This window comes from Taurulus bubalis (assembly GCF_910589615.1).
Source record: "Taurulus bubalis genome assembly, chromosome: 10".
NCBI classification, from domain to species: Eukaryota; Metazoa; Chordata; class Actinopteri; order Perciformes; family Cottidae; genus Taurulus; species Taurulus bubalis.
The window spans coordinates 5,618,045-5,762,223 of NC_136598.1; the positions used below are offsets into that span (position 1 = coordinate 5,618,045).

The window sequence follows — 144,179 nt, forward strand, 5'->3', positions numbered from 1 at the left end:
TTCGCAACCGAAGCTGAGGCCATTGACGTGATGCGTCGAACACAGCAAATGTTGGCTATGTCAAACATAAGGCTACACAAGATAGCCTCAAATCGAACAGAAGTGATGAATGCCTTTCCGGCAGAGGAAAGAGCAAACAACATCAAAGAGCTCAACCTCTCTGAAGACGACTTACCTGTCCAACGGAGCCTTGGGGTAAGCTGGAATATTATGTCTGACACTTTCACTTTCCATGTTCCTGAAGTTCAAAAACCATTCACACGCCAAGGCATACTGTCAACAGTAAACAGTCTGTTTGATCCACTTGGTTTCTTGGCTCCTGACACTATTGAAGGCAGATTGCTCCTCAGAGAGTTTTCGACCCAAGTTACAGAATGAGACACATGTCTTCCTGAGGCCAAATCTGAAGATTGGAGAAGATGGCATGAATCGCTGTCAGCACTAAAAGAGATACATATCCCACGCACATATGCATCATTCTCTACTTCCAAAGGTCAGAACACAGAACTGTGTGTCTTCTCTGATGCCTCTGTCAAAGCAATATCAGCAGTGGCTTACCTGAAGGTAACAAATGAGCGGGGTCACAGCAGAGGTGTCAAGTAACGAAGTACAAATACTTCGTTACCTTACTTAAGTAGACATTTTGGGTGTCTATACTTTACTGGAGTATTTATTTTTAGACGACTTTTTACTTCTACTCCCTACATTTTAAAAATAGCATCGTTACGATTTTATTTTGGTTTGTTTTCACTCCGGCTTGTCATCGTTCAAAAACACACACACAAAAAACCTCTCCGCCCCGTTGCCCAAAGATACGTGCGCGCGCACACAGGTGAGCACTGAGCACACACACCAGCGGACAGAGAGCGTCGAAAAATATGTCGCGTGAAAAGTAGACCGCTATATCTGCGTTTTAAACGCTCCCAGGGTGAAGATGCAACAGCAGCTCTCCTGTGAGGAGCACCGGAGTTCTCCTCGCACCGGAGCAGCTCTCTGAACACGGAGCAGCTCCCTGGACCCGGAGCAGCTCCCTGGACCCGGAGCAGCTCTCTGAACACGGAGCAGCTCTCTGAACCCGGAGCAGCTCTCCTGCTCCAGGTGAAACGAGCCAAAGTGCTCGTGTCTTCTACCAACAATGAGCTGCTGGCTTCACATATTACAAAAGTACAAAGTACACGGATATAAAACTAAGTCATTAATAAATACATGGACAAATGCCTGTACTTTTGGGTAAATGGTTACGGTACGCCGTTAACAGGTTACGCTTAAGCATGCGCGATTTGACGCGACGCCATGAGCTCCGTGAGCTCGTCTTTTCTTGCTGTTGCGTTTCTCAAAATAAAAAAACAGATCTAAGCTCAATATTGAGAGAGGCCATATGAAATCTACAACCCCGTTTATAACATATGTGTCGAGGAAAGCAGGTCACTGCAGCCACTAATACTGATACAACGTGATGGCTCACATATCTGCATTCATTCTGTTTTGTTTGGCAAAAAAAATTAAAAGCGTATTGTTTTCCACAATGAGCTATTTAGTAGTAACTAAATACGAGTTATTTTTTTGCACAGATAGAACTTACACAAAACATTGTCTGATGGGGCAATCTGATTTACTTGAAAGTGATTGCAATTTTCTTTATTCTGTTACTTATAAAAGCACAGATGAGTCACACAATTATGTTATTTACAGAAAAAGTTTGAGAACCACAGCTTTAAGTGTTTGTGTCGGAGTCGCCGCTGCCGCCTATTTTGCACTATTACAATACTTATAGGCAACTAGTTATCATGTCTTCCGCTCCATGAAACGCATGTTAATGCTCAGTAGTACACATATGGTACTTTAATGTATTTGCATTGTAATAAAATGTGATCTTTTTAAATGGGCATATATGCAGCTGAAACGGGTAGCCTAGTGCATCCCACATTTTTCAACATAACATTTTAAAACATTATAGTCATTATGGCCTTTATAAAATGATTGTTTTAGGGGAGGTGGGGTAGTGCACTATAGGCCCCTGAGAGGCTTAAGAGTTTGTCCTTAATGGAAAAAAAAACATTCCCCTTACACTACTTTTACTTTTATACTTTTAAGTAGTTTTTAAACCAGTACTTTTACACTTTTACTTAAGTAAAAAGCTTGAGTTGATACTTCAACTTTTACAGAAGTATTTTTAAACCCTAGTATCTATACTTCTACTTGAGTAATGAATGTAAATACTTTTGACACCTCTCAAAACACAGCGAACACAGGTCACAGCGAAGTAGGATTTGTCTTCGGTAAATCCAAGCTCGTTCCCCAACCTAAGCTGACGATCCCTAGGTTAGAGTTATGTGCAGCTGTATTGGCTGTTGAAATTGCAGAGCTAGTCATCAAAGAGATTGACCTGAAAGTAATTACAACAAAATTCTACACCGACAGCAGAGTCGTGTTAGGATACATACACAATGAGAGAAGAAGATTTTACGTCTATGTAAGTAACCGTTGTAATGGGAATTTTCTATCCTTAGTTGTATAGGAACCTCTTAAACCTGTTAATGCAAATATCCTTCTGTCTAATGTTAATTGCATGCCACTACCGTAGCTGTTATCAAGTATCACTCACGTCTGCCGAAAGGTCATGAATCAAGTGAAGTAAGAAGACCAGGGAGACGGTCTGGTCCTTTGTTTTAGCCTCAACCTGAAACCCCAGACTTCTTTGTTCTAACCTATCTTTGTTCTCTGTATATAAATGCCCATGTATCATGTTGATCCTCAGTGCATCCTTGAGCAGAGTCCAGAGTGACTCTGTTTAACGCTGCCTCTTCTCTGCGCAGGGAATAATTGATTTCATAGACAAGTTCTGGTTTCTCGATTTTTATGATTTCAGCTTATAAAGACTCAACACCGGGTAGGGTGAAATTTTACCGTTACACCGTGTACAGCGCATTCAACAGTCGACACGACCAGAGCAATGGAGTTATGTTCCCTCTGAGTTAAATCTAGCAGATCATGAATCCCGATCTGTTCCCGCTGCGAAGCTTAAAGGCACCACATGGCTAACAGGACCAGCTTTCTTGACCAAGCTGAAAAGTCCAGTAGTCAACACTGAAGAGGAGATGACATATGTCCTCGTAGATCCAGATGCTAATGATGAGATTCGCAGCAAAGTAACATCCCTCGCCACAAGAGTTACTGAAGACAAGCTGGGTTCAAAGAGGTTTGAGCATTTTTCGAAATGGAGCTCGCTCACCAAAGCTGTGGCCCGCCTCTGTCATATAGCTCAATGCTTCTCTCTCCCATCAAACAAACAAAGCTGTGCTGCCTGGCACATGTGCAAGAAGAAGATGTCAGTTGCTGACATTGTCAAAGCAGAGCACGTCATCATAAAGTGTGTGTAACATGAAAGCTATTCAGAAGAGTTGAAATGCATTCGGTCAAACCGTGACCTCTCTAAAACCAGTCCTCTTCATAAACTTCGGCCAGTCATCGACAGTGAAGGCCTGCTGAGAATAGGTGGATGCATCGATCAAGCACAACTTGAAAGTTGTGAAGCCCATACAATCATTATCCCAGGTCGTAACCACATATCAACTCTGCTTGTCCGCCACCATCATGAATGTGTGAAACATCAGGGCAGACACTTCACTGAAGGTGCAATCCGCGCCAGTGGTCTGTGGATGGTAAGAGGAAAACGTCTCATCAGCAGCTGCATTTATATGTGTGTCACATGCAAAAAGCTGCGAGGAAGAATGGAACAACAACAAATGTCTGATCTACCTGTTGAACGTTTGCAGGTAGACCCTCCATTTTCCTATGTGGGAATTGACGTCTTTGGGCCATGGGAGGTCATCACACGTCACACCAGAGCTGGCCAAGCTAGGGACAAAAGGTGGGCAATCCTGTTTACGTGTATGTCCACACGTGCCATTCATATTGAGGTAATCGAAACAATGACCTCCTCGAGCTTCATAAACGCCCTCAGGAGATTTTTCTCCATCAGAGGCCATGCTAAACAGCTTTGATCAGACTGTGGAACCAATTTTGTTAGAGCATCTAAGGAGCTGAAAATTAATTTACAGTGTAATCCAGATACAAGCATAGAAGACTACCTTCTTCAACAAAAATGCACCTGGGTTTTCAACCCTCCTCACTCCTCTCATATGGGTGGTGCTTCGGAGCGCATGATTGGAGTTTCTAGGCGAATTCTAGATTGCATGCTCCTCCAAGTTGGACCTTTGAAACTCACACATGAAGTGCTAATCACCTTTATGGCAGAGGTCAGCGCTATCGTGAATGCTAGACCGTTAATCCCTGTATCTACCGACCCAGAGGCTCCCTTCATTCTAACCCCTGCTATGTTACTGACGCAGAAAACGAGCGCATCTCCTTGTCCAGCTAGCGAGTTTTCAAAAAGAGATTTGCTCAAGAACCAGTGGAAGAGGGTTCAGGCCTTGGCAGAGACTTTTTGGGCTAGGTGGCAGCAAGAATATTTGAGCACGCTACAACAACGTCAAAAGTGGCAAGCACCAAAACCCAATCTCAAAGAAGGAGACATAGTTCTGATGAAGGACAGCCAGACAAAAAGAAATCAGTGGCCAATGGGAATTATTGTGACTGCTATTCCCAGTAAAGATGGACTGGTAAGGAAGGTGGAAGTAAAAGTGACGAGACATCAGACGGTCAAGATATTCTCCAGACCCATTTCTGAGGTGGTACTGCTGTTCTCCCAGGAAGACAAGGAAACGCCAACAAGTTCTCATTCAACACATCAGTCTCTGCAGCATGGAGGTCAATAACAGAGCAGCGTGGTCAACTCACTGCAAGCCGCATTCAGACATTTGGTACAATAGCAGTTGTTCTCTTGTACAGACTCTGACTAGAAAGGACTGTGGGTTAATATGTACTGAAAAGGAATCCTCCTCGCCAGGATATTCCTCGAGTGTTCAAGAATTGACAGAACAGGTTATATTACAGTTAAGGTTATTTATTTAGCAATTACACACATACATGAAATGCATACCTACAAGGCCTTGGACTCAGCTCCCCTGATGGTCTGTTCCGCATACAGTCTGCACACAGTCAGCACACCCCCAGAATGAGAGTGGGCCTCGTTCTCTAAGAACAATGGATATTTATCCCATTTCTGTGAGACTCCCCCTTATCTGACTTTCATATTTGTCTCAGTCTTTGTAGCGAAAAAGGGAGCTGAGTCCGTCTGTAATTCAGACATCTAGCTGACATCAGCAGCAAAGACAGTCTGTCTGTATCTAATCTGTTTAGCCAAGGTCAAAAGCGACTGAGAACTTGACCAGTTACGATTTCTCAGCTTCGCTCAGCTTCGAGACACATTCTTTAGTATAAGTGGGACATGAAACTTTAGTCAAAGTAAAGTAGTACAACATATAAATCATTAAATTCTCTTCAGACCCTAATAAGAACCCTTTGTATTTCAATAGGGTCCACTCGGGACTGACTACGTCAGTCGCTCGGACTCTAATTAAAGCGATAAATAGACAATAAATCACATACATTATGTTTTCATTATATTCCACGCCTGGTGAGCTATTTTGATTTGAGTTTGTCCTGCCTCCCACATGACTGCCTGTGCCCTGATGGGTGGTGTGAAACGATGACCAAAACCGCCAAAGGGGATGACTCAGACCTGCATATAAAAGTAAATAATTCTTCATGAAGCTCAGAAAGGTAGGGCAGATATGGGGGCATTTCTAGACAGGTTTTTGTTCTTGTATGTCTACGTGATCTTGATTTTGTTCTCTTCCCCCTTTTTGGTATCAGAGTCTTCCTCTCTTTTCTCATCTTGTAAGTTAAGGAGACACTTTTATCTTAATGGGATGCACAAGCCTGGTGATGTGGTTTTGGGTGGGCTGTTTGAGGTCCACTACACCTCTGTCTTCCCTGAGCTGTCGTTCACCTCAGAACCAAATCAGCTCAGCTGCCAAGGGTAAGTTTCTTATTCATGTAGCAGACAACATGTGTACATGATTATAAATAATTAATTGCTTTTTAGTCGTTAACCATTACATTTCATGTTAGCTTTGACACTGCAGGGTTCAGGCATGCCATGACCATGGCCTTTGCTATTGATGAGATCAATAAAAACTCCAATCTTGTACCTAATGTGACTCTGGGATACAGTCTTTACGACAACTGTGCCACACTTGTAATTGGATTCAGTGCTGCATTGTTACTGGCCAGTGGTCAAGAGGAGCAGTTTCTGCTTCAGGAGGAATGTTTGGGGACCCCTCCAATTCTGGGAATTGTCGGTGATTCCTTCACAACATTTACTATCGCCACCTCTGATGTGATAGGTTTATTTAATCTGCCCATTGTAAGTTCACCTCCTTCAGTCTTGCTTATAGCTGAGCTTTTGATGTGCCATATTTGTATGTATTTAGAATTGTACAATGATAGGACAGGAGATATACATTAATTCTCAGCTCCAGCTTCTCCAAAAAGTCTGTATTTGGTAAGAAGGGATATTCTTAATTTAGATTTGAAAAAGAGGATTTTTTTAAGTTTTAAAATTGTTTGCATGTTTCTGTTAATTTGCATGAGAAGTAAAACCTGCATGCGTACTATGTTTCTTCATAGGTGAGTTACTTTGCCACATGCTCCTGCCTGAGTGATAGGCAAAGGTTTCCATCCTTCTTCAGAACGATCCCAAGTGATGCTTTCCAGGTGAAACGCAGGTCTAGAAATAGCAAATGCAAATATATATTTCAGATGAAGTGAAATGAGCTTTAAAACATGTTCTGCCAATCAAAGGGAAATTGTGTCTTGAAAAGTAAAGTGCTGTATGTCTTTGTCCATTGTCGAGGAAGCTATATGGATCTAGGAAAAAGAGTATAATTATATCAACTAACTGTAATTGTATTGTGCGGCATTATTGGGTATGTTTCCTCTTAATGATCATTCAAAACCTTGCACTAATATCCCTGCTCTCTATTCTATAAGGTGCGTGCTATGATTATGATTATTAAACACTTTGGCTGGACTTGGGCTGGTCTGCTGGTCAGTGATGATGACTATGGACTCCATGTTGCCCGAACCTTCCAGTCAGACTTGGCTCAATCCGGTGGAGGTTGTCTAGCCTACTCAGAGATTTTACCCTGGGGTGAAAACCTTGCGGAACTAAAGAGGATTGTGGAAATAATGAAGAAATCCACAGCTCGAGTGGTCATTGTGTTTGCGCATCAGATCCACATGATTCAACTCATGGAAGAGGTATCCTATCTTCTCAATATGGTCTCACTCCCAACTCGTTAAATACTGCCACTTGGTCAGTGCCCCTCGACACATGATACTGACGCATGGAGGGAACCTTTAGCGTATGCAATGAAGCAAGCTTTCAACTAACTTCAATGTAAACCGATCCGCTTCAATATAAGACATTCTAAGCAACTGATGTAGTATAAAGTGAGTGGTCAAACAAATACATAACTTTTACCCAGAAGACCACTGACTGTGTGAAACAAAAATAAAATGTTGATTTATTGTTTCAGGTCAGTCCTGTGACCCATTAGTCACTTGTTTGTCATGTGAGTCACTAGTCAAGTAAGTCATCGGGCACTTGCTAGTCACATGAGTCGTTAATCACTAGGTAGTCACGTGGGTTGTTTGTTAGTCAAGTTAACCTTAACCACAAACTTTTCCTAACCTAACAGAGTAGATTTGTTGCCGAAACTTAAATTCCTATGAAGAGAGAAGTTTGTTTTGAAAAGATACTATGCATGTTACGGGTGAAAACTGACACTTTGTCGCTGACACGTCCAAAACTGACACCACAGGGGTACCGAGAGTGTCATGGTTTGAAGTTCTGGGCCAATGACCAAGTATTTGACGAGGTGAGGGTGAGAACTTGTTGATCTCTTTTCTAATTCAGTCCTACAAAGTAGACTATATTTGTTGTATGAAAATAAATCAATTTGATTCAATGAAATACACAGGTGGTGAGGGAGAATGTGACAGGCCTTCAGTGGATTGCCAGTGAAGCCTGGTCAGCAGCTGCTGTGCTCCAGACCCCCCGCCTTATGCCATACTTGAGTGGCACACTTGGCATTGCCATCCGCCGAGGAGAAATACCAGGGCTCAGGGATTTTCTATTAGGAATACGTCCTGACCTACGTATTAGTAGTAGTACTAATAATTATGGACATAGCATGGTAAGATTGTAACTTTACAATCAGATCTGTAATTACAATAATAATATTGTCATTTCTGTTAAGACTTTGTTATGAATACATTTCAGGTCATGCAGTTTTGGGAATACACATTTGATTGTAGATTTGCACCACCTCCAGCAGGTTGGATGGAGACTGGGGGAGAACTATGCACTGGACAGGAAGATCTAGAGAGTGTGGGGTCTAAGTTGTTGGATGTTTCTGATCTCAGGCCTGAGTACAATATTTACAAGGCTGTGTATGCCCTAGCATATGCTCTTGATGACATGCTGCAGTGCCTGCCAGGAAAAGGGCCTTTCAGAGGACACAGCTGTGCCACTTTGCAAACATTGGAGTCATGGCAGGTGTGATATCCGTTTACACTCAAGCTGTTTAGTTTTTGAAAACTGTCGCTGTATTTTGAGGTGTAACTGAAATATGTTCTATGGAAAGAAGACATTATTAACGATGCCATTAGTAGGCCAGTTTGACCCTCCTGATTGTCTTTGAGAAGAAGAATAAGTTGAAAGACAAGATAAAATGTACTTTATTGATCAAATTTAGAGAGCTTATATTGCACTATATTTGAAAGCTTACAATCTATCACACAGAACATCTGAAATAGTATGCACAATCAACAACAGTATATTTGTATTTGAGTTGAGCCTTTTTTTATTTGAATTACCCCATGTATAGCTGATGCATTACTTGGAAAAGGTCAACTTCACCACATCATTTGGTGATCAAGTTTCCTTTGATGAAAATGGTGATGCCTTACCAATATATGATGTCATGAACTGGCTGTGGCTCCCTGATGGAAGAACTAAAGTTCAGAATGTGGGGCTTGTTAAGAAGTTGGCCTCCAAAGGTGAAGAACTCACACTCGATGATGACAAAATCTTCTGGAACTTTGACTCCAAACAGGTTACACATTTGTATTGTTGATTTTATCGTAGTACTGTATGCCCCAGAATAACTGAATCAAACAGTTTACAATAACTGTGATATAACTCTTACAATCCCTTCAGCCACCCCTGTCAGTGTGCAGTGAAAGCTGTCCTCAAGGTACCCGCATGGCCAGAAAAAAGGGGCAGCCTTTTTGCTGTTTTGACTGTGTACCGTGCTCTGAGGGAAAGTTCAGCAATGACACAGGCTAGTATCATTCTAAAACCATATGTTAAATTATTGAAGATGAATTTGTATCTTGCCCTTATTGGTGCCCAGGTGATGCATATCCATCGTAAGTGTCAGTGTTTACAGATGGGAGAGACAATGTCTTTGATGCTCTGTTCTCGTGTTTTCATATAGACTCCATGGAGTGCACCAGTTGTCCAGAGGACTTCTGGTCCAATGTCCAGCGTGACCAATGTGTTCCTAAAAAAACAGAGTTTCTCTCCTACCATGAGCCTCTGGGTATCTGCCTGACAACAACCTCATTGTTGGGAACATGTATCTGTGCTGTTGTCCTGGGAATCTTCACCTATCATCGCAGTACACCCATGGTACGCGCCAACAATTCAGAACTAAGTTTCTTGCTCTTGGTGTCACTTAAATTGTGTTTCCTGTGTTCACTGCTGTTTATCGGCCGTCCCAGGCTGTGGACATGCCAACTGAGACATGCAGCATTTGGGATCAGCTTTGTGCTTTGTGTCTCATGTATTCTGGTAAAAACCATAGTGGTTCTGGCTGTGTTCAAGGCCTCCAAGCCAGGAGGAGGAGCCAGCCTTAAGTGGTTTGGTGCCGTGCAGCAGAGAGGAACAGTTCTGGTTCTGACTTCTATTCAGGCATCAATCTGCACTGCTTGGATTGTCTCTGCCTCACCAGCTCCCCATAAAAACACTCAATACTACAACGACAAGATAGTTTACGAGTGTGTCGTTGGGTCCACGGTTGGTTTTGCCGTGTTACTAAGCTATATTGGCTTACTGGCTATCCTCAGCTTCGTGTTAGCATTTCTGGCAAGGAATCTTCCAGACAACTTCAATGAGGCTAAGCTCATCACTTTCAGCATGCTGATCTTCTGTGCTGTGTGGGTGGCCTTTGTCCCTGCTTATATCAACTCCCCAGGAAAATATGCAGATGCTGTGGAAGTATTTGCCATCCTGGCCTCCAGTTTTGGTCTCTTGTTGGCACTGTTTGGACCCAAATGTTATATAATCCTGCTGAGACCAGAGAAGAACACAAAGAAAGCAATAATGGGGCGAGGTGAATTTAACAAATAATCCTATCCACGGGGTAGTTTGCATTCAACAAAATCAACTAAAATAAATACATTTAAAAAAATGATCTTTGATTATTATTGTTATTTTTGTATGATCCATTTTTTTAATACAATCCCATGTCTAATTTTATAGCAGTAAATTGACAAAAACTAAAATAACGAAATATACATACCCTCCTCCCGCTCTAATTAGTCAAATCAGATACATTTAACAAATTACTGTTAAAAGTCCAATCAAAAAGGCCATTGGGAAATTGGATGTTTGTGTGTATAGATGCAGCTGTGTCAAATGTATTACTCATAATTAAAAAGGAACATAATCCATAATCCAATTGCAGTACCACCTTCATTTTATATACGCTGTCCTGCCCACTATAGAGAAAACTATAAAAAAGGAAAAAATAGAAAACAGAAACTGGATTTTTGAAGACAAAGCCGCTATCAGTTCTGAAAATAACAACTATGCAATGGCCAAATATGAATCCTCTAATTAAGCCGGAATGGAAAATGAGATCTGATTGAAAGACTCATTTTAAGTACCATATTAATTAAACATGCTAGCTGTATAATTTCCATCAGTAGGCTATCAAAGTTTGCTTATTGTAGGTTTTTCAATATGAATCAAAACATATTTCCTTCTCAGATTGAGTTCAAAAGGGTATAACACTACGAAATCTTCGAGCACGCATCCGCGCTATACGATGCTGACGATTTGAAAATATTCACTCTGTCGCGGTAATTCTGCACAGAAATATGATTCAACGTCTCCAAGATTCAGTCGAACTTCCGCTTCCTCTGCCTTGTGTCCGCGAGATCATGAGATTCACACAGCAAGATATGAGCATTCTACACACCAACGTGTCATATGATGCGTACACAGCTTCACTGTGAGAGAGAGAAAAGAGAGAGCAAGGACGCTGAGCGAAGCTATACTGGAGAGGACGCCGCAGCTTCAACCATAAATAGAGCCTGAAGGAGTCGATCCCTGAGATGAAGAGGACAAAGCCAAGCAAAGGGATCCATTTGAAGATAGGTTAGTATATTTACTGAACTTTGCAATCGCATATTTACGTTAGTAACGGGACCTGTAGCCAGATAGAACTGCTGCTAACACGGAGCTAGTGGTAGCGAGCTAATGCGCGCTGAGGGGGATTTAGATGGCTACAGGGTGGCTATAAGACTGAACGGTGGGTAATCAAATATTGTCACGATCCCCATTAACTTTCTTTCAGTGAACTTAGTACGCCTAGTAGTGTTGGATCTCCGTTATTCGCTACTACAGAGTGTCTACGTTAGCTGCTACTAACACAGAGCTAACAAGAGCTAACGGAGATATCTGACTACAGCGTCTCTATAAGACTCAACGGTAGTCGTTACTTTCTATCAGTGAACTCATTCTAACTAGTAGTAATTTATTTTAGAGAGGATTCACAGCCGCGAGGGTCCAGAGGACAACATAACATCGCTGCAGCAGCCTGCCAGTCTGTCTGCCTGCCAACACATCACCACCGCAGGCCACAAAGCCAGCCACAGCACATAAACCCCACCATATAATAATATAATATATATATATATATATATATATATAATATCATAATTTGGTTTTAGACATTTATTTACATGTGTCTACCATTTTATTAATATATTTCACTGCTTTTGTGAACCTAAGACCTTTGGTAAAACAATGTCTAGCACCAAAACAGTTCTTCCACATGAGTTATGTTTTCACAAGAGATATGAAGAATTGCCAAACTCGAGATTCAAATTTTCAGCTTTAGTAATATTTTCTCTTTACACTTTTGCCATAGGACAATGGTGCCTCATTATATAGAGAGCTGAGATTGTTCTGCAATTTTTTTTATGTAAAACACATGGCTATCTAAAATATGCAAGTGCCTTTAACCCTCTGGAGTCGGGGGTCGATTTTACATAATTTCTTAAATTCACCTTTTTAAAGTCACTTGCATATGATATATACCCATGTGTTTTACATCTAAAATTGCAGAACAATCTCAACAGATCGTAACCACATATCGTAACCACATATCAACTCTGCTTGTCCGCCACCATCATGAATGTGTGAAACATCAGGGCAGACACTTCACTGAAGGTGCAATCCGCGCCAGTGGTCTGTGGATGGTAAGAGGAAAACGTCTCATCAGCAGCTGCATTTATATGTGTGTCACATGCAAAAAGCTGCGAGGAAGAATGGAACAACAACAAATGTCTGATCTACCTGTTGAACGTTTGCAGGTAGACCCTCCATTTTCCTATGTGGGAATTGACATCTTTGGGCCATGGAAGGTCATCACACGTCACACCAGAGCTGGCCAAACTAGGGACAAAAGGTGGGCAATCCTGTTTACGTGTATGTCCACACGTGCCATTCATATTGAGGTAATCGAAACAATGACCTCCTCGAGCTTCATAAACGCCCTCAGGAGATTTTTCTCCATCAGAGGCCATGCTAAACAGCTTCGATCAGACTGTGGAACCAATTTTGTTAGAGCATCTAAGGAGCTGAAAATTAATTTACAGTGTAATCCAGATACAAGCATAGAAGACTACCTTCTTCAACAAAAATGCACCTGGGTTTTCAACCCTCCTCACTCCTCTCATATGGGTGGTGCTTGGGAGCGCATGATTGGAGTTTCTAGGCGAATTCTAGATTGCATGCTCCTCCAAGTTGGACCTTTGAAACTCACACATGAAGTGCTAATCACCTTTATGGCAGAGGTCAGCGCTATCGTGAATGCTAGACCGTTAATCCCTGTATCTACCGACCCAGAGGCTCCCCTCATTCTAACCCCTGCTATGTTACTGACGCAGAAAACGAGCGCATCTCCTTGTCCAGCTAGCGAGTTTTCAAAAAGAGATTTGCTCAAGAACCAGTGGAAGAGGGTTCAGGCCTTGGCAGAGACTTTTTGGGCTAGGTGGCAGCAAGAATATTTGAGCACGCTACAACAACGTCAAAAGTGGCAAGCACCAAAACCCAATCTCAAAGAAGGAGACATAGTTCTGATGAAGGACAGCCAGACAAAAAGAAATCAGTGGCCAATGGGAATTATTGTGACTGCTATTCCCAGTAAAGATGGACTGGTAAGGAAGGTGGAAGTAAAAGTGACGAGACATCAGACGGTCAAGATATTCTCCAGATCCATTTCTGAGGTGGTACTGCTGTTCTCCCAGGAAGACAAGGAAACGCCAACAAGTTCTCATTCAACACATCAGTCTCTGCAGCATGGAGGTCAATAACAGAGCAGCGTGGTCAACTCACTGCAAGCCGCATTCAGACATTTGGTACAATAGCGGTTGTTCTCCTGTACAGACTCTGACTAGAAAGGACTGTGGGTTAATATGTACTTAGTGACATATTTCTTAATATGTCAGGCGGGGAGTGTGTTGGAATGAATGTATTGGGTTCATGCTATATGTTCTATAGCAACACCTAGTGGTGATCGTGTATAGCTGAACTGAAGAGGAAGTGAGCTAATCATAAGTAACAGGAAGTGATGTGCAGGAAGTTCCGTTTGCCCATGAGGTCACAGAGAGGGAATCTCAGTTTGCAATCCTTGGTTTAAAGTCCACAAATTCGGCTTCATCAGTAAGTCATCTATTATTTACAGTTGTATTAACATGTTTAGCTGAATATTTATTTTGTTGAATACAGTATTGTTTGGTGTTTATTTACTGTGAACTACATATGGATGTGCTATTTTGTAGTACTTACAAAGGCATGTGTTTGTGCTCTTTTTCAGATTTATAATAGTATTACTTATTTTCCTACATTAAATTCTGCCAACTACAACAACTTGTCTGTTCCTTGGAGAATACGGTGCTGGAGGATATAAATGTCAAGCTGGCTGGAAAGCTGAAGAATACGTTTCTGACAACAATCTTTAGCGAAGACAGTACAAGTAGCATGAATCATATTGGTGGCAAACGCAACAAAAATAACACAAATCTGAGTTCCTGGTATATATGATGAAAACCACACAACATAACTATGTGCAGGGATCATGTATTACTTGCTTATGATATCAACACAAGAAATAGCCATGAATAACCGCTCGCAGCTTTAATTATTATTCATGATTATTATTTTTCTCATTTGGACTGCTTTTTGGGGGACTTGTCATATTCGAAAACTCACCAAATTTGGAAGACCTGTTAAGCCTGGTGAAAAACGCGATGTATCAAAGCCGGGGAAAAAAGTTCCAAAAAATGACTCTCTAGCGCCCCCTGCAAGTTGGACCGGCGACGCCCCTCGCCCAGAATGTTTTTTTGACTTGAAAAAATTCACACATGTCCGTCTCCACCTGCTCTACAAAAAAGCCTCTCAGACCCATAAAGTCCGCCTAGGAATATTTTCCGCCATCTTGAATTTTGTGAATTTCAATAGGGTCCTCTCGGGACTGACTACGTCAGTCGCTTGGACCCTAATAATAATAATAAGAATCCCAGCAATTTCAATAGGGTCCTCTTGGACTGACTACGTCAGTCGCTCGGACCCTAATAATAATAATAAGAATCCCAGCAATTTCAATAGGGTCCTCTCGGACTGACTACGTCAGTCGCTCTGACCCTAATAATAATAATAATAATAATAATCCCAGTAATTTCAATAGGGTCCTCTCGGACTGACTACGTCAGTCGCTCTGACCCTAATAATAACCCTTTGTATTTCAATAGGGTCCTCTTGGACTGACTACGTCAGTCGCTCGGACCCTAATAATAATAATAAGAATAATCCCAGTAATTTCAATAGGGTCCTCTCGGACTGACTACGTCAGTCGCTCGGACCCTAATAATAACCCTTTGTATTTCAATAGGGTCCTCTCGGGACTGACTACGTCAGTCGCTCGGACCCTAATTAAAGCGATAAACAGACAATAAATCACATACATTATGTTTTCATTATATTCCACGCCTGGTGAGCTATTTTGATTTGAGTTTGTCCTGCCTCCCACATGACTGCCTGTGCCCTGATGGGTGGTGTGAAACGATGACCAAAACCGCCAAAGGGGATGACTCAGACCTGCATATAAAAGTAAATAATTCTTCATGAAGCTCAGAAAGGGAGGGCAGATATGGGGGCATTTCTAGACAGGTTTTTGTTCTTGTATGTCTACCTGATCTTGATTTTGTTCTCTTCCCCCTTTTTGGTATCAGAGTCTTCCTCTCTTTTCTCATCTTGTAAGTTAAGGAGACACTTTTATCTTAATGGGATGCACAAGCCTGGTGATGTGGTTTTGGGTGGGCTGTTTAAGGTCCACTACACCTCTGTCTTCCCTGAGCTGTCGTTCACCTCAGAACCAAATCAGCTCAGCTGCCAAGGGTAAGTTTCTTATTCATGTAGCAGACAACATGTGTACATGATTATAAATAATTAATTGCTTTTTAGTCGTTAACCATTACATTTCATGTTAGCTTTGACACTGCAGGGTTCAGGCATGCCATGACCATGGCCTTTGCTATTGATGAGATCAATAAAAACTCCAATCTTGTACCTAATGTGACTCTGGGATACAGTCTTTACGACAACTGTGCCACACTTGTAATTGGATTCAGTGCTGCATTGTTACTGGCCAGTGGTGAAGAGGAGCAGTTTCTGCTTCATGAGGAATGTTTGGGGACCCCTCCAATTCTGGGAATTGTCGGTGATTCCTTCACAACATTTACTATCGCCACCTCTGATGTGATGGGTTTATTTAATCTGCCCATTGTAAGTTCACCTCCTTCAGTCTTGCTTATAGCTGAGCTTTTGATGTGCCATATTTGTATGTATTTAGAATTGTACAATGATAGGACAGGAGATATACATTAATTCTCAGCTCCAGCTTCTCCAAAAAGTCTGTATTTGGTAAGAAGGGATATTCTTAATTTAGATTTGAAAAAGAGGATTTTTTAAGTAGGTTTAAATTGTTTGCATATTTCTGTTAATTTGCATGAGAAGTAAAACCTGCATGCGTACTATGTTTCTTCATAGGTGAGTTACTTTGCCACATGCTCCTGCCTGAGTGATAGGCAAAGGTTTCCATCCTTCTTCAGAACGATCCCAAGTGATGCTTTCCAGGTGAAACGCAGGTCTAGAAATAGCAAATGCAAAATATATTTCAGATGAAGTGAAATGAGCTTTAAAACATGTTCTGCCAATCAAAGGGAAATTGTGTCTTGAAAAGTAAAGTGCTGTATGTCTTTGTCCATTGTCGAGGAAGCTATATGGATCTAGGAAAAAGAGTATAATTATATCAACTAACTGTAATTGTATTGTGCGGCATTAATGGGTATGTTTCCTCTTAATGATCATTCAAAACCTTGCACTAATACCCCTGCTCTCTATTCTATAAGGTGCGTGCTATGATTATGATTATTAAACACTTTGGCTGGACTTGGGCTGGTCTGCTGGTCAGTGATGATGACTATGGAGTCCATGTTGCCCGAACCTTCCAGTCAGACTTGGCTCAATCCGGTGGAGGTTGTCTAGCCTACTCAGAGATTTTACCCTGGGGTGAAAACCCTGCGGAACTAAAGAGGATTGTGGAAATAATGAAGAAATCCACAGCTCGAGTGGTCATTGTGTTTGCGCATCAGATCCACATGATTCAACTCATGGAAGAGGTATCCTATCTTCTCAATATGGTCTCACTCCCAACTCGTTAAATACTGCCACTTGGTCAGTGCCCCTCGACACATGATACTGATGCATGGAGGGAACCTTTAGCGTATGCAATGAAGCAAGCTTTCAATTAACTTCAATGTAAACCGATCCGCTTCAATATAAGACATTCTAAGCAACTGATGTAGTATAAAGTGAGTGGTCAAACAAATACATAACTTTTACCCAGAAGACCACTGACTGTGTGAAACAAAAATAAAATGTTGACTTATTGTTTCAGGTCAGTCCTGTGACCCATTAGTCACTTGTTTGTCATGTGAGTCACTAGTCAAGTAAGTCATCGGGCACTTGCTAGTCACATGAGTCGTTAATCACTAGATAGTCACGTGGGTTGTTTGTTAGTCAAGTTAACCTTAACCACAAACTTTTCCTAACCTAACAGAGTAGTTTTGTTGCCGAAACTTAAATTCCTATGAAGAGAGAAGTTTGTTTTGAAAAGATACTATGCATGTTACGGGTGAAAACTGACACTTTGTCGCTGACACGTCCAAAACTGACACCACAGGTGTACCGAGAGTGTCATGGTTTGAAGCTCTGGGCCAATGACCAAGTATTTGACGAGGTGAGGGTGAGAACTTGTTGATCTCTTTTCTAATTCAGTCCTACAAAGTAGACTATATTTGTTGTATGAAAATAAATCAATTTGATTCAATGAAATACACAGGTGGTGAGGGAGAATGTGACAGGCCTTCAGTGGATTGCCAGTGAAGCCTGGTCAGCAGCTGCTGTGCTCCAGACCCCCCGCCTTATGCCATACTTGAGTGGCACACTTGGCATTGCCATCCGCCGAGGAGAAATACCAGGGCTCAGGGATTTTCTATTAGGAATACGTCCTGACCTACGTATTAGTAGTAGTACTAATAATTATGGACATAGCATGGTAAGATTGTAACTTTACAATCAGATCTGTAATTACAATAATAATATTGTCATTTCTGTTAAGACTTTGTTATGAATACATTTCAGGTCATGCAGTTTTGGGAATACACATTTGATTGTAGATTTGCACCACCTCCAGCAGGTTGGATGGAGACTGGGGGAGAACTATGCACTGGACAGGAAGATCTAGAGAGTGTGGGGTCTAAGTTGTTGGATGTTTCTGATCTCAGGCCTGAGTACAATATTTACAAGGCTGTGTATGCCCTAGCATATGCTCTTGATGACATGCTGCAGTGCCTGCCAGGAAAAGGGCCTTTCAGAGGACACAGCTGTGCCACTTTGCAAACATTGGAGCCATGGCAGGTGTGATATCCGTTTACACTCAAGCTGTTTAGTTTTTGAAAACTGTCGCTGTATTTTGAGGTGTAACTGAAATATGTTCTATGGAAAGAAGACATTATTAACGATGCCATTAGTAGGCCAGTTTGACCCTCCTGATTGTCTTTGAGGAGAAGAATAAGTTGAAAGACAAGATAAAATGTACTTTATTGATCAAATTTAGAGAGCTTATATTGCACTATATTTGAAAGCTTACAATCTATCACACAGAACATCTGAAATAGTATGCACAATCAACAACAGTATATTTGTATTTGAGTTGAGCCTTTTTTTATTTGAATTACCCCATGTATAGCTGATGCATTACTTGGAAAAGGTCAACTTCACCACATCATTTGGTGATCAAGTTTCCTTTGATGAAAATGGTGATGCCTTACCAATATATGATGTCATGAACTGGCTGTGGCTCCCTGATGGAAGAACTAAAGTTCAGAATGTGGGGCTTGTTAAGAAGTTGGCCTCCAAAGGTGAAGAACTCACACTCGATGATGACAAAATCTTCTGGAACTTTGACTCCAAACAGGTTACACATTTGTATTGTTGATTTTATCGTAGTACTGTATGCCCCAGAATAACTGAATCAAACAGTTTAGAATAACTGTGATATAACTCTTACAATCCCTTCAGCCACCCCTGTCAGTGTGCAGTGAAAGCTGTCCTCAAGGTACTCGCATGGCCAGAAAAAAGGGGCAGCCTTTTTGCTGTTTTGACTGTGTACCGTGCTCTGAGGGAAAGTTCAGCAATGACACAGGCTAGTATCATTCTAAAACCATATGTTAAATTATTGAAGATGAATTTGTATCTTGCCCTTATTGGTGCCCAGGTGATGCATATCCATCGTAAGTGTCAGTGTTTACAGATGGGAGAGACAATGTCCTTGATGCTCTGTTCTTGTGTTTTCATATAGACTCCATGGAGTGCACCAGTTGTCCAGAGGACTTCTGGTCCAATGTCCAGCGTGACCAATGTGTTCCTAAAAAAACAGATTTTCTCTCCTACCATGAGCCTCTGGTTATCTGCCTGACAACAACCTCATTGTTGGGAACATGTATCTGTGCTGTTGTCCTGGGAATCTTCACCTATCATCGCAGTACACCCATGGTACGCGCCAACAATTCAGAACTAAGTTTCTTGCTCTTGGTGTCACTTAAATTGTGTTTCCTGTGTTCACTGCTGTTTATCGGCCGTCCCAGGCTGTGGACATGCCAACTGAGACATGCAGCATTTGGGATCAGCTTTGTGCTTTGTGTCTCATGTATTCTGGTAAAAACCATAGTGGTTCTGGCTGTGTTCAAGGCCTCCAAGCCAGGAGGAGGAGCCAGCCTTAAGTGGTTTGGTGCCGTGCAGCAGAGAGGAACAGTTCTGGTTCTGACTTCTATTCAGGCATCAATCTGCACTGCTTGGATTGTCTCTGCCTCACCAGCTCCCCATAAAAACACTCAATACCACAACGACAAGATAGTTTACGAGTGTGTCGTTGGGTCCACGGTTGGTTTTGCCGTGTTACTAAGCTATATTGGCTTACTGGCTATCCTCAGCTTCGTGTTAGCATTTCTGGCAAGGAATCTTCCAGACAACTTCAATGAGGCTAAGCTCATCACTTTCAGCATGCTGATCTTCTGTGCTGTGTGGGTGGCCTTTATCCCTGCTTATATCAACTCCCCAGGAAAATATGCAGATGCTGTGGAAGTATTTGCCATCCTGGCCTCCAGTTTTGGTCTCTTGTTGGCACTGTTTGGACCCAAATGTTATATAATCCTGCTGAGACCAGAGAAGAACACAAAGAAAGCAATAATGGGGCGAGGTGAATTTAACAAATAATCCTATTCACGGGGTAGTTTGCATTCAACAAAATCAACTAAAAGAAATACATTTAAAAAAATTATCTTTGATTATTATTGTTATTTTTGTATGATCCATTTTTTTAATACAATCCCATGTCTAATTTTATAGCAGTAAATTGACAAAAACTAAAATAACGAAATATACATACCCTCCTCCCGCTCTAATTAGTCAAATCAGATACATTTAACAAATTACTGTTAAAAGTCCAATCAAAAAGGCCATTGGGAAATTGGATGTTTGTGTGTATAGATGCAGCTGTGTCAAATGTATTACTCATAATTAAAAAGGAACATAATCCATAATCCAATTGCAGTACCACCTTCATTTTATATACGCTGTCCTGCCCACTATAGAGAAAACTATAAAAAAGGAAAAAAAATAAAACAGAAACTGGATTTTTGAAGACAAAGCCGCTATCAGTTCTGAAAATAACAACTATGCAATGGCCAAATATGAATCCTCTAATTAAGCCGGAATGGAAAATGAGATCTGATTGAAAGATTAATTTTAAGTACCATATTAATTAAACATGCTAGCTGTATAATTTCCATCAGTAGGCTATCAAAGTTTGCTTATTGTAGGTTTTTCAATATGAATCAAAACATATTTCCTTCTCAGATTGAGTTCAAAAGGGTATAACACTACGAAATCTTCGAGCACGCATCCGCGCTATACGATGCTGACGATTTGAAAATATTCACTCTGTCGCGGTAATTCTGCACAGAAATATGGTTCAACGTGTCCAAGATTCAGTCGAACTTCCGCTTCCTCTGCCTTGTGTCCGCGAGATCATGAGATTCACACAGCAAGATATGAGCATTCTACACACCAACGTGTCATATGATGCGTACACAGCTTCACTGTGAGAGAGAGAAAAGAGAGAGCAAGGACGCTGAGCGAAGCTATACTGGAGAGGACGCCGCAGCTTCAACCATGAATAGAGCCTGAAGGAGTCGATCCCTGAGATGAAGAGGACAAAGCCAAGCAAAGGGATCCATTTGAAGATAGGTTAGTATATTTACTGAACTTTGCAATCGCATATTTACGTTAGTAACGGGACCTGTAGCCAGATAGAACTGCTGCTAACACGAAGCTAGTGGTAGCGAGCTAATGCGCGCTGAGGGGGATATAGATGGCTACAGGGTGGCTATAAGACTGAACGGTGGGTAATCAAATATTGTCACGATCCCCATTAACTTTCTTTCAGTGAACTTAGTACGCCTAGTAGTGTTGGATCTCCGTTATTCGCTACTACAGAGTGTCTACGTTAGCTGCTACTAACACAGAGCTAACAAGAGCTAACGGAGATATCTGACTACAGCGTCTCTATAAGACTCAACGGTAATCGTTACTTTCTATCAGTGAACTCATTCTAACTAGTAGTAATTTATTTTAGAGAGGATTCACAGCCGCGAGGGTCCAGAGGACAACATAACATCGCTGCAGCAGCCTGCCAGTCCGTCTGCCTGCCAACACATCACCACCGCAGGCCACAAAGCCAGCCACAGCACATAACCCCCACCATATAATAATATAATATATATATATATATATATATATATATATATATATATATATATATATATATATATATATAATATCATAATTTGGTTTTAGACATTTATTTACATGTGTCTACCATTTTATTAATATATTTCACTGCTTTTGTGAACCTAAGACCTTTGGTAAAACAATTTCTAGCACCAAAACAGTTCTTCCACATGAGTTATGTTTTCACAAGAGATATGAAGAATTGCCAAACTCGAGATTCAAATTTTCAGCTTTAGTAATATTTTCTCTTTACACTTTTGCCATAGGACAATGGTGCCTCATTATATAGAGAGCTGAGATTGTTCTGCAATTTTTTTTATGTAAAACACATGGCTACCTAAAATATGCAAGTGCCTTTAACCCTCTGGAGTCGGGGGTCGATTTTACATAATTTCTTAAATTCACCTTTTTAAAGTCACTTGCATATGATATATACCCATGTGTTTTACATCTAAAATTGCAGAACAATCTCAACTCTCTATATAATGAGGCACCATTGACATAAGACACAAGTGTAAAGTGATAATATGGCCCTCAAGCTGAAAAAGTGACACTTGATTTTTGAAATTTTTCATATTGATTGTGAAAACATAACTTTACTCATGTGGTCGAACTGTTTTGGTGCTAGAAATTGTTTTACCAAAGGTTTTAGGTTCACAAAAGCAGTGGAATATATAAACAAAATGGAAGATACAGGTAAATAAAGGTCTAAAAACAAATGTATTATAATATGGTGGAGATGTGCTCTGTGGCTGCTGTTGTGGCCGGCCGGTGGTGGAGATCGGTTTGCAGGGAGAGACGGACTGGGAGTCTGCATGTTGTCCACTGGACCCTGGCAGCTATGACTCCTCTCTGTAAAATAAATTCACTACCAGTCAGTATGTAGTGACAATATTTGATTTGCACTGTTCAGTCTTAGATACATAAAAGAACATCCGGCACAAGTTACGAGCTAAAGTTGCTAAGCTAAGCTAACGTCAGTGTGGGGCCCACATTAACATTGCACCTGAAATAAGAACTGGACATGGACCCCCTCATATTCTCATTTGTTTATTATTTTTATTGATTGTTAATTATTTTGTTTGTTCACCTGGCATCTGTTTGTTTATCTGTTTATCGGAGGTTTGAATGATGTGAGGTTAATGTCGGTTACATGGATTTAAGTTCAGGCAAAGACATGGGTCAGCTCAGGGGTCCTTTGGGGAAAAGTGAGGGAAAAAGCTGCGCTCGCGCTATTCAGATTGGTCTAGAATAGCATGAAGTATGTAGTGTGGAGCTGATCAGTGTGTTTCTGTACTTTTCAGTGTGTTTGTGTACTGTTGCTCCTGTTAGTAAAGAAATTCTTAAAAAACCATGCACGCCTGGATCTCCTGTGTCCAAGTGCGCAACATCAACAAACTAAGTTAGTTATAGTCTTACAAAAACGTCACTGAGATCCAACACTACTAGTGGTACTAAGTTCACTGAAAGAAAGTTTACAGTGTTAATGACAATATTTGATTTGCACCGTTCAGTCTTAGGTACGTAAAAGAACATCTGGCACAAGTTACGAGCTAAAGTTGCGAAGCTAACATCAACAAACGTTAGTTACGGTCTTACAAACTCATAATGGAGATCCAACACTACAAGTCGTACTATGTGTACTGAAAGAAAGTTAACGGTGATAGGAACAAAAGTTTATTATGCACCGTTCAGTCTTAGACACGCAAGACAACATCCAACACGCTATCTCATCGTTAGCTACCGTTAGACTCCTCCTGCTAGCTTCCTGTTAGCAGCAGCGCTAGCTGGCTACAGGTCACGTTACTAACATAAATATGCTATTGCAAAGTTCAATAAATACACTTACCCATCCCAAATTAATCCCTTTTATTGCCGTTGTCCTCTTCATCGAATCATTAGGGCGCTGAATCTCCATCCACTTCAAAATAGCTTTGCTCATGGTGAACTCTTAGCTGGGCCTCTTCTCTCCTGACTCAGTGAAGGTCTGGATACGTCATCCGACACGTTTAGATGCTCAGATCTCACTGTAAATCTCGTAGGATCTCGTGGGAAGAAGGCAGCGGAAGCGGAAATTCTCCAGAAACTTTGAGATTTTTTTTTATTATCGCAATGAAATGAATATTTTCAAAACGTCAGTATCGTATAGCGCGGACCCGCGCTGGAAGATCTTTAAGGGTTAAAAGGTGAATTTAAGAAATTATGTAAAATCGAGAAAATGACCCCCGATTCCATTGTCATTTTTTTTTAAAGAGTGAGTGAACATGTTCTTCTTTTGGGTTTTTCAGAAATTACATCTAAATAAGATGCTTTCTAGCTTTTTGGTCAGACAAAGCCAATGTTTTAATGGATGCTATATTCTGCTACAATTTAGGTAACAGGGAATGGAGCTGGGTAAGGTCATCCTGCTTGGAAAAGTAGGCATGCACTCATAAGTAGTCACCCTTCCAGTTGTCCTGCCTTTAATCACAGAAATACAAATTTGACAGACGAATGTGAAAATATGTCTTACCCACATTTTTCTGCAGAACTGATCATATTTAAGACATGCCAAGTTACTATGGGTACCAACCAGACACCATAACCCTTCATCAAACAGAAATACCAAATATCTTGGTATGCTGCTACCATCTAGTGGACACACACGTCCTATACACATCCATGGACATACCCAGGGCTGATTTGAGCATTTGGTGTTTTTAATTTGGTTTGCTTGTCACACACACATTTGGGATCATACTCACTATATACTGTAAAGTAGCTCTTCCAATACTCTAGATGTATTAAACTGCAGAGTGAACCTTGTATTTTACAACAAGGCAAGTAGATGTTTTACTGAAAGGTGAAACAGTCTCTATAATATTTGCAACCCGATATAGCTATCAAAGTTAATTGACATTCAAACAAACTAATAAACACACAATATAATATGGCTGTCGTGCAAATTTCAATAAACATAGTAAACGGCTCATTATAAAATAATTCTCCAATGATATGCAATTTAGGCCCTGCCCTTACTTCTGCGTATGCCTGATGGGTGGCATGTAGGATTAAACAATACTGCAAGTGAATAAAAGGGCTTGCGATGGGTCATTAAAGTGGTAAACAGGAGGAAAGTCATGTGGGCATTTATGGGTATCAACCTGCTCTTGTTCGTGCACTTGCTGTTGTTGTATTCCTACTTTTCTTCCTCTGTGCCCTCTTATCTTTATTCCACCTCCTGCCGGTTACAGGGACAGTTTCATCTAAATGGGATGCACAAGCCTGGAGATGTAGTTCTGGGTGGTCTATTTGAGATCCACTTCTTTTCTGTCTTTCCTGACCTGTCTTTCAGCTCAGAGCCCCAGCAGCCTACCTGCCACAGGTTAGTCTGTCAGGGAAACATTGAAAAGAAAGTGGGGGAGGTCAATCATAATAGTGCATGTATTGCATTTATACAATTTTGGACACATCACTTTTTTGCATAGCCTTTTTTATATTGTAATGAGTGTTGCTATTAAAATGTTTAAATTGTTTTAAAAATATGTAATTGTGCAACATGTCAGCACAATTACTATATTATGTTGTTGTTTTCAACTGTGGTATTTTTGTGTTAGTTTTGATGTTCTAGGATTCAGGCAGGCCCAGACCATGGTCTTTGCTATTGATGAGATCAACAGAAACACCAACCTGCTCCCTAATGTGACTTTGGGATACAGTCTTTATGATAACTGCGTCAAACTAGGAATTGGATTCCGTGCAGCATTGTCATTAGCTAGTGGTCGAGAAGAGCAGTTTATATTAGACGATACCTGTGTAGGAACCCCTCCGGTCATAGGAATTGTGGGTGATTCTTCCTCTACACGTTCTATTGCCATCTCCACCGTCCTTGGTTTGTACAGAGTACCTATGGTAAGGTTTCCGCCGTAACATGTTTGGATAATTTTGATTTAGTTTCAAATTTAATGCCAATCGTACACATGAACTAAACCACCTTAAACGGTGAAAGGTGTTGAATGTTTTTAGGCTGTACAGTCTATGTCTTTCACAGGTGAGTTATTTTGCCACATGTTCATGCCTGAGTGACCGGCAAACGTTTCCATCCTTCTTTAGGACGATCCCAAGTGACGCTTTCCAGGTGAATAAAAAAGCATTAAAAAGAGCATTTGCACTTAAACATTCCTCAGAAAGAACCGCTCTGTACGGCAATGGAAACAAGTATCTCTTTTGTGTCACATTCCTTGATGAAGCGGTTTTGTCTGAGCTAACAATGCTAAAAATGCAAAAATTAAACATGGTCCATTGTGGAACCTGTTTATCAGGTTCCCCACTGAAAGAGTATTCCAGCCTATGCACTAATCCCACCACTCTGCATTTACTTAGGTGCGTGCTATGATTCAGATTCTCAGGCACTTTGGATGGACTTGGACAGGTCTGCTGGTCAGTGATGATGATTATGGACTTCATGCTGCCAGTTCCTTCCAATCTGACTTGGCTCAGTCTGGTGGAGGGTGTCTGGCCTACCTAGAAGTTTTGCCGTGGGGCAATGACCCAGCAGAACTAAGGAGAATTGTGGATGTGATGAGGAAATCTACAGCTCGAGTGGTCATTGTGTTTGGACATGAGAGTCACATGATTAACCTCATGGAAGAGGTTAGGCTTGAAGTAGTTTAATCATAACGTAATATAATTATATTAATGTTTTATTTATCAAACTGAAATATTTTAGTTGCAATAAAACAGATTTAATGGAATTAATCACATGTCTTTACTGTTCAAGGTGTTGTTAGCAGGGTATTTATTTGACTGAAATCACTAGAGACAAATTAATTGACACAGGATTTGACATATGCTTGAATGACTAAGGCAAGACACCAACCGTGCCATGACAGTATGAATTTACACATTTTTATATAATGCATTGCACAGGTAGTGAGGCAAAATGTGACAGGCCTGCAGTGGATGGCCAGCGAAGCCTGGATTGCAGCTACTGTGCTTCAGACCCCCCAACTTATGCCATACATAGGTGGCACTCTGGGCATTGCCATCCGTCGAGGAGAAATACCAGGTTTCAAGGACTTCCTGTTAGAAATACGACCTGACCTACAACACAACAACAGCTATGGAAATAGCATGGTAAATTTAACCTTACAATCTGATCCGGTATTTGTAATACAAATACATAATATTTTCATCATTTATGACACTGTTTTTTTAATACATTTCAGGTAAATCAGTTTTGGGAATACACATTTCAGTGTAGAGTTGCACCACCTCATGCAGGTTGGGTGGAAGCTGGAGGATCACTATGCACTGGACAGGAAGATCTAGAGACTGCGGCAACTGAGTTCTTGGACATTTCAAACCTTAGGCCAGAGTACAACGTGTACAAGGCTGTGTATGCCCTGGCGTACGCTCTTGATGACATGCTGCGCTGTGTGCCAAGGAGAGGGCCTTTCAGTGTGCATAGCTGTGGTACTTTGCAAAGACTGGAGCCATGGCAGGTGGGATATCAATGTACACTCCACCTGTTTAGGTCACTAAATCCTGTGCTTTAGCAGTTCTTGTGGAGTAGCGTTAGGGTATAGAATTAAATACAAAGCTATGTGTTTACTAATCCTAAACAAATAGCTGAAAGGATTTTCCCTACCGGTGGGATAACAATATCAAGTCAGAGGCAACAACCTTTGTCACTGGGCAGGCACGTGCACAGATAGACCCTAGTGGTGCTCAAGCACCTGCCCTTTTGCCCTGGATGAGAAAAGTGCCCCTTCTGCTGGAGCCAAATTGTTTCTTCATTCATCAGTATTTAAGAATAAAAATTACTCTCTCTGTCATCAATCAACCAAATGTGTTTTGATATCTGACGGGGCAGTTATTTGAGTTCTTGTGTGAGAATTTCGCCCCGACATGCTCCGCGGCGCTCACAAGCCCCCGCCGTGCCCCCGCCGCGCCCCTCCCTCCTCCTCCTCCTCCTCCTCCTCCTCCACTTAGTGCTCATGCAGTGCTGAGCGCCAGACGGGTGCAGCTACTTCTTCTCTGACCCGCAGCATCAGACAAACAGGTAAAGACGGTGTTTGGTGATAAATGAACCACAACATTAGGGCCGCTGAAAACATTACGTCGCAACTGGTCCGACGTTTCCTAAAAAAATGAACAAACAAAAAACTCACGAAATCCGTGATTTCAAAGCCTTTTCCAGCTGTTAACTGACGTTTGTCATGTTTAATGAAGAGAGAGAGAGGGAGAGATATACAGGCAGGCATCTTCTTTGTGTTGTTGTATAAATGCCGTTTAGACAATTTCGAAAGTATGTTGAAGTTATGTTTATAAATATCACGAGAATTCACAGCTAGAAAAAAATGTACAAAAATGCGATTAACTTCGCATTCATCCTCTGCATGGAAATCAGCACCCCAGTATTTGAAGTCACTGCTCTTGCATCAAACGCTCTGCAAGAAGAAAGCATCCACAGCCTACAAGCTAATTGATGGTGTAATTAACACAATACAAGCATTGAGGTCTGAGGAGAAGTTTGCCGAGATATTTCAAGGTGCGTCAGAGAAGGCAGAGGCTCTCAACATTCCTTTACCTACTGTTGTGCCTGGTCAGGAGAGAACACGGAAAGTTGCCTGTTATTCATTTATTTATTCAATTTGATAATTTGAGTTAGTTTGTTAACTAAAACAAATATATAAGTTAAAAATATCCTGTGTTTTTTATTTATTTATTTATTTGTTATTATTATTTTAATTTCATAAATAATTTTGGCGATGGGTGCCCTTTTTTTTTGTTTGAGCACCTGCACCCCAAAATGTCTGTGCACGTGCCTGTCACTGGGTATACGATATTATCAGTTATGTGACTTCTCTTTAAAGTAAATGCTTTGTTAGAATTGTTCATTTATTCACTACTAAGCACTGATGTGTTCACCGTGGTTATTTTTTTTATTTTCCTCTATCCCTTATTTTAATATTTATAGCTTGTGTATTATTTGGAAATGGTCAATTTCACCACACCATTTGGTGATCAAGTGTCATTTGATGTGAATGGTGATGCCATACCAATATATGATGTCATGAACTGGGTGTGGCTCCCTGACGGAAGAACAAAGATTCAGAATGTGGGTCAGGTTAGAGAGTCAGCCAAAGGTGAAGAACTCACACTTGATGAAGACAAAATCTTCTGGAACTCTGAATCCAAAGAGGTAATTCCTGATTATTCAGACAACTATTTTGTGTCCGATGGATGACTCATTATAGCATTGAAAAGTAGTGTGGAAAAACAGATATTTATATAGCCACCCAGGTCAGTGTGCAGTGAGAGCTGTCCTCCAGGAACCCGAATGGCCAGAAAGAAAGGGGAATCTGAGTGCTGTTTTGACTGTATCCCTTGTTCTGAAGGAAAGATCAGCAATAAAACAGGTTGGTATTCAGTTTTAAACATTGCAGTTTGGAGATACAATTTAAGCATGTACCTCAACACTTTCCGTGTCTTTTTAGACTCCATGGAGTGCACCAATTGTCCAGAGGATTTCTGGTCCAGCCCCCAGCGTGACCACTGTGTTCCCAAGAAAATAGAGTTCCTCTCTTATCAAGAGCCTCTGGGTCTCTGCTTGACAACCACCTCGTTGCTGGGCACATTCATCTGTACTGTAATCCTGGGGATCTTTATCTATCATCACAGCACCCCTATAGTACGCGCCAACAATTCAGAACTTAGTTTCCAGCTTTTGGTGTCACTTAAATCATGTTTCCTGTGTTCATTGCTGTTTATCGGCCGTCCCAGGCTGTGGACATGCCAACTGAGACATGCAGCATTTGGGATCAGCTTTGTGCTTTGTGTCTCATGTATTCTGGTAAAAACCATAGTGGTTCTGGCTGTGTTCAATGCCTCCAAGCCAGGAGGAGGAGCCAGCCTTAAGTGGTTCGGTGCCGTGCAGCAGAGAGGAACAGTTCTGGTTCTGACTTCTATTCAGGCAGCAATCTGCACTGCTTGGATTGTCTCTGCCTCTCCAGCTCCCCATAAAAACACTCAATACCACAACGACAAGATAGTTTACGAGTGTGTCGTTGGGTCCACGGTTGGTTTTGCCGTGTTACTAAGCTATATTGGCTTACTGGCTATCCTCAGCTTCGTGTTAGCATTTCTGGCAAGGAATCTTCCAGACAACTTCAATGAGGCTAAGCTCATCACTTTCAGCATGCTGATCTTCTGTGCTGTGTGGGTGGCCTTTGTCCCTGCTTATATCAACTCCCCAGGAAAATATGCAGATGCTGTGGAAGTATTTGCCATCCTGGCCTCCAGTTTTGGTCTCTTGTTGGCACTGTTTGGACCCAAATGTTATATAATCCTGCTGAGACCAGAGAAGAACACAAAGAAAGCAATCATGGGGCGGGGCTTCCAGTCATAAAACATGCACTATAGTTTCCCAAGACATAATTGATGTATTTTCTCTAAACAATACAAAAATACTAATAGCAATGTTTAGTTATTGTGAAAGCAATAATAACTATTCTGGTGCACTTTGAAAATAAAGGCCAGATCTAAGAAGAACGTTGTGCTCTTGTAAACAATTGTTCTAGCAGAGGTGGAATGTAACTACATTTGTAAGTACATTTTCTGTAGGCTATACTCTCGTACTGAAGAGTACCACTTTAGGTTACTTTATACTTCTAATTCAATACATCTTACACCTAATTTTGATGCATTAATGAATAGTATATAGCCTAATGATTAAGTATAATAAAGTAGTTGTACACCAATTATTAAAGGCCTACCAATGATAAATGCCTACTGTAAATATATATATATATACCTTGAGTACAGTATATCTTGATGCTAAGTAACATTGCTGCTCAGTAACATTTGGAATGCGGGACCTTTATTCTATAAAAACAGTGTTTTTACACTGCACTCTATTTACTCATTTGATCGTAACATGGTGTAAATATGAATGGTGATGACATAAGTAATGAGACTTATTTATGGTGTAGGAATAAACGGACTTAAGACAACTTTGATTCAGAGACTTCATTCCTTTTTAACAGATATGATACAGGGAAAATCTTCCATTACAATGGGAAAATATGTCACATTCCTAAATCATGGTAAACGAGACAGGGCCCATGTTTCTAAACAGGTCTGGTGGGTTGCTGACATCGCTATATGCTTTGCACTGAAGAAAACGATTGAACACGGTCACAGCATAGCTAACGTAACATCTGCACGTTAAGGGACATCACTGTCACTTGCAGTGGCGGCTGGTGAATTTTCTTTTGGGTAGGGCCAGCCAATCAATTTCAGCAAACATCCCAGTATGATTCAACGCAAAAAAAAGTATCACGCATTACTACTTTGCAGTTAAATATGTAACATTTATTCCAACACTGACATAATAAGAACATCTTATTAATACATTCAGTATATATATTGTGGCATCACAAGGGGACAGGTTGTGGAGGGATGCTACATTCCAACTGAGCAGCGCCCACACCACAAATTGGCCGCCCTGGGCTACACTACATCTCCCAGACTGCTTCAAAGGCATGAAGGTTAGCTTCCACATCATCGGTCATCCCTAGTTTAGGGATGAAATCAGCTGCCCTGGGTCTCGACTTTGGCACCTGCTTGAGCTTCTGCTCCTTCAGTTCATTAGCCCTTATTTGCTGTTGCAACAGGGCACCGCTGATTTCTTGCTGGGCTCTCTGGCTCTGCATCAGTGGCTCCATTTGGGATTGGTGGTCTGGTGTTTAAGTCCTGAAAAAAGTTCTGACAAGTCGTCAATATCTTCTCTCTCAGTCATCCGCACTTCGGCCCCACTGCCTGCATTCTCCACGACCTGTAGGGTCACGGGTTGCCCACATGCAGGCAGTGGGGCAGTACAAAAGAGAGCCGGAAACAGGCAGACAGTATAAATGAAAATAAAGGTTCATTCTTCCATTCCACCGGCAGTTCCTTTTAAATCAAAAATCAAAAACAAAGAGCATGAATAAACAAAGGGTCCCGGTGGAGAAAGTGTTGATCAAACAAAACCAAAACTCAACACTGTAAAGTCCATGGTATGTGGTCGTCCTCTTATGCTGTGTTCACACCAAACGTTTACTGCTTCAGTTTACTCGTGCGAGTGAAATGTATGGAGTTAAATCTAGGTCTATGTTTTGTTCATTTGAAAAAAAGATTTGAACCTGAAAAATCAAGTTTTGTTGTTGAACCTAGAAAAATAATATATTTTTTTATTTTATATTTTCAACTTTCACTCTTTAATTTTACAGTTTTGAATCTCTTTTTATCGGATTCAAACTTTTTTTCAGATTCAGACTTTTGGCCCGGATCTGGCGTGGGGGCGTGGTTTCAACTGCAGGGGCGTGGTCTCATGAGTGACAGCTTAACAATGAAGGCAGCCTCAACCACGTTGCCTTCAGGTGAATAACTTTAAAGTTTATCTCACTCACAGAGCTTAAGGCCACTCAATGGTTAGTTCTACGGCATGTGATTGGCTAAAAGTCCCACAGGGGCGGAGTCTCTCTTTGGCGCAGGTTTTGAAAATGGCTCCATAACATTCATGTTTTCCGGTACCTGAAGTCCTCACTCCGCCCTCCTGTGTTTGCTAACGCAATATTTGACCTAGAAGGAATTGTTATTCAGTTCTATATGTTACAACTTATGAGAATCTTACTTCAGCCTACAGTCATCCTTCCCCAGAAACCTTTCATCTCGGCTGGCTCGAATCCCCCTCCAGTTCCTTACCTCGTGTCATAAACCACAGGACGAACCACAGGTGGTCCATTCTCTTTGTTCCTTAAGACCAAATGCTCCTTTGTAAAACCCTCAAACACTGTCCGTGTGCAAATGACCTCTGAACTCTGCAGTACAGAGTACTGAGTTCATGTGACCTCAGCAAACTACTGACTCTGTGACCTGATAGACAATAATCTATCTTAAGCATTGCAATGTACACATGGACATCATTACACAGTAATAAAAATGACCTTAATATGCATACAATCACAAATCCTTCATAATAATATCCCTTATTAATTATCATATTTCATGCATTGTAATCTACACATAAACAATTCATTTTACATAGATGTGCAGGTCCAAATGTGACAAACTAAACTTAAAAAACACTACAGTAGAAAATAAACTACAACTAAGAATGTAAAATTCCCATTACATTACAATACTATATTTTACCATTACACACTTAACGTCAAGTAAAAGGTGACGGAGAAACAACAAAAAGTAGTGGCGGGCAATGCGTTTTCGACCTAGGCCTTCAATGTCCCGGGAGTTACTGTCACAGACCGACCCACTCAATACACAGCGCGCTGCTCAATACACGCGTTCATACAGTCCACCATGTGGGGATAGCAGACACCCACTGCGCCACTACGAGCATGGAGGGAGGTCACAGGGGGCGTGGGGACCAACCGGCGGAGCCACTCCACCACTTTGAAGAGAAAAAAAAGGAGACACTCCAGTTGAGCAAGGCGCGTTTACGGAGCGCCATTCTGGGCTAGGGGAGAGCTCACACGGGGCGCGTGGACCGACCACTTCAACCACCAGCGCACACCCCCGCCGAGCAACGCGCAATTACGCAGCGCCTCTCAGTCGGACGCACAACCTCGCCTCTGACTGAGCCACCTGACCAGCCCAACCCCGTCAGCCCACCAGGGGGCTGCCGGGGTTCAGCATCAACAAGAACCACATTTAGTTATAACATGACAAAACAATCCATGATAAAAACAGCACCATAGACACATCAACACAACGCCACCGCAGATGCAAAAACACAAAAAGCAGGCAACTCTGCCTCCTTCCGCCTCTCCTTGTTAACAAAAAGTTCAGCAACGCGGTTGTACAGTTTATCAGTGCACTTCAGTTCCAGCAACAGGTGGCCATGGACGACAGCCGAGCATCCTTGCCGCGCCCCCGGAACACGCCTCAAGAGCAGAAAATATCCACTCGACAGCGGCAGTCGACAGCCATTGTCTCTATAAATTGTAATCACCGTAAACATGCGTTGTCACCAAATCCGCCACCAAGTCCGCTTCTCCTCCTTCAGCCACCGAGCGCCAATACAAGCAAAACACTAAACATGTCACAACTTCTCTGGCTTCAGCCCGAACCATTCCAGCTCCCACTGAGCTCCGCCCTGTTGACATGCTGACCAATCACAGCGCATGTTAATGATCACGCTGGGCCACTGCCCAATCACACGTCCACGCCATTTCGCAGGCGCTGCATGTCAAAGAGTAGACCCAGCTTGTCAAACTAAAGATCAGGGGGGTATTCTTCGTACGTGGTTCAACAAAGTCGATCAAATGTCCTATTATCCATCTTAAATTAGCGAGATGATTGACATCAGATTCGATGATCTTCAAATGCAACAATGGCAAATAAACTCTGAGAAAGACCGTCTCTTCTCTCCGTGGAGGAGGCCGGAGAAGAGAAGGCCGGAGACCCCACAGTTTAACCCAGAGGTCAGCAACCTTTCGTATCCAAAGAGCCATTTTTACCTTTTTCCACCCCAAAAAAAATTGTCTGGAGCCGCAAAAAATATTTGATATCACAGCTTCTGAAGTTTTATATATAGTGATATTATATATACAAAAAATTATAGTTTGTTGCATATATGAAATTATAGAACAAGAATAAAGACATTTTTTTACATTCTATTGCTATTTTACCTGTTTATAACTATCAAACAAAAAATAGTCATGTGTCGGTTACATTAAGGGTAATTAAAAACACGACTATACAGACCGGTCTATCTTCAGGTCTATCTATATTTGTGGTTCATGTGGTAGAGTGTTTGCCCTGTAACTGCAAGGTAGCAGGTTCAATACCTGTCCTCTTCAGTGAGTTTTACATTTTAAACGCATATCTTTTGCTACGTTTACACTGAGCGTCCTCCTCACTAGAGCACCGCAAACGTAGGACGGATCTGTTTTTACTAACGGACGCCTCACTGTCTCATGAGCAGCAGCAGTAGTGGAGTTTGGAGACGTGGTCCACTTCCTGAAAGTATATCTACTTTACTCAGTTTGCTGCAGCAGTTGAGGAATCGCTCTTCTGCACTCATCTGCGCGCGAGGGCGGGGCTCTGAATCACGAGTAGCCAGCTGTAGGGGCGGAGACTTGACAGCGACGTGACGCACATTTTAGTGAAAGAAATATTTAAACATTTAAAGCCGCAACAGACGGACTAAAGAGCTGCATGCGGCTCCGGAGCCGCAGGTTGCCGACCCCTGAACTAAGAGAATGGTTAAGGTCAGAGCTGGTGAATAAACACCTCTTCTCTTTTTTCTCCTCCTGCACAGATTGCCAGGCACCCCCCTCCTGATAGTAGAAATTTCTTCCAGACTCTAAAGCTGGGAGCTCTGTCCCAACCCTTACAGATCCATGCAACAATCTGCAAATTCAAAACTCAGTACAACATTTTAAGATTTGAGTCTGCTTTTATTCTGTGGTTGGTCTTTTGCCAGAATTGACAATGACATTTTGTTTTTCCAAGTTATGTCAAAGGCTTAATATCTTCAGTATTTATAGATATGGCATTCAGGCAATGTACAGATATGCTGAACACTAAAGGAACAATAGTTACTATATCATATGATATTTCCTATTTTTGGAAAATCAAAAAGAAAATGTTATAGTTTCATGACACTAAACTTGAGGAATGATAAATGCATAGAAATTTAAAGGAAAGGGAAACGAATAGGACCTGAAGAAGTCGTATTGGATTTATTAAAATGTGTACATTGTTCCCTGTCATCGGGCCATCAGGTGTTTCTTAGTGTTTTTCCCAGGCCTCAAGAGAATGATGAAACATTTGGGGGCAAAAATGCAGAGCAGTAAACCATAGCTAGAGGCCAGGATTGCAAAAATCTCCACAGCAACAGTGTATTTCCCAGGAGAGCTAATGTACGCGGGAACAAAAGCTATCCAAACAGCACAGAATATCAGCATGCTGAAAGTGATCAGTTTGGCCTCGTTGAAGTTGTCAGGGAGTTTCCGAGCAAGAAAGGCCAGGAGGAGGCTGGTGCAGGCCAGCAGACCAATGTAACCCAGAACCAGAGAGAAGCCCACCACAGAGGCCATGGCACACTCCAAGGTGACCTTTGACCCTTGGAAACCCAGATCACGTTGAGGCACAGGGGGGCTGAGGGACAGCCATGTCGCACAGATGATAATCTGTATTAAAATAAAATGGATGTAAAATATTGTATACTAAAGTTTATGCACATATTAATATAAATAAATAAAAAAGATATGCAGTACCTGTACACAAGTAAGAAAACAAACACTTCCTCTCTGTTGGCCTGGACCAAACCACTTAATCAAGGCTCCTGCACCAGGCCGAGCTGAGCGGAAAGCTGCCAGAACCACTATAGTTTTGACTTGGAGGCAGGAAACACAAAGTACAAAGCTGATCCCAAAAGCTGCCTGTTGGAATCGACAAGACCAGACTGACGGACGACCAATGAAGACCAGTGAGCACAGGAAGCACAGCTTCAGGGACAGGAGAAGCAGGAAGCTCAGTTCTGAATTGTTGGCTCGCACCTTCAGGGCAATCAGATTAACAGACAAAGATAAGAAATAAATGTGGAGGAATTTCAAATGCATACTGTGTTATATTACTCAAGGTTCTTACCATAGGTGTTTGACGGTAACAGAGAAACACTACAAACACAGCTGTTGTCACCGCAGCACCAGATACAGCTGCTGTAGTCAGGGTGATGCCCAAGGTTTCATTAAAGGAAAGGAAGTCCAGCTGGCGAGGGATGCAGGCAGTTCGCTCAGCATTGGACCAAAACTCATATGGACAACGTTCACAGTGAAGGGAATCTGAGAGAGAAAGTTAAGGAGTTGAGGAAAGTAAAACACAAAGAGGAAAATGGAGGGTTTCTCATGGAGTAATTTCCTCACCAGTTTGATTGCTAATCTCCCCTTCAGCACATTGGATACAGTCAAAGCAGCAGAGAGGTTCTCCTTTCCTGTTGGCCTTTCGGAGACCTGGGGGACAGCTCTCACTGCACACTGAAGTTGGCACCTAAACAACAAGTAAAACCATATTCTCAAGACATAATGCTTTGTAAATCACATTTTGACACCGGCCTCAATCAATATTGTTCTTTTCTAACCACCTGATTGGATCCTGTACTCCACTGAATGGCTGATTCATTGAGGTGGAGGTCAAACCCGTCCACACGACCGATCAAAACAAGTTTGAGTGACCCCTCAGGGGTGTTTTGCCAGTTGACAAGGTCGTACTTTGCTGGAATGTCACCCCCTTGGAAATAAAACATTTCCCCTTGTGGTGTGGTGAAATTCAATTTGTTAAAGTGCTGCAACAGCTGAAAGTATAAAGATATAATAAATACTCACATTGACAGAGCAAAATAATGTCTCTGACAAACCTATTTGGGGGATTAATATTATCATAATTTGATATGGAATTTTTAAAAGCAAAGTTTAGTTTTCACGCTCAGGGAAATGCTGATTATCATGCTTACCTCTATCGGTTTGATGTCTTTTGGAGAAGAGCAGGTGGAGCTGTTGTTTCCAGGTGAGCCTTCTCTATCAGGGCAGGACAAGAGGCTGTGAAGGGCATGGGCTGCAGCATAAACAGCAAGGTAGACGTTATATGTCACCCTAAGCTTGGAGGTATCAGTGAAGTGATTCTGCACTCCCTCCAGGGACTCTGTCCCACTGCAGAGTGGCAGAGAAGCTTTCTGAGGAAATCCATTGGCAGGATATGATGTAGAAATATTGAATGGGGTTCGAGATTTGAAAGATGAGTAGGAATGTGAAAAAAGAGGTGAGGCCACAGAACTGCACCCAAATTCTGCCTCCCAGAATTCTCTTAAGAACTCATCATCAGGACGATGAATTGGGTGCAGCCTTCTGATATAATTTTCCAATCCAGGTATAGCTGAACTTCTAATGGCAACACCAAACACCCCTTTTGCTACTTTAGTTGAGACAACATTTTGGAGAAGATCACCACTGGTGCTCCAAGCCTCACTGGCCAGATATTGTCTGTCAGTCACCTAAAGATAGCGAGAAGACAAGATTATGATCAAATTCAGAATGATTTTTTTAAACTATATCTTTATCATATAAAATGACTCATTTTTCAATTGGATTTTCCTTTTTTCAAAACATACTTGTATTTAAATTGCTCACATTTATCTTGGCTAGTTGCAGGAACAGTTCTCTCACATCTGTGTACCAGGTAAAGATCAGAATCACATTTGCAGTCGAGGCCTGAATTGTGAGGGCTGCTCGTCTGGCATCACTCACAATGTTTTCCCTTTGGAGAGTCTCTACAAATGCCAGACACACCCCGGCACCCTGAGTCTCCTCCTGAAAAACCTGACACATACAGTTGAAATGAGGAAAACTATTAGATTCAAAGAAAGTATTGAAGTGTTGTGTAAGGCAAGGCATGTTTATTTGTATAGCACATTTCAACAACAAGGCGATTCAAAGTGCTTCACATGAAACCATTGAAAGCTTCAAAACATAATGCAGAAGGAAACAAGATTTACAAACAATTAAGAACATTCATTAAAACTTAAAAAAGTCAAAAAGCAAAAAATAGAATAAAAGTTGCAGTGCAATTTAAGAAATGAAAAAAAATCCTTGAAACTGGTTCAATTAAAGGCAACAGCAAACAGAAAATTCTTCAATCTGGATTTAAAGGAGCTGTGTAGATGTCTTGCATAAATGCCTTCTACAACAAATGGGAACACCTTTATTGCCACATGGCCATAATCGTTGTTTGCTACAACTGCTCCGATCCAGGTCCAATTGAAGCGAATGGAAAGCTGGGCAAAAGCCCGGGCTTGGTAAATATCACTGGGCATGGTCCTGAAGAAGTTCGGAAATCGACGCCTGTTACTTAGACATGGACAGCTCGACAGGTAGCTGATCTGAAATATCAGGAAAAAAAAGTTACATAAAAAAGAAGCATTTGTGTTTGAACTGATTTCCAGCCAGACTTACTGTCTTCATTCCCAAACGTTTTTGTTTTCCTACCCCAGAAGAAAACTCCTCTCCCAGAAAAAAAGAAAAGAGTGCCAAGGATAATATATAGTGAAGGCACCAGGTCCTTGAAATGAGGAAAAACAAGTTACAGTACAGTGTTTATTCTATATTCAAAATAAAACTCACTAAAGGTACAGAGAGTGGCCCCAAGGTTCTGGAGAGTATCTGCCCTGTTACGGATGAAGCACCACCAATGATCACGGGAGCATTATGAGCACCTAAAGACACCAACAAAAAATCAAATTAAGAGTTTGCTCCATGAAAAAGAATGTTTACATAATTAAAATGCATAATTTAAATGATATGGACAGAATATAGATACATAATGAGCTACCTTTCCTTTCTATGATTCCTTCTCCATCCGAATCTGGAGAGTCTGTTGAATTACAGCTGGCATTGTCTCCTCCAACCAGTGACAGTGCTGTCTGGAGAGCCCATGGTGGTCGGCCACAGCTATCTAAGATATGGTACCCCAGCTTCACACCTGGTAGCAGCGTTGGACTGTGATTGATTTCCTCCACCGCAAACACCATAGCATATATGTACTGTAATGGAACATCTTCTAAACTGAGACCACAGAAGAGAAGAAATTACAGAAATGTCAACCAAAATGTTGAAGCCGCCAGTACTGATCTGGATTTTGAAGTTTTTGTCGTATAAAAAAGGACCCAAGATGCAAAGATGCTAATTATAGTTATGCCATCATTGTCAAATAAATAGTGCAGAGCAGAGTTTTACCCGGTGCAAGGTTTGTAGTGCGGCAGCTGAGTGAAGTCGTTGTCTATAGCTGGAGGTTGGTAGTGAAGATTAAAGAGCCCACCAATCACTACATCTCCATCCTGGAGCAGACCTTGGTTGTCAGGCGTTGCCCACCGAGAACAAGACACTGTCGCAACACACTGCAGTCCCACCCTGAGCCCCAGCTGCCTGCCCACAAGCCAGACAAAGAGCAGGGATGGAGCTGAGGAGGACCACAGAGTGAAGAGGCAGGAGAAACAACACATGGATGCAGCTGTTCTGGACACTCAGAATAATATAATACAATACAATATATTCAGTTAGGTTTCTCAGAGGCAGTACATTCAACATCTATAAACAGTTGTGCAATGAAAAAGTTAAATCTCTCGCCATGCAGTAGGAAAAATAAATATTTTCTAGACTTCCACCTAGAGCAAAACAACCCTTTGAAGTTCAGTTGCACTGCCAAATGACACAGTGCCCAAACTGTGACATACCCCCTCGCAGCCTGAACAGTTGAACCAAGTAAGTACTTATAGATGGAAAGCCTTTTGCAACCAAGTAAACAGGATGGCACACAATCCTAAATTACTCCTCTCAAGAGTGACAGTCAGACAACAACAGCATGATTGCAAATTATTAGTGTGTGCGTAGGCGGTGGAAGTGTGTATGTGTGTATATGTAAGCCAATGTATTTGTCTTTCCTTTATTCAATTGAGTTATTCAATACTTTATATGAAGGATCAAACCTATGTTTTCTTGATATTTAGTTCAATGGGCCGGTCTAGATTACAACAGTTCCTGCTGACCTTAGCTTTATTTGGGAGACAGGCATGATGAGACAAACATGGAGCACAAACGCACATTTCAAGCAACAGCTGATAAGGTCATACAGATATACCTTTTTTGAAGGGGCATCTGTAAGGCTGGCATAACTGTCACTACAGATGAATGAATAATGAATGAATATATACTTTATTAATCCCCAAGGGAAAATTTTGTGTCGAGTAGCAGCCATTTACACAGAAAATAAGATAAGATACAAAAACAACAGGGATGAAAGTTATATAAGATATATACAATACTAATACAAATAAAGATAAAAATAACAATAAAATAAAATAGCTGGGAGTGCAAGAGTGCAAGTATGTATGTGCATATTAAGTGTGTGAGGTGTAAATAAAAATAACAGCAACAACAAACAATAGGAGAGTGCAAAAATACAAATAATGTATGTAATATAATATGTTAAGTGTGAAGTGTAGATAACCATAACCATGTACAGTGGTTAATCCACAGAGGATCTGGCAAGCGGTGAGTTGTTGTAAAGTCGTATTGCCGTCAGCAGGAATGTTCTCCTGTAGCGGTCCTTGTTGCAACGGAGCGTGATGAATCTCTTGGAGAAACCGCTCCGCTGACCCTGCAGCAGGTGGTAGAGAGGGTGGTCCAGGTTGTCCAATATGGACAAAAGTTTCTTCAGCATCCTCCTCTCCACCACCTGCTCCAGAAACTCCTGCTTGCAGCCAATGATGGAGCCGGCCTTCTTAACTAGCTTGTTTAGTCTGTTGGTGTCACCGGCTCCAATGCTGCTCCCCAAGCAGACAATGACGAAGTACAGGGTGCTGGCCACAACCGACTGGTAGAACATCTCCAGCATCTTGCTGCACACATTTAAGGATCGAAGCTTCCTCAGGAAAAAGAGTCGACTCATCCCCTTCTTGTAGACAGCGTTGATGTTGGCCTTCCAGTTCAGTCGGCTGTCGATGGAAACACCCAGGTACTTGTACTCCTCCACTGTGTCCACGTCCTCTCCCAGAACACTCAGAGGACTAGGAGCTGTTGTCTTCCTCCTGAAGTCAACCACCATCTCTCTGGTCTTAGCCACGTTCAGAAGCAGGTGATTCTCACCGGCCCACATCACAAAGTCACTCACCACTGCCCTGTACTCCTCCTCCCGTCCATCCCTAATACAGCCGACCACTGCAGAGTCATCAGAGAACTTCTGCAGATGGCATGACTCTGTGTTGTACTGGAAGTCAGTGGTGTACAGGGCGAACAGGAAGGGAGACAGAACAGTTCTCTGTGGGGCTCCAACATCACTGATCACCGTCCCACACAGCACACGGCCCATTCTGACAAACTGTGGTCTGCCTGTGAGATACTCAGCGATCCAGGAGATGGTGGACGAGTCTACCCCACCACCTGCAGCTTCTTACTCAGTAGCAGATATCAGGATCTGGCTTGAAAGTGGAACCAAAATGCAGACAACTGTAAAAGTACATTTATTGCTTAAAAAAACAGGCCAGGCTTTCAACAGGCCCAGGAAAGAATCAAAAACAGGCAAAGGAACGAACAGAAAACAAACAGGCATCAAAACAGGGTATAAACAGGACACTTACAGGACATCTAACAGGGGAAACACACAGTCTTCACACAGTACAATCCGACAAGGGCACAGGAGACAAACAGGGTTTAAATACAAGGGGAAGGTTATTAGACACAACAGAAAACAATCAGGGACCAGGGCAGACAATTAACAGACAATCACAGGCGCAGGAAGTGCAGAGAGCACAGAGGACACACAAGACAAGGACTTCAAAATAAAACAGGAAACAAAACAAACTCACATCATGACAATATAAACTGACCTCATACATGTAAATAACTGTTGTCATTAATGACATTCGGTAAAGAAAATACTCTGTCAGTGCAAAGTTGCAACTACTTTTAAGATCTATGTCATGACATTAGCTGATGGTAAAATTACTTATCAACAAATTATCAATTTCAGACCATATCCTGTCAGGACACGCCAAGTCTCATCACTGAATTACATATATGGGCTTTTTGTGTGTTTGAGATAGCTCTCAAAAACAGCTTTTGCAATTCTCTCAGACCAGATTGCATTCAGTTTTGTTTGTATTTAATGTCTTGCATGGGTTATTGGACTTGCGGCATGGCAAGAACAGACAACAGACATTACAGGTTATACCTATTTAGGGATAAAAGATGAGGTCAGTAATTTTGAATTCTGTTTTTCCTCAACCGTTGTGAGGGTTTCGGGACAGAGGATGTCGTATGTGTACTACTGATTGTAAAGCCCCTGAAGCAGATTTGTGATTTTGGGCTATACAGATCTGGATCATAGAGGTATAAAGCCAAAAATCCAGATTTGTTTACCATAACAACCGAAATATCCCCTATAGTTTACCGCTTTAAAATGTTTGATTTATGATAGTGTGCATGCATTTCAAACAAGACCATTGGAAATATGGATCGATGTTTTGATTTCAATCCCCTGCTGACTGACTGAAGAGGTTATGGTTTAACCACTAAATATTGAAGTCCTCATAACCATCTTTCGCTTCAGGTATTTTCTCAAATTTCATGCGAACTCCAAAATGACAGGATGAAATGATAAAGTTGGAATCTGTCTTGGTGTGACCACCATTATATTACTCTCCCGACAATATTCACATGGACTCACTCGTGATTCACATCTGGGCCCTATTTCTCATACGTGGTTCAACAAAGTCGATCAAATGTTCTATTATCCAGCTGAAAATAGCGAGATGATTGACATCAAGCTAACTCAGTTTCTCAAGGGCAGATCCGTGCTGAAACGGTCTCGTTAACTCTAACCAGACATCGGTTTTTAGTGTGAACGCAGCTTAACACCGTCCCCGCTGCGAGACATAAGTGTCGCAAATATATCAGACAAGTTAAATGCGTCAGTGTTGGGAAAATGTGTCGGCTAATTTTAAGTGCTTCATCACCCAAATCAATCAGATAATATTTATTTTAATGTGCCTGCTGGCAGTAGTATACGAATTAATATATACTTATGAGGATATATGTACTGTATGCGTAATACATGTACAATATATGTACAATATATGTTGTAATGTCATGGGTTGTCCCTAAGGCAGGCTAGGGTGGGGCAGTGCGAGAGAGCCGGAAACAGGCACCCTCAGACAGTATAAATGAAAATAAAGGTTTATTCTTCCATTCCACCGACAATATATAATGTGTATATTCATGTAGGTGTAGATGACCATATAACTAGGAGTTTGAATATGTGTATGGGCGGATCAGTATGTATGTATAATTCCTAATCAGAAATTCAAACAATTGAAGCAGTGAAAAGAAATTGTGTGTGATTCTCTGTATTCTTCTTATCATGAGTCCACCTTAATCATTTTCTACAATAATAATATGTATGGTATACTAATAACACTGTCATATAATTATGAGTGCTTTCAACATATCCATAAGTTTCTCAAGCGCTAAATAAACGTTACGAACAGCACGGCATGCAACGGCTGATAGTCTGTGAGACGGGCAATGGGCGTGTGTGGTCATCAATGTCCGCGGCTCGAGAAGCTCTCGTAAATAAGTGATTCCTTGTCGGCAGAATCGATGGCGCTCGTACAAGCAGTCATCATGCTGTGAGAACGGATCTTGGCGATCTTGAAGAACTCTCTCCCTATAAAACTAATGTAGCTAATATCGCTCCTTCATCAATGAGGAAGGGAGCTGCCTTTTTTGTCCGGTGGGAGTGGCCAGCTTATTCAGTGAATTTCAGAAAACCTGCGCTGGAGCAGGTTCAAATTGTTGGATGTGTTGCTATGGTGAATTTTTAAAACTTGCTTCATGGAACCGAAAAGCCTGATCTGCGTCAACTTATCCGGAAAATGATCCGGCTAACTCAGTATGCCAAGTACGAGAAATAGGGCCCAGATTTACTCATAAATGGCAATTCTGTCAATCATTATGAAGTCTAATCTGATACAACTCCTTCTCACTTTGATTCTCTGCTCAAAGTACATGTGGATGGCACAACCTGTGATGCAAATAGTTGCATTACTACACACACAAAAACGAAACACAATCTTGAAATGTTTTTATTTATGTTTATTAATGTTGCTGTTTTTCTCAAGCAGTACAAGGTTTATTTCATTATTAATAGTTGTTAATATTGAAGTAATAAAATAGGCATATGTTTTCATTCTTGATTACATAAACAAAAAATAATTGTTTGTTTTTTATTAAAACACAAACTATTTAATTGTCTGTGTGAATACACCTGACAGTATTGGTCAATAATGAATAGTAGCCAGTAAAAAGGGGAAAAACTGAATCATTTCGTATCATTTTTGTAAAATCTGAAAAAAAACACCTATATATACATAAAATAAATGCAGGGATGTTGTTAATTTCTCTGCTACCTGGTCATCAGATGTTTCCGAGTATTTTTCTCAGGCCTCAAAAGAATAATGAAACACTTTGGAGCGAAGATACAGAAAAGTAAACCATAGCTAGAGGCGAGAATTGCAAAAATCTCCACAGCAACAGCATATTTTCCAGGAGAGCTAACATAAGCAGGAATAAAAACTATCCAGACAGCACAGAATATCAGCATGCTGAAAGTGATCAGTTTGGCCTCGTTGAAGTTGTCAGGGAGTTTCCGAGCAAGAAAAGCCAGGAGGAGACTGGTGCAGGCCAGCAGACCAATGTAACCCAGAACCAGAGAGAAGCCCACCGCAGAGGCCATGGCACACTCCAAGGACACCTTTAACCCCGGGATATCCAAGTCAACTTGAGGCACAGGGGGGCTGAACAGTAGCCAAATAATACAGATGAAAACCTTGATGAAAAAAACCATTGTACAATATCATGTTAATGGAGCAAAATATGTTAACATTTTATAATAACTACACACTATTTAGCATTAGTAAAGCATCAGTAAAAACTTAATTCATAATGTATAAGGCATTGTTCCAACATGAACACTCATTAGTAACTCATTAGTATGCAATTCATAAACACAGTTATAAATGTTTTATTCTTGATTAATAAGCTTGACTATTATGCGTTTCATGATTGGGTTTTCATACTTTAGAACAAATGTATTCCCCATTTGTAAATTAAGTAATATATATATTGAAAACCAATTATTAAGGACTTATAGATCAGTGGTTCTCAACCTTTTTTCAGTGATGTACCCCCTGTGAAATACTTTTTTCAGCGTGACCAGTGCAAAGCATTTTGGGTTGAAAAAAAAAAGTAATATACAGTGCTGTGTCTGATTTAAAATAAAATATATACAATTCAGTTCATGAAGTTACACTTGTATTTTATTCAAAATATTTCTTTTAATGGATGCTCATTTTAAATAGATTTAAAAGAAAATCTCATGTACCCCCTGGAGTGTCTTCACGTACTCTCAGGGGTACACATACCCCCATTTGAGAACCACTGTTATAGATAATGCACTAATGGTTAACATGTGCTTTATAAATGTGTTTTAATACTGCAATTCATGATTAATTCAGGTAGTTACTAGTCGTAAGTTATGTATTTCGTGTGACCCCATCTAAAGTGACTATTATCTATGCTTACTATTATCTAAAGCATTTATAAATGATATTGAAAGGCCAGTAGTGCCTCAACGCTAACACAAGTGTCAGTTATCTTCTCTACAGAATAGGGAAATAGACACAACATAAAGTGATAAAGAACATTAATAAGAGGGTGATGGGGACCCATGCCCGCCACGAGAGGTAAGTATGGTCATCACCATGGGACACACGTTTAGGCTCTAGGACCCGTTGTGTCCCACTGTGATGACGTGTCACCACCGTGGCCAGGGCCAGAAAGAACGGCGGCCAGGTGATGTGAGGCAATGCCTGTCAGTGGCACGAGTGTTGAGTATGTTATATAGTTTGCTGGCACATACATATTATTGATGAGAAGTATCTAGCTATCACCTGGATTGATCTACTTACAACTGAGCCTGTCTCAGGACCTCTAGATAGTGACTTGTTTGCTCGCTGGCTAGCGAGCAAACAAGTCACACCTAGCTACCTGTGACTAGATACTCATAATCAATAATATGTATGCGCCAGCAAACTATAAAACATACTTACCACTCGTGCCACTGATGGGCCCCCCCAATACACCATCATATGAATGTTATTTATCACTTTGTGTTGTGTCTATTTCCCTTCTCTGTTGAGAAGATAACTGAGGCTTTTGTTAGCTGTGAGGCACTGCTGGGCTTGCAATGTCATTTATTAATGCTTTGTAAAGCAGAGGTAGTCCTCACTTTAGATGGGGTCACACAAAATATTTAACTTAACTAACGACTAGTAAATACCTGAATAAATCATGAATTGCAGTATTAAAGCACGTTTATGAAGCACATGTTAACCATTAGGAGATTTTTAATCTCAATGAGGCTTTTCCTGGTTAAATAAATTAAAAATGAACAGTGCATAATTAATAAAAAAATAGTGCATCATCTATAAGTCCTTAATAATTGGTTTGCAATATGTATTACTTAATTTACAAATGGGGAATACATCATTTATAAAATTTGAAATGCATAATAGTCAAGCTTATTAATCAAGAATAAAACTGTGTTTATGAATTGCATACTAATGAGTTACCAATGAGATGTTGGAACAGTGGTTTATAAATGATGAATTAAGTGTTTATTAATGCTATGCTAATGCTAAATAGTGTGCAGTTGTTATAAAGTGTTACCAAATATTGTAATAAGTATTAATTTTGTTGTTAAAAAGCTTTTCCGCATCTCTGACCTGTATAAAGGAAAAGAGGCAGACACTTCCTCTCTGTTGGCCTGGACCAAACCACTTCATCAAGGCTCCTGCACCAGGCCGAGCTGAGCGGAAAGCTGCCAGAACCACTATAGTTTTGACTTGGAGGCAGGAAACACAAAGTACAAAGCTGATCCCAAAAGCTGCCTGTTGGATTCGACAAGACCAGACTGACGGACGACCAATGAAGACCAGTGAGCACAGGAAGCACAGCTTCAGGGACAGGAGAAGCAGGAAGCTCAGTTCTGAATTGTTGGCTCGCACCTTCAGGGCAATCAGATTAACAGACAAAGATAAGAAATAAATGTGGAGGAATTTCAAATGCATACTGTGCTATATTACTCAAGGTTCTTACCATAGGTGTTCGACGGTAACAGAGAAACACTATAAACACAGCTGTTGTCACCGCAGCACCAGATACAGCTGCTGTAGTCAGGGTGATGCCCAAGGTTTCATTAAAGGAAAGGAAGTCCAGCTGGCGAGGGATGCAGGCAGTTCGCTCAGCATTGGACCAAAACTCATATGGACAACGTTCACAGTGAAGGGAATCTGAGAGAGAAAGTTAAGGAGTTGAGGAAAGTAAAACACAAAGAGGAAAATGGAGGGTTTCTCATGGAGTAATTTCCTCACCCGTTTGATTGCTAATCTCCCCTTCAGCACATTGGATACAGTCAAAGCAGCAGAGAGGTTCTCCTTTCCTGTTGGCCTTTCGGAGACCTGGGGGACAGCTCTCACTGCACACTGAAGTTGGCACCTAAACAACAAGTAAAACCATATTCTCAAGACATAATGCTTTGTAAATCACATTTTGACACCTTCCTCAATCAATATTGTTCTTTTCTAACCACCTGATTGGATCCTGTACTCCACTGAATGGCTGATTCATTGAGGTGGAGGTCAAACCCGTCCACACGACCGACCAAAACAAGTTTGAGTGACCCCTCAGGGGTGTTTTGCCAGTTGACAAGGTCGTACTTTGCTGGAATGTCACTCCCTCGGAAGTAAAACATTTCACCCTGAGGTGTGGTGAAATTCACATTGTTCAAGTGCTGCAACAGCTGAAAGTAACAAAGTCGTAATAAATATGTTTTTAATCAAAAAGAAGATTACGCAGCTGCATTGGTCACATACAAAATTCCGTGGTACTGTTAATGTTGATGTCCATGTTGAAGTAGACATAATTGCTTACCTCTATGGGTTTGATGTATTTTGGAGTGAAACAGCTGAAGCTATTGTTTCCGGGTGAGCTTTCTCTATCAGGGCAGGACAAGAGGCTGTGAAGGGCATGGGCTGCAGCATAAACAGCAAGGTAGACGTTATATGTCACCCTAAGCTGGGAGATATCAGTGAAGTGATTCTGCACTCCATCCAGGGACTCTGTCCCACTGCAGAGTGGCAGAGACTCCTTTTGAAGCAACATGTCTTCTTGAGGTGGCCGTGAAGATGTATTGTTAGAGAGTGGTGTGGCACTAGGACTACAGCCAAACATCTTTTGCCAGAATTCTCTTAAGAATTCATCATCAGGACGACCAGATGGGTTCAAACTTCTGAGATAATTTTCAAATCCAGGTAAAGCTGAACTTCTAATGGCCACACCCAGAACACCATTTGCCACTTTAGAAGTGACAGGATCTTGCAGTAGATCACCACTGGTGCTCCAAGCCTCACTGGCAAGAAACTGTCTGTCAGTCACCTAAAGATAGCGACAATCAAAGATCATTATATAAAGCTATTGTGTTTTCTCAGATAACATCAACCATCAGGTAACATCAATTCAGGTGTATTTCAATTGCTTACATTTATCTTGGCTAGTTGCAGGAACAGTTCTCTCACATCTGTGTACCAGGTAAAGATCAGAATCACTTTTGCAGTCGAGGCCTGAATTGTGAGGGCTGCTCGTCTCGCATCACTCACAATGTTTTCCCTTTGGAGAGTCTCTACAAATGCCAGACACACCCCGGCGCCCTGAGTCTCCTCCTGAAAAACCTGACACATACAGTTGAAAAAAGGAAAAAGGTTAGATTAATAGAAAGTATTGAACTGTTGTGTAGATGTCTTGCATAAATGCCCTCTACAACAAATGGAAACACCTTTATTGCCACATGGCCATAATCGTTGTTTGCTACAACTGCTCCGATCCAGGTCCAATTGAAGCGAATGGAAAGCTGGGCAATAGCCCGGGCTTGGTAAATATCACTGGCCATTGTCCTGAAGAAGTTCGGAAATTGAAGTCTGTCACTCAGACAGGGGCAGCTAGCTGTGTAGCTCATCTAAAGTAAATCACAAAAACAAATACATACATAGATATTCTCATTTTCACCAGGGGTTTTCTTTTTCTTAACTTTTCTTTCTTAATGAAAATGCTTTTACTGCAGTTCACAATAAATAGGTTCCTTTTTGCTGTGAAGATAGCAAAATTAAAGTGAGCAAAACATGTTATGCATCAAAGTTAATATAATAAATAAAATCAATAGAAATAAACAACCCAAAACGTTGTGTTCAATTAAACATTTTGAGATTTACACGTAACTCACTAAAGGTACAGCGAGTGGCCCCAGGATTCTGGAGAGTATCTGAGCTGTTTTAGATGAGGAGCCACCGATAATTAAAGAAACACTCTGCTCACCTAAAGAAATGAAAAGATATAATGAATTAAAGTCATTTGTTATGCTTTGGTATCGTTTCAGGTACAACATTGTGGTATTTATGTTTTCATCATTTTATTCGCTTGTTGTTAATATAGAAGGATCTACATCAGTTCCACGGGAACCGTAATGAAGTACCTCTCCTTTCTCTGATTCTTTCTCCAGCAGAATAGTCTGGCAGGGCTGTTGAATTACAACTGGCACTGTCTCCTCCAACCAGTGACAGAGCTGCCTGCATAGCCCAAGGGGGTAGGCCACAGCTATCACGTATATGGTAGCCAAGCTTCACACCTGGCAGCAAAGTTGCACTATGATTGATTTCTTCCACCGCAAACACCATAGCATATATGTATTGTAAGGGAAGATTTTCCAAACTAAGACCAGAGAACAGAAGAAATGAGAGATATATCAATTAGAATACAGAAGTGACTGAAAATCTGTAATGTGTAAATATGACATGTAATCACTTTGTACCACTTGTTGTATAAACTAGTATAACCACTTGCTTTAACAAGAAAATGAACATGTGAATCTGAAGAAACAACCAGTAGCTAACTGCCAACGGAATAGAAAAGATACAGCCAATAATGCTTCTTGTGTTTGTCAAACAAACGCATCTACAGTTGTCACAGTAAATAGTAGAGTTTTACCCTGTGCAGGGTTTGTAGGAGGGCAGCTGAGTGAAGTCGTTGTCTACAGCTGGAGGCTTTAAATGAAGACTAAAGAGCCCACCAATCACTACATCTCCCTCCTGGAACAGACCCTCATCGCTCGGTATACCCCACCGGAAACACGTTGCTGTCTGAACCACCTGCAATCCCACCCTAAGCCCCAGCTGTCTGCCCACCAGGCCCACAAGGAGCAGGGATGAGCACAGCCTAAGAGTGAAGAACCAAGATAACAAAGACATGGATGAAGATGTTCTGGGCACTGTAAATATGTGCAGTATAGTCAGTTAGATACTGTAGCTTGTCATTGGCGAAACAGATAAATAAGAGGTAAAATAAATAAACTGTCAACAGTTCCTGAAATTAATAGCATCCATAAGACATCCACCTGAACATCTAAATACAATTAAATGACACAATGTATACTTCAGATACGACTTGCACTGACAACTGACAAGTTATATGACACACACACACACACACACACACACACACGCACACACACCCTCCTACTCTGCACAACATAGATGTTGTTCGGTTTATTTATACTGGAACAAGAGTACGTACCTGCGGGGCAGTGGCAAAAGATATCCCAACAGAGTTGCATTTTCATCTTTAACATTTAGTTGACACATTAATCCACATTGACTGAAATACACAGCCACACCTCTCACACCATGGCCCTGCTGAACCACGTTGTTTTTTTTTTCAGTAAAGTTTCATTATGAAGACCTCTTGAGAAAGTGTTTTTTAAAAGAATGGTTTATGCATATTGTGAAGGAAAGTCAATATGTGGTGGCTGCAAATATTAGTTGTACTTATACCTCTTGTGGTATCTAGGAATTTTCATAATAGTCATAACTTATTTTTCGAGGTTTGAAGATATTAACTCAACAGCAACATCTCTTTGCAGATAGTCTCTGATTCATTCTTACTCAATTCGTCAATCTTCACATCTTCATCCTCCTAAATTACTGACTAGCAGAGGTCAATTTTCTATTAGATTTAGGGAAACAAAATTATGGAATTACTTTTCCAAAAATTGCCTAAAAGAAAGTATAATTGTGGTTTTGTAAGAGATTTTTATATATTAGTGTTCCTGTTTTTCTTGTTTGAGCTGTTATATCTACATTTATAGTTGTTTCACTCATGGGAATTTGTAGTATTACTATTGCAGGGGTATAATCCAACATCCCTAAACAAACTCAAGCCATGCTTACTTTCACATGCACACACACTCAACATAATTACATAATTTGTTTTCTTTTTTCTTTCTTTCTTCTTCTTTTGTTGTCTGTCTTATGCATATTTCATTCTATGTTTGTAATTTTGTAAAATTATAATATTGTATAGGTGGTGCCTTCAAGCCCAGTTGGCTTTTTGACTCTTCATGCACTGTGATATTCATTTATCTCTGTTATGTTGGTTTATTTATTAATTTTATTTCATTCTTTGACTTAAAAATAAATACATATTATAATTAATTAATTTATAAATAAATAAATTATTATACTCAGATCATGCAAACAATGGTTTGCATGATCTGAGTTTACAAAAAAAAAGAGAAGCAAGGCTGACTTTGCTCAGACTCATCACTAGGACATCCCTCAGCAAAAAGTAATCTCGCCTCAGAGGACTGAGTTGCATCACAATTAATTCTAGAGAGTTAAGTGAGGATGAGACGCAGGTGTGCAATCGCTCACATTCATAATTCATCAACAATTACATCCTATTACACACAGAGAGGAGGCCCAGAGGGGGCTGTGTGCATGTTTGTTGTTTTTCTATGGTATTGTAGATCATAGCTAACACACTGCCATCATTTTTTGAAATGCTGCAATAGATAAGTTATTATACTATTCCATGGAATTCAAACTTTGGAACAGATTTAAAAACTGAGGGGACTGAGCGATTGTTATATAAAACTGTTAATCATAGCTTGCTTTATGAAAAAAGCCCCAAACTGCTGTATTTGGATGTATTGAACACCATAAGTAATATACAAGTGAAATATATGGTTTGGCACGTGAACAAATTCAAATGTCACACATGTGCGCAAATGTGCCAAAATGCAAATTTTGGAGACCTCGCCTGAATTGTCTTTGTACTAAACCCTCTCTAACTTTGTTCTGCTTCACTTTATCAAAGTCAACCTTTGCATATATAATGTTCACATATTGTGGTATGATTTGGGTTAGAGTTAGACCTTACAGCTGCATTATTTCAAAGAAAGGATCATCCAAAAAGTGCTTTTTCTTTCTAGGCGGACCCGGAACCTTACATTTTTCCTGTGTGTCATCTTCATTTATTCTTAACCAGTAAAATATAGACAGATATTTACACATCTGAACAAAATCTCACATGTGTACCTTTTATTATAACACCCAAATTATTCAAATAGCTCTAGTGGTTGCAGAGATACACCCTTTTTAGTTGGGTATGCAATTTTCGAGGAAAGGGCCTAAAAATAGGTGGGTTTTTAAAAGGTTTACAAGATTGCTCAAACCAAAGGCTGTGGCATTCATAGTTGGTAAATTCTGTGACTGGTCCAGTATAATGGAAATCAAAACATAAAAAAAGGTTAAAAGAAGAGGAAGGAAGGTGGCATCATCGAACGTAATGCAGTGTCTGGGGAAATTGGATTTGATATGGGCTTTGAGGAAAATGATAACTTAACATACTACTTGTACCTAACCTCCAATGTGCTGTGTAGTAATGACCTACTTTGCTAAAATAGTACTGTAAATTACCATCCAGAATTCTAGACATAAGTTATTCAACATGGAAGTGGATTCTTCTTCTTTGTGGTCAATAGATTTGACTACTATATGCAGAAATGATGGCTTTATAGAATGCATGACTATTTCATGGCATAATTAAAGTAAAAATGACACGTAGGTTTCATCTCCAAAACTGACACATGAACAAGCCGGTTCATGAGACAGAAGGTAGCCCTTTTCAGGCTCCCTCTGCACTGGCAATGGTAAAGGCCACACTCAACTCTCCCTGATCGGCATTACACACAAATGAATAGAGGCAAACAACTCTCTCACAAACCCATCTGGCTCCCTGATAGGAATAGGTGTGGAATGGGTGTTTGGCATCTGAATAGTGGATGCATTGTACCCACACTAGTCCCATTACACATGCATTAGTGGGAGCTGCACCTCTAACTTAAAAACAATTGGAAAAAATATATAAAACATTCAGCTTTGAGGGAAATTCCTCATGTGTATACTAAAAACTAGAGGTATTTTGGTTTGGGCTTGGGAACAATCAATATTTAGACTGTCGCTAGGGACACTGCATAAGTGGAATTGTAGGATCAAATGTTTTTGGAGTCTGTCAGGATTCAAATTCGTAATATCTGCAGTGCAAATTTTGACATGAATTATACTTTACATAGAAAAGTGGCATTAGATTACAAGAATACACAAGTGACTTGCTGTTTAAGTGCCAAATGCCTGAGCAATAGTGGCACATCAAGACAAATATAGGGCAGGCTACTGAAACAGCAGTAGGACACTGTCTGAGTCCAAGCGACTCCGGTGACTGATATATTAACAAAGAAGATGAAACATGTACAATGTATGTTGTCAGCGGTGGATTTGATGGGAAAAATGACAAGACCACTCAAGGAAACAGTCTGTAGGATTTAGTGGCTATCGATGAGATTCCAAGTAACCGACGAACGTTAATCCCTAGTTATATATTTATGAGCAGAACTTTTACTCATTTTATACACTTTTTCCAAATGTATTTGTTCAATATATTTGTTGCTTACTTAAACATAAAATCAAATTATGTTTTAGGGTAATGTTGCAATTCTCCTGTCCCTCAAAGTACGACCGAATCACTTTTTTTTTTTGTGACTATTTGGTGGGCAATTAATGTATGTAATAAAAAAGTGTTTAATCTTAACAAACATGCTCACTTTGCCTCATTCTAAAAAGGTTTAACAAGAATGTTGTTTATCAAGAACTGTATTTCAACTATAGGACAGTTACTGTATAGAGAGCAAATACTTCAATTAGCAGTAGAGAAAGAGAATGATGTTGCACAGCGAAGGAAAAGGCCTTGTTGAGTGATGGGGAAAGAAGCAGTAGAGCAAAATCGAATGGTATAATACTTCCATCTAGTGGTAGGGATTTAGTACATGCAGCAAAAAAGAAAATGCCAACAATATAATCCCCATATTGATCCTTCTTTAAAGTGATTAAGCTATTAACTGCAGTTGGTATGATTGGTAGCAGATTTAAACAAATTCACACACTAACATAAGTTTTAGTTTAGTTTATGTATTTCTTCTGCTCAATACACAATTTGGCCATATAACAAGTGGTTAGTACAAAATTATCAGATATATAAAATAGAATTAAATAGAATCAAATGTTATATTCTGACAAAAAAAGGTGTATAGGCGGAAGCCTTAGCTTATTGTACCTAACCTCAATTCATAAAACAAACTACCCTTACTTTACCCAAAATAGCAGTGAAACAAAACAGACAAAAATATAATAAAGTAATAATTACCTAAAATATTATAATTAAAATAAATAACAAATAAAACAAAGAATAGTCAGTCCTTTTCCCAAAAATAAAGTATAATAAAGAAACACAAATATAATCAAGAAACTGCATTATAATTTTTTGTCATGTCAGTCATTCCTCAGTTTTGGTCACAACTTTTTACCTTTTAGTAAAAGTTTTAACTTACTGCGAGGGAGGACTGGGTATTTTTCCGAATTCTATACTTGATTGTCAAACTTTTTTACTTCATGGGCTTGTAATGTGAAGATGTCTTGTGCATGTTGTTTGTCGCCCTGTTTTTCAAAAGCCAACAATTTACTGAACCATCTGACCGACTTCCCACTTTGTTTTCTGACTCGTGAAGGTTAGTGGCGGTTGCTTTTTTTTCTCTTGTTAGTACCGCCTATGAGCAATTTAAGAAACAAATGAATGCCCTACATTTACAGAGATTAACCTGAAAGGTACTTATTTTTCATGTATCTTTACACAATATGTCTGTTTTCCCAAGGTTTAAAGAACATTTATTAACAATAACAAAACACTAGTTTTATAGTGTAGTATGTAATAAACTGTAATTTGACAGTATCTGTCTGGAACATGTGCTGCCTCATAGTGACAGTCCACCAACCACTTAAATTAATGAAATCAAAAGTAAACAGAAGAGTACTTGGACACACTCTCCCCATTTACGATTAGGTGTAAGACTTTCTTCTTTGATTAGGCTTTACATGAGTTAAGCTAAGGCTTGCCTTTACTAGCACGTTGTTATGCTGCTATAAGCCTAGAATGCTGGGGAAATTCCTCTGATACACTGAGCTATTCTCTCTTCCTTCATACCTGTGTGTGTTCATGTCCCAATAATGCATGTTGCTCACGTAGCTTCTTCCGCAGAGTCTTCTCTACTATTCTTCTACTATTATTATTATTATTATTATTATTATCATTAGTCATGATTCTATTGTTATTGCTGCTATTTTTGCTGCTATTACCATTATATCCACTGCTGCTGTTATTTTAGGTAGTAATACTTTTCTTGTACTTCTTCTATTACTGCCATTACTGATATTCAGTGGTGTAGTAACAAAATAGAAATACTTCCATACTGTACTTAACCTTCCTCTTGTGTTAGGGTCGGCACCGACCCGTTTTAGGTTTTAAATGCATAAAAGAACAACATAAAAATGTTTTTATTGCATCAAGGCTTTTTGACTTTGTCAGGAACCTCTATTTCAACAAAATAAACATGTTTCACTAAATTATAAAATGCTCTTTGTGTTGTGAGGGTCGGTTTCGACCCAGTTATAATAAGATTTGCATAATTGGTTGTTGTTTTTTTGACCTTGCAAATCTATATTTTGTGTTATGACTGGTTCTGCTTTTCACTTTGTGTTTGTATTAAAGTTATATTGCTGGAAAAAATACTTTTTAACCTTTTCCTTGAAGTAAATATACATGGGTCGAAATTGACCCGTAACACCAAAGATGTTACTATAGTTAATAATATTAAAATTAAAAAATAAATAAAACAAATTTATTTAAGATATGTGTTCTAATACCGCTCAGTAATAGTCATGTAACACAACAACCTTTTATTTATTTATATGATTCTCTTGAGGTTCATTTGACTTTTTTTTTAATTGAAATCGAGGGGTATGCTGACAAAGGCCCAGAGGCCTACACCAAAAATATTAAAACATACAAGAATATTTTCATGGATAAGGAAGCTTAACAAAGTAACCTAAGAGATGAGAAACAAATTGGATGATAGATAATTGTTTTTAGTGTATTTTACAGCTGAATTAAGACATGGTCAGCACCGACCCGTTAACACAAGAGATGGTACTAGAAAGCTAACACAAGAGGAAGGTTAAGTTGTTTTTTTTGTATATCTGTACTTTACTTTACTATTTATATTTATGTTGACTTTTACTTTTACTTCACTACAAGAAAACTGATACTTTAACTCTGATACATTTCCCCTGAATCCTTCCTTACTCGCTACAAAATCAAATCTATCTTTAGAAAAAAGTGAATCATGAGACCAACATCGGGGACTGGTGGAACACAAACACAGAGTTCCCAGTGATGCCCAGGATGGTAGCTAGCGAGCGACTCCATGACTCTACGATGACTGGTTTCCTGATGGAAGCAGAAATGGAAGCACCTGCTACTCCCGCAACAACGACGGTGGTGACGAAGACAACACCCGTGGCCATATTAGTGAGAAATGTTTTCTTATGTTGTAGTGAAAAATTCTTCGTACCGGATGAAGTGCCTCTTATGCTTACCCAAAGCTACTGAAATATTGGCATTCAAAAACTCCCCATCCAACCTCAGGAAACACATTGAGGTCAATTAAGATTAATCCCAAACGCTAATGTTTAGTTATCATAATCATCATAAACCTGTTAAGATATCTAGCAGTGTTTCCCACAGGATTGGAGTATATATTTGGCAGGGGGGGAGACAGGTGTCTGATCTTCTAATTTAGCTAAGCACGGTGTATGTTAAGCTAATGTTCGCGAGCTATTGTAAATCAAATGAGGCAATTAGTGTAGTAGACAGATTGCTAGCGAGTTAGTGAGCTAAGGAAGTGTTGACAGTTGTGACATTTTGTTGATTTGAGTCATCTTAGCTATTGCAGCACTAGTTGGCTAACGTTAGTTAGCTAGCCACCACACCATAGGATTGACAGGAGCGGAGATGCATGCAAGTGTGTGTAGCAAGTGGGGCTCGCTAAAGTTGTTATGCTTACAAAATGTATTTCTCTCACTGTTTCAGAGAAAGCTCCTGGATGATCACAGCCAACCCAACTCCTCGTCCTTGGTCATGGAGCCACAGCACTTAAAATAATAAACTTCATAATTCTCAAAGTTCTGACTCTTTGCTTTTTTATTAACAGCATTTACTTGTACTTTTACTTTCAATACTTAAGTACATTTAATATGAGAAAATTACTTTTGATACTTAAGTACAGTAAATATCAGATACTTTAGGACTTTTACTCAAGTATTCTAATAGGTGACTTTCACTTTCACTAACTTTCACTAATTTTCCAGAAAGGTATCTTACTCAATTCAAGTATGGCTTTTGGGTACTTTATACACCACTGCTGATATTATTGGTGTCACTACATGTATCATTTCACTTCTGTCCATCCTTGGAGAGAGAGATCCCAGAACCCCCTTACATTTCCCCCCAGAGTATTTTGTTTGCTTATCTAATGAAAAGGTCCAGATTGCACAGATTGGAAAGCCCCCTTAGGCATAGTTGTGATTTTTTTAAATATTGGGCTATATACATTTAATTTAACCCTCTTTTATAAAACATAGAATTTCCCCTAATTGGATAATTGCTCTCCCTCATTGAGTTTTAAAGTCTACTAGATTCATACATGTCAAAAGCTACATCAACTATTGTAATGAGAGCTGCAATTATTACAGTTTTACTTATTTTAACTGCATGCCAGAACGTACAACATCGGCCTGTTGTGAAAGTAAATTTTTTTTATATTTATATTATTAACTTTGAATTAATGCATGTATAAGGTATTGAAAATAGTGCAGCATGGTGCAAAGGCTGCATAATCGTTCTTGAATAGATATGAATCTTGTGTAAAAACTGGTGGAGAGTTTAATTAAGTTCAATTTATTCAAAACACAGAAAAAGAGAACAACCAACCGCATTAATGCAAAATAAATCAATAACATTTAGTGAGTAGAATTGAATTTAAAGATGTTTTTCTTTAATAGTTGATGATGGATGTTTAAATTTAATTCTGTCTATGAACAGTGTGAACAATATTTAGTTACCAATGAAAGCCATAATTAAGAGGTTTGCTATTTTCAAATAAACATTAAGAAGCATTAATTAGATGAAAGGAATTGACATAATGCATACACAATGTCATTATACCGGCGCTACTGTATCCACCAAACAAAGAGTTATTTACAGTATGCTCATGTTCAAGACAGAAAAACTACCTTGCCATCAAGTGTTTCTTAGTGTTTTTCTCAGGCCTAAAGAGAATGATGAAACATTTGGGGACAAACATGCAGAGCAGTAAACCATAGCTAGAGGCCAGGATTGCAAAAATCTCCACAGCAACAACATACTTCCCAGGAGAGCTAATGTATGCGGGAACAAAAGCTATCCAAACAGCACAGAATATCAGCATGCTGAAAGTGATCAGTTTGGCCTCGTTGAAGTTGTCAGGGAGTTTTCGAGCAAGAAAGGCCAGGAGGAGGCTGGTGCAGGCCAGCAGACCAATGTAACCCAGAACCAGAGAGAAGCCCACCGCAGAGGCCATGGCACACTCCAAGGTGACCTTTGACCCTTGGAAACCCAGATCACGTTGAGGCACAGGGGGGCTGAGGGATAGCCATGTTGCACAGATGATAATCTGGATGAAAAGTAAAGTGTTATCATTTTTTATATCAAGTGAAGAAATGTTATCACTAAATCAATGAAACAATATTCACACCTGTATAGATGTAAAGAGGCAGACACTTCCTCTCTGTTGACCTGGACCAAACCACTTCATCAAGGCTCCTGCACCAGGCCGAGCTGAGCGGAAAATAGCAAGAACCACTACGGTTTTGACCAGCAGACAGGAAACACAAAGTACAAAGCTGATCCCAAAAGCTGCCTGTTGGAATCGACAAGACCAGACTGACGGACGACCAATGAAGACCAGTGAGCACAGGAAGCACAGCTTCAGGGACAGGAGAAGCAGGAAGCTCAGTTCTGAATTGTTGGCTCGCACCTTGAGGGCAATCAGATTAACAGACAAAGATAAGAAATAAATGTGGAGGAATTTCAAATGCATACAACACATATTACTTATATTACTCAAGGTTCTTACCATAGGTGTTTGACGGTAACAGAGAAACACTATAAACACAGCTGTTGTCACCGCAGCACCAGATACAGCTGCTGTAGTCAGGGTGATGCCCAAGGTTTCATTAAAGGAAAGGAAGTCCAGCTGGCGAGGGATACAGGCAGTTCGCTCAGCATTGGACCAAAACTCATATGGACAACGTTCACAGTGAAGGGAATCTGAGAGAGAAAGTTAAGGAGTTGAGGAAAGTAAAACACAAAGAGGAAAATGGAGGGTATCTCATGGAGTAATTTCCTCACCCGTTTGATTGCTAATCTCCCCTTCAGCACATTGGATACAGTCAAAGCAGCAGAGAGGTTCTCCTTTCCTGTTGGCCTTTCGGAGACCTGGGGGACAGCTCTCACTGCACACTGAAGTTGGCACCTAAACAACAAGTAAAACCATATTCTCAAGACATAATGCTTTGTAAATCACATTTTGGTACCGGCCTCAATCAATATTGTTCTTTTCTAACCACCTGATTGGATCCTGTACTCCACTGAATGGCTGATTCATTGAGGTGGAGGTCAAACCCGTCCACACGACCGACCAAAACAAGTTTGAGTGACCCCTCAGGGGTGTTTTGCCAGTTGACAAGGTCGTACTTTGCTGGAATGTCACCCCCTTGGAAATAAAACATTTCCCCTTGTGGTGTGGTGAAATTCAATTTGTTCATGTGCTGCAACAGCTGAAAGTTACAAATGTGAAAGAAACTGTTCGCATTTAACATGATGTAGTCTGTTTACAAAAGATGCATTGATGATATAAATTACCCTTCTGGATCAGATGACTCAGAGACAATAGTCTTTACCTCTATGCGTTTGATGTGTTTTGGAGAAGAGCAGGTGGAGCTGTGGTTTCCAGTTGAGCCTTCTCTATCATGGCAAGATAGAAGGCTGTGAAGGGCATGGGCTGCAGCATAAACAGCAAGGTAGACGTTATATGCCACCCTAAGCTGGGAGATATCAGTGAAGTGATTCTGCACTCCCTCCAGGGACTCTGTCCCACTGCAGAGTGGCTCAGAACCGTTCTGAGAGGTACGCTTTGCAGGAAAGAGGGATGCTGCATGTGATTGTTTAGCTCCAAGACTGCATCCAAACTCCTTTTCCCAGAATTCTCTTAAGAATTCATCATCAGGACGACGCATTGGGTGAAAACTTCTGAGATAATTTTCAAATCTAGGTATTGTTGAACTTCGAATGGCCACACCCAGAACACCACTTGCCACTTTGGAGATGTCGAGATCTTGAAGAAGATTATCACTGGTGCTCCAAGCCTCACTGGCCAGAAACTGTCTCTCAGTCACCTACAGTAAGAAGATACTGAAATAAACTTCGACAAGAAAAATAAATGACATTTTGTTTTTACAAACTACATGTCTTTGTTTAGTGATGAATCCCTTTCTCTATACACATTTCCACGGCAGTTGCTTACATTTATCTTGGCCAGTTCCAGAAACACTTTCTTAATCTCTGTATACCAGCAAAAGACCAGAATCACCCTGGCAGTCGAAGCTTGAATTGTGAGGGCTACACGTCTGGCATCACTCACAATAGTTTCTTTAAGGAGAGTCTCTATAAATTCCAAACACACCCCTTTCCCCTGGGTCTCTTCCTGAAATGCCTGGAGACCAAAACAACAAACCTGTTCATAAATATATTGTTATTTACTGTTTAAGGAAATCCATGAGATACTTTTTGAAGGTGATTTACTGTAAAATAACAAAGACATACACCTGTATTGCCAGACGACCATAATCCTTGTTCACAATCACAGCTCCCATCCATGTCCAGCGGAAGCGAATAGCCAAGTGTGCCATGGCCCGGGCTTGGTAAATATCACTGGGGATTGTTCTGAAGACATTAGGAAAGTTACGCCTGTCACTCAGACAAGGGCAGCTTGCCATGTGGCTGATCTGAAGGAAAGACGCAGAAATATTATTTTGATGCTGCGTTTACAGCAATGACACAATTGTATCTTTACTTCAAATGTTTCTAAATGGCATCAGCATGTAAACAAATAAAGGATTTTTTCCCTAGGTATTGAAACTCACAATTGGCACAGAGAGAGGCCCCAGGACCCTGGACAGAACTATGGTTGTTGTTGACGAGACGGTACCAATGAGCAAAGGAACAGGCTGACCCACTGCGTATAGCATTAAACATATAATCACATGACGTTAACCTTTTTTTACTATAATGATACAAGTTGTTGTTACCATGGATTTGGTAAATGTTCACTGCATATTCAATTATATCAAATCCTACTTGCTGTCTCTCCAGGTTGTCCATAAACTGCAGAATGAGGCATAGAGGGTGTTAAATTGCAGCTGTGTGTGTCTCCTCCGACCAGTGACAGTGCAACTTGCTGAGTCCAGTAGGAACTGCCGCAGTTATCAAGTATACGGTAGCCCAGCTTCACTCCTGGTAGCAGGGTGCGGTTTCGATTGATTTCCTCCACCGCAAACATCATAGTATAAGCATTTTTTAATGACTCTAGATCTAAACTGAGACCACAGGAGATTAAATTAATGCAATACACTACAATATCAGTGCAAGATATATTCACCATGGATATACAAATATGTAATTATATAAAAATGTCCTTTAGACCAAAATAAACATATTGCAAGTGTTGCAAGTGTTGAAAATAGTATACTATAGTTCTAAATTAAACAAAAATGTGCTTATCTCAGATATATGCAACTTTAACATTGTTGTTATTAATGAACCAATTCTAAAACACAATGCATATTATAAATATTGTATAACATTATAGCTCAACATTTTGTAGAATATCTTCATCTGCAACAGAAACATACGAGCACCATAATAACATATAACATATTACCCTGTGCAAGGTTCATAGTGAGGCAGCTTGGTGAATTCCTGCTCGACAGCTGAACTTGTGAAATAAAGATTAAAAAGTCCACCGATAATCACATCTCCATCCTGCGAGAGGCTCTTGTTTATCTGCACTCCCCACCGGGAGCACACTATCGCCTGAACCACCTCCAGCCCTGTCTGTCTGTCCATTACACTGAGAAGCAGCAGAGCTGAGGGGGACCACGGTATGAAGAGCCAGGGGAACCAAGACATGGATGCAGCTGTTCGGAACATTTAGCACATATAGGTTATCTGAATCTGTCAGAATATGCATTAATACGTTCAGTCTGTGTAAAACACCAGTCACATCCAACCTAAGTCATCAAACCTGACAACAGAATGAATTTAATTCAGAAAAAGCGGTACCTCATAGACAACATTCAACAGCTCATGTTACCAAAGACAAATCCCATAAAATGTCACATCTGAATCTAACATCATAGCCGCATGTCAAAAAGAGAACAAAATAAACAGAAACATGTCTCACTTGGTTAAGCTCCTATCACGAGGTCAATAGATAACTCTGAATATGACCTGAACATAACCACCCCTACTCTGCTCAAGTTAAGTGTTGATGTGAATATATATAATATGTGTAAAGCCTTTTGCAAGGAAGTAAAACTGATGACACATAAGCCAAAATGACTCCTCTCTAGAGTGATGGTGGAAAAACAATTGAATGCTCGCAAGTGATTAGCTCTGTGTGTGTGTGTGTGCTCTATAGTATGGTTCCTACAGATAAACTATTGTATGAATTCATTCAAAAGACTCCAGGTAATGAGACTGAGCCTCAGGATAAACAAGTATGTGTTTGAAGGATGCTTTTATCTAAATGAGCTGAAAAGTGGAGATAAAACATGAAAGAAAACATCCAATTTAATGGGTAAATTTCTCTTAGATTTCCAAGGAATATTGTACTGTGATTCATCTCTACAACTTAACAAAGTGCGGCAGTCTGGTATGGGGAATTGTATGCCCAGAGCAACAGGTGTGCGGGTAGTCAGCTCTATTATACAGTAATTTCATGAGCAATTACATCCCAGTATGGTTAAGGTGGCATATGGGGAAAGATGAGGCTGTTTGTGACCGACAATGACTTGATTTTGAGCTTGAGCTTCATTATTGATAAATTATCTGTTGAATGTTCTGTGAAGCATTTTGAGCGAAACAGAAAATAAACATAGAATTTGTTGAAATCAAATATTTCAATATTTTATTGCATTGGTAGGAAAATGCTCAGAGTTCGCCGATGAGCAACAATACAAAGAAAATAGGATGGCGTAACACTGTAACAATAAAAAACAAACTGCTGCTTTGCCCCCCCCCCCCCCCCCCTTAGCCTGGCTCTGTGTAGTTGTCACTCTGTTTTTTTTTCATTCCATGAAGTTATACAAAATAAAACAACCATAACCAACAAGAGATTATTTTTATAGTCTGTATCAAAGCAATTATAAAAATAAGACCTTTAAACTCCAAATCTTTCAAATTTTCAATCATATTTTTAAATTCTACAAATCATAGAGAGCAACAAGTCCAAGCAAGGAAGTTATTGTACTGTATTGCACCTAATACAAACAAGCCTTCGTCCTGTTGTATCCAATGCAGCTATTTGTTCTGTGCAAATGTTGTTAGGCGATGCAACATCTATTGTATGAGTTGGTGCATAGTCATGCTTGACATGTTCACAGGTAACATGCACAAACGAAAATGTTCAGTTAGAATTGTTCTCAACTAAAACCCATCTCAGATTTAAAACAATGACAGAAATATTACACACATCACACATGAAGAAATACCACTGAAAAGAGAAGGAACACTTACATTTCATCCTTGAACCCCATCTATTAAAAGAGCTGTTTGATTATACTACACATTCAAATGATACAAAGAAAGACAATACCTCTCTGCTTAAAACCCAATTCTTTTTTTTTGCTTCATCGTCAAAGTTCGCAGTTTGGATAGTACATCACAGGGACAAAGATAACAAGTATCTGTACAATCAGTCTAGGAAGCCATTTGGAGGGAATCAAAGTTCCCAAGTACATTTACACATGAAGCAGAATACAGACAATACACTGCCAGACTAAAAAGACCGTTCACTTGAATAGAGGACATTTCATACAAGAATTGCATGCTGTCAGATCCAGCTATGGATTACATGTGATGTTTCACATACATTGTACAAACTATCTTTCTCTAGAAATAGCCCAGAATAAGATTAATTTCACTGTCATGATGGAAACCTTCTGGTCTTTGAACATAGGAAAAAACAATGGCTAGTATATATATTTCCTTGATCTTCTGGCTTTTTGTGTAATTGAACATCATCAAGAATCACAGCTTGATCATTAATCTCATTTTAGGTTATGGTCAGAGTTACAGTCTGAGCAGAAAGTAGACCTCAGGCTCTGACACATAGTGGTTGGAGTCAGCAGGTGGAAGAGAGTCATCTGTGTAGAAGTGATCTCCAAAATGATCCCCATTTCCATAACGCAATGATGTACAAGCCCCTTCAGGAAGTCCCCTGTCTTCCAGCTGACCAAGGTAGCCTGCTATGTAAGAACCAGTTGAGTGTCTGTTTGCTGGTGGATTTTGTGAGGCTGGTTTATTCCTCAATACAACCCCACCAATGCCATCACCTGCCCGAGGCTTTAGAGCCTCTTGTAGTTTTTCACGAGCGCGGCTGTTAATGTGACGCACTCGGCTTTGGCTCCGAGAAGATAGGCGACGGGTAAGGAGTTGAGGGGAATCATCCACATCCCTGGGATCAACAGAAGCTACACTTGTTAACTGTGGCTCTGGCAGTGGGGGTTTTGCTTCCTGACACAACTGAGGAGGCTGGGGTCTGTCACTGTCGTCCCCCTCTAGACTGACTAGCTTACGTAGCTGTGCTGTAAGTGGATCACAAGACTGTGATTGGAAAGTTACTTCCCCCATGGTGCCCATACTTTTTTGCTTCCTCATATGGGGAGTGATGAAACTGCGACTTATAATGTGGTATTTGCTCTGGAAGTTGCATGAAATATCTTCCGAGGTCAGGTCTCCCAGGGACTTGGATTTACATGGACTGGGGGCTGTGGGGTCAATGGTACCAAACTGGGGTCGTGTTGATATAGGGCCTATGTTTGAGTGGAGAGGATCTCTGGATTCAGGGTGTGTCTGGTGTCTTGTGGTGGTGAGGGAAACGTTTTGGTTCCAGGAATGAGTCGGGGTGTATGATTGTGTTTGACTTTGACTGTGTGGCTGGGTGTTTCGAGGAGCTGAAGACTCTGATGAAGGCGTAATGCAGTCATAGTCCAGCTGGCTGTATACTGCATCACAGTCTGAAGAAGGGGAATATAGGCCTCTCTCTCTCCCAATGTTTGCAGACACAGCAGATTGGCCAAGGTTTTTTTTTTCAGAAGAGGAGATACAATTATAGAAGGACCTTACTTGCTCCATCTCCATCTGTTTATACCCTAGCCTATCTTGATCGGACCTGTTTATGGTCTGGCTGCCACTATAGCTCCTTTGTTGTGCATAGGAATTCCTGAAGTCGTTGCTTTTATTCAAGGCTTTAGAATTGCCCTGCTGAACAGAGTAGCTGTTCAGACGCAGTGGACTAGGATTAGAAGATCGAGAGTTGAGGGGTCTGTGAAAGGAAGAAGTCTGGGAGTTGTTCTGGTGTTCCAGCTGATAGGAAGGTTGATTCATTGGAGTGGGATGCTGTGAAAATACATGTGACGGGTACTGCTGTTGAGGATCACGGTATGACAAAGGCTGTTTTTGTTGGGAGTGGTTGGGAGTGGACTCGTGATTTTGGTAAATAGCATGCCGCTTGGTTGGACTTATGGGTCCCTCCCATTGGTTGCCATGTTTCGGCAGGGTCATCATCTCCAATGGATCCTCATCGACATTTATCTCCACTTCTGTAAAAGCATTTCCAGCTGAGTCATGGAGAAACTGGAAACAAGCATTGTTCACAGAGGAGCCTGCGTACCTTTTAGAAGTACTTTGCTCGATTCCTGGAACTGATGCTAGTGTTGGTGGATCATACACTTCCTCGTACACACTCTCTTCTGCCTCCTCACTTTCTTCAGTCCCGCCCCTCTTTTTGTTCACATCATCCCAGCCCAGATTGTGCCCTTTCCCTAAACCCTGGACCACCTTGGCTGGAGAGGACCACAAGCTATTTAAAGGTGTGCTCTCCCTAGTGTCTGTCTGAACATGGACCGTCTGCTTTCTCAGGTTGTACACTGATACAGGCGACAGTACCTCCTCATCAAGAATGGTGTAGACCTCCTCAAGCTCAGTGGTTTCTGGGCTGGAGAGAAGAGCTGGAGCAGGTGTTCCTGCCTGGGAAATCTTGCATGGTGATTGGATTTCAAGGTTTGATTTTTCAGCTACTTTTTGGGGACTTAAGTGGTTCTTTTTAGTCGATGCTGTGATGGTATTCAGAGGTGACCTTAAATCGTGCAGTGTGATAGGGGTGGTAGGCAGGTAGCTTGAATGATGGAAAGGGGTGTGAAGATGAGATAATGTGTGTGATTTGCTTTGGTCAACAGAGCTTTCAAACTGACCAATCAGAGCAGAAATAGAGCCACAAGTGTCTTGCTCATTGCCTAAAGACACAGCATCAATGAGTCTGGAGATAGCGCTGTCATGCAAAGAGCTTGGACTCTTCAGATCACAGTCTCGATTGATAGGGGAAAGAGGGGGCAAAGATGAGAGGGCAGAGGATGAGGATGAGGAGATTGATGTTTCTGGTTTATCTGATCTCATCTGGCTGTTCCTTGAAGGCGAAACAAAACACCTTTTCTCTGCTCCTGTGGTGATGATCTTTGATTTGACTCTGTTGTCTTCTGACTGGTAATTGGCATACTCCTCTTCCTTTCTTACTTTGCCTCCACCAATAACCAGATAAGAAGCCTCCTCTGATCGGCCAAAGTCTTCATTTCTATTCATGTATGTCTTAGAAGGTGAAGGGATGTTTGGTTCAATAGAAATTGAGGATTTGATGAAAGGGTCCAAAGAAGAAGACCTGGGTCTGTTGAATGGGCAAGCTCCTGTGGACACAAATAATTGAACAAATAGATTAATACAGATAGGCTTATATATATACCATTTGATGTAGAACACTAAGCCAACCAACAATTAAATGACAACAATTAACAGTCCAGCCAATACAACGCAATAGCAATACACAGACAAATGGATCACCAAGTACAACTGTGAAGGGGAAGCTGGGAAATGAGGCTGAGGAGGTAAAAAAGAAAGGAAACGAATCCATGTTTGAGGACATCAGATTAGGAAAGAGATGGTCAAATGGGATCAAATGACACAGCAATATATTTCTCAGACCACTTTCGGGAAAAAATACACTGGGTGGACGCAATACTGGTATGTTTTTGGACGATGCAACCTTCAGACAATACATATTTTAGATTACCTGCTGGAATATCCTAGTCAGTTCTCTACTATAAAAAAGCACAACAAATGAAGATAGGACAGAAAAGGCATGTTAAGATATCATGGAGAGAAAGCTGTAGTATGTCAGTTCACATGGATATTGTACATGAATTTTAGATAGTTGTAGCAGAATAAGTAAAGCAAAGGAGTGAAATTTGAAAAAAATAACACTTTTCAATGTGCAAAACCAGTCAATGCAAAAATGCTGCTTTAAGACACTCCAAGCATTTTATCACAAAGAAAGTAGCACTTAAAGAAATTACTTGAGTAAAACAGCACAACTGATTTCATAGCCAATAGTGACTGTTATTTATCAGATCATTAATCATCAGATTGATGTGGCTTGGTTAGTGTTAGTATCATGAATTGTACAAATCCCTTATGCTTATTAAATAGAGGTAATTTGAGTGTATTTGCATAATTCCAAAAGTACTTAATTCTTTCACTGTGATGATGAAAAATACCCACCGATGACCGTGTCTGAGCCCGTATCATTTCGTTCCTTGTCTGGGGAGCAGAGGGATAGCTGCCCTTGCAGAAGCCTGTCTAAGGGCATGGAGATAGGTCTGTGGATGAGGGGGCCTCGTGGCTCGTAACTTTTCTCCACACATACTTCCTTCCCTGACATGCCCTCTCCTCTTGCTCTTGCTCTTGCACCTGTGCCGTTCTTTTGGTCTGATATCGAAGCCACTGACTCTGACGGCGCCATCTTGGTCTTCTTCCGACCCTTTGCTGGGGCGCTGGCTGTGCGCCGCAGGAGGTGATCACTGATTGAGCGTTTCCGGGGGCCACCGGAGTTCGTATCCACAGAGGATTTGGAAGAGCGGTTAAACAAACCCCGGATACCTCGCAGCTGATGACCCTGAGGGCAGTAGGAACAGAACAGGAAAGAAATAAGAAGTGGAAAATAAAGATAGCAAGAAAGAAGCGAGACGTGCCACTCAGAAACACATTATCAACCAAGGTGCACTTCAGACAAAGAAACTTTTTCACACATTACAGTTTGAAATTAAAGTGTCAACTTCCATGAAAACAATACAAATACATACCAAGTACTGAACTTAACTCACAGCTAATAACAATTGCATGCTATTAAATGCATTGCCTATAGATGGCACACTTACTCCTTAAGTCGCCACAACGAACACTATGCAAGAACCCATTGAGGATTATGAATGCAGGCTTCCATTGCAAATTATTCCGTCTTTGTTGAAAATGAGACAACCTCAGTTGATTTTTGTTGTTGTTCGTATTTTCATAATGATGAGTTTATTAGCAAACTTTATTCCTCAGTGGTTCAATATAACACACAAACAAGTCATTAGAAAAACTGAGACACACAAGCTGCACTTTTGCATCATGCATTGCTGTTTCATGCAGCACCACACAGAGCCTTAGGGCATCAGGATACCTTGTTAGATCCTAGAAAGTGCATTATGGTAAAGCTGGGGTTCAGGACTAGAGGACTCCACTAGAAAGATAAAGGATGGGGCTTAAGTGGATTCATGTGTTGAGGGAAACACATTTCTTTCTGTTTGACAAAAGTGGGTCACAGGGGCAATGCTACAATAAAGACCAGGATCCAGCACTACCTTTCCATAGACATCGTGCACTGACACATGCACAAAGATGGACGCCTCAGTCAGCCCCTCCAAGTAAACATGTCGGTAACCTGTTGTTTGAGATGAAAAGAGAAAGCATGTGAGTGAGATAGAGTGAGCAATAGAGTGAGTCAAAGAAAGATGTGGGTTGTCATCAGACTGGTGATTGCGTGGTAGTTGCCTGCGGAGAGGGCATTGAGAGTTCAGGGACTACTCTGATGGATGTAAACAACACAAATAACCTACCAAGCCGAAGGTCTTTTACTATACAAATCATGGCTCACTAGATAACTTGTCCCACAACCATAGCACTTTCAAAACCTTAAAGGGAAATCATGTGTTTAATTGTGAGTCTGTCGGTCTGTTTGTGTTAATTAAATAGCAAGACTATAATGATTGTTACTTGCAGTGACAAATTGTACTCCCTCTTAAGTTCATATCATTCACACACAAAAAGTTAATTTTTTCTCAAGTAAAGCTGAAAACACTGAGGAATGCCTCACATACCAGGCATCAGGCTGCTGAAGGCAACAGTCCGTTGACCAATAAAGTCCCTTCCAATTGGGTCATGGTCCCAGACAAGAAAACGGACCAAAACCACCTCAGCCATGTGAAGTGTAAAGGACAGAGTCTCCTCCCATACTGGATTAAAACCTGAGAAAAACACACATGTAGCTTTGTTTCATTATAATTACGATGTATTTCATCAGTTCTCATAGAGTATACGAGACAAAAACAACTAAAAAAGATGGAGATCGTGCTAGTGATTTGTAAAATGATGTATTTCATGGATCAATGTCCTGCACACTAATCGTATAATATTGTTGTGGCTTCACCTCTGCCCTGCCGGGTTCCTTCATCTGTGGGGACATGTGACATGTTAAGGGTGAGAACAGCAGACCACTTCATTCTGCTTCCTATATGCCTTTAATTAAATAATCAGATTTTTGACCCCACCATTGCACTGCAGCAATTCAAATGCAGGATTTATAGCTATGACATCGCATCATCTCTGCTTGTTTTCTTAGGAGTGATGGCATTCATTTTTAGAAGTTTGCAGAGACCATATTTAGAATAGGCTATGTTCTATAGTGTGTAAAGTGTAGTTTACTGTTAAAATATTATATGTCAGTTTTCACAGTTAAAAAGTGTGGCTGACCCGATTATCCAATACTTAGAGAGGTCATTGGTAAATGAACGGGGTCATTTTCATCTAGATTGTAAACTGTCAACAGGACTTTAGGTTATGATCTAAGCTTTATAGGTAAAAGGTCTGCAATATAGTTTGTTGCCATTCCTTAAACGTGATCAATAAAATGTTTTATCACAGGCCCTCTTCACAGGAGACATTTTGACTTGTCAATAGTAGCAAAAGCTCAAGTGTCACTAATGGCATTAACAGTGGCTCAGCTTTCTTCAGAGGCAGCAAATTGAAATTCTGTTGGTTCATCACCACAAGCAACCCCTTTCACATTGTAACACTGTTTCCACATTGCTATTTGATACATTGTTATTATAATATAGATGATAGCTGATTTAAGACCATTTCAAGATGAAATGGTGAAATATTCTTCAGTGGTTCAATGCCAGGTGTTGTGATGTTGTTCAAGTCTGTGTGTGTCTAACCGTTGTCATCAACAACTCGTGTCTGTTCCTTGCAGCAATCAACTGGCAGGCCGATGATCTCTACTTCGACGAATGGATCAATAATCTGATGAGGATAAAAGAGGTTAAAAAGCATGAATTATATATTATATACCTGTATATATACATATATATATATATATATATATATATATATATATATATATATTTGCAGCTGAAAGCAAGTTGTACATCTCTGAGTAGTCGTTTACTGATTGCAAGCATATGTGTGTGTGTGTGTGTGTGTGTGTGTGTGTGTGTGTGTGTGTGTGTGTGTGAAATACTGATGGCGAATGTGTGTTTTGGTATACTTATACCTCTCCACGGTCCCCCAGCATGGAGTCTGGTGGTTTGGGTAACTGCTGTCCACTAATGATCTTGAGGATGAGTTGTTTCTTGGGATAAGCTGGAAGCGGGTCATCACTGAATGGGTTGAAGGAGCCTTGAAGGAATAAAAGACACCAGAGGAATAACTTTGATTCATGTCATCACTCCTAAAGTCCAATCTTCTCACATTGTTCCTGTTATATACAATATTAATTGACAAAAAAGGTGAAAATATCATATATATATATATATATATATATATATATATATATATATATATATATATATATATATATATATATATATATATACACACACACAATGATTACGATGAATAAACAATGATTTGCATGCATGTAGGGGTGCTCGTTTGTGTGCATGTGGCCTGTAGGTTGCCTTACCTTTACACATGGGAGGGGCCTTGAGGACGTAACCAATACCTCCGTTCACCATGAACTTGGCTCTGTTGAGCTGCATCATCCTGCCCTCTGTCTGGTAGTTCAGAGCAACTGAAAGAGAAACACTTATTTAGATACAAAATGTCTACTATCTTCAATTGTTATCCAGATATTGTTGCAGTATACATAAACTGTGAAAATCAGAGAGGATGTTTAAAAGTCTGGAACAAAAATTATATGAGGACACTGATTTGTCTTTAATTTATTCATTAAGACTGTGTGTGAATACAACCTTGAAATCCTAATTAGAAAACACAGATGAGGAAGGAAACCAGCAAAAGTTGCTCAGTTGCTTCAATGATAATATTCTGTGTTTGATTTTCATTTATCAGTTTGACTTCCTTTCTCCTTTGTAACGGTTTCTATTTTTGTACACCGGAAATTTCATAGAAATTAAGAGACTCTGAATTTAATAGATTTTTTGTTTTTAATTGGCAGGGACAGGCAGGGATTCATTGGATCTTGGATTTCCTGACGCTGCTCATTTCAGCAAAGATTAAAAATAATAATCAGTTCAGATTTTTTTCATTATCTTTTTATTTATTTATGTATTTCTCCCAAATCCTCAACAGTTCCTTTTCCAACTATAGCTCTAGAAATATACTTGCACATACTGAATTATACACAACATGCAAATACATACAGCACACACACATATTTTGCACAAGAGTTAGTGTTCACATGCATACCAATTATCCTCTGCACGTATTACCACTGGCAAACTACACATGTGGTATGTGTAAATAAATTATGTGGTGTGCAGGCTACCGATGGAATGTGTGTGTGTGTGTGTTGTGTGTGTGTGTGTTATGCAGTGTTAGTCAGTGTGTCATGACAGGTATGTGGCTGAAGGGAAGAAATCCGGCGTTGTCATTAACAGTGAACCTTCATACAGGTCAGAAGCTTAGAGCAACAGACAGCTGACTTACCCAACTGACAACCCACGTTCCAGTAGAACTGGGGGTTGAAATTGGACGAGTCGATACGATAGGCTGAGGGATAAATCCGTGACAGCTGCCTCTGGTTAAAAGCCAGGAATTGTTCGGCTCTGTGATTGACCAAAGACTGGGCTCTGGTCTCGCTGAATGAAAGAACGTCACCTGGAGTACCTGAAGAGAAACATGGGTTAGACATGCGAAAATGTCTTTGAGGTAAAGACTGCAATGTGACTACTTGTTTGTGTGCGTATGAAGGTGCCAGAGCTGTGTTTGGTGTTTCACCTTCATTCAGGCACTCCTGGGAGGCAACAGAGTTGGTGAACACCACCAGATTTGACAGATCTCTACTCAGTTTCATCGTCTTCCTCTTCCTTCCACACCTAAAATGATTGCCAGACGACAGAAGAGGACAAAGGAGCATACGTGAGAAAAAGGGAAAACAAGAAGACGTGCACAGCGTCATATCTGCTTAAAGATGTTACAGTTGCAAAGCAAGCAAGAGGATTCTACATTATTGAAGGAAAGAGCTTCAAAAGCAAAAAGCTTCACGTGCACGACGTGCAGCAGGAATCCACACATATGCAACGACACACACACACACACACACACACACACATGCTTGCAATCAGTAAATCAGTCACATAGACACATAATCTGCACTGTGACATGCATGTATTAATATGCAACCATAACAAAGATTGATTTGGGTCTCTTCCATGTGTGAATATCCAATTTGTGGAAGTATGAGCAGGAAGTTGTGATTAAACAGCAAGGCTTGCAGAGCATTTGCCTAGCATTCCTGCTAAATATATCAAATATGATACATAAAAGGAGGAGGAACCAACCAGTCTCCCCTTTCTTTGCTGTCTGTTGTAGCACTTGACTTGAAATCCATCATTCCCTCAAACATAAATGAATGTTAAAGTAGCTTTAGCGGTTTGCATGGCACTACTGATGCCCTGGACTGTTCAATGCTCCCAGCAGTCAGCAACTATCAAACCTCCCAGTTGTCAGAGATTGTCATTGTTGTGGTGAAGCCGGTCAAAGGTTACCTGTTGAACTGTCCTCCGGCCTCCCTCCCAGACCTCTCCTGAATGTCCTCCTCTTTGTCCACGCTTTGGCATGACAGCCTGGATTTGGAGTGCCTCTGGACAATGGACACACACACACACACACACACACACACACACACACACGGTTGATAATGTGTCTTTGGCAAATTGTATGTGTTTCTGTGTGATTAGAGAGTGTTTTTTATTGTAGTTTGAATGTGTGCTTGTGAATGTTGGTGGTTGTTTTAGATCAAACGTATGTAATTATATTTGTGTGTATTTGTTAAAGTGTGCATTTTGAATATTTCTATTAGGGCTAAAGTGAAGTTGAGGAGCGGATGAGGGTCACTGTAATTACAGGTTTTAGGCCGGTTGCCAACAGATTACATGCACCCATGTAGCACGCATATATACACACACACGTGGGAGGATGCATAATATGCAAAGAGGGAGGCTTAAAAGAATGAAGAGGAGATGTGAGTGGGTAAACTGCACAGGGAGTAGAGGAAGGTGAAATGTAGCAAATGAATGAAGAAAAAAAGAACGAGTGGGAAATAATCAGGCTGAGAAATGAGGGAATGTAAAGGAAACGTCTTTAACAAAAACACCCAGCTATATCCAAACCTAAATCATACTGTAAAATGAATAATGAAAGGGCTCGATGCAAAATGCATCTCAAGAAAAACCCTGAAGGAACAGAAAACATCTTGATCAATTTTACTATGAGAGAAGAACACATACCTTAGCGAGGAACTAAATCATATAGGCTACATGCTTTAGATCTATTTATTTATATACACGTCTAACGCACACCCTCAATGCAGTGATCTGCAGTGTGGAATTGTAAAATACGAAGCAATCTTAACTTTGATCTAAGGTCATGCTTATCATGTATGACTTTACGGAAGATTACAGGAGAACAATTAAGCTAATTTTCTGCTTCTCTTAAGTGAAGATCAGTTAAAGATGCTTATTACACTGTTTGAACGATACACTCAGTGGACAGTTTAATGGGAACGCATAGCAAAAAAACTAGAATAACCACCTTGTGGTTGTATGCCTCCGACAACCAGTCAAGTTGCAGTTCACATCTATCTCTGTCTAAAATATCAGAAGCAGTGAAGTGTGAAGTATTTTATTACCAACTAACCCGAATTTGCCATTTGTAACCTCACAAAAAGCTCAAGAATCAAGCACAAAAAGAGAAACCTCTCTTTCTCCTCACCTTCTGTTTTAGCGTCGTGATGAAGGATCTGCTTTGGGATTTCTTCAGAACCCCTTTGGAGCTCTAGAGACAAGAAAACACATTATTTGATGTGTGTTTGTTTGTGTGCAAGTTTACATCCATCTGTGTGGATCATTTGATGTGAATCTAATCCCACCCACAGATTACAAAAATAATGCTTCGTAACTGGTTCTTTAAAAGACTATGTGGTTCCACAAATAACCATTTTATCAATTGGATAGTTCAACATGCTTGTCATATGGTTCTTTGGGATATTAAAGGATTCATAGTTCATGTTTGAGTTATTATTGGTGGTGGGATGGTATACATTTGCTTTCTTTAAAAAGTGCCTCAAATAACCATTTTTGTATTGTTCTTTGAAGCACCTTTTTTGGTTCTTTGCAATTATCTTTGAAGTTCCTGAATTATATTTTTAAAGAATCGTTTAAGGAAATGGTTAATTACAGAACATTGGTCCTAGAGGTTCGTTGTGGAACCAGAAATGGTACTTCAATGGCATCACTCTAAAGATCCTTTTTGGTTCCAGATGGCACCTTTATCTTTCTCGGTGCACATTAGCACCCAGCAAGACACATAAACCCTGAAGCTCAATAGCTAGAGGGGCTGCATCAGACATCAGCTAAAAAAGCACCGCACAGCTGAAGAAGAGAGTGGGTGAGAAATAAGAAAGAGAGAGAAACTGAAAAAAGGAAAATTACAGTCAGGGAGACCGGGAGAAAAAGGCGTCAGAGACAGAATGAGGGGAATGGGGATCACCAACAAAGAAGGAAAGAACGAAGAGAATAGGAAACCCTGATGCACACCCACTACATTAAAATGGCTGTCAAGAAACTGAAGCTTCTAAAAATAGCATGGGAGGCAAGCCGGGAAATTAAATATTAAGTAACACATGCAGACATTTAGTTTCTCATCACTTTTGGTCTGTTTTGACATGCTTTGGATTAAAAACTGCGAAGGTGGGAACGCAGGAGTCCCTTCAGACTGGCCTGAGGAGGTGCTGCTTAACTGTCCATTTACATTGTTTAGTGAGTGTGTTTGACCTGTGAGTGGTGCAGTAACTAGCCCACTCTTTTATCTCTCCATTTTCCTCTGTGACTAATAACATGGCCTAGTTTTACCACCCAACCCTCCCTTTGCTTTCTTGGTTACTCTACTCCACATGCAGCTCTACACAAAGCCTTGGGGTGGTACCTGCCGCAGGTTCTTCTGAAGACCCTGGTGAGTAGCCCTGAGCAGAGCTCGGATGCTGAAACTGTCTGTATCTTCCTTGTCCCCTATCCGAGACTCCTTCAGTAGAGAGTCCAGTTTTTTTCTGATGTGAGATTCCACCTGGTGATGACCATTGTCCTGCATGAAAGAAGAAGAGTCATAAAGAAAGGGAAGGAGAAAGGGAGTTGGGTAAGTAAGTGAGACACATGAAGGAGGTCATTTCAATACAGATGCGAGGACACATGTATTGCAAAAAGATGATGGAGTTTAGTAGCATCTTGGTACAACAGCACACATTCATGAGTTTAGAGTTGCAGATAGCTGTATAGAAAAAAAAAGCTGGTGCAATTTTGACTCCTGCTCCACCTGCAGGCAATAACTGCTACCACTGAACTGTTACTTGCCATGTATCATAGCTGCGAGAGAGGACATGTTTAATATTTTAAATCTATATTTTAAATCGGCAAAAGTTAACCAGATGATATTTTCTGTTTAATATTGTGAATAGAACAATGCTTAGACTACTCTGAGTTACTGTGTGTGCTGAAAAAGCTTAATGTGGTCTCTCTTTCATTTTAAGTTTAGAAAAAAAAACATATAATAATAATAAACTCTTTACAAATATCTGGTTGGTGTTTTACTGCCACAAGCTGCATTGTACTTCAATGGTACGAGTCTAAATTGACAAACATTACAACTATACAGACACATAAGCTGTTTTCAAAATCACTCACTTGTCTTCCTATATAACAGACACCAAGTAGTGTCATCTGTTATGAGCTGTACATTTTGATTTTAGACAGAGAAGTGGCATAAGTGAGAGAATACAACATTATACAAGTCACTCTTTTTCCGCAGCCAGTTTATTATTCGACAAAAGCTATAGCACACTATTAATGCAATGTTAGTTGTGACTGCTGTGAAAGTATTCTGGTTTAACGAGCTCAATACAAAACCTCTCATCAGTGAAAACCTGCCACCACCCTTTTAAAATGGCAATGATCATAAGTGGCATCTGCAGCCTCATGCCTCCAGCTAAATGTGGAAGAATGATGCCATATTCTGTTACACAACTGAACCATCTGGAAAATAACTGAGTGTTTTCCTTCTTTAAATGTGGTGAGGACTACCCTGGCAATATAAAGGAATAAATAAACAGGATAAAGAATGATTATAAACGTGGCACAAAGCAAGTTTAGGAGTGATTTGCATACAGCAAGCAGCGATGAGATCCTCTGGCATGTTTTACATGTTTCTGAGCTGCTTGTCTATAAAGAAAACGCAAATTCAGATGCTTGTATTTATGTCCGCACCATTAAGCATTGATTATTCACAAACTTTACTGCAATGATGATCAATAAAACCTTACAAGTACCAACATTACTACCCCAATTACAGAGGTCATTACTTCGTGCACAACAAAGGTCATTAAGATCCGATTATCTAACTTCTGCATGTTACTTTTATGTCTTTGTTTTTTAAAAAGGTATTCTGTTGTAAAGGTACAGAATAAAAATACTAATAAAAATTCAAAAAGCAGAGTTGTGTTTCATTCATAATATATATCTATCAAAATATTGCTCTAATTTCTTAGAGATTACATTTTTATTAAAATAAATTCAGTGCTGTTCTGGTTTCAAAAGCCAGCAAAGAAACACTTCAACCACTTTGGTCACTTTAATCACCTCAACTGTGCAATATAAATATATTTATTCTGTCTATATAATATTGTTATTGTGCATTATTTACTGTTTTTATTACTGTTTTACTGTTTATTTATATAATACTACTTTTTTTATTTGTTTTATTTTATGATGTCTCTTGTGTGCACTTTTACCCGTTTGCTGCTGTAATCCTGCAAATTTCCCCACTGCGGGACTAATAAAGAAATATCTAATCTAATCTAATTTAATGTAGACAAACAGGTAAATGAAAGTCAAAGTGCAGCTGTTTTAAAATTAACATTACATTGCATTATTACATTAAAAGGGAACCGGCCTTCCTGAGCAACTGGTTACCCTGCCATTACACATAATTGTCTGACTGATGATAATAGTGAATAAATGAATGCCAAAAATAAAGACAGAAACTTAATTCCTGCAATGGACAACTGGCCTGAGAATGACTTGAGTAATGTGAGGTGTCGTGTCTGTTTGGGCGTGGTAACTTGGTTGTTCATGCATTATTGTGTGCATATCATGTTTACAACTACAATCCTCGATCTTACATTACTGCTCTTAAGCTTGAAGTCATCTTCAATTTCATCAGCGCTGTCATCATCAGACACTTCGCCTTCCTCGGCGTCCGCAGACAGATAGGCAGGCAGACTCTTCCCCTGGATAGAGAGAGGATAGACAAAGAGCTGAGTGGAGAGCTGACAAACATGCATTTAACCTTCTGCGCTCCCAAGCGCCTCATTTTCGGACAAAAGAAAAAAGAAGCTTTTAAAAATGGCACCTTAATTATCTCCGCAACCACATGGTTGTTTAACTTCATTTCAATTGCTACAATACCGCAACCCTTGTGAGAAGAGACGTATGGTTAAAAAAAGCATTAAGTTTAATTAATTATGTAAACGCCTTAACTTGCCGCGCCGATCGTACCGCTTCACTAAATCCTTAATAAGTATCCCTTACAAAGTCGGATTTCACTAACAGACACATCCCCGTAACCGTACGGGCTTGTGGGAGTCTAACAAAGCAATACCAATCATTCATAACCCCCTATTAGTACCTGTAAAGTCACAAAACGGCCGGAGCTTCTTCGTTTCTAAGTCCTGAAGCCTTCCTGGTTGGCCCAGATTTCTAAAAATCTTCCAAATCGGCCAATGTTTTGCCATAAAATAAATATTTTTTCCATTTTTGAACCAAACAATAGAAGAAATTCTGAAAAAAAGTATATCAAATAACACAAGTAACTCATTCATACGACTACTTGAACACGGGAAACAAGAGGTACAGAAGGCTGTTAGCCCCCATGTTGGGGGGCTCAGGGGCTCAGAAGGACCTTGCACATGTCTTGAAATCCTTGCGTGTCTCTATTATATACTAGAAAGCCCATGCAGGTTGCGCCTCTAAGATAGTCTGAGCCTAACACAGAAGAATGCAGCATGTTTTACTTATGTATTTAACTGCACACATACACACACAAATGCACCTTGAAGTAATCTCTGTTATGTGGCACCTTTCTCAGTATTTTTAGGCAGAGTGAAAGCCAACAAAACACACACTTGTGCACACACAAGCACGCGCCAAGATTATACAATCTGCTGCAGATTCTCCTCAAAGCTCCCCGAGCAGCTCTTCCAGCGGAGTGGAAGCCCATTAGTGAGCCATTCTGATGGTGTGAGTGGGAGTCGAAATTTTCTAAGGTTCTTCCAAAATCAATGGCAGACTCCGAGTACATTGAGTGTCTCACAGGCTGACATCACCACCCTTGTTTCAACCACTACCACCAGCTGTCTATCCCCTCTTCCTTATATCTGTGACTGTCAAAAACGTTAGGCCATTTTCCTTTATTATCTTGTGACTCTGCTATCTTTTGCTCCACTGGGGGATGGAGAGAGGTTAAAGGCTCTCAAACGAGGGCATAAGGGGAGAAGAGAGATGGAGGAAGAGTGGTAGAGGAGTAAAAGGCTTTATAGAAAGTCAATAATCTCTTTCACTTTCCAGACATCTGGCTGGAGAGGGACAAAGCCTTAGCTCCCTTTTTCCTGGGGAAAATGTTGGCTTTTTTTTACCTTACAGATAAAGTCAATTTGATCTTGTTCTTATAAAAATAAAACTAAAAAAAAAAATCCATAAATGCTGAAAGCTTTTGCTCAACAAGATGCTCTCTGTTTCTTTGTGTGAACAACTCTTCTTCAAGGATATTCTGGCTCTGAGGCTGTCAAAGTGAAAGCTTGTAAACAAAACACGTGTTGTGTTTTCATTCCTTTTGAGGATGAAGGTGCAACACGACCGATCCACACACACCTTTCTCACCAGTCACCGAAGCCTGGCATGTCCAACAAATAGAACCGTCTAAACGGACAAGTCAACCACGTCGCTGCCGTAAATATGTCCTCAGCACTTTCCCCGCCGAGCGAAGCCGCAGACACTGCTACTCTGTGTGCAAAGTGTGCTCGGCCCACAGTGGGAGGGTCTCTTCCCACCTACCTATAGGCCTGAGAGATGCAGTCACAAAGCCATCCCGCAGAGTGCTTTTTGGATAGGGCTTTACCGACCACACCATCCCCGAAGCACACAAACTTCTCAGTGTCTTTGATGAGGGCCATGTATTCAAAATATAATGCCTTTGCATCAGTTGGGCAAAGCATTATGTAACTTTGCCTCCCTGCCCCCAGCATGGGGTGGGATTTGGTCTGAGTGTAGGGGGGTATTTCACACACTCTCTGAGCTGAGGTTGGTGGAAGCAGCGAAGTTGTCTTGAACAACAACGTCTTAAGAGAGGAGCACTGTAGAGGCTTAAAGGGACACGTCACTGCATAGCATAATGCATTTCAGCATAATACGGCAACCTGGAATGACTCAAAGCTGCTCTTGCCTCACTCTCTGAGGGGAGGAATGAGGAGGAGCAGCGTAAAAGCGGAAAGCAGCTTTCTTAGCCATGACACGTGTGCAAATATGTCCACCCCCAGGATTGCCATGCTGGGACGGGCAGTGGGTGATGCGGCGGTTGGTGGGCAAATCTAAAAGAAGCTGACCTAAAAGCTAAACTTTAAACTCTGCTGGGTAACAGTATGTTTCGTGGAATGCAATCTCTTTAAATATGTATCTATTCATCACAATTAATTGCAGAATTTCTGCGACTAGTAGCAATTAATAGTTTGACAGCCCCAACTGACTCTTTTTTTTGTGTTTGTACTGTATGTGTTTTCCTGTTTGTGCATGGATGTGTTAGAAAAATAAAAAACAGCAATCTGTTTTTTAATTATCCTATGCCAGCATCTCGTCCTTATCTCCATTCCCCGCTATGGTTAATACAATGTCCTAGTTTTGTCCTCCCTTTTTCCTCTTCCTTCTCTTCATCTGTTTATGGACAATTATTAGCTGCCTTGCAGTGCCTCTCCCATTCCACATCGTCAGTACAGTAACATAACAGTAAAATATGGTTCTTGGCTTTCTTCACTGAAATAAGAGGAAGGAAATGGAGAAGTGCAATGTAGATGGTTTGATTTGCATGCAAATTATCAATTATTTGTCAGTCCACCCTCCATCAGCAGTATCCACAGATTTGTTCTTACTTTGATGAGTATCTTGCCCTGCAGGCTTTGAGGACTGGGGAGTGTTTTTGCATCTCTGCTCAGTGCATCTCTCACATCCAGTTTGTCTCCAAAGATTTCTCGCAGGTACTGAGCAATTTTCTTCTGCTGCTGGATGCTACAGTGGTTCTCTATGGACAGAATCACTGGGTACCTGGAAGAAAGAAGAAGAAAAAAAATCAGTATACATATTCAGATTTCTATGAATTACATTGCAATCTGGTAACACGGAAACCTTGTCTTAAATGCAGCCATTGGACTGAAGTGCAACTGATCTAATATGAGTATGAGCCATCTATAACTGTACTTCCATTTCTCAGCTCCAACCAATAGAACAGTGAGGAGGTCAAACGTTTTTTTTTTTTAATACAGCTGCATAAACACCTCTTTACTTCTGTGGAATGGTGTGTGTGTCAAAGTGGTGTGTGTTTGTGCCTGTGTTTTCATTCGAAAAAGGTGAAATGATTGGTGGCCACACGGTAGCCCAGCTCAAATGTCAGGTTTGTCAGACTGACAGCTCTCCCTCAGGGGATGCAGGCCTGCTCTCAACTCCACCTCTGATCCACAAAACACACACACACACACACACACACACACACACTCACACACACACATACACACACATACACACACAAGTCTACTGCCAAAGACAAAAAAAGATAATAGAGAAAATAATATCCAGTCATTTCTCTTCGATGCAGAGGGAGAGGGAGATGGAGAGGGTGGGAGATGGAGAGGGAGGGAGGGAGAGAGAGAGAGAGAGAGAGAGAGAGAGAGTCGCTCCCTTTCAATACAGCCGAGGGGCCATTAATCATATTAACAGGTGGCACTGATGATAAAATATCAGCTAAATGTAAAAGGTGAGAACAGCAAAGAGGAGGACAAGAGATGAAGCAGGGGATGTTCAATTTATTCATCTGTTATTGCTGTAGGAATTAAAGATTACTAAATAATAAGGTGTTAGTTTTTGAGTACAGACATTTTCCTAAGAAAAGTGGTGCAACTTTGTCAAAAATGTTTAAAGGAATAGACATGCCTATACCATAGGTAGATTATATTATTTTATTCCTATATTATTTTAATTTGAGATAAATCAGACAATTTATTTCTCAATTAACTGAATAATCATTTGGCCTATTGAATAATCAATTTATGAACTAATCGTATCAGCAGAGTCAAGAGACATGGCAGGGTTTTAGTGAGATTTTCTGTCCATGTTTTGAAATTAGGCAAGTTAAGTAGGTTGTGTGCCTGTGTCTTTATTTTTCTTCCCTGTTCAGTTGAATGTTACCCTTTATTGATCTGTGATTGATTTCTGATGTAATTCAATTAATAATTCAACATTTTGGGAAATACCCTTATCTGTTTTCCTGTCAAGAATTTGCTGAGAAAATCAATACTGTCATTTGTCAGTTAAATATGAAGCTAAAGCTAGCATATTAGCATAGCTTAGCATAGATAACAGAAAGAGGAAGCCTGGCTCTGTCCACAGGTTGCAAAATCCAACTAAGCTCACTTAACACATTTGTGTCACCTGCTCAAAAACCAAAGAGTAAAAAGTGACAATGATTTTATGGAGTTTATGCTAAGCTAAGCAGCTGCTAGATTTAGCTCCTGAGAGTTGTATCAATCGTACCATCTAACTCTTGGTAAGAAAGCCACTCAGCAAATTTCTCAAAAAGCAGAATCATAAACCGTACCATAAATTACCTGCGATATTTAAATAATGAATGTCTAGAAGTTGATAACTAGAAAATAAGATTAAAAAAAACAGATGCACAGCCTTATTCATTTTAGTGAAATTCCCAAGAAGCTATTACCAAATGTACATAACTTTCTAGTTCAATTACATGAATGTTTTCTGCTCCAATAATGGATGTACCTTTGTATTAAATAAATGGTTTTATAACACAAGCACTGTACTCATAAGTAGCTGCAATAGACGTCAAAGCGAGCCAATGTAACAGCAGGAAGCTGCATCATTTATCACTTTGTTTGGGTATTGTTGGACCCAGCAGAGACTAACAGTGGCTCCTCAGGGAGCCAGAGGAAATGCTGCTGAGCAGATGGTTCAGTAATAGGTGCTAATTACTGCCAGGAATCACAGTGTTCTCTAAAAACACCAACCTGGCTGTCTAAATGTTGCAACTTTCTTGTTAAACATTGTCTTACATCTTAAATCTTACATTAAATTCAGAGATATTTCCTTAAAGCTGTGTGAGAAAGGCTAGTTTAAAGAAAATTACAGTCGGTCTAACGCTTTTTTTTATGAGTGAGCTGATGCAATTATATCTCATCCCAAAGAGGGCCATAAAGCAACACAATTGAACAGAAGAGGATAACATACAATCAATTATAGAACAAACTATAGAACTGTGTGTGTGTGTGTGTATGTGTGTGTGTGTGTGTGTGTGTGTGTGTGTGTGTGTGTGTGTGTGTGTGTGTGTGTGTGTGTGTGTGTGTGGATGCTTCTGCCGTTTGTCCTGCCGCAAAGGACATTATTTGCTCTATACTGTATGTCAACCAGAAATTATGTTTCAGCCACGATTCACATGATTGAGTAAACTGAAGGAGAAATCAGTAAACTGGCATTTCTATTTGGCATTCTGGGCCATTTTCTCACAGTACAACACACACACACACACACACACATACACACACACACACACACACACACGCACACACACACACACACACACACACAGAGCAATAGGGTTGTTGACTCACTGGTTATTTATGAAGGCATATTTATTGATGGTCCCTATGACAGACTTAAACGGTATCTTGGAGGTCAGAGTGTAGCCGTGTTGGACCATCGGCTCTCCATCAGGGCCATCCCAACAGTCCACTGCAGGGAATAACAGAAGAAATCATGCATGAATAACACTGCATCATGTTATTATTGTCAGTTTCCTTTCTCTTCTTACTGTTCATCTTTGAATATTAATAACATTGGACAGTCTATTTCAATTGAATTTTACATCTCAGCTATGTCTTATTCTGGCGTAAAATCATTCTCTGACACAAAAACATCTTCCATAAACAACCCCAGCAGTCTTTGTTTTATTCCACTTTTATACCATTTGAGGGTGATAAGCCAGTTTGTTGTAATTATAAATCATCTTGTCCAATTCAAATTGACTTTTTCCCAGCAGCCCTTTTGAATCCCAGTCAGTAATGACAGTGTGACGGTAATGCATGATATCATGAAACCAGCAACTGAAATGGCTAAATAGAATACAGCCAAGCTTCATTTTATTATTTTCTACTGTGACATTTCCAAATGTCTGAGGAAAAAGGCTAAATGTGGGGCGACTGTGGCTCAGTGGTGAGCAGGGTCGTCCTTCAATCAGAGGATCGGCGGTTCGATCCCAGGCTCCGCTAGCCCGTGTCGATGTGTCCTTGAGCAAGACACTTAACCCTAAATGTCTCCCGTAGCTGCGCCTACGGTATATGAATGGTTGATATTCCTGATGTGGCACCTTGCACGGTAGCTCCAGTGGGTGAATGATGTCATGTACTGTTAAAGCGCTTCGAGTGGTCGGAAGACTAGAAAAGCGCTATACAAGTACGGGTCCATTTACCATAATGTATGCACAGTCAGATTAGACTTGGATCCATATGCATACCTTCTACACAGCGGCAGCCCGACTGCAGCACCCAGGCATACATGTCGGTCTTAGAATGGGAGAGGAGCTGGTCTCCAGTCAGGTATGTGTTGTGAGAGGAGGCGATGAAGTAGTTACACAGCGGCTGCTCCATGTCTTGATTCACCTCGTGGTGCAAAGGGTTGAAAATATCACACGTTGGACTGCGCATGAAACTTGTAAAACCTGAAGGAAAATTCAAAATTATTGAAAATAAATAACATGGTACTAAAACAGGCATTGATAAAGAATATTGCTTTGTTTTAATGATGTTGTATTGCTTTGAATATTTAATCAAAAATAACAGACATTTGTTTTCAGTCGGATGGCAATGCTGTTACTGTCGGTGCATCACTTTTGTCCAGACTAAAGTATTGGATGGATTGTCATGAAATGTACATTCACTCTTGCATAAGATCTACATTTAGATTTAACATCCTGAAATAAAAGTGAACAACGCAACAAAAACATTTCATTTTTAAACTACCAGCTTCAAGGTCATATGATGCACCTTCTAACAGCTTTCAACAGTGACATCTAATGTCTCTCTTCTGTCTCCAGAGATGACAGACAAGCACATTCAAATCAGAGCGCTGTGGTCAGGGGTTTGAAACCATGCCATAGTGGATTTAAATCACACAACCAACTTGTTTAGGTGGTAAAATGAGGAGCAGTGAGAGGGAAGAAAGCAGCTTTCATCCGAAGAGGAGGGATACAACATGAGACAAGAATACCAAGAGCATGGAAAAAGGAAAATAAGCCAGAGAGCAAAGCAGACGAGGGAAAACTAACAGTTAACGTGGAAAAGGAGACTGGAGGAGAACCTAAAAATGTGAACATGTGTGAAGATTTTTCATATAGGAAGTCAGTGAAACAGGATCTCTTCATGGTGCCATCGTGGCTAAATCCAATACACAGTATATGACATAAAATACTGTAGTTAACAACTTGTCACACTGTAAAAAGGATGTTAATGTGGATTTGTTTGTACATTGCTGTCACATCTGTGAACAGTGCATGTTGAAATTATTTCTGGCCTGCAGGCACGCTGGTCTGATCAGTCAGACACACACAGTTTTAGCCTTCATGCCCCCAACAACAAGATTAGTCTCACCCTTTCTCCTACCCCTCTCATCTCCTCTCCCCATACTCCCTCCTCTCCTTTCTGTCACACTCTCATTTTCTCTCTTCCACCGCCCTCATTCTGACTTCCCAATTTTCTCACTCCAGCCAACCTCCTCAATTCTCACTCACTCCTTTTCTTCTCCCTAAAGCTCACCCTTCAGTTGTATGCGGCATTACTTTAAATTGTCAGAGGAACACTTGCCAATGACAAAGTCCCAAACCATTCATGGCCATTCTTCAAGTCAGTATTTGAAACACCGTATTTAAGTTATTTATTTTATTATTATTTTTAAATGGTGATGAAATGACACGTGATGTGTGTATTATCTTGCCAAAATGTAGTCCTGGACACACCTACTGTAGCAGGAACTACCACAGAGAGCTATTTATATCTCCGTCGACAGACTTTGTCACCGCGATAACATGGTGTGTAGTTGAGATCAAAATGAAGGAGTTCAAAGTCAGAGCAAGGGTGCAACTTTACACCCCTGGACCAAGTTGGCAACACAACACCTTACAGGTGTGTGGTTGAGATCACAATGAATGGTCCCATTGCAAGTTGGTCTAAACCAAAATTAAGGAAATATATGCATATCAAGCAAAAAAAAATTTCTGAATTATGTGTTACATTTTACTATAAGCCAAACATTTTTGAGGAAAGACTGAGCCCAGGTTGAAAAAAAGAAGAGAATTGGGGGAGCGAAAATAAAGAGATAAAATAACAGTGAAATTTACCATCAATCCCCAAGACGGTACTTTGTTTATTCTCATCAGACATCTCAAACTTTTCAATGATTTCTGCAACATACTCTGGAGTCACATTGGCCATCTAGAGAGAAAAAAGATGAAGAAAATAGTTTAGACTCTTTGAGATGTAGTAAATAACAACGATAAACCCCTTTGTAAATGCTAAATGGAGTTAGATAGATTTCCCGTCTCCATAACATATTTGTGTTGCTATAAATTAATTACCAGCCATGTCAAGCAAGCGGCTCAGTCTGAGAACAGTAATAATGCTGAGCATCAAAGGCAGGAGGCGGTAAATACAGCATGATGAAAACTGACACCATTGCAGTGTAAGAAAGAAAGGAATTGTCAGATACACAAAGAAAAACACTCAATGAGAAAACGTGTGAAGAACAAGAAAAGGGCTCCCGGGAGACACAATTTTAGGCGTGATAGATTGGCTTAGTGGAGCAGATTCTTCTGGGTCGGCAGCTGAGACAGAGGGAGTTAACTTACATGTTAGACTGAGGGAGGGAGAAAAGGAACCTGATCATTCTCTTTTGAGTGGCTGGATCTCAAATTGAAACGACTTATTGGGGAGAAAGTAGTTTGGACACGCCATTAAAAAAATGTGTTGGGTTTAACTTCACTGTCTGAGTCTTTTATTGCCTCTAACATGAGACAAGCGTGACCGCTCACCTTCTGCTCGAGGCGCAGGAAGTTGGCCAGCTCCTCCACCGTCAGGTGATCCTTCCTGTCGCTGTATGCCATCATCAGCAGGAACAGGTCCCGTCTCAGAGACATCATCTTGTAGAAGACGGAGAACTCCTCGTATGTCAGCGTGCCCTGCTGATCGTCTGTGTCTGCTTCCTGTGAGGGTGAGGAAGTGATATGTCATGTTCTATGCTGATGGTAAGTGAAACTAATGCATGCATTAAACAATATATAAGTAAATGAAATGTCTACAACACATAATAATAATAAATATGTATTTATTCATTTTGACCAAGACAATTCTAATTTTCCTAATAAATCTGAGAAAGGATGAAAAAGAAAAAGAATATTTCGTGATTGTAGTAACAATCAAATTGTTGTAAATTACAACCACACAAACAAATACAGAACAAATACAGTCCTGCTCCTTAATTAATTAATTTAGCATATTTAACAACCGATCAGAGCTTTGTAGGCAAGAACAAGAATGAGGATGTCGTATATATTCATTTCATACACAATAGCAGCAGATAGATGGCAACAAGTCTGTAATAATTTGACATACCTAAAGAAGACTTATAGAAACACACATTCTTAAATACAAAAATGGTAAATGTGAAAAACCTTTAGACACACTATCGCGAAAAAATCAGCTACCATGAACACAATGTCAGGCTGAATAGATGTGAAATGAAATGGCAATTCAGTCTCCTTATTGGACTATGATATATGCCCAGAAAAACAATAATTACTGAAAGTGATAAGCCAATATCAGCCCAGTCTAATATCGGTCAATGCACAGTCTAAGATTCGTATAGACCTGTCAGCGATGCACGGGCAACAGCTGAGCATATGTGCAGCTGCAAACTATCTCATTTTTTGTTTCTATCTTTCACACTGGCAAACATGTTCAATGCATCTGTCTTTATGAGACAAACACATTACTTCTTCAACCAGTTTTTTCTTTGCTAACCTCATATCTCACGACATATTGCCCGAAGACACCCACAGCCAAGCTCGATGCTCATTCTCTCGTGCCTGCTCGCTGGCCAGCATCTCATTTTACCTGGATCTTACACGGGGGCCCATCGACTCTCCACCAAATCTAATAATACCAGCTAATGCATCCATCACACTCCCATAATGAGCTTGCTGTGTGCATTGGGGATTCAATCACAGAAATAATCTACACACAACCAGCAGGATAAATCACTGTGATGGACTTCATTAGAAATGCATGGACAGAAAACAAAGAGATCCAGGGTATATTACACCACTGCACAAAGCTGTTCCAGTTTGCTACATTGTTATCTGCCAATGCTTAAATACGAAAGAGATAAATTAATGAAATTTCCCATCTAATCTCAACCCAGAGAGTGATTTCTTTATAGAGCAAAATCATAGTTTAGTCCATTATGAAGAGATACAAAACACTTTGAAATCCACTGTATCAAGTGGGTGGAGAAGTCTTTAAAATACCGACGGCAAGGCAGTTTCAGGTTTAGGATCCTCTGAGCTGAATTACAGATATTTAGTGATCAGTTTTCTTTCTATGTCATTATAGGCCTAAATAAATTAACAGCACATGGAGCAAAAAAAAAGCAAAAAAATCATGAGGCACTATATATATATATCAGGTAAAAATATTAATGTCTTAAACACAGGGTCATTCTTAAAATGACCACATGCGTGAACCTGAGGTTTGAGAGGGCATTGGAGTCTCCGGGGCCCCATGGCAGTTGGCTAATTGGCTCATGGTAAATCAGCTTTCCTTGTCATGGTTTCATCTGATTAATCAACATCTGACTTGAATTGCTCTGGTCACTCTCGTACAGGACTAACTGCCCATCTGAATGTAGGCCTGCTACCAGTCACCGCTCTGATTCCCATTAGTCTTCAGAGCCAGCATACTTTCCTGCTCGAATTTACCCTTTGTCAACCCTTGCTGGCTAATCTTTGCAGTCTGGTTTTTGCTTACTTGTCGTGCATTGCTTGGTCCCTTGAGTAATGGGTGGTGACTTCCTTGCATGTATTGACCCTATTTCTGATCTGATTAACCTCTAAACCTCTGCCTTGTGAGTCTGCGCTTCAGTCATCACTCCTGTGCCACTTTCTTGAACCCTCAAACACCTGCTTCTGAGGGTGGTCCGTTGAGACGGCCAAAAAACAAAAGTGTGCCTGTCAAAATTGGTCAATTCACCCGGGTCCAAATTAAAAGATCAAAAGAAATACTCTCATCTCGTGATTAACTATCAAATTAAGATTGCTGTTCAAAGTCAACCATGCCTGCTAGAGCAAAGCCAGATATGTGTTTGTGGTCAATAGATAAAAGAAGAAATTGGAAAAAGTTTTTCTGCAAACTATAAACCCCAGGAAAGCTGGTAGACACTGTATTTGGATTTCTGACATTACTCAATGTGACATCAGTTTTAAAAATTAAATCAGCCCTCCCCACACACTTCTTCATCTATTTCCTCTTAAGTGTCTCTCTCGCACATGAACATATTAAATATTTCTCGCACATGTATTTGAATTTCACAAATGTGCATGAAAGTAAAAAATGCAACAGTAATGTGACGTCAGTGATCTTAAATATTCAATTAAAAGCAAACCTAATTTTTATTTTACAACATGTATGTACATGTTTTGATATATATTTTCTATTCACTATATAGTGATATTAATGTGAGAACCATGTATTGGAATTGAAATGTAAAATAGTGAAATTATTAATCCAATAGCTTCATATTCTGACCTGAAACATTTGTTTGACCTTCCTTCGTGGCAGATTGACATTCAGCTTGTGGAGAAGTTGGTAGATCTCTTCGATGTTCAGGAGACCGTCTCCGTTCTTATCAGCCTCCTCAAATGTCTGCTTCAGCCACGTCACACACACACACATTAAAGAAAATGAGGTGTGTGTATACGGTGAAGGCCGATGTACATCAAATCTGTGTGCATGCATACTTTCAAATTCGTCAACTCTAAATGATAACATTTTAGGGATGGTGCTCGCCTTAGAGCCGCTGAGTTTGCACAAACACCACAGACTCTGAACCACTGAAAACTCAAACAGAGAACACTGGGCTAAAGGATATTGGTCGTGTGTACGCTGTCGCTTCGCCAGCGAGTCCTCATCACTGATGCCGGCCATCAGGTAGCGGAGGCCCGTTATCCAGGTTCTGGCCTCTTCTGCGTTTGACGTCACCAGATCGAGGGACTCCATGTGGTTTCCATGGTACACTGTGAAACAGCAGGCCGGGTCAAAGCTGCCGTCTGCATGCCGATGGAAGATGTCTGATTGACTACCCTCTGTCACTTTGTAGAGTGAATCAATGGTGACTGAGGAAGAGGGGAGAAATAGAAAAGAGCAGGTTGATTATTGGGAAAAAGACTCTAGTGATTTCTGTGTTGTGTTAACTTGAATTGCAACTTGAATGATAAGGCTGGTGTCATCCTATGTTTCTATGGACGAGATGTATTCACACACCTCCATTGGTGTCCAAAGATTATTAAAAACATGTTCATTAGCCACACTGTTCTACTGGATGACACGTAGTAGTCTATTTTAATGGAAGCACACAATGTGTATTAGTGCAGTATACTGCTGTTTGCATATGTTTTACTAAAAACTACAAGGTACAGGTGATATAGGAACAAGTTGGGTCTTTTAAAAAGGTTTATAAAAACCTGTTTTTAAGATTTACTGTTCAGGAGGGACGAATGAGGCTTGGGGCTACAGACCAGGGAGGGAGGTGAGAAAGTATTGAGAGGACTAAACATTGTTGGTTTTCCTCCAATTTGCTGACAAAAAACAACACCAGTCTTATCCCTTAATACTGTGACCAAGTTCTTGACAATTCCCAGTACAGTATATTGACAGAATAATTGTGCAGAAAGAATAATGATTCCATTTTAAATGGAAGAGCAACAAAAACAGCATACCCTTTTGAAAAATAGCAATGACCAAAATTAAGTGAGTTCCTCTCTTTACCTGATTTTCTCAGTCATGTGTTACAAAAATGGAATATGCAGTTTCGGTAGGCTTCAGAGTGTACAACACACTAATGAAATCGGAGGATAAACTTACAGTAACTATTTTTGATTCTGTGTTTTTGTTAGAAGTAAACTATGTCCTGTTCTGCACATCAGCCTCTTCAACTAGCTTGCTCTCTCAGATGTGTCTCATTCAATTAAATAGATTCATTAATGTCCCTCATCAATGCACTAATGTGTTTTCCTCAGAATAATGGATCTTCATGATTTTGGAAACATAAATACGTTTGAATAATTGATTAAAGAATGAATGATATGATGAGTCAATTCAATGAATTGCCTTCTTAGCCACAACACTACTTATGTCAAAATCCATTCCAAAATGATCCCTGTCCATTTCCCCATTACACTCTCATCCCGTTACATAATCTCATCCCTGAAATTCTGATATGACAGAAAGTAACAACATGGCAGCCTTTTTTTGATCCTGATCAGATAGAAAGCACACACACACAAACACACACACACGAGGATACACTCAAAGATATATATCTGAGGCTTATATAATGCTGACAGCCTATACACACACACACAAACGCACACACACAAACACACACACACACACACACACACACACACACACACACGCACGCACACTTTGATATTTGAACACATGTAAGGACAGGTCTATAGACAGATGTATGTTGAAACATAAAATCTGTGATGCTTTGAGGAGAGTGAGGGTGGAATGCTTACAATAGACAATTTGGGAAGTCATTTTATCATTACACTTCTATCCCAAACAACCTGCAACCTGCAACCTGGAGTTTTGAGGCTGACTGCTCAATTTTTCTTGCTCCTTTAGACTTTTTAGCAAAGTAGATACTCCAGTGATTTTGAATTGCACTTCCATAACGTTGAGGGACAAATGTAGAACACAATAGTAAAAATTAAATAACTACTATTTTGCAAAGTCTGGAGAGACGCAGAGCCTCGCGTTGTGTACGCACCGCCATGGCAACAGAATGCTCATAGCATAGCATGCTCATAGCATATGAAGCAGCCAATGCTGATATATGCTGTTCTGCAAAAATGCAGGAACCTACAGTTCCCATGACTCAACTCCATAATGTATTTCATTGCATCTTTCAAACTCCACATCGTGCATCAATGTGTGTTCATGCATACTCACTCTTGGCCTTCTCACTCTTACGTGAGGGCTTCCAGCGAATGCAGGAGCGATGATCATCCAGGTAGAAAAGTCTCACCAGCCCTTTAGATCCTGCCTTCAGCTTCACCATCTGTGTCCCGGACTGCATCACACCCATGCATCGTTCCACTGCGGAAGAAAACGCACAAAACACAAACACTGGGGTCAGTGGAGCGCTATATTAGGACACAAATGGAACAGGTGTCTGTCCTAATTTGTCCTTTCTCAGGAGGAAGTAAGGCCAAGTGTCGGATAATTAGCAAAGCAGCCAGCAGCCGATGTGTATCAGAGTCCAAACTGCAATAGAGATGCTACTGTGTGGACACACAGGGCTGCCTTTCTGTTTCCCACTGACCTGCTACTGAAAGCAACCGAGAGAAGAAAGAACGAGAGAGAGAGAGAGAGAGAGAGAGAGAGAGAGAGAGAGAGAGAGAGAGAGCTGATGTGTGTCTCTCTGTTCTGAGTTTCACAGTAAGCCTGTAGGCCGTTCAAGAAGAAATCTATACATCATGCTGAGGCAGGTGGGAGCTTCGGCTGCATAAAAGATTGTAAAATAGTTTTAGTCTCGCTACGACGGTTTCAAGATATCGGTTTACCCAGACAAAAACCTCAGCAGATCATTTTGGTTTACCCAGACAAAAATAAAAAACACATCATACTTTGCGACATTTTGGTTTTAAGTGATTGGGTTTTCAGCCTCTTTGCCAGTACAACAGAGGTGATTGTGATGTAGTTTGCATCAAAAAATAATAAAATAATTCAAAGGATACGCTGGGTTATCCACACACCTCAGTTTGCATTGGAACTATGTCTTTGGTAGAAACTAACCCCAATTAAATATGTCCAATGGAGGTTTGTGGGTCATCCAGAGTGAGGGGGACACTGTCATTCAAAACTCTCCGCGTGACTAGATATAAATAGGGTAGGGGTACTTCTTCTGTTCTTTTGTAATTTGAGTAAATTCACCTTTTATGCAGCTTGAATTAAATGTTGGGAAGCAAGTTGCATCATGGCTGTTTTAAATACTGTGGTCTCTTCTCCATCATCTGGTCAACATTTTCACATTGAGTGCAAGCTGATGACAGCTCACTTCCTGTTACTGTAACAGTATACATATAATATACTCTGAAAAGTAAACTTCATTTCTAGCAGTCTACAGGCTATGGTTCAATTAAAGACACTTGAATTTAAAATAAGATGGAAAATAATGGTGGAGTGTTCTGAAGAGGAGACTGAAATGATGGTGAGAAGCGACTTTCTGTTTGTTTGCTTGACTGCCTGGCACTGTCCAGTATGAGGGAAGGATAAAAGACAAAACTTCACACTTTGTACTTTCTGTGACAGCTTGTGGCTGGGATACAGACAGGGATGACAACAGAGAGATGGGGGGATTTCCATCCTCATTAGTAGAGTATGTGCATGCAAGCCTGTGTGTGTGTGTGTGTGTGTGTGTGTGTGTGTGTGTGTGTGTGTGTGTGTGTGTGTGTGTGTGTGTGTGTGTGTGTGTGTGCACGTACTGTAGCACGTGTTTGAGTGCATACATGCAATATGTCTTCATGTCTACAATATGTTTACATACATCAGTAAACTGCATCAGCCCATAATTTGTCTTTATAGCAAATAAGGAGCTTAAAGAATATAATTTGTACCATGATGTGAGTACATTTTCATATTTAATCAATGTTTACTCTATACAACCTTGGCTGTTAAGTATTTGGTGGACGGCGCGTCATTATAGTGCGTAAAAAGTGAGAAGCAAATGATGAAGAGTAGGGATGAGATCACGTTGCAGCTTGCAACGTGGCCACAGACGCAGAGCTTTTCTTTCACAAGACTTTAGTTAGATTTTATCTCCTGACTGCAGTGAAAAAACACACATACATATAGTTGAGAAGAAAACTGCCTGAAACCATTGTACAAAATATTAGCTACACTATTCACATCATTCATTTCATCATGTGCAATATATAAATATGATATCGACATTTTAATATATGTCTCATTTTCCATACAGTCAAAAGGTGCCTCAAAAGAGCTGTCGGCTTTACACCCTTTGGAGATGCTGAGAGTTCAAGGACTTTCTTCAGCACACTTCCGTTGGTCAAATGCTTGTCAAGGACAGACTCTCCTTGTACAACACAATAAGTAAGAGTGCACACGCACTTAAATTCCTTGCTGGCGCTGAATAATAATAATTGGTACTGAGAGATAAAGAAATGCCTACACACTGCTTGTTTGTTCCCAATCCCTCTTTTTATCCTGCGTAGAAAGGATAACGGTTCAGACACAGGTGGTCTTCCTGCGGTAAATACATTCAAACAATAATTGCAAACACAAATATTAACCAGTTAGATAGATTTCAGATGCTGTACTGATCTTTTACATAATAACAGGTCCCACCACTGCATGCAACGAATAAGGATTAAGATAGTTGTCCTCTGCCATCAGTGTATGGATGTATGAATGGGTGTGAATGGAATGACATGTAGTGCGTGTTAAAGCGCTTTGAGTGGTCAGAAGACTAGAAAAGCACGATACAAGTACAAGTCCATTTAACATAACATGACATAACTGCCAAAACGGAATATGAGAATACAAGGTATTAATTTATCCACTTCTTCGAACTTCAATCCCTAAATTTGATGGGAAACTCCGACAAAGAAATTGCAAACACAGACATACACCTGTCAACTATGCACCTTCAACTAACATTAACTGGTACCAATATGTATACCATAACTCCAATCTGAATCCTAAACCCAATATTGTAAAGCATATAGCTCTGCTCAGATTTCTCGTAGCACATTTCCAATGCTTTGGATCAATTAAGATAATGAACTCTGCAGCAAACACTTATAGTAGTTTTGCTTCATAAATCAAGACACTTTAAAAAAAAAATCGTATTGGAACCACAAATCAAGGATATAAAAAAAATGTAATTACAATTTCCTGTTTTTCAAACATTCCTGGTTAAGATATTAGCTATCATACGACTAAATGTTAAAATGCCTATAATCACAGGTATTTTTTTCTGCATAAAATCAAAACCATGTATGCAAACAGGCATGGAAAATCTAACAATGGAGCCCAACGACTCTTCAGGGTTTAAAACAACAAACGATATAAGAGTGTTAGCCCCTTGGAAATATGTAAAATGATAAGCTCACAGAAACACACACAATTAGACAAAAATATTAAAATCCATTTTCTTAGATGAAATGGCAGATTATCTTCAACGACAAGTAAAGTCAAACCTCTCAAGATCCATAAACACATATTTAAGAATACTTAACAGAACACATGCCGAGTCAAGTATCATTTAACATACTTTCTGTCCTGAGGATAGGCTTAGCAATGACACAAATTGTATTCTTGATATTAGATGACTTCTTTGCGTCTCCAGGGACAGTTTAAACACACACAAGCATAAGCACATGGCCCTGAGCCCTGTGCGTCATCTCACTAGGTGCATGGCGAATGCATCATAATGGTCACGCAACTTGCCATGTTGATAACACAAAGGGGTATGTGGGAAGAGAAACAACCAGCCCTGTAAACAAGAGATTAGGTTTTAGCCACGTTTGATAAAGAAATAACACCACTATGGGCAAATAAAACAGAGCTACTCCAATGAACTCAATATTTTTTTTTCTAAACCACACTTGAGCAAATGCATTTCTTTGTATAATGGTTTGAAGCCACATTCATTATTATTTTTTTAACATCAAGCAGACATAGAGCAAAATTGGCATTCAATACGTCTAATATTCCCTCTTGTTTTAGCTCCATTTGTGATCTCTATACCAACTCTTCAGGGAAATATGGCTCAATAGCTGCTAAATGCTGCATTATGTTCTCTAGCTTGTCGCTAACTGTCTCTGCTGAGTTGGGGGATATTTCTCCGTGTGCTGATCACTACGAGCGACCCCGTTCACATTATACGTTGTCATTTGATACATTTTTTTTAAAGGAAAATATTGATTGGTGCAGCTTTAAAACTCATTAGCAGCACCCAAAGTTCACAATTTAAAACTGCTGTCTGTTGCACTTCATCCGTCACATTAATAATAAAGAATTAGGTTTTGTCTGGTCTTTGCCGATGACAGTGGATGACAGAAATTGTAATATTATTATTGCTTTATATTTTCTGTATATTATGAACAAAAAAAGGACTTAATTCCTTATGTGCCACTATGATTTCCTTCGAGTATAATTTACACCATAGAACAGAAGAGGATCTTAAGCTTACTGGGGAAGAGTAAAAGTTAATATTCTTCATATATTACAGTAGATACTTTGCTCTTAAGTCTTTATCATATAATTGATTTGATCATTTATCACATTGTAGGAACCGATACGAACTTCTATCTGCTCATGATGTATGGGCACGTATCGTATAGCATTGTGACAACTCTTCAGAGCTGCAGAAAATAATGGGACACTGAAGATTCAGGGAAAGAGAATTAATCAGAAACAAGAAAATAGGTCGTTTTAAATTATTTATCTCACATAGTCACTTCTGAAATTCACAGCTTCATTAACGATGGAATTCAATGGTGGTCACTGTCAAATATAGGTTTACTGCGGTATTGATCACGTGCAGTCTCCGCTCCAGTGAACAGGCATGTGCTTCTGGGATCTTTGATCTCACACTGTTTCAAATGAAAATAAATCATTGACTCAGGCCAGACAAGCCTTTTTCAGTGCTTACATATGTGCTTACATGTAACAACATACGTCAGGCTCAAAGTTCGCCATCACTAGAGAGTACATGCACATTCTCCCACAATTCACAAGGAGTATAAATATGTAAGAGTGTTTTTTCCAAGAGGCAGTCGGAGATATTTCACAAGAAAAAGCTAAAAGGGAATAGAGAAGCTTTATTATCTGCTTTATTTTCTTTCAGCTCAACAGCCAACATGAACAGCTCTCCAGAAATAGAGGACTGACATGTACAGGTATCAAGGCATCGTCTGTTTGTCTGTTTCTTTATATTGAAGCACAACTTAAAAGAAGGATACTCCTTATTGTTGGATCTCCCTTTTTTCTTTCTCCAGTCGTATATCTGTCTTTGGTACTCCTTGACATTTTGACAGGCACTCTCCAGTCACTTTACTCTTCATCGCCTATGTTAACAACCACAAAGAGTGAAACCTCAAAACCTATTGAGGCTGACGATGGCGAATCAAGAGACCAAAGAGAAGTGATAGCAGGATTAATAGCTGCCCAGGAGAGGGCACCTGCCTCGTAATCAAAGATGAGAACCGATGTAAGTGGCTCTGGAAAGAGCAGCGATGGCTGAATCAAAGATCAGTGAGTGCCCTTCACATATTCACTCCCATCTCTTGTCCCGCTTTCCCTCAAGCATTAACAGCAAAACTATCTGAGCGTGAGGATTTAAATGTACAGTTTAGTTTAAACTTGCAATTCTGGTATTTCTTCGGACATCTGAAGAAAAAGAAAGAATTGAGTGTTTTCTCAACATCTATCTGACATTTATATGTAGGCTATCACTCTTTGTGCTTTGCTATCGGTGGCTACAGTATCTCTGCTTCCATTTCTCTCCTTGCAATCTCACAGAAAAGACAAACTCAACCAAAGTATGAAAAGAATGGGACTTTCAGCTCGGTAAGAGAATAAAAATATATGTAATACATCTTTTTTCTTTGTCCAATCTCTACCTTTTGGTTCCCATTTTCTTTGAGCGACACAGAGTCTGTGCGTGTGCATTCACTGTGTGTTTGTCTTGTGCCTAAACTCATCATCTCTGTCGGTACAGAGCAGAGAGAGCACATCAAAGCTTTGTCTTGCCACAGAGGCCCAGGCAATTCAAACATATTGTAATGGGGTAGGTCATAGAGACGACTCTGTGGTAACCTGGTTAACAAAGCCGTCGTCGCTGAGATCCATACAAGAACGGTGAGGCTGGGAGGGTAAACAACAGCATCCACAGCAGTTTCCATTCCTCATTTTCAATCTACTCTGTCATTTTTTTATCTCAACATGATGAGATGATGATGAGAGATTCCTCTCAGCAATCTCTGTAGCCTTCATACTATGAGTTTATTATCTGTCCAGCGTAATATTTCAATTCTTAAACAGCTCTGCATGAGATCTCTGTTAAGATTTGGTCAGAGGGCGATGACTTGAATGGACCACCAAAGATTGATCATAAATTATTTATAACTACATAAATTCATATTCAGCAGCATCTGCCTGATCCTTCATGCACTATTCATGTGACATAAGGCACCACCACCTGAACTATCCAAGCCAGTCTGACTGTTGTTGAAACACAAACACGGCAATCAAACCAGAATATAACTGTCTGGATGGAGGCATGGCATCCCTCACTGCTCTGTTAGCGCTCATGACCTGAAGGTTTATTTTGAGTTTAATCAAGCTGTGATTCAGTTTTGGTTGACTAACTGTCCACAGGACAAACATTCCTGACATTTACACATAATTATTGCTCTGACGAAACGCACAGAAATCAACACACAAGACAAATCTTCTCCTGCACGAGCAACATCTCATTAAGACAAGCTTCACAGGTTCAACGTTATGCGAGTGAGCAGGTTGATCGTCTTGGGGATATTCTGATACATAAACATGAGCTCTTTTCCTGTGCTATAAATAGCAAGCAATATGCAGTACGTTTGTCCAGACACATTCATTTAGTCTATAAAAGACAACCCTCACAATAAGAAAAACATAAGGACAGAATGATTGCACACAAGATTTTCCTTCTGTAAGGCACATTGAGTTATACTGTTTAGACTCTCTCACACACAGAGACACACACACGCGCGCACACGCACACACACACACACGCACACGCACACACACAGACTTACCAATTTGTGTTAGCCTGCATTTCTGTGGCACAGCCACGGTGCCACCAATGTGGAAGACGTTACGCGCCAGGAGAGTCGCGACTGTTAAGACTGCTGATTTTTCAGCAGCACCATGAATAAAAGTGGATCGAACTTTATTTGCAGGTAATGCATTGGGACCAAAAGAAATTTCCTCCATTTTCTCTGCAGAAAATTCGGAGCCAGTAGGAGTCCTCCTTTGCTCAGTCCCAGTGTGCAATACACTCCACCTGTAGCTTAAAACTCTTTAAAAAAAAAAAGGCTTTTGGTTCCCCTCACATTGGACTTGACAGACACTCCAGACTGACTTCTGGCAGAAAGCCTCCACGCTGCAGACAACAAGCAATCACACCCAACCTCCTGCTGTTCGTCCTCCTCAGTACTGTCCTGTGATCTGTGGCGGCACCTTCAACTGACTGTCTTCTCTGTGCAAACACACACACACGTTTCCACCTTTCTCCTGGTCATCTGTTCTCCACTCCCCCTTGCTGCTCTTCCCATCTACCTCTCTGATATTTGCAGTCTTTGAGAATACATGCTGCTGTATCAGTGTGCTGCCAACCTGCTACCCTAATGCACAGACTTAAATTCAGCATTTAACAGCTCCAGCATTGTTGTGTAGTTTATGGCGCGATTATGAAGAGTGGAGTGCAGCAGATGTGTGTCTCTGCATATCAGCTGGTTTAATTTAGGTCATACAGTGGGATATGGGGATAAGGACGATGACATAACATGCATGATAATGCATTACTAAAAGTAAGATTTAATGGGTTGACCTGTGGGATGTGTGTGTGTGTGTGTGTGTGTGTGTGTGTGTGTGTGTGTGTGTGTCCATCTGTTCCTCGTGCACTAAATGCGCTTCTATTTCACACGGGCATTGCCCTCCTAAAGGGGAAGTCCTCTTTACACACTTTCCACTATGTGTAGCTTGCTTATATTTCCAGGTACTGGATTACCAACCCAGGGAGAGCCCTTTCTTTGAGAACAACAACATACTATTAAAGAGACTATCATTTGACTTTGACGGAAAACTCATGGAACTTTTTTTTCTGTAAAAAGGGCTAAATGGCAAGCTATTATCCAGACGCAAATACAAATGGGCATGATTAACAAAATAAGCAATTTTGGCAACCAGGCACAGCTGGACGCATGATAGAAAAAGTGAATATATTACCAGGGGGAAAGTTATATGGGGCTATATTATTATATAGTTTAGCAGGCAGCTTAATTTTCAATATCACGGCAGTAGTCTAAATCAAAGACGGTAAACCCAAAATGACACCAAAGCAATATCATGCAACATGCCTCCCATCACGCCCTACTCGTCAAATACAGCTGCTTGGTCGATGTCCCTGCGTTTCAAACTATGACGCTCTAGCTTCAGTTTTGGATGTCATTTTCCGGTTGTCTCATCCCATCTTCTTCTTTAATATAGTTCTGAATTTGGGGTTACGTCATCAGGTCTCGGCCCCGTTTCCCTGATCCTCTCGGGACATTCAACAGCTTGTGAAATTAAATTAGTCAGGCGCACAGCTTCAGCTTGATGACTTTGGGATAAATGTGCGGGGGAAATCAGGCTGCACAATGGATGGACAAAAGCCGGGAGCACATTTGTGACACTACTGAGCTCGAGTCTTGGCAAAACCAAAACTCCATCACCTGCTCTACCAGTGTGATGGCCAGAAAAGTGACTACTGGGTGGTCATATTTCTGTTTGTATCTGTTCAGGGTCGTGGAGGTATGGAGCCTTTGACAGCATGCAATATAGGTGCAGGGCCAACCTGAATCAGTCGTCAGTCAGGTCTAACACAGATAGACAGACACTCATATGTCTGGGACAGCTGCAGTCTGATGTGTGTCATTGGAAGGAAACACAGAGGAAACCTGCATGGAGGCAGAGATAACATGCAGACTGCATACAGAAGGGAGTGGAGCTCAACACTGAGCCACAATGTTATTCATTGGCACATTTTGTTAGTCATTGGGAAAAAAACAGGCGTGGAGTGCACGTCCAAAAAATGTAAACACAGGTAAACAATCCAACCACAAACAAGATTCAAGATTCAAGATGTTTTACTGTCATATGCACATATAACAGAGTTATTCTATACAATGAAATGCTTATTTTGCTTCCATTTGAGCATTTGCTCATGTGGCCCGTCTATCAGCAGTCAGTGCCTTCCAAACCACGATAAATAATTCATACAGCACCTGTCTTTGTGTTTGGTTAGGCGTAGGCAACGATACTTTGTTGAGGCTAGGGGGAAATTGCGGTCGTGGTTATAATAAACTAACTTTGACACTTCATGGAATACGACGTCTGTCAATCAAAACCACCCAAAGTCCCCCGTAAGAGGCTTTGGAGTACTTAAATGGCATCACGTCACTCTTTCCTTTTCAGTCGTCAGTCATCATTCACACAACCACAAGAGGTCACTTGTAAGGTAAAATGTAAGCAGGGAGACACCTGTGGTTCAGAGGTTAAGATGCCGACCATGAACCACAGCATCTCTGGTTGAATCCGGCGTGGGACTTTTGTGACATCTCTCTAAAGTCTTCCGACTTTGGTGATCCTCTGACCTCTCTCTCTATCTCGATAAATATTGGATGGATTGCTACAGCTTCAAGTTTTCTACAGACTAATGTCGAATTGTATTAACTTTGATCGCCTGGCTTTTCATCTAGCTCGATCACATGACGCAGCTGGAAGGATCATCGGTGCCTCACTCCCCCCCCCTCCCCTCCCTGCAGGACATATACAACACCCGCCTCACCCGCAAGGTGACCTTGATTGTGAGCGACCCCTGCCACCCCTCACATGGTCTCTTCAGCCTCCTGCCCTCTGGTAGGAGATACCGGAGCCTGCGAGCTCGCACCACCAGGCTGTTCAACAGCTTCATCCACCAGGCTGTCAGGAAGCTGAACTCTCTCCCCACCGTCCCACTCCGTCCTCTTCTCTAGACTCACATGTCTGGATGCTGCTAAGAACTACAGTCATTTATTTATAGTTTGGTCCTTCATCGTCTTGATAGTTCCTAATTTATGTTGTCTATATGTTATATGTTTTTTTTTATTTTTTACTTTTAAACAGTTTTTTGCACTTTATTATTATTATTATTACTATTACTATTGCACAATTCACTATATGTTGGACAGAATAGAAACATACTTTCGATCTTCTGCATGTTTGCACATTGCACAAAATTGATAATAAAACTGACTTTGACTTTGATTAAAATAAAATGTTCTAAATGTAATTATTTGCTTTTCAACTAAAGAATAACACCAGCCTCAGCTGTACGTTCTGTTTCGTGCTAATTAAACGTTTGCATGGTAACATGTTAAACATTGTGAACATGGTTAACAGTGTGCTTGCTAAACAGCAACATGGTCGTACATTATCATTGCTGATGTGAGCGCAATTTGTTTTTCAGGGTTTTTTGGGGGTGGTTTTAACATATTTTCGTGTAATTTCTGACTACCTACTAATACACTGCATGAATAACATGAAGTTCTTAGTGACTCTGATAAACAGCTGCTCTATGACTAGGAGTAGTAACAGTTAATCCATGATGATGGATGAAAATGGCAGTTTATCATTGTAATCTATGTTGCAATGTCTCTTCACTACTTCAACGCTTCATATTCTACAGCAGCATGATCGTAGGGAGTCTTAAATATTCATACCCATAGGAGGACAAATTCAAATATAAATACCTTTTTAAGCCAACTAATTACACTATACTTGTATGGAAGTAGTCAACAATATGTTGGTGTGCCCTCTTTTTTAGCAACATAAAAGGTTAGGATACACAGAGAAATGATAAACGAAAAGCGGGAAAACACACACTCTTATCTCACAGTCGCTCACTTCATCTAATTAAGAGCACCCAAGGCAGCTCTCAAACCAGCCACAGCTACAAATGGGTCCCTAGGTCCCCCCAGGGTGCAGAGGATTGTGCGACACCGGAATGAAAATAAACACATGACAACTGCAGCATGATAATGCATTCACCAAAGATGCTCCCAGAGTGGCAGAGTTCAGAACTGACATCAAAGGAGGGAACTGAAGCCTGAGTGAGGGGAGGGGTAAGGATTGATGTTCATGCAATGTTCAAGCTTCTTCTTTCTGCCTAAACCAGCCTGGATGACTGTGACTAGATTGAGATACACTTGGAGATACACTATATTTGGCAGCAGAGCTAGACTGCCATGCAAACTGCCACAAATGTTGGGGTGAAGCTGTGCTCTAGCTGCCTTCCTGCGTGGTGCTTTATATTTCGGGACCCTGAAAATTGACCAAGTTTCTGGGTATCTTATTAACTGCTGAGAGAATGGAGGTAGATGAAATAAAAGCCAGTGGTTATGGATCGTTTGCTTTTTATTTCTCGCCTACATACAGGTATGGGCGGCTGTAGCTCTTGGGGAGAGAGGTCGTCCTGAAACCACAAGGCTTCCGTAGCCGGTTTGATCCCTGGTCTCCCCATGTTCTCATGTCTATGTGTCCTTGAGCAAGACACTGAACCCCCAGTTGCTCCCCAGGCGCTTCACACAGCACACTGCTCCTTAATTACTAAGGGTAAAATGCAGAGAATAATTTCCCCACTGTGGGATTATTAAAAGGATATACAAAATTAAAATTAAAAAAACGATAGCCTCCCAGTATGGTTTTAGAAGTTGATGTTTCACATACACAACCATTCTTGATGCAAAATGCAAAAAAAAGAAGAAGTGAGGTGACAGTGGCTGAGATGCAGGTAGACACAGTAACTCGTTGTCAGTCAAATTAAATGCAAATATAGTGCTTCAGAATCAAGTGTAAAGCCCAAAGATGTGTGTCACTAGGCTGCCTGGATATCAGAGATGTGAAGCTATTTCGGTGAACAATTCAAATGTGACAAATATTTTTGCCAAATTGGATACAACTGTCGAAAAGGAGGAAGCGGGGTAGAGGTAGGCTGAGTATTTTTTGAAAAGATTCGATACCACCTGAGTTTCAGCACTAGTTTAATTTTGAAACCTACCTTTGAGCAATTTGCTAAAGTAAAATGTCTACAATTGGCGAGAATGTGTATCTAATTGTAACTACCAGATTGAATATATCAACACCAGCTTTTGGCACTTAACAGTTTTCATTACTCTGTGCTACAGACACATTTTAGTCGCTAAAGGTTGAGGTTTGATATCTTTCCTAAAGGAAAGGAGAGGAGTAATATTCATTGAATTGTTTTAGTCCTACCTCTTTCCGACTTACTTTGAGAAATGCCTAATTTTGACAGTAAATCAAATCATAAATCAGGAGCTTGACATTCAGTGCCTGCCTTTTGGTACATTACAGCTTTCAGTACTCATACTCAACACATTTCCGTCAGTACCAATAAAGTATTTAGGAGAGGAAAGGAAATGAGATTGAAAATAACAAAAAAAAAGAGCTGAAATGATGAGAGTGTGTTCCTCCCCTGGTGTCTCTTAGCTGTTTCTCTGCCCTGGAGCGACAGAAAGGAAGAGGCAGAGACAAAAGGGGGCGCATGCTGAGATTCATCATCATCATCAGTACAGGAGAGACACATGAGGAAAAACCCATTTTACATGGAACAGCCATTTCCTCCATGTGGAGGAGATTAGCAGCCATGCATGTGGCTCCAAACATTCCTCCCGCCATCATTTTCTCTCCTCTTCTCTCTCAGCAAGGGCTCGTGGTGTCATGCAACTCTTCTAAGCACAAGTGTTGCCAAAATGAATTAAGAGGCAGCCCTCTTGGCCGTTGATGAAAGCAGGAACCTCCCGCTCACACCCCAACGCTCACATAGATAAAGAAAAGCAGGCGCTGTAGGGGTGAAGACTGACAATTTGACACAGCCAGCTTTAAGTGCCAGGGATGTGCCATATTTTTTGACAGCGTACAGGGGAGAGCAAAGGGGGTCACTCTAATAGCCAGGGGACAATTTGGACTTAAATGTTGTCATCAAAGCTCGTGTCATCATCACAGTGTGTGGTTCTCAACATACCCTGCCTGGATTCCTATTTCTGCTGATGCCAATGACAAAAACAATCCACCCTGTGAGTTTTGGCATGTGTTAATGCGATGTGTCTGTCAGTCTCTTTAGGCAACTTCTCTCCCAGGTGCTGCAGGGACAGAATCCATAAACATCTCAGTTCTTTATGTGACCAGTGCAGAGGATGCAGGATAGTAAAGAACAGGCACATCCACACCTATGTGGCGCTGAGGGCAGAGCTTGAAGTCTTGTCAATCCAACAAATTAAGAGGCTTTCCTGCCCCCTAGTGACAAGAACAAAGGAGCATGTTGAGGGACAGATTCCTGCTACTCCAATGATGCTCTTCATCAAGAGCTGTCATATAAACTGACAAACACAGTTTATAAATGTAATTCACATTTAAAAAAAAACATAATTCGGACGTTATGTACCCCACATGTCGATCATGAATTATTACATAATAAAGACGTCATGTTAATTGACAATCCTCAATTAAGATTCATTTCGCAGCTGTTTCTTGCAACACGGGTGACGAAAATTCTCCACAAAAACAAGAGCAATGGAGAAATTACGCATGGGCTTCCGATTGCTTGCAATGTAGGATACTGGGCATCCAAAGGAATGCGTGCACCACATAGTATTACTCTCCATGTGACTGAAAGATGAAATAACCAAACGGGAAAAAGGCTTGAAAATTATAACTTACCCTTCTCCAAACTGAGATTTCTGCACACTTCAAGTTCTGCCATTTAGGACTCGAGTTGTTGGTCTCACTATGTCCCTCCATGCGTCTTGGACATCATTTTTATCTCCTAATTGCAGCAGCTCGAAAAAACATCAAACCATGCCTGACTAATCCATTTCTCCATGATGATTAGACGTTCACATGAAATGCGCCATGATGATGAAGTGTCACTTTTTTGTGCTAAAAACGAACCCAAGAAACAAACTGCTCCTCAGGCATCTGCCTCCCCTGTGCGATCTGTGGAGTGGCTTCCCAAACCATCAAACCTCTGACATCCACAGCCGCTGCGCGCACATCCTCTCCTGTCACCAGCCGCAGCACACAGGCAAAACGATAAGCCGATTTCTCACGCGCTCGTTGGACCGACGGAGAGTGGTTGTTAATAAGCAAGAGATTAGCCAATGCATGGTTTGAGCGAGAGTGAACGATAGCGCACAGAGCAGTGGTTTACCCGCCAGAGTTGGGCATTTTTATCAGCTTTGCCCGGCAGTCTGGTTCAGCTGTGTGGCGACAGTTTGAATTCCCACCAAACTGAACTCGTGCCACTACCGTGTGTTTGTTTGTTTAGGTCAGCCATTGCTCCGTATACATCCTAAACAGTCACCATTGCGCATGGATGCCAGCGCTATGACCTACTTTACACTCTCGTTTTGTGCTTCCTCAAAGACGCAGCAGGGGAAATGTAATATGAGGGTACGTTGCTCTGCAGTGCGCGCGCTGGGCCCCTCGTGCGTCCCACGAGAGGGAGAGAGAGACTGAGAGCACGCAAGTTCTGTGTGAACATGTATTAATAGTTCAGCTTTTAAAACGTGTGTGTGCGTGTGCCTGCGTGCGTGCGTGCGTGTGTGTCCAGCCTCAAATGTATCCTAGTTGAGTCAGTTAGTTTTGGTCAATCTAGAGCTCCAGCTTAGTCTTGCTCATTGGACCACGGTAAAGCCATTTCACTTAGGATTGCAGGAGACAATTATGGAGTGACCAAGCTCACTCAGCAACACACACTTGCACGCACACACAGTTGTGTTCAAACAGAAGGCGCAGAGGTTACCAAAAAGTGCTGTCTGGAGGGACAAAAAGACAGTTCATGTGTGTGTGTGTGTGTGTTTTCTGTGTGCACGCAATGTATATTTGGCTACATGAGGCTTTCCAGTGATTGTTCACTTTGATTTAAGTTGTAAACCTCTTTTCATCCCCACCTGCCTGATCACAGACAGCCCCCTCCCCTCACACCTCCATTTGGTTTATGTACCGTGTCCAAACAAAAACCATCAACCAATCTGTCATTCACAAAAGCGTGGAAACAACTGGAGGAAGTGAAAGAGGCAGAGTGAAGCTATTTCATGTGGAAAATTGGCAGGAAGAGAGGCCAGAGGCAGATGTTTTCAAAACGGTTCTGTGTGACAATAAAGGACAAACTGTCAGGGAAAGAGATCCGGATCTTAAGTTTGGTGAAGATACTACAAACAATTTATTCCGTCTATGTTTTGTTTTCCTAAATATAATGAATAGTGATAGATTAGCATCAGAATATGTTTTCTTGTTAAAAAAAATGGATTGGAGGGGGTTATGGGTGGTGCAGCTCACTTTTGTGGGACTTTATAAAAAACATATTCACATTTCATGCTCTGTATTCTTTAACAACATAAATTAATTACAGATTCTCATCTACTTTGATTTGGAGAAAGATATTTGCAAAGGTACAAATTCCCATCAATGCGATAATAACCTTTTTTCTAAGCATGAACAAAAGGGAAGCAGTGACTCTTTGCATCAATCAGGTCAATCCATCATCCACGGCAGAGTGAGGCAGGCCTGATTTGTGTGTGGTTCCCTGACACACTAAAAGTACACACTTGTACACAGTCCGATGTGGACACTAGCTATAGTAAGTCAAGGTGAGGCTTTAAGTGGTCTGTCTGCTGAGGGTGTGACAGCCACAAAGGCAGACGGAGATCAGAGATTTATTCTGGATTTGTCTGGTGGATCTGTCAGCGTCTGCGGCCTGACTGCCTCGAAACTCATAAATCATGATCAAATTGACGTCTGGATTAATGTCAGCTTTAAGGATAACGACAAATGCACTATTTGCTGTGGTTCATTGAATCATATAACATACTGGTATAAACAGCTATGCATACATGTGTCAGGGTACTTAAGCCGATGCATGCAAATATTTAGAAGAAGAGCAGTGTGCAAATCCTCTTGTATATATTATTCTTCTTCTTCAACTTTCCACGAATGAGTACTAATATGTAGGAATCACACAGGAAGAGAAACATAGCAATACAATGCAGGCATTGCAGCCCGCTGGTGCACATGTTTTGTATTGGCAAAACCACATCATGTCATGATTTTCATTCATGTCACAGTGATTGGGGTTGAAGTTTTTTGTACACGGTTTTACTGATGTCACAAGACTGAATCTTGGCTGTAGTCCGCAATATAAAAGTGTTCGAGGCACAATAATGGAGACGAGTCTCCCTCTACTGTTCATTCCCATGACGTACAGTTATCAGAGAACATATACAGTCCATCCCAAGAGGTGAAGAGACTGAGAAAGCCCCTGATTATGTTGTGTGTTTGTGTCTGTTGTGTGTGTTTTACATTGTGTTTACCATGGAAGGTGCTGTTGTCTGTCAGGAAGTGCCGGCGGTACTGTGGCGCTCCTTTCCTGTTCACAACCCAGGCGCTCATGGTGGGAGGAGGAGGACGAACAATTGGATGACCTGAAGAGGAGAAGAGAGTTGTACTGTGAGTGTACAAACATGTTTGAGGAATTGAATGAATTTAAAAGAAAAACATGTGGTGTCTTGTGCTATGAGTCAACTCACAACTCTCAAGACAAACAGCCCACGATGCAAATAAAAGAACAAAACTAGTTTAGAGGAGGAATAACACGATATGTTAAAGGAGGAGGAAACAATTGCTTCCTTTCTGGACAAGGAGACTTTGAGTGGGGGGATACGAAACAATTTCTAATTACGTTTTAATAAATTGGGGATTCTCTAGAGAGTTAGAAGAGAGTTTAATATTTCAGGACTGAGTAACCATTACAATTATAGAAAACTGTATGTTGTGTGCAAAGAAGACAATGTATGCAACTTGAAAGAGATTCAAAAGCAAAAGTATATAATGGGAAGTTCATTATAATTATTATTTATTATAGTATTATTATTTCTAATTATAATATGTTTGTCCAGTTTTACTTAGTTTGGCTTTAATTTTTAAATGAATTCTTCTTTTGTTAGTGGCAGCATCGCCACCTCTTGTGTTTTTTGAAGAGACCAAACGTGTTTTGAGTCTCTTCAAAGATATTTTTCTGATTGTGATTATAATCAGCATGTAACTGAATGAATATAATTACAGTGACAGATTATAGCTATTAACCTCCCAATGTGCCAGGCTCTTTGCTGTCTTTCCAGCTCTACCATGAACACATGATCTAATCCTCTTCTTTACCAAACTGTGCTACAATTTCTCGACCCTCTATCTAGTTTATCTGTTCCACCTTCTTTTACCCTTTGAAGTTATACATCTTTCTCAATGTGTTCTTTTTCATCCTACCTTTGTTTCTTTTGGAACATTATTCCCGGATTCCTAATTTTCCACTATTTCCTTCTGATCACTTTTCATTCCTCCCTCGTCTCGTTTGACCGCTTAGTGTTTCCCCACCTGTTGCTCATCTGTCTTTCTCTGATTTACTGCATCCCACTACAAACACACACTCTCTCTCTCAAACACACACACACACACACACACACACACGCACACACACAGGAGTTGTATAGATCCGGAAAGGCTTGGAGCCTCTGAGACAGTTATTGGCGTCTGGTGCCGGCTGACCCGAGTAGAGGTGACTGTCTGGTGGAACATGTAGAGCTCACGGGTCAAGTGTCTTTGAGGTGAAAGTACTTCCTTGTGACCCTGCCACCACCTCACTTTAGAACACAGAAGCCTGTGATGTCTGTGATGTTTATGAGGGGACATATGAACAAAGACCAACTCATTCTGTTAATATGACACCCGATGTCATGACAAATTAGTGTGTGCATACAGTGCAGAACTCTGCCAAAACATGGACAACTGTAAAGCATAAAGGTATAATGCAATGAATCTCCGCTCTCTTACTATAGTTGTAGATTAGATAAGCAATGTTTAATGTCTGTTCCTTTAAATAATGTTAGAATAGCCATTTTTATCATCAGGAATATGTTATTATTAGTTATTAAATGTTAAGTTGTACTCGGGTGATTCAAAGTTGGTGCTTGTGTAGGAAGTTGAGTTGGAAGCCAAAAGATTCATTTCTACAACAAAACATGGAGAAAAACACAAAGGTGAATGTGAGAAAAAAAGGAAAAATGAAAAGTAGAAAAGACCTCTAGGATAGTTTCCCAGAGCAAATTTGTCTGATCATCCGATAAGCAGTGCTTTCTGGTTGTGCTTTGGAAGAGAACCAAATAGAGCGTTGACATAATAGCATAATATCGGCTTCACTATACATCTTTGCAGTGTGTAAAGTTTGACTGTTTGGTGTTACGGTCATGTTAAAAGCATAAATCAGAGACTTTCCTCCTAGTCATTAAACTCTGCTTCACCTTACGCCTGCAACGTCTCTCTGTTGCTGTGAACTCGCTGGAGAGCACAGCCCCTTGTGGCCTACTGCTTGGTTACAGAATAATGTTTCAAAATTACTGTTTGTTTTAATAACAGAGCCCATATTAGAGATAGGAGTCGAGGTAGATGAGAGACACTAAGCAGCTTTAATAGCATATTAGGTTCTGATACAGCTAGATTATATGAAGCCACCATAAACATTGAAGCTTCACAAATACTGCAAGTTACACAGCAAATATCACCACACTTTATCACCATAAAGTGTCTATAATAGTGGCGCAACTAACATCTCATGTAATGTCTATTACTATACTATATTACTATACTGTCGTAAACATAGTCTACTCCCTGATTTTAATCAAATGTATCACCTGTGATTAACATACTTTTGGATCTTTATGTGTGAGACAGTTGAATAGAAATAATAAAAGAACTGCAGCATCTGCAACGTTGCTACCGTTAAGCATAACTTTGAACATAAGACTCAAGTTTAAACCATAATTCCTTTTTAAGGGGCTGTTGAATATTGATGACACATGTGCCATGGAACAAATTACCCCTCATATAAACATGTGTGTTAGTAACAATGGACCTCTCACGGCACACAGACACAAAGACAGCCGCATCTGTCAACCCATATTGACATATGCCAAAGAGCACTCTGTTAAGGCGTGACTAATGAGATATACAATGGTTATTATTTTGCAAGTGGCCAGATGCCATAAATGCTGAGTGATTAGTAACCAGTATTCAATAAAATAATACGAATAATTTATTTTTTAATCTGCAACTATCTCAGTGGTAATGTGCTTTTTGTAAAGCACAAGCACAGGCTTATATCCAACACGTTATATTGCTTCCTATACATCTGCCTTATACATCCTGATGGATGGGGATCCTAGTGGCTTTCAGCCAGTGAACCGCTGTGCTGTCAATGAGTAGCTTGTAATTGCTTGTTAAGCAGTTATCCAAAGAGAGAGCAAACAGTCTTGGTATGTTGATGGCTGGACAGGTTTCCAAAACCACCTTACTCACTCACTGATATATAAAAGTAAAGGCTGTATAGGGGACTAGAGGTAAAAGGTATTTTAGGTCATGGGAATATATTGTCATTGCTGAATATTGTTACAAACTTGGAAATGCTTTTCTATTCAATAAAGTATCTGTTTCATAGGTTTGGGGTGGTCAGAAGTTGCCTTTTTTATTGACTCTTGTAAAATATCTGTGTCTGCATTAGTCCAGTTTGTATTTCTGCTAACAATTAATACAACTTTATTATCTGCGTATATACAGTCAGTTTTCTAGACTGTAGAATATTATATTTCTTATACTTTAAAACTGACATTTTCTACCTCAGGTTCAAGAAAATCTGCATGGAATATCATCCTGTTCAAATCTCTGGAGATGCAACGGAACCATTAAACAGGATATTTTCATTATTGATTCATTTTCATAATATTTTCTTAATCAATCGATTTATTGTTTGGTCAATGAAATATTTGAAAATAGGGAAAAGTCCCCAGTAACATCTTCAAATAGGTTGTTTTGGCTGACAGAGCAATCAAACCCCAAATTGATTCAATTCATATTTATACATGACCAAAGAAAGCTGAAAATCCTCACAATTGAGAAGCTGGAACAAGATATTAACTGTCAATTTTGTTTGAAAAAGTTAAAACAATTAAGCAATGAAAAATCAAAATTGTTGCAGATACATTCATTTATAATTTGAGCTCTACAAAACTGCTCTAATGTGTTTTTACCTGGGACAGGAAGTTTAACATGTACATTGTCCAGCCAGTTCATAGAGCCTTTGACCTGATAAGGAACCAGAGCGAGGTTACTGAGGGGTCAGAGTTGTTACTTGGGAGCGCTGAGGCTATCTGAGGCTGTCAACAGACGCTGTAACATCATGGAGTCGTAACAGTGGTGCAAACTAAGACATCTCCTCTGAAAAAGAGCTGTGTGACCAAACCGTACTATAAAATTTAGTGTGTCTACATGTAAAGCTGAAATATAATATATCTATGGAATAGAAGAGCTTTATTTCAGTATTTGTAAATGGATATGAGTACGTTTGTGATTGGCCTCTGACATACAGTAGCACAAAGTGACAGCTTTATCATTGCTTGCTTTTATATTTGTGTCTTTCACGCATACATTTGCACACACACACCAACAATACATATACACATATCTCACAAACTATTTGGTTCATTCAAACCCAAAGTGTTCACCCTAAGTCCTTCCCCCTTCCTTTCCACCAAAAAACTTCAATTATTCATGAGGGATCACAGCACCCACAACGAATCATGTTCCCACTCCTACAACCCTACACCAGCAAGCCGATACACTGTTCACAATACTTCTAGTCACATAATAACAAGGGAGTCACTTTACGACCGATGCATTCTTGCACACTCACCCACACACGCACACGCACACACACACACACACACACACACACACACACACACACACACACACATCCTCTACAGTGCATGTGGCTGTGTGATGGAGAAGCTACTCAGTGTTATAGTTGTTTAACAGTAAGTGTTTTGGCAGCAGGTGAAATCAAATATCGGCCCGCTCATGAGAAAGTTCAATCAACAACTGCAAACTGCATATACAAAAAGTGAGTGAGTTTGGACCTGAGGCCTTTATGCCGCTATCAATTTGCAAATATGCTTCACCATCTTTGCCTGACAAAGACCCTCCTTGTATGAGAGGTTGACAACACTCAGGTTTATCAGGCAGGAGCAAAGACCTTTGTGGTTTTTTGAGGGTGCATTTCATTCAGTGTCACACCAGCTCTCTGTCTCTTTAAATCTCTTTGTCTTTCTCACCCAGGCGGCTACACACAACCACTCAAATCAAATAAAAAAATCCCCAAGGACCCTGCTCTCGGACGGGGGGTATTGCCCCATCTCTTTCTCTCTTCGATGGCTGCTCACTGAGTTTAATAAAGGCCTTTGTTATGCTGCCCTGCTGCAAATCTCTGTTGTTAAAGCACAATAGGGAAGGAGCACCAAAATGTGAAACGCATGCAGCAGAAAATGCTTTATCAATGATAGAGAATAACTATTGATTCTAGTAGAATACAACCAATGCACATGACAAATATATACCTGATCACATCAGCTCAGGCAGTTTGTGGTTGTCAAAATAATCCAAGATTTAAAAAATGTTTTGAGCCTGATTGGCTGTGGCTTACTTACCTAGAGAGGTACAATAAAGAATAGGACTCACATGTCTCGAGTTTCTATATTACAGACCTGTGTCCAGGCACACAGGTTTAACAGGTGCACATTTGCTTGGATACCTTATACAGTAACCTACCAACAGTACATTTAAAGTGACAGTTAACTGCATGCAGATTGCCACAGTCAGAAAAGTGCACAGTTATGGGTCAAGAAAGTCTTTTTAAGTTAGAAAATACACCTTGTGAGATATCATGTGAAAGAAATGTCTTTATGAATCACAACAAGCATCACAGGTTTACTTACTTCTGTCAATTCAATTTCAGATTTTGAAACCACGTTGTCAGCTTCCTCACAAAATGTTGCCACTTTCACCAGAGCAGTAGTCCTTCAGCCACTGGATGTCCATGGCACCGGGCACAGATGTAGAGTAAGTCCTTGATAGTCCCGGCGGTGCGGTTTCAAGGAGAGAGAATGTCCCAACTTCACTGTTGTGGGCCAGTACGACATCAAGCCCAGTGCCTTTTCAAATGACTACTACTGGTGTGGGACGAGTGGAATCAGGAAAGACCTGGAATGGATTTCGGAGTGGACACCTTTCCCACGAGACACCAGAATCATTTCATGCAATACTAGGAACAGAAATAAATAGAAGAAAGACTGATTTAATTCAATTTAATTATTGTATATACAAATGTAAGCACACTGACTTTTTTTTTTTTACCAGTATGGGACAATACTTAATGTTCTTTCTGTTCATATATTTAAATCTTAGTGGAACTATATTTGGCATCGACATTTAGTTTTAATTTGAACATTATTTTATCCAGTAGTATTTCAAATATGATGAAGAAATAAGTGGCCCTAAATCATACCTTGACGTTTCAACATTTTTGATTTTTTTTTAAAGGTCCTTTGAATCTTCTTCAAGCATCAGTTTAGATAAACGGTGAGTAATGTACAATACAGTATGCAGGCAACCATGCAGCACATTCATGACCAAATTTCTACCTGCACACATATTAAATAATAATCTGCATTAAGAGAAAACATGCAGACACATACATCTTTACAATGACAACTTTAAAACCTCCTCATTGAACAGCATTGACTCTGTGATCCTCAGCTTCAGAAGGGTTTTGCCCTTCCTTCCCCCTCCTAGCTGTCCCGTGGTTTCCTTCCCACTCCTCCCTCTGTGCCAGTTCAAAGTCTGGCAGCAACAGCCATCAGCCTGAAATGCACCTTACAATTTAAACCAGCCCACCAATCACAAGCCTCTCTGACCAGTAACAGTCGCTAGTAACATTTGCACAACAAAAGAGAGCTGATTCATCAACCCCCCTTTCGCCTCTCCTTCCCTTCACTCCCTTTCCCTTCAACTGTGACTCCTCCTCTCTTGTCTTTGTGCTCGGACCCAAAAACCTCCTTCTACCCCTGCAACCCTCCTCCCCTTCACACTAATCTCCTTTAGCCCATTGGATTGACTGGTCGGTGCTCAGTGCATCGAGACCCCCTCACCCTGCACCCCACAGGACACACATTACAGTCTGGCTTCATTTGCAGGCCCTCCTCCTCTTCCTCCTCTGTCGTGCTTGGTTGAAGCAGGGATAGCAACCACAGCACATGGAAGCACAAGGTGCAATTTTTGGCAGTGGACTTGTATTGCAAACAATAATGACAAGCACATGAGTGTAATCCTAGAAATACAGGAAATTTGCTATGGGGCTTATTCTTCAAGAGGGGTTGAGTGTGTGTTCTTCATTCATTGATATAATGACACCACGTGAAATCAAGGCAGCTTACAGGCTTGGTCTTGTTTCCGTTCTATTTCAGGAGTCAAATGTCTTGATCATGTTACGGCTAAAAGGGCCCTCTTTGTTGGTCCCCCACACATACACACAACATGCTAGGCTCCCGTAGGGTTTCAGGGCAGCCATATAGAGTTTAGCCTTTGCTTGGCTTTGTTTTTCACATTTGGTGTTTCTATAGTAACAGTGAGAGGGACCCCCCCCCCTCTCCATTTTGAACACACCATTAACGTACCCCGCCTTCGTTTTGTGATTAGTGGGGTGTCCCACACACACAAACACTGCCACAGAGGAGGCTGTGCTAAGCTGTGGTCTAATGGGGTAAGTGAAAGCCAAAGGATAAGTACCGGGGTTTGAAATATGTTTTTAATCATTTCAAACTTCTGTAAAACATAGCAGAACCAAAACACAAACTATTGCAACAGGTGTAATGAGAAATGAAAAAAATAGTTAAATCAGGGGAATCTAGTTTTTATAGCATTAATAAGCATATCTATCATATTAGTGATGGATGGCCCTTTTTATAACCCGAGGTGAGATTGTTAAACTTCTTTTGTGTCAATATATCAGTCGGCAACAACCGGTATCCAGAATAAATGAGACAGATTGTGTGCTGTCACATTTTAATTAAACAACTCTGTCTTGGAACTCTGTCTCAGGTCTTCTTCAAGATCCTCTTCATCAGTCTGAATAAAGCGCTGTCCCTGACCACCTTGGAGGCTCTCTCCCACAGGCTGTCCTGCTTCCACAGGCCCCGCCCCTTCCTCTCAGCTTTGACCTCTGCCCTGTGAAGCCTTTTGAGAAGACGCCAGTAGAGGCGAGAGTCAGGCAGGACCCCGACCACGGGCGCAGTACGAGCCAGACCGAGCCTGAGGACCTCTTCGTTCATACAGTAGCTCCACATCGACCCCTGCTGGAGAGACAGAGAAATGACCTGATGGAATATAATCAGTCTGACATCAGGTATACATTTACTATACATGTATACAAGTACACTTTCAGCCACTGGCTGAGAGACTGACTCCACTCCCTTTGTTGTACTTACTCACCCTGGTTGGATACACCAAACAGTGAAGCATGTCGTCTTCTCGGCTGATAAGTTTGAGCCAGACGGTTTGGGCAGGAGCCAAGTTCTGCTGCAGCCATACCCTGCCCTCTGGAGTCAAGTCCACTCCTGCAAGATGCACCAGCATCGGGGACGTGCACCCACCTAAAGAGGACATAAAAGAGCCATTTACCATGCGTGTTACAGTAAAGCATAGGTGAAGTGTAGTTATGCACAATGTAATACTGATTATCCCTTTGATGAGTTTTCTTTTATGAGTTTTGTATAGACCCGAGTTTTGGTACCAAAACAAAAATTATACCTTTGTTATTTTTACCTTATTTGGAGAAATATAAATGGGTTTTTCTGATAAAACATTTGGTGGATTTCACAAAAGAAAATGAACTTCTCAAATGTAAAATGTGGTCAAAACAAAGCAGCTATATAATAACTTTGCCTGTATATAATAGTCTAATATTGGAAAAAGATTAAGCTTCATATCAGTAACTATCTAACGAAACAAGGCTACAAATTTGACCAGACATGTGATGCCTGCTTCCATGACAAACCAATTTTCAATACTTGTTAGTACTGACAATTTTTGGTTTTGTGGTTTGTTTTTTGAGATTAAACTTTTAGCCCCAACTGTGATTGGCCGAGGCCTAATGTGAAAAATAGCACATGCAGACCAACCGCATCTATGAAAGAACCACAAGTAAATCATCTTTGTGTATAGCCACAGTCCCAGGCGATGGGTCTTACCAGCTATACAACGTTGGAGGTCAAGTGGGACAAAGGTACTATTTGAAATAACTTGATAAAAGCCAATCTGTTTATGTGAGTCCTTCACACTGAAGATGCTGATGGGGCACTCTATATAAAGTATAAGCTGCTTAAAGTTATTGGTCAATGAATACCATAATTTGATAACACAGATAACAAACTTACCTGTCACTCTCACTCATGAAAAGATGATGAAATGCAACAGTCTGAGATTTACAAAGTAAAGATATCACAATGACATTTTTGAGTATGAAAAAAAGTGCACGCTGTTGAACTAATGAGGCAGGCGGCAGTGTGCTGATTGGACCATTTTAATTGTTCACACTCTTGATAGGTTATTCTTGTGTACAGCGGGATACAAGCTGTACTATTTGTATATGTTTGTGTTTGTGTGTGTGTGTGTGTGTGTGTGTGTGTGTGTGTGTGTGTGTGCCTTCATGTGTTCAGTCAAAGGATACTCTTACCTTTGTGTTTTGAAAGAAACGGAGAGACGATTGGCAGATAAATTGGGACATGTTCCACTTCAAGTCCTCTCTTTGTGATTGAATGAACTTTCCCACGAAGGCTGATGTTCCTCTCAATAAAACGAGCAGGGATCTCAGACGCAGCTTGAAATTTGGTGAGCTAAAGAGATGGAATGAGACAGCTGAGTGGCCACGTTAAATGATTCATTTGTCTGAAAATGTAATTTCATTAACATACTACAAGTCTAATAGACACAATGAGATTCGGAAATTAAGTGAGTAAATAGAAGCTGCCGGACTGCAATAATATATACTCTATAGTTCCCACTTTACTGAAGAGCATTAGGATAGGATATATACTTTATTCATCCCCAAGGGGAAATTTGGTTGTGGCAGCAGCAAGCAGAGTTACATATAAAGACATTCAAGAAAATTAAATAATAAAAGGTGCAAAAATTTGTGTCAAATTTTAACAAATGCTCATTTAATCCAAAACACAACCGTTAGCCACGTCTGTAATTTGGGGGTCTCTTTGTCCCAGTGTGTGCCTTTATTCTCTTACCAGTTTGATACTCCTTGCAATTACAATGACACCAGCAACTGCCAGTCCTGTGCTTATGTTCTGCGTGAGAGACACAAGAGCAATGCAGGGTTTAGAGTTGACAGACAGGATAACAGTGATACCATCAATACAATTAAACATGTCCAGGGTAAAGACAATGAAAAAATACGTTGAGAGAGTCATTAGTGACACACAGGGACTTAATAATAATACAAAACCACTGGTGAAGTCTGACAGGATCTGGTCAGTGTGGTGACACCATTTCGTACATAACAGTTTGGGAGGAATTTGGAAGGTTCTGAATGTTCTTTTTTTTTATATTTATATATACAGTCCAATTTTTGGGGTTTTGTTTTGTTTCATCTCACCACCCACTGACAGATTAAACGTAGATGCACGTGGCTCACGTGCACTGTGGCAATGAAGTGACTATATTGCATGCTTAACGTACAGCCAAATGCAGGTCACACAAAAGAGACTCCTACCCGCACAAGTGTTAAATGATCATCTGCAAACTGAGATATTAAAGACGTGATGTTATGAAACGACGGATTTCCTTGATCTCTTTGTTGTCTGTCCGTCAGTCTCTCGTCAGTTTCTGTTTCTCCGGAAGACTCCGGCATGTTGTTGACATTTGCTATGCATGCGACGCTCCGCCTGTGTGGGAGGGACGTGCAAGGGGATCGCTCGCGTGCAGTCTCCGCCCTGTGGTCTGGTTTGGATATGACAGGATGCAGTTGACGTGCGCCTGAATGCATAATGTGATAAAAAAAAAAAAAAAAAAAAAACGAAATTGCAATCATTTTCACTTGGCACTGTAAATGTCAAAGTTATTCTGGCAAAAGCAAATTTGGGCTAAATTATATAGCGGAGGGCAAAAATAGTTCATGAGATGATCGACCTATTAGCCCAAAGCCTACCGGTGGGATCAGGTCCCCATCTTTGTCTGCACAACTTGACCTAGATAACTTCATACCTGCCGCAGCCTATTTCAATGCACAAAGGAAAAGGCTCCGACAGAAAATGCAATGTACTTCTTATTGATATGCATATTTATAACGATTTGTATTTAGTTGCAAACCCGCACACGTGTCCTGATCAATGAAAACAAATGCAGTTCTTTACAGCAGTCCCATGCGGCAGATGTTGGTTGCACAATGATTATGTTTAGTAACAGACATCGTTGAGGAGTGACCACTGACTGTATGACAGATGCACCGGAGCTCTCATCTTGTAAACTGTGAAGTCATGGAGCTACTTGAAGACGGATGACGCCCCCATTACCACAAATTGGCCAATAGGAGTTGAGAGGCAGAGTTGTCCTCCTGGCCGCCATTAAAGAATTCAATCCATGAACTGAAATAATGGAAATCTGCAGGACCCATGGATCAGGCAGAGAAAAGTAGCCGATGAGTAGTCTCGCTAATTGGGCATTTCGTCTGTTTTAATGGCAGTTTTACTATGACGGAACACTGTGGTTGTTTTAGCGAAAAGGAGGGCGGTGTATCTAATTGTTTTATTTAGCTAGCAAGCTAGCGCTGGAGCTCTGGTATGTTAGCTTTTGTGCTAGCAGGCTAGGAGAGATCAGGGGGAGGGGAGAGTTCCTCTGCTTTGAAATTGTTTCAGATCAGCTAGCTGGCATTAGCATTAGCACACCGGGAACTAAAGCTTTCGGGGTGAAGTTTTTTTTAAAGTTTTCCAGCTCTTGTTTTTATCGCGCATCTAACTTTTCTGGTGTTTGATCCGACGTTAGTCCTCTCGGGCTGATGTTCACGTTGACTATTTGGTTGTTGAGGTAATGTAGCTTGCAAGCTTGCAGCTAACCAGATCAGACAATACGTCTCAAATAGGGATTGATGAATCGAATAGCTAAACGCTCACAGTTGACGCTGTCTGGCTGTCTCTCGTTAGCTTAGCACGAGTGGCGGCTAGCGCCGGGTAGAAGTTGTCCGGCTGACTAGCGATAGCTCGCTGGAGCTAGCAAGTTGGTCAGCGCTTTAACGGGGTAATTACGACAGAGCAGCGCTCCGCCGGAGACGTAACTACACCAGCTATTGCCCCCGACGGTGATTGAGACAATGGACTTTAACGTGACGACCACGCAGTGAAAAGGATGAGTTCGTGCTCTGTACCAAACGGGGCCAGTTTGGAGGACTGCCACTCCAATCTCTTCTGCCTGGTAAGACACACACTGCTCCCTGCGCGAGCTAGCGTTAGCTGTGATACCGAGAGGCCAGAAAGCCATTTTGGCTAATCAGGCAACAAGCTTTGTAACGTCAGTTGCAGACTGGCGTGAAGGCATCGGGCCTGCAACTTGCAGATCGTGATCTAACTAACTTTCGTGATACAGAAAGCACACACTGCTAATCAACTATATTAATTTAAAGAATTGGCCGTGAAAATGGCATGGTGGTGTGTTTACACTGCGTTGGTTAGAGAAGTACTCGACAAGCATTAATGGTAGTAACGTGATGGTAACAGGTCAAGCCAACAGGCGTATCATTGAAAACCTGTCAAAAACGTCACATTTTTCTGTAATTGAAGTGACACTGCAATATTAAATGATACACATTATGAAAGCTAAGTCAAATAGTTGGTGTTTTTAAATGAGAAAAACAAACCTCATTTCAGACAGTGGTGTGTGTTACTAATAGTAATTAATAACTGCTGCATGACAGTTATGTTTGAGGCATGATTGTGGTGTCACGTGTACAAAGTATTGCAAAACTCTCCAAGATACTTGCAAGTTTTTTTTCATTCAAAGTGATTTTCTGTATGACAGCAGTCTTGAGCTTCTCACTGTAGTGTGTTTGTGCAGGAGAGGGCACACACACACACACACACACACACACACACACACACACACACACACACACTGAGTTATGCAGTCAACAACAGAGGATTGGCTTAATGCTGTGCAGCTATGCTGTGTTCATTCTCACATTGTTTTTCTCTTTAGGCCGATTTGACTGGAATAAAATGGCGGCGTTTTGTGTGGCAAGGACCCACCTCTTCGCCAATCCTTTTCCCTGTGACCGAGGAGGACCCTATCTTGTGTAGCTTCAGCCGATGCCTGGCAGCAGATGTGCTGAGTGTGTGGAGAAGACACCACACCCCTGGTCGCAGAGAGCTCTGGCTTTTCTGGTGGGGGGATGACCCCAGTTTTGCAGAGCTAATCCATAATGAGCTCTCTAGTAAGTGCATGCAACATCTCCATGTTCATCAGAATTGGTTACACTAAAAATAGATTTCAGTCCCCGATGTAAATGGCAACAATATTTGTACATCTACATTAAATTATCTGCATACGCACATGCAATCTAAGTTATTCCAGTGCTTTGGAATTGGTGCCTCAATGTTAAACACAAAAATTCAAGTGTGTCGTAGTTGATGTTATTAACAGCTGCGGGCAAAATTGGTCCATTTGTGGAAATGCTGTTCCTGTTTAAACATGTTTAGTTTTTTAAGACTATGCCAACCATTCTATCCGGCATCAAATCATTTGAATGCAGTTTTATTGAAACATAGTCTGATGATGATACGATGTGATAGCCTAACTGATTTGTTTATATCAGGTCTTATGAAGTTTAAAGCCTTGTGAAATTCATTGGCTGTCCGCCACGGAGGTTCAAGTTTGTGTGGTAGCATAATCGCAAGGTGATGTGCACCCAGTCCTGATTTTGGACTAAGGTTTAGTTCCAGCTTTGTTGGTCTTCATATTTTTGAAGGAATTCCCCTGAGGGGCTGCCACACTGACAGATATTCTTTCTCCTGTCTTAAGGAGCTTCAAGTGTAACTTGAAGACAGCACAGATTGGTCAGAGAGCAACTACACATATTATCTCTTAATGAAACATTGTTGAGCAGATCAGCATTAAAAAAAATCCATGGGTAGGCTTCATCCGCGGAACACATTTAAATCTTTTCACAATAACATAAACAAAATAGTTTAAAAAAATGGTATCATACGCCATTCACGTTAACATGTTTTTGTATAACCAATAAGATGAATGTTGAAATGAAATGTTTATCAAATGTTTAAATGGTTCACTTTGGTTATTACTGTGGTCAGTTGTTTACAAATCAAACTATGTCCTCTTATAAAGGTCAGAACCATTTAGCACGCCACTGTTTACAATTGACACGAGACAGTTCTTCAGGAAAGAGAGAGGTCTGTTTGATAGTATCTGTTTTAATGTATGTGCCTTGTTTCAGGTGAGGAGGATGGGGAGTGGGAGAGCGGCCTGTCCTACGAGTGTCGAACGCTCCTCTTCAAAGCCATCCACAACTTGTTGGAGCGGTGTCTCATGAACCGCGGCTTTGTTCGCATCGGCAAGTGGTTCGTTAAGCCATACCAGAAGGAGGAGAAGACCATTAATAAAAGGTATGCTCCGCTTCCTAATAGCCAACAACAAAGTTATATGACGGACCATAAATTGCTAAATTTCAGCCAAGACTCAACTAATTGTCAAGACAAGTCATTGCTTCTTTTTGAATCCGTGGGAATTACCTGTATGTCTACCTGTTGTATTGGTATTCAAAATGGTCATGCCTTACTCCGCTGTCTGTTGCTGTGTTTTTTCTCTATTTAACAGAAGTACTGTTCTCACTCACTGACGGACTTTAATCCTAACACATTTTTCTCTTGGCATTGTTATACTGCTTTTAAAGAGTCAATTTCCTGCAGATGTTTCACAACAAAATCCTTCCAGTAAAAAAACTGGAGATTATGCTGCATCAATAGCCTGATAGGCTGTGCAATAAACATGCTGCTGCTGATATTATTTTAAGGTGTCAAAAAAGTTAGAAAACCTACTCGGAAGTCAGAAAATAAGTCAGCTGAACTAGTGGCAACAACCTTGTTGTCATTAACGCAGCTTTCCACCGACATCATACCAGTCAAGCTTACATGTACCTCAAGGTAGTTTGTTTATCACACAAAAGAAGCAGCACAGTTACTGGAGACTGATGTGGCAGAAGAGCAGGGTGTCTACTTAAATTCACGGAAGGGCTGAACATTAGTCAGTACTTGGTCTGGGTGGGAATAATGGTAAAAAAGCTTTGCAGCATTACAGCCGTCTTTCTAAAGATGGGGATTTACTATCAAGCGTGACATATTTGTTGGGAAAAGTGTTTGAAGCATGCATGCAGCATTTTACGCTTGTTTAAGACCGATGACAGAGTGTTTAAAGCAGTGCGTGAAGCCTCACTAGGCAGATGTCTTCATTGTTCTGAAAGTTGTGCTTTAAAGTTAATAACAATTCCTGACCTCTGGCGGCCTTTAACTGTTAAAATTCCCATTTTGGATTCAACTGGAGAGATGGTGCTTGCAACTGTTTCGTTTCAACTGTGTTGTTATAAGCTGATGGCTGTTTTAAGAATCAGAGATCATCTTCTTACAAAAAAATGCTTGAACAAATACACAAAAGGCTTTCCTTCAGCAGTGTAACCATGACACTAGACTGTTGACTGCATATCTGCTGCTCTTATAATCTATGGTCAGTGGGAACTCATGTTTATTAAGCATTTACAACCAGATTCATGTTGCTTGAAATCACCAGAATCCTGCAATTTTCTCAGAAAATGTTTATTCCCAGAGTTAAATCTAATGTTATGGAGTAGGAGGGTTTATTACAATGCTATAATTACATCATCAACGTGACACATTTTCCACATAGTTTCAAATCAAGCAGAAGTCATCCAGCATGTTGCATTTTAGACTTCCAGAATGATGTTTAATGTACACACCTTCACCTTTACAAACTGCAAGGCAGAACTGGGCTGTGTTGTAGAAATACATGCTTGAAGCGAACCAATGGCAGCCCATAAATTACTAGTGGGGTTCTGCACAGCTGTATTTCCTTACCTCTTGTCCACCAGGGTGGTGACATAGTTTTAGTGTTCCCTTGCTCTTCAATGAGGGGCTTGGTGTATCCTGGAGTTCCCTGACAAGCTAATTTGAGTCAGTACTTTTGGCTCTTTGATCCAAGCGGACTTGTGTTTGATGTACAGTTCCCTTTGGCTCGGTTCCCTCTGGCAACTTTGTCAATGAGACTTTTAGCGGCTATATAAAAGAGTTGTTGGTATAGGTGATTTCTTGCTTGCTTGGTGTTTAGCTTCTTTTTCTACATAAAGATGTTTTCAAGTGTGTGTTGAAGCAGCAGCGCAGAACAGCTAACATAAAAGTCTTGCTGTCGCCTGCTCTCTCTGGCTGGTGAACGGGGCAGTCTTTGGAAAATGCTGAGTGTGCACTGTGGTTTTACAGCAACCATGTCAACAAGTACTATTTTAGTGCATTTAGCTGCCTGGCCCTCCAGAAGTAGTTAGAAAATAAGTATGAATATTATTATAACATTTCAGGACAAAAGAAATGTTAGCCTATGAGTTGCAAGAAGGTTTGACATAGGGTCAAACTGTGTTGTGTGCAACATCTGATTGGAGGTACAAGTAGGCCCTCAAGTTCTCACCTGAAAGTATGATATGTGCCAAAACCAAATATGCAAGGAGTTGTACTTTTTGCATCATCTCAACTCTTTTCAGTCCCTTCTTCCCCTCCTTGTGTCATTCCTTCACAATAAGTGATTGAGACAGAAGTCCCGGTTCTGTTCATGCCCAAAGATAGGAGTCACGGTTCAGTGCGAGTTTGGTTGCAGTAATATGTTATGTATGATGTAAGGATATGTTTCTTTTCGCTTATTTGGAACAGAAAGTAGTGCACGTGTCAAAGACTGACAAACTCCTCTTGCTCGAGACTGAGATCATATTTTACCCACTGTCAACTTTAGTAAACTAATGTTGTTTTTATTTTTTTTTAAATAAACATTTCAAACGCTACTGCATCACTCTGAACAAAGCCTTTCCCAAAAAGGCAACAGGTGGCGGTAGGCTATAAACTGAAACGCATCATGCTATTGAATTGAAAATAGCAAAATAAGACTTAGATTTGGATAGAGTTTTTTAAGTAGTTACACCAAGGCAATATTTAAAAACCTTCAACGTACCCAAACACGTCTCACCCCAGTGATTGCCGCTTCTGGGTGACGCTGTCTAATGTGAGTTTGCAAGTTGGATGCGTTTACATTCACATACCCTAAAACGGTGGAGCAACACACACACATCGTCCTCGTCTAATACACAACTCTAGTTCCGTTGCTGCTTTAGCTGACCGGGCACCTGTAGGTGGGTCGTCCAGCACCACAGTTTCATTTACGCTGAACATAGTTGGACTGACTCGCACGCCAACCTGCTTCTTGGGCTAACATCAGCATAAGTTGCCAACGGCATGTGGCTAAAAGTTTACGGGCAGAACTCGCGCTTCGGAACTTTGGTTCAACATGACTTTGGTGCATCAATCTATGCACCACGTAATGTGTGCGGCTGCATGCACCAGGCCGTGACGTCCGGCTCATGACAGCATAATGTGAATACTCAAACCGTTGCAGCCGTAGAGACCACTGATAACCTCAACAGCCTGCAATGATTTACATGCGCTATTTGGTGCTGACTGCAAAGTAAAGTGTTTTTATTCTCTTTTTTTTGATAAATTATGTGGTTATGCTTTGGGACAAATCTCTTTAAACATGACAATGTCTCTTTTTATCTTCGACGCTCCCTGCAGCGAGCACCTGTCTTGTGCATTCACCTTCTTCGTACACGGTGACAGCAACGTGTGCACGAGTGTGGAGATCGCTCAACATCAGCCTCTTCAGCGACTGAACGAGGAACATATCAGCCTCGCCCAGCAAAACTCCAGCCCCTTGCAAGGTAGGAACACACCAGCTGTGCACAATGTTTTTATGTCTTTTAAAAAAAAATACATTTTCCATTGGGCTTATTAGTTACCCTGCGTAAGTATTGTGATTCCTCTCTGCCCTCTAGTCATCCTCAGTCCGTACGACCTGAATGGGACCCTCACCGGTCAGGCTTTTAAGATGTCAGACCACCCTACGCAGAAGCTCATAGAGGAGTGGAGGCAGTTCTATCCCATCAGCCCCAATCCCAAACGGGTCCAGGAAGACAAAATGGAGGATACGGACTGGGAGGACGACTCCATGGCAGCTGTGGAGGTCCTTGTCGGTAAGACATCATAGTGCTTTATGTTGACGCTATATTTTTCCTGGGTCTGACTGGTAAAGGTAGGAGAAACTGACTTTATTTTTATAATTTCATGGGAATTATTGCCAAATAATTTAGTAAATAAGTATTACATTCACCTTTTTAAAAAAAGAAAGAGATAATAAATAGTAAATTCATATATATGAACCTTGATTGAGTTGAAATGCCAATCAAACTATCAAATTAATTGGCTTCAGAAATGGTTGGCTACATTACAAAAAAAATTAAACAAATCATTTCTGAAATCTATAATTGTGTTTGTTTGGTTGCAGCGGGCGTAAGGATGGTTTACCCTTCCTGTCTGGTACTTCTCCCCCTGTCGGACCTCCCAGCTGTGGTCACTCAGGGCTCAGTCAACACCTCAGGAAGCCTGTGTGGCGCTCCGCAGGGCCAGGCTTCTCACAGAGATCCCGCCATGTCCTCCATCACTCTGACTCCTCCAACGTCGCCAGAGGAGGCTCAGACTGGTAAGACATGAAGCTGCATATTGACCACAATCAAACCAACACATTTCTCAGCCTCCGCCGAGAGATTCTGCATTCTAAGTTATTTTTGTATTTCTTTGGTCTTCTCTTCCCGCATAGATTATCAGCCTTCCCAGAGGTGGCTCAAGTTGTCTTCTGCGTCGGATGGCTACAGCTCTAACAACACTCTTCATGGGGGTAAAATCCCTCGCAGGCTGGCCAGCCAGATGGTTGAGTCTGTGTGGCAGGAGTATAACATTAACCGTACAGGCAACAAGTATGTTTTTGTGACATCTCTTCCTCAAAATTACCATTGCCAGTCAAATTAGTCCCTCCATGATGATTTATTATTTGTTAATCTGCCCTTTTTTAATAGGAGGAAGTTTACTACCTTGACCAATGGGACCTGTGAGGAGGAGTCGGACAACACTGGACTTTGGGATTTTGTGGAGTGTACACACAGGCCACATTGCAACTGCTCAAGGTATGTTGATTGGAATGCATTCACACGTGACTGTAGACTTGCTGCATGTTTATTAAAAGATTACCATTAAAAGAAAGAATCTTGTGAGCATTATTTGTTCTTTTCACACCACAGACACAAGAATCAGAAACAGCGGTCCAGCAGCACCTCAGGACACCCGCCTTCATCAGGCCAGCCTGCCCAGCTGGCCCCGAAACACAAGCTGGGCGAGAAGCTTGAAAAGGGGGACAAGCAGCAGAAGAGGCCGCAGACGCCTTTTCACCACCGCAACTCTGTGAGCGAGGAGCAGTCCATGGAGCCACAGACCCAGAGGCTTTGTTTAAGATCACAGGAGGAGGGCTCGTATCCCAGCCTGCACCACGTGGACACCGTGCCCTCCAAAGCCCCGACGCTGCACACACACGGCCCTCCCGCAGACCACGCCGGATCGCCGCCTCCCCCTCCACTCAGCCCACATCCCTGCGATCACGTAGACGGTGACATGACTCCAAGTGAGATGAAGAACTCATCCACGCCCATTCACCAACAATTCTACCCGCCGTCAGTGGAGCCCTGTCTGCTGCCACAGAAGGGCACATCTGAAGAACCTCAGCTGGAGAACATGCCTATGCCTATGCCCTTCCCCCCAGCCTACAGTGAAACCTTAGAACCCACCGTCTTTGTGGGTTCCGCCATCAACCCCAATGAAGATTGCACCCACAACCCTTGGAAGTATTTCAACCTGCCCAGGAAGAAGGCATCCAACTTTCTGACTCCCCAGCTACCTGTGGATAAAATACGAGATGATTCGGGGAGAAGCGGAGGAACAGAAAGTGTCGTGTCTGTCACTGAGTAAGTGTTACATCTTTCATCCTCAGCTGCATTCAAACAAATGTAGTTGTAGGTTTAAACCAAATACCGGTCTCTGTCTGAGCATCTCTGCACAATGTCTTTCTACTCAGGTTGATGTCAGGCTCCACGCAGAACCTAAAGGTGTCCCAAGAGCTGGTCAACACCTACGCCCAGCGAAGAAACAGCCATCTTGCCTCAGCCACAGGAGACGGAGATTACAGTGATGAGCCCGACCCCTACGCCTTTGAAGAGGGAGACGATGAGTTCAGCTTCAGTGACAAAAAGGACAAGCCTGGAGCTGAGAGAGAGGGCAACAAGAAACACATGGTGGGTTCTTCACTAGGGTTGACGTACCAGGTGGAGAGCCTAGCATGGCACAGGAGTTCATGCTGAAATCTGCAATCTACAATATTTGCATTGACCAAAATGTGTTTCTATCAAAAATTGTCAGGTACCAAAAGTCAGCATTAAATACCTGTCACATTCTGGTCTTATTATAGTTTGGACAGTTTCAGACTATGTTTCTTCAGCTACAGTTCTTTTAAGGGTGGTCTCAGTCTTACCACAATCGTGATGGTTTTCTTTCTTTGATGCAGGTGGATGATGATGCTGGAACGGCAGACGGTAAGAATGCCATCCCATTGTTCGTTTGGCCCAGAGCTTTGACATTTAATTATATTTAATGTTTGCAGTTTGGTGTCTCACTCGAGGTCAATTGTTTTGCGTTGCAGATGGTCAGGGCCAATCAGGCAGTAAACCTTCAGCCTCCACCAGCCTCATCCACGAGAACGACTTGGCTGTGTCCTACAGTGACCTGGATAAAATTTTCAATTCGGATGAAGATGAGCTTGCGGTAAGAGCATCTCTTTAACAGTATTGTTTGTTGAAAGTTGTACATCTTACTCTTCAGTGTTCTGAACTGCTGCTGATGGGGGGGCCTGTAAAGCCTGTTCAAACATTCATATGGAAGATTTATTCGGTATATGTTTTTGCTGTCTGCACAGCCTGGATTCAAAAGAGCTGGTGTTGGAACAGAGGACAAGTTTGGCTGTAAAGACAATAAAGCCGCCTCGACGGACCCCCTGTCTTCCATAAGTAAGGGGACTGGGCATCATTTAATCACTGCTCGTTGGAGCATTTATCCTATGTTTCAAGAGAAGTCATAATGTCTTAAATCTCTAGGCTCAGCAGACCTGCACCAGATGTTCCCCACCCCGCCCTCCCTGGAGCAACAGGGCTATTCTCCCATGAACTCCGGGAGCAAGGATAGCCTGGAAACGGGGACGGGCCTCACCCTTCTGGATGGCAGCCAGCTCAACAACCACTTCAAGATGGAGGTGGAGGAGGGATTCTGTAGCCCGAAGCCATCCGAAATAAAAGTATGTTATGTTGCACACCTGCAATTGTAAAATGTTGCAACATCAGTGTACTTGACTATTTTAAATCATTGTTCTTTTTTTTACTTTTAGGACTTCTCTTTTGTATACAAGCCGGAGACGTGTCAGTTGTTGATCGGCTGTTCCATGTACGCACCCCTGAAGATGCTACCCAGCCAGTGTATGTTGCCTGTCAAACTGCCAGAAGACTGTGTGTACACGCCCAGCTGGACCCTGGGCAAAATGGAACTAATACCCCCAGTGACTAATGTCAACCTCCTCACCAAAGACAGGTGAGTGCATTTAGCGTTAACAGTGGCGAAGGGGACCTTTTGGGGATGAGCCCGCTAACTAAATTTGTGTTTGGCACCTTTTAATAGATGCAGTCTATTACAGATGCTCCAATGTTTATTAACATGTTTATTGTTTAAAAGCAACATATCACTTACTGTAGGTTTAGAACATCATATAATGGTGTAGAGAATTCAAATGTATTAACATGGCATTCAGTTCAAGATGCTACTGAACTCTACAGCGACGCATTAAATCATGTAAAATAACTGATGGTTTTGAGTTGGCAGAAATATACTAACAAAGTTTCTGGACTGTCATATGTATTTCTGATGATGTAATATTAACTGATACAAAAATTGCAGTTTATTAAATAGTGATTTGAGTTAAGATATTTTTAAAAATTAAACAAGTTTAGAGGATACAACTATTAAAGTATGCTAGTGGTTGAAATGGTTAAGATGTTTAATATAAATGATAGAAGATTTTAATTCAGTCATTTTTGTGAACATTTTGAAACTAATTATTACACTATAGAAGAATGCCTGTTGAAATGATTGTGCTCACTTAATGTCTCGTTATAGTGACTGAAAGTTACATTAACGGGTCATTACAGATAATACTGAATACTGACGAATATCGTCAAATGGAAAAAAATCTATTCTGGAAATAGCTTTTGTTTTCTAACAGAAAATTAGTTGGAACCACATTATGAAACAAATTTGAATCCCTGTTTGTCTCTCTGTAACAGTAACGTCCCCAGTGTGGAGCCGGACTACAGCCAGACCTACACCCCTCAGACCCACACACCCTTCATGTCCAGCAGTGCCCCGCCAAGCAACAGCGGCACAGGCATCCTGCCCTCCCCAGCCACGCCAAGGTTCTCCGTGCCCACGCCCCGCACACCACGCACTCCACGGACTCCCCGCGGCCCGTCAAGCGTCCAGGGTTCACTGAAGTATGAAAACTCTGACCTTTACTCCCCCGCCTCCACTGCCTCCACTTGCCGACCTGTCAGCTCTGTTGAGCCGGCCACAGTACCTTCTATCCCCGAGGCTCACAGTCTCTACGTCACCCTTATTCTCTCCGAGTCGGTGATGAACCTCTTCAAAGACTGCAACTTTGACAGTTGCTGCGTATGCGTCTGCAACATGAACATCAGAGGAGCCGACGTGGGCGTGTACCTCAAGGACAATGGCGAGGCTCAGTACCCCTGCACTTGTGGCTTCAGCGCTGTCGCCAATCGACGTTTTGGCCAATTGGCCGGGCTGTTTCTGGAGGACGAGCTGGACGTCGTGGTGCGAGGCTCGGACGCTAGTCGGGACACTGAGCGGTGTTTCGAAGAGCTGCGATCTTCCACAACGCACAAGGCTGGCAGTCTGACGGAGAAACCGCCGGATGAGCTAATTCTGCTGCTGCAGGACCAGTGCACCAACCCGTTTGCTCCGATGGCGGGCGTGGAGTACCCTAAGCAAGGCTCGGCCCCCAGTTCATTTCTGAGAGTGGAAGAGAGAGACTGTTATAATGACTGCTACATGGCCCTGGAGCACGGCAGGCAATTCATGGACAATATGTCGGGAGGCAAAGTAGATGAAACACTAGTGAAAAGCACCTGTCTTCATCAGTGGCCAAAATGCAAATGTATGTATTTTTTCTTTGTACTACACACATATGTTCTACTTGCTGGTCCATTGCTAACCTCAAACTTGGTAAGTTAAGACATTTTTCTCTTTGTTTTCCCTTTTTTTTTCTTTTTCTTTTTCTTTTTTTTTGTAGCGGCAGACATGAGCAAGCTATTCTCTCAGGACGTCCTGCGGGTGTTGTTGTCCCTCCAGCCTGTGCTGCAGGACACCATTCAGAAGAAAAGGAGTGTGCGCTCTTGGGGAGTTCAGGGACCGCTCACTTGGCAACAGTTCCACAAGATGGCTGGGAGGGGATCATATGGTACGCGGAAAGTGTACCTAATCAGTCTCATCTCTCACAAAGTTGGAGATCCTGTTTTGGAATATAGTAATTGTTGAAAGAAAGATGAACATGTCGTCTTTTCACTACAGGTACAGACGAGTCTCCTGAGCCTCTTCCCATCCCCACCTTTTTGGTCGGTTATGAGTATGATTTTGTGGTGCTGTCTCCTTTTGGGTTGCCCTATTGGGAGAAGCTCCTTCTGGATCCTTTTGGTTCCCAGAGAGATGTCGGATATGTTGTCGTCTGCCCAGAAAATGAAGCTCTGCTCCGCGGAGCAAAGGCCTTCTTCAAAGATCTAAGTGCTATGTATGAGGTATGCACCTGGCAGGAAAAAAATCATCTTGTACTGACATGCCCAGCAAAAACGGTCATGCTCTCGTGAAGTGATTCACAGTGTTTCATTTTCGCATTATCTCCATTTTTGTCCTCAGGCATGCCAGCTTGGGCAACACAGACCCATCTGCAAGAGTCACCCAGAGGGCGTGTTGAAGGTCGGCACCACAGAAGGCAGGAGCATGACAGAGCAGCCCCTTAGTGACTGGTTCCTTAAGATGTCTGCCAAAGACGGAAACAATGAAGCCTTTAATAAGCTCAAACTCTTTGCTCAAGTGTGCCGCTATGATCTAGGTAACACCTTGATTCGTAAAATCTTAACATCCCAATTTTGAAAGATCACATAGTTTGTAGAAATGATAACTGATCATTTTTATGTTTCCCTCGTGTCAGCGCCGTACCTGTCGGAGCAGTCTTTGGATAGCTCCCTATTGTCCCAGCGCAGCCCCGTTGTGGCCTCTTCCTCCTCCCAGACCTCCAGCTCTTCCAGCACCTCCTCAGGACCCCAGAGCACCAACACTACCAGCTCCAGCACCAGCTCTGCACCACCTGCCCAGATCAACAGCACCCCTCCCTCTTCCACCTCAGGCTCCCAGACTGTCGGGGGAATGGCTCCAGCCAAGCCGAGCTCTTACACGGCGTTTGGGGCAGCAGGCTTGCAGGGCAGCACGTCTCAGAATGGACCCCAGTCAAACCCGCAGGGTGCCGGGGGGCTGGCAGAAAATGGACCCTCTGCCAACCAGCCTCCAGTGCACACTGAGGCGCCAGAGAGGTAGGTCACCACTATGAGAGTCCATGAATCATCCAGACGGAGAGATTACATTTAGTTGTTGCTGATGGTTTTTACCACTTCTCGCAAGCATTTTTAGTTTTGTTTTAATACTTAATACTACTTCTGACAACACCCTCACTCCCTACACTATGTGGAAACTTAAATCTCATTCTGTTATCGCTTAGTCAAAGTACTTTCCCAGTTTGTATTGTTTTAAGCTGTGAAAGTCCCTGTAGTCTACAGCTGTTTGACAGAGATAAATGTCATCCAGTGTCACATGTAAACACTGCACACGACTTATCGCAGCCGATCTTTGTGTCTCAGCTGAGTTGTGGTGGCGCTGTTAAGCCTAATTTATGGTTCTCCGCGGACCGCAAGCGCTGTGATTGGTCCGCTCAGAACGTAATTTCCGGCAGTTGCTTTTTCCGGTCTGTCTTACTACACCACCTCCGCAAACGTCCTCTCTGTCGCCTGCGCTTCAACATTTGCAATTTAAGCATTTGCTCTTCAATATTGATGAGCTCCAACTTTAATGCAGCCGCTCCAACTTGGTCGCCATTGTTTATTGTGGCCGGAAGAAAAGGCAAGGATTCGGCTATAACCCCTGAAACCACACAGCCACGCCCCCCTGGCGGCATGGCGGTTAATTGCAGAGCAACGCGGTCCCTCGACGCAGAACTTCGAATGCTCAACGCCGGCGACTTGACGGAGAACCATAAATTAGGCTTTAGACAGCGAGTGGACAGAAAGGATGCAGATGATAACCTTTTTCAAAACTATGAAAAGTTTTGAACATATGGATTCATGACACTAGAATTCTGGCTTACATAATTCTAAAATGTAAGTACCGGTTAATCAATATCTTTTATATATTCTAAACTATATTCTGTTTAACAATGTTGTTTCAATGGGCTTGTTTTTTAATATATTCTTTAGGCCATTTTCCAAAATGACTTCCCATTTAAAACTGCTCCAATATTTCTGAGCCAACAGTTCGAGAACTCCAGCATTTGTGCATTTGTACTGCATCCGTTAGGGAATACTGCTAAGTATGTAAAATGATATAATCACTGTGCAATCAAGCACAAGTGACATTGGAAGACAAATGTGACCTAGAATTTAGTCACTTTGTAATTTAGGTCCTTTGACAAACAAAGAATCTACTTCATAACATTGTTGCACACACACGGCACCCCTCCTTTTTTTCAGTTTGCATTTTTGTTGAGAAAATATTTCTCGTGGTTGTAAGCGATTTTCTAAATCATTGCGTGTCTTTTCATCAACAGCACAATGGACAGAGACAAAGTGGGGAAGCCAACAGACGGAGAATCCCACGCTGTGTCTTACCCGCCCGCCATCGTGGTGTACATCGTCGACCCCTTCAGCTACGAAGACGCCGACCGAGAGGTCCACTCCAGCGCCTACACACTGGGCCTACTGCGCTGCTACATGGAGATGCTCCAGTTCCTGCCGCCTCGCATCAGAAACGCGGTCTCCGTACAGGTACGGGCCTACATTACAGTCTCGGGGTGTCTTTTTAGGTTTAGGAAGTTTTGGCTTCGTATTACTGGATGGGCTTGTTAAGATCACACAGTTTGACTCTCGCAGGAGTCTGCTGATGAGCTGTGGTTGAGGGCATCCTGAGTTCTAACTAATTTGCTCCCATTTGCCAATTTAGTCACAATGGAGCCGGTTAGCATCGGCCACAAAGGGAGGTGAGAAGGAGTAGGGGACTCATTAGCGGACACTAATTGAGGTGGTAACTGCAACACCTGTGATAGTGAAACAAGATTACATCAACATGCCAGAGGAGATTTTGAAACGAGACGTGTGAATGTGCTAATAGTTTCAGCATTATTCTTTATAACAACAATGGTAGATAGAATAGAGCTGTTTTTTTTTTTTTTTTAGCTCAGCATTGTGTCTAAAAAATACTTAATAAGGGCAAATTGTGAAAGTGTATAAAGTCGTAGAACATTTTTATGGAAGTACAGAAGTTGTTGCAGCATTTTTGGTGTTGATACTCTGTCACACAGATTTGGTGCCAAGCTTAACCAATCCAGGGGAAAGTGTTAAAATATAATACAGCCTAAATGTTGGATTTTATTTCACCAAAACAGGCAGAAGATACATACAATTATTCTAATAATACCCATTAATTACACCATAAATACTACTGTCTTAGTCTTTTATTTTAGGGCTCCAGTTAAAACAGTATCTGAGAGATACTGTACTTATTCTGTATCCCCTGTGCCTTTTCACTACTTGTTAATAAGCCAGTGTGCAGGTGCACAGTTTGAGATTCACAATGCAGTGGTACAGTTACGTCTCCTGTGTAAAAGGCAATTTACTCATAAATGAAAACTGGAACCGCTTAGTTGAAGCTGGATATTCTTGGTGAACCCAGGCCAACACGTTACAATCTTGAACATGAAATGATGTTTACCAAACATTAAATTGCCTTTTTAGCATTTCATTTATTTGGCTTAATAGATAACATTTTCTCCCAAATATACCCAGAATTTGACATAAGCCTTTCAAAAAGCAAACTAAAACACTATTATTGCAACTTTTAAAAGTGAGCTACAGTGATATTTACATACAGAATGACACATGAAGAAGCTGCCTGAAAATGGTACATATTCAAAGGTCGGTTGCTCTAAAACAGGTGTGGACATTATGTGTTTTCACAACCCTGTTTTAAAGTAGCACTGTTATTTTTTTCCTTGTCAGATTGTTCCCTGCCAGTATCTGCTGCAGCCAGTGCGCAGTGGGGAGCGCCATCTCTACGGCCAGCACCTCAAGTCGCTGGCCTTCTCAGTGTTCACTCAGTGTCGCCGGCCTCTGCCCAACTCCACCAACTTCAAGGCGCTGACAGGTTTTGGTCCCGGTCTTGCCATCGACATGGCGCTCAGGAACCCAGAGGTAACTGGCACTCGAATCTGCAACTGGTAAAGAGAGCCAGCCAGAACAGAGTCTGGCGTTGCAATGTAATGTCCTCTGTTGTTTCTCTTTTTAAACCAACACGTTTTCCTTCTGTGCAGAGACCCGAGTGTTTACGTCTGTATACGCCGCCCTTCATTTTGGCGCCTGTGAAAGACAAGCAGACTGAGCTCGGGGAGACGTTTGGCGAGGCCTCCCAGAAGTACAACGTCCTGTTTGTTGGCTACTGTCTGTCCCATGACCAGCGCTGGTTGCTGGCCTCCTGCACAGACCAACATGGAGAACTGCTGGAGACCTGCATCATTAGTATTGACGTACCCAACCGGTATGTGCACTCATGCATCAGGCCCACAGTTTATCGCTAGTTTAGTTATTGATAAGATTGTGTCTGTATATGTGTTAAGTAAACCTGTTGTGTCTGACACAGGGCTCGCAGGAAAAAGGGCTCAGCCAGGCGAGTGGGTTTGCAGAAGCTGTGGGAGTGGTGCCTTGGCCTGGTACAGGTGACATCGCTGCCATGGAGGGTGGTCATTGGCCGGCTTGGTAGAATGGGCCACGGCGAGCTGAGAGGTACACACACACGCACACACACACACACGCACACGCAGTGTTTTGTAGAACATGTTTCTTTTATTAACGAGCTCTTCTCTCGTCCCTGTTCTAGACTGGAGTATTCTGCTGAGCAGGAGGAACTTGCAGTCTCTCAGTAAACGTCTGAAGGAGACGTGTGGGTTGTGTGGCATCTCTGCAGCTGACACTCCCAGCATCCTTAGCGCCTGTCTGGTTGCCATGGAGCCCCAGGGTTCCTTTGTCATCATGCCAGGTAAAAGAAAATAGTTGCATGTTTATTAAGACTTTGTAACGGAGAGACGTATGTTCTCATTTTGTGCCATTTTGTACCTCCTCGACTCCTTTCCTCAAGGCAACAGGCATTTAACAAATGAGACGTCCTCGCCACCATTAAACATTCAACATAAATTAAATATGATGTGTGTCACAGCTGCTTCAGCTGTCCATTGATTTGCTATAACTCTATATATGTATATATATAGCCTATTCTATTTATATATATATATATATATATATATATATATATATATATAAAAAAAAATAGGCTTTATACATTTTATTGTGTGAAGCTTAATGTTTGAATTAAAGTACTATAGAAATAAGGAGGAGCATATGACAGGACTGTGTATATAAACATACATCACTCAGTTTATCTATATGACCACATGAAATACAGTTAATTAGTGCTGAATTTTCGTATTGATTATAATAATAATAAACATGTCAGGATTGTAGCAGGTGACTGTCATTAACTAATCCTTACGAGGAGCTACATAAATTGTGAACGGCAGAAGTTTGTTTGCTCATTTGATAATCTTAAATTAATACAATTTATGAAAACAAAAGGACCAGTTACATCTGTAGAGTTCAGCTGTGGTTTGAGATAATTACGGCTGTATGGCACGCCTCTTTTTATTTGTTAACACGTGCCAAAAACACTAGTTTTTTTTTTTTCAATTTGGATGTCCTTCAACATTGTGCGCTGAGATCGATTTCCAGGTCACAACTAGGAGGAGCGAGGAATCAAGGAGGCACAAAATGAGAGAGAGACCCACTGTTCATCGAAATCTGATGGTCCGTCTTTTGTCTCTGCAGATTCCGTCTCCACGGGTTCAGTGTTCGGTCGCAGCACCACTCTCAACATGCAGACGTCGCAGCTGAGCACTCCTCAGGACACATCCTGCACACACATCCTGGTGTTCCCCACCTCAGCCATGGTGCAGGTCAACACTAACACTTCAGAGCCCATTGACATCAACTTCAATCCTATAAATCCCGGTACGACCTGCCGCTAGCAAGTACTCAAAGAAATGCATCACTTTAATGTCTGCTTGCTTATCATCACAAATGTTGCACACTGCTTCATGTAAGAGACAAACTCTGAGCTGTCTGCATGTTTGTTGTTCTGCAGATGGATCTGATGGAATGGGCATCTTTGACCTGTTTGACAACGACATGGTGGATCCAGACCTCATAAACATCTTGCCCAACTCCCCCACCACCTCGCCTGTTCACTCGCCTGGCTCCCACTTCCACCAGGGGGGGGATGGAGGCAAGGTGGGTCGCCTTTTAATCACTCCAAAGTCAATATTAAATATCTATTATAGATCATAAAGTCAATTTACCTGTCTTTTCTATGATGAGGACCCGAGAGACGGTTTGAGGGTTTACAGTTGACCCTAAAACGTTTGTTTTATAATTTAAGGAGTATAATGTAGTGTCAAAATGTTCTATTGTCTTTATTCTTCTATCATTTATTGAGATAAAGCAACTTTAAAGTTGTAATGTGACCCTGTAAGGCTCAGGTGGAGCAGAATGTGACACAATTGAATGACGTTCTGCTTTAGATGAAGTTTGAAAACTAGTGATTGGAAATTACTTATTTGAATGACAAATATATGCAGATGTGCTCAAACAATGAGGCAACTGCTCCTGGGTAACGGCAAAATGCTATAACCACACTATATAATGGCCTTACAGTAACTCAGTTTCAGGAATTGGTTGCAGAATTTAACCGGTCCCTTCATACGTGGTGCCATAAACAGGATAAAAAATAGCATATAATAAACCTGGTGACTAGGAAAAGACCATTTATTTTCACAGCGTAGTTCATTCATTTGATCCATGTTGTGTTTCAGGGACAGAGTGCCGATCGTATGGAGTCCCATGAGGAGGCTCTGAACATCCTGCAGCAGCCGATGGCGCTGGGTTACTTTGTCTCAACAGCCAAGGCTGGACCGCTGCCTGACTGGTTCTGGTCGGCCTGCCCTCAAGCCCAGAACCAGTGCCCACTCTTCCTCAAGGTACGGCGGCTAACTCTGGCGCATTTACAGAAATGTTTTTATTAATGTACACTGTCCCTTTATCAAATAACCCAAAGAAAGAAAAACTAAGACGCCGAAAAACTAAACTAATTTTTCACGAGCAGGAATTGTTGGTATTTTTGCTTGACTGGTGACTATTAAATGCTTTATTACATAATTGAAATACTGTTTACCTCAGGTATGTGTCTCTGAAAAGCATGAATGGACGTAAAGACTTAATTTAATGTGGGTCTTGATTTTGTGTTCCCCCAGGCCTCTCTGCACCTGCACGTGTCTTCTGTCCAGTCGGACGAGCTCTTGCACAGTAAACACTCCCACCCTCTGGACTCCAATCACACCTCTGATGTGCTCAGGTAAGAAGATGTTTATTCAGGGTTCTTACGGTAATGGAAAACCTGGAAAAGTCATGGAATTTTAAAATGGTTATTTCCAGGCCTGGAAAAGTCCTTAAAAAAATAAATTCCCCAAAGTTTTGGAAAAGTCATGGAAATGTGTTGTGTTCATGTCGTTCATTTACGCTGACTTTGAGATAATGAATATGCTTTTAAAAGAAAGACGCTCAAAATATAAGCAGGCATCAATTAATCAAACTATTGTCTCTCATTCATTTGTGTCATTTAAGGTTTACTGTATGCTTTGGAATGTTAGTTTAAATACTAAATTTTCTCACTTTTTCATGTTTACACTGAGATTTCACATGTTTGGTCATGGGAATTTGGTTTAAAGTCATGGAAATCCATTGGTCAAAATGTTTATGAACCCTGTTAAAAATAGCAGAATGATGCGGGATATGTATGATCTACATTGCTGTTTCTGCTTTCTACCTTTTTTATAGATTTGTTCTCGAGCAATACAACGCCCTCTCCTGGCTGACGTGCGACCCTGCAACCCAGGACCGGCGCTCCTGTCTCCCTGTTCACTTTGTGGTGCTCACCCAGATGTACAACTTCATTAAGAACATGCTCTGAACTCTAACAGGATCAAACTGCTGAGATATGATTGGATGGCTGGCTCAGTCGAATCTTGGATTGCCTGCTGTGAAGGATCCCCGATTCCATCAGGGCGAATGTGGAGGAAGATTTAAAGTGATTCCTCCACATTTACGGACTCCTCCCTGGTGTATCTCACACAACACTGACTGACTACAAGTTTCCAATCAATCTATCAATCAGATGCCAAGAATCCATTTAAGCATTTTGGAAGATCAAGGGACGTTTCATAAAAGGAGAATAAATTGTCTTTTTATTGACTGTAGATTGCAATCTATGAAATTTTATCTTAATGAAATGCCTGCATATATTATTTATTGTAAGTTTTTAAATGTGGAATTTTTAATGCTTAATATCTTTTATATATTACAAATCCTAGAGGGTGTGTACATCTCACTGTAAAGGAATCGGTTTAAAAAGTGTAATTGTCTCAATTACAACACGGAAAAACCTGTTCAAGTGAATTTGCTGTAGATTGCTTTTAGAATATTATTTTTTCAAAGGGTACAGACCTTTTTATTGCCATGCTGTAAAAATGAAGAAAAAGCTGGCCTGGGCATTTGTGTCCCACCCAATGAGTGGATGAGACTTACCTCTCTCTCTGCTTTGGCTCCAGAGTCTCTCGCACAGTAACTCAATGAGCTCTGAAGAGGAATTAAAGGTACATTGTCAGATTATATATTTTATATAACAGATTTAGGTAATTGTGTGTGTATATGTGTACATATAATTGTGTGCCGCTACTGATGGTGCAGCTTCTGTTTTAGGAATAAAGTGCGTCTACATTATGCTCTTTGTTCCTGTAGATTTGTTTTTTACATGTTTGACCAGCTTTGGGTGCATAAATATTGATCACCCAAAAAGAATTCTCCCAACTACTTATTTTGGACATCAATCATTAATGGTACATAAATATGTACATATATTTGTTTTAAACTAGTGAAAATCAACATCATAAACAAGTATGGTATATCTGAAAACTGCATCCATTCAGAGGTTTTATAGTTTAGTCAAATACAGAAATACCATGGTTTTCCGTTTCAAACAAAACGGAAAAGCACAGCCGTTTTTTCGTTTGAATCTCAAAATGAAAATACGAGCAAACCAAATTCAAATACTGAGCCAATTTAGTTTTTTAGCAAATCCTTCTTTTGTTTTTTTCTTTAGAAGAGGTGCAAAATTCCATCCAAATATTGCCATTTAGGATCACACCATGAAGGGGGGGGGGGGACATATCCTACCACACTGACACACAGGACCACCAAAGGGCAACGTTGGAGATCCCTCAACGTCAAGCAGCCCGCTAATGTACAGCAACGAAAGGTGCATCTGTTGAACATCTGCAGCATCAGACACAAAGACACATCGACACACACTGTAAAGCAATATGTTTCTAGAGACATTTCATTCAGAATATGATGCAAAATTGCAAACATTTTATGAAGTAGACCAAGTTGAGTTTGCCATTATTGAGTCTGAAATAGAGAAAGGCCTCTGACGTCTTCCGTGCAACAGCGCCCTCTGGTGGGGCCGTGCCACAGGGACCTTAATGCAAAAACACAGATGAAGATATAAGAAGGCTCCCTTTTGAGATTCACTATTGCACACATTGGATTATGGTTATCATCAAATCATTTTAAACCTATATAAATAAACACATAAATAAATGCAACTCTTACTAATAAATGTAAATTAAACTCATAAATAAAGTAATTGAAAAAAAAGAAAGAAAGAAAGAAACATGCACTTTATTAGTCCCCTTAGGGAAATTCTTCTCTGCATTCGACCCGTCCCTGGTTGGGGGGCGGTGGGCAGCCCTTTGGGGCGCCCGGGGAGCAGATGGGGGTTGGGTGTCTTGCTCAGGGACGCTTCGACATGTGAGCTATGGGGGGACTGGGGATCGAGTCGGGGATCGAGCCGGGGATCGAGCCGGGTACCTTGCGGTTTCGGGAATTTCAGATACTATAACAACGTTTTAACAGCTGTACATGAGTCAACTCAGTGACTACCATAGTAACTCCTTGTTGAAGACGTTGCTGTAAGGTATGGAATAGGCATTGGCACACACATGAATTTGGGGTTATAATGGCTAATCGATTGTGGCGAGGTGAACACTGTTCCTAGACAGAGCAGCAGCTTTAACTCTGCCCATACTAACATGATTTAGATGGTTAGTGAGAATGGAATTAGCTAATCAAGGAGAACATGTCTTCCCAAAGCCTCATCCAATCACTGTCTTATGTTCCGCCTAATGGGATCCAATTGAAGGGTAGCTCAATTTGTCTCGGGGTGATTCGGGACAAGCTTGAGCCAGATCGCAGAATTCAAAGAATCTGTTTGGAACAATTGAATTAGGGAACCCATACATCAAAGCTATATTGGGAGTTTATATGTTTGTACCCAGAAAACGGATTTTAGTAGACGAAAAGTTAAATGTTAACTTACTTTAAATGATAAAACAAAACTTATTTCTGCATGTTATCCATGTGAAACAGGAACAAGTGTAGGTGATGCCATTTGCTTTTAGCAACAATGCCGATCTATCCTGCCTTTACATTGATGGTTTCAGAAATTACTTATGAAGGTGATTAAATGCTGAATTGTTTACATAACATTGTATTCATATTTTATCAACCTGTCCCTTATTCTTAAAAAGCAAAGGGATATTGAGGCATTCAATTCACAGATTTAAGTGTTCTACTATGTATGACTTTGAACCAGGTTTTGAGCTGGAAAGTTGAGATTAAATATACCATTTAAAAAAATGCTTTAATGTTAAGTGTGCTTTAGATGCCTTACAATGCAATACACATACAGTATTTAGATATACAGGCAGAGCATTGCCACGCACACATTATTTAGGGACGTGCGGGTCTGTTCATCTATTTATTTCTCTGTCAGGTTGTGTCTAACGCATCTCCACTTTAAAACTCCCAAGTCCCAAACTGAATCAGAAGGGTTTAGGGGGCTGATACGATTAGTTTAAGCCATTAGGAGTAGTTAATGGTCTTTCCTGGTGTTAAGTAACACTCAGTGATTGACCAAGAGGCAGCTGACACTGGCTCACAGCAGCCTGCGGTCCCTACTGAATGGAAGTGGTGTTCAGGGTCTGCAAAGGGACGGAACACAGGGGTCATTTTCCTGTTAACGAGGCTGGTATTTAAATATAGGAACGGACATGTTAAAAGTCTTTATCTCAGAACTTTTCTTTGCTGATAAACACGCTGGAGGGGCTGGTTGGTAGTCACTGGATAATAACCCTCAAGCATCAGGACGTTGAGATTTTA

General features: G+C 41.0%; 8 protein-coding genes across 8 annotated transcripts; 3 read left to right on the forward strand and 5 right to left on the reverse strand.

The window, feature by feature from the left end:
* Nucleotides 1–6,064: 6,064 nt before the first annotated feature.
* On the forward strand, nucleotides 6,065–20,161 carry LOC306742098 (uncharacterized protein; the record flags this gene model as incomplete). The annotated part of the gene is made up of 17 exons (XM_079224438.1): nucleotides 6,065–6,331; nucleotides 6,595–6,681; nucleotides 6,958–7,227; nucleotides 7,950–8,165; nucleotides 8,252–8,527; nucleotides 8,859–9,086; nucleotides 9,191–9,314; nucleotides 9,471–10,367; nucleotides 15,454–15,721; nucleotides 15,814–16,108; nucleotides 16,373–16,459; nucleotides 16,735–17,004; nucleotides 17,727–17,942; nucleotides 18,029–18,304; nucleotides 18,636–18,863; nucleotides 18,968–19,091; nucleotides 19,248–20,161. The coding sequence occupies 17 exons, from the start codon at nucleotides 6,065–6,067 to the stop codon at nucleotides 20,159–20,161; spliced, it is 5,043 nt and encodes a 1,680-aa protein (XP_079080564.1).
* Nucleotides 20,162–24,867: 4,706 nt separating this feature from the next.
* On the forward strand, nucleotides 24,868–30,128 carry LOC306742099 (extracellular calcium-sensing receptor-like; the record flags this gene model as incomplete). Its single annotated transcript, XM_079224439.1, has 9 exons — nucleotides 24,868–25,100; nucleotides 25,333–25,627; nucleotides 25,767–25,853; nucleotides 26,099–26,368; nucleotides 26,645–26,851; nucleotides 26,944–27,219; nucleotides 28,698–28,922; nucleotides 29,016–29,139; nucleotides 29,218–30,128. The coding sequence occupies 9 exons, from the start codon at nucleotides 24,868–24,870 to the stop codon at nucleotides 30,126–30,128; spliced, it is 2,628 nt and encodes an 875-aa protein (XP_079080565.1).
* A 5,365-nt stretch (nucleotides 30,129–35,493) lies between these two features.
* olfcr1 (olfactory receptor C family, r1) lies at nucleotides 35,494–39,323 on the reverse strand (the record flags this gene model as incomplete). Its single annotated transcript, XM_079225534.1, has 10 exons — nucleotides 39,110–39,323; nucleotides 38,902–38,993; nucleotides 38,481–38,660; nucleotides 37,912–38,100; nucleotides 37,239–37,775; nucleotides 36,870–37,079; nucleotides 36,652–36,775; nucleotides 36,377–36,570; nucleotides 36,004–36,285; nucleotides 35,494–35,916 (listed from the first exon to the last, which is right to left on the reverse strand). Exons 1-10 carry the CDS (start codon nucleotides 39,306–39,308, stop codon nucleotides 35,494–35,496), a joined length of 2,430 nt encoding a protein of 809 aa, XP_079081660.1. The 5' UTR covers nucleotides 39,309–39,323.
* A 5,414-nt stretch (nucleotides 39,324–44,737) lies between these two features.
* Nucleotides 44,738–50,579, reverse strand: LOC306743052 (extracellular calcium-sensing receptor-like; the record flags this gene model as incomplete). Its single annotated transcript, XM_079225531.1, is given in 12 exon segments — nucleotides 44,738–45,160; nucleotides 47,118–47,399; nucleotides 47,491–47,684; nucleotides 47,766–47,889; nucleotides 47,984–48,193; nucleotides 48,325–48,828; nucleotides 48,933–49,121; nucleotides 49,226–49,405; nucleotides 49,670–49,753; nucleotides 49,919–49,942; nucleotides 49,944–50,154; nucleotides 50,431–50,579. Coding segments are annotated over 11 exon segments (2,391 nt in total). The 5' UTR covers nucleotides 50,121–50,154; nucleotides 50,431–50,579.
* Nucleotides 50,580–58,957: 8,378 nt separating this feature from the next.
* On the reverse strand, nucleotides 58,958–62,904 carry LOC306743054 (extracellular calcium-sensing receptor-like; the record flags this gene model as incomplete). The annotated part of the gene is made up of 11 exons (XM_079225533.1): nucleotides 62,708–62,904; nucleotides 62,125–62,363; nucleotides 61,911–62,002; nucleotides 61,593–61,772; nucleotides 61,358–61,480; nucleotides 60,669–61,163; nucleotides 60,336–60,545; nucleotides 60,118–60,241; nucleotides 59,843–60,036; nucleotides 59,462–59,743; nucleotides 58,958–59,380 (listed from the first exon to the last, which is right to left on the reverse strand). The coding sequence occupies exons 1-11, from the start codon at nucleotides 62,890–62,892 to the stop codon at nucleotides 58,958–58,960; spliced, it is 2,547 nt and encodes an 848-aa protein (XP_079081659.1). The 5' UTR covers nucleotides 62,893–62,904.
* A 2,214-nt stretch (nucleotides 62,905–65,118) lies between these two features.
* plch1 (phospholipase C, eta 1) lies at nucleotides 65,119–109,654 on the reverse strand (the record flags this gene model as incomplete). The annotated part of the gene is made up of 23 exons (XM_079225252.1): nucleotides 65,119–67,787; nucleotides 68,659–69,052; nucleotides 69,602–69,661; nucleotides 69,783–69,862; nucleotides 70,299–70,445; nucleotides 71,418–71,502; nucleotides 71,753–71,877; nucleotides 72,164–72,271; nucleotides 73,150–73,329; nucleotides 73,441–73,538; nucleotides 74,211–74,305; nucleotides 75,436–75,498; nucleotides 76,648–76,803; nucleotides 78,893–79,000; nucleotides 81,911–82,082; nucleotides 84,656–84,776; nucleotides 85,558–85,761; nucleotides 87,436–87,529; nucleotides 88,126–88,296; nucleotides 90,896–91,025; nucleotides 91,224–91,482; nucleotides 93,329–93,475; nucleotides 109,576–109,654. 23 exons carry the CDS (start codon nucleotides 109,652–109,654, stop codon nucleotides 65,119–65,121), a joined length of 5,745 nt encoding a protein of 1,914 aa, XP_079081378.1.
* A 7,352-nt stretch (nucleotides 109,655–117,006) lies between these two features.
* c18h3orf33 (c18h3orf33 homolog (H. sapiens)) lies at nucleotides 117,007–120,074 on the reverse strand. Its single transcript, XM_079225453.1, has 5 exons — nucleotides 119,922–120,074; nucleotides 119,437–119,496; nucleotides 118,875–119,034; nucleotides 117,632–117,792; nucleotides 117,007–117,492 (listed from the first exon to the last, which is right to left on the reverse strand). Exons 1-5 carry the CDS (start codon nucleotides 120,057–120,059, stop codon nucleotides 117,238–117,240), a joined length of 774 nt encoding a protein of 257 aa, XP_079081579.1. The 5' UTR covers nucleotides 120,060–120,074; the 3' UTR covers nucleotides 117,007–117,237.
* A 1,475-nt stretch (nucleotides 120,075–121,549) lies between these two features.
* On the forward strand, nucleotides 121,550–141,680 carry LOC306742968 (mediator of RNA polymerase II transcription subunit 13-like; the record flags this gene model as incomplete). Its single annotated transcript, XM_079225430.1, has 30 exons — nucleotides 121,550–121,615; nucleotides 122,396–122,630; nucleotides 123,651–123,819; nucleotides 127,054–127,199; nucleotides 127,314–127,511; nucleotides 127,823–128,017; nucleotides 128,135–128,291; nucleotides 128,391–128,498; nucleotides 128,613–129,329; nucleotides 129,440–129,656; nucleotides 129,926–129,953; nucleotides 130,061–130,182; nucleotides 130,334–130,424; nucleotides 130,512–130,708; nucleotides 130,799–130,998; nucleotides 131,748–132,637; nucleotides 132,773–132,940; nucleotides 133,051–133,274; nucleotides 133,393–133,588; nucleotides 133,688–134,066; nucleotides 135,353–135,569; nucleotides 136,800–136,991; nucleotides 137,111–137,334; nucleotides 137,437–137,579; nucleotides 137,674–137,832; nucleotides 138,675–138,857; nucleotides 138,991–139,136; nucleotides 139,718–139,882; nucleotides 140,156–140,256; nucleotides 140,739–141,680. 30 exons carry the CDS (start codon nucleotides 121,550–121,552, stop codon nucleotides 140,869–140,871), a joined length of 6,366 nt encoding a protein of 2,121 aa, XP_079081556.1. The 3' UTR covers nucleotides 140,872–141,680.
* Nucleotides 141,681–144,179: the final 2,499 nt, after the last annotated feature.

Bases quoted from the DNA above. Each gene is read 5' to 3' on its own strand.
- c18h3orf33 (XM_079225453.1), bottom strand. From the start codon at position 120,059: ATGCCGGAGTCTTCCGGAGAAACAGAAACTGACGAGAGACTGACGGAC. The intron at 119,035-119,436 runs GTAAGAGAATAA...CCATCTCTTTAG, and splicing joins TTGCAAGGAGTATCAAACTG to CTCACCAAATTTCAAGCTGC. The intron at 117,493-117,631 runs GTGAGTAAGTAC...TCTCTCCAGCAG, and splicing joins GTTTGGTGTATCCAACCAGG to GGGTCGATGTGGAGCTACTG.